Below are 139,289 nucleotides of genomic sequence, written 5' to 3'. Positions count from 1 at the left end.
TACCCCTACAATTGGCCTGCGATGCCTCCCCTTATGGAGTGGGAGCAGTCGTGTCACACATTATGCCTTTGGGAGAAGAGAGACCTATTGCTTTTGCTTCATGCACTCTAAGCAAAGCAGAAACTAACTACGCCCAAATCGAACGTGAGGCATTAGGAATTGTTTTTGGAATTTGGAAGTTTCATCAGTACCTGTTTGGGCGAAAGTTTACTCTTCTCACAGACCATTGACCTCTGACGTCAATTTTTGGACCCTACACAGGCATTCCCCCATTAGCTGCTAGTCGTATGCAACGTTGGGCATTGTTACTTTCAGCACACACATATGAAATCAAATATTGGAAATCCACTCTGCACGGCAATGCAGATGGCCTCTCAAGGTTGCCTTTGCCGGTCAAACATCAAGATAGTGCCCAAAAGGAAATCTTCTACTTTGAACAGGTAGAGAATACACCCATCACTGCTACTCAGATAAAGAAGGCAACTCGCGCTGACCCAGCATTGTCCCAAGTTATGGACCTGGTGATGCATGGAAAATCTCGACAAACCTCTCCGGTCTCACCCGACCTTGTTACCTACATGGCCAGGAGGATGGAGTTATCGGTCCAATCTGGTTGTTTGTTGTGGGGGAGACGTGTCATTATTCCACCACCACTGAGATCACAGATGTTAGAACAGCTACATTCCGGTCACTGTGGAATAGTGTGCATGAAGGAAATTGCACGAAGCTATTTTTGGTGGCCTGGATTGGACAGTGCTATTGAAGAGAAGGCAAAAGCTTGTATGTCATGTCAGGGTGTGAGGAATGCACCCCAGTGGGCACCCCTACACCCATGGGACTGGCCTGAAAACCCGTGGCAACGTATTCACATTGACTTCACTGGCCCCCTTGAAGGAAGCATGTTCTTGGTGGCAGTAGATGCCCATTCTAAATGGCCAGAAGTCTCTCTAATGCAGTCCATTACTGCAGAGAGTACTATCCAAAAACTACGAGGACTCTTTAGTCGTTTTGGTCTGCCAGAACAACTTGTGAGCGACAACGGACCGCAGTTCGTCTCTCAGGAGTTTCAAAATTTTATGAAGGCAAATGGGATACACCACATCACGTCAGCACCATATCATCCATCCACCAACGGATTAGCTGAAAGATTTGTGCAGACAATGAAACACGCTTTGAAATCAGCAAGGGGACAACACTCCATTCAAAAGCGTCTGGATACCTTCTTACTTTCCTACAGAAACACACCTCATGCTACGACCCAGGCATCCCCGGCCTTTCTAATGATGGGACGACAGCTGCGCACTTGCTTTGATCTGCTGAAACCTTCTGAACCCCGACAAACTGTGCAACATCAGCAGCAATATCAAGTCATCAGACGGGCACCCAGAGCAAAAGACCGAACCTTTAGCCCGGGACAGCCAGTTTTGGCTCGGAATTATACTTCCAGAGCTAAATGGGTCCCTGCCACAATCATCACTCAAACAGGACCTGTTTCCTACACAGTCCGGACTGCAGAGAATCTTACCTGGCGGCGACATGTAGATCAGCTGTTGCCAGGTCATGCCAGTCCTCAGGACACATCTGCAGTTGAGTGGTCTGACTTCACCTCTTCTGGTGAGACACCGAATCATGAATCACCTTTTCCTGACTGTTCTCCTCCATTACTGCCGGCGGCTGAGATACCCCTTTGCCCAGCACGAGCTGATACCACCTCCTCACCTGTTCGTGCTGCGGACCCTGAGCCCATGGTACTTTCGGGTGCAACAACACCAGAAGTTCGCCGTAATCCACCTAGAGACAGAAGGCCTCCTCATCGGCTGGATCTTTAGCTAGGGCGAACCCACGGTTATAGGGCAAAATAATCCCCAGGGTTTAGCCGGGAATGGAGGCAGTCCACCCTCCTTCTCTAGTCTAGTGTGTGTTTTATTTAGGGGATGTTCTTATTGGGGGGGAGGAATATGTTGTGTATTTGGTTGTCATGGTTTTTGTTCCTATGGCAACTGAGTTAGATTATTAGGGGATAGCCCAGCCAGTTTCAGCCGGTTGGGTGAGCTCTGTGTCTGTAAATAAAATGGTAGTTTTGTTAGTTGGCTGCTGCCTGGCCTCAAGTAATTTCTTCCTAAACCGGCTGCCCCTAAGGATATAACAATAGCAAATTATCAAGCTTTGCTAGTGGAATATGATCACCTCGGATCAGACAAAATCTTCCAGTTTGTGGACAGACTTACACAGGACTCAAAAAGATGAAGTCCATTTATACTGAAGGTCAGTTGATTGCCAAGACAGTGTTGTTTGTAGCACTAGATGCTTTTGACATAGCCACAAGGACAAGGGCTACTTCTGTCACCATGCACAAGGCATCCTGGCTGCAATCATTAGGCAAATCAAACAAGGTTCACATCACAACTGAGACCCTACCATTGGGAGGTCATGATCTTTTTAACTCCAATATTGACAACGCACTCCACTCCACTTGAAACCAATGGGAGTTGAACACCACCTTTGAGTATCTGGGTTTAGGCCTCTAAACTCCAGCCCAGAAGAGGTGGGTTAGGCCTCAAACCATTTACAGGAAAGACCATCCTCCTTATATTAGCAGAAAAAGTCCTTGGGGTGAGGGATAGCTCAGTGGTTTGAGCATTGGCCTGCTAAACCCAGGGTTGTCAGTTCAGTCCTTGAGGGGGCCATTTAGGGATCTGGGGCAAAAATCTGTCTGGGGATTGGTCCTGCTTTGAGCAGGGGGTTGGACTAGATGACCTCTTGAGGTCTCTTCCAACCCTGATATTCTATGAAAACTTCCCAAGAAAAGACCTCAGTACCAGAGAAGGAGAATTTCAGCCTCAACTACTATTGCTGATCACACAACACCTGGCCTGAGGAGCAAGTTTGAGTCTGCCCCATTTGGCAGCCATCTTTCTTTCTGTTTTGTATCCACAATGCAGCACCTTCACAGAATGAGATGAACAGCAAGAACAAGAGGACACCCAATGAAATCTTGTCTCCCTCATTAATTAGATGTTTAAAAGTCAGTACATGACCCAGTGAAGTGCTTGTCTACTTAGCTCTACAGAGCATTACAGTTTGGCTTTTCCATGGCACCGAGAGTTTTTATTTAAATGCCTATCAATCTTAGCAGCTCATTTGTGAAGACAGGGACTGCGCATTTACCTATACCTCAAAGATTGGCTGATTTGGGGCAAATCCTCTCTTTGGGTTCCCAGTTGTTGATAAATTGTATAGCCAGTCGCTCGACCACACTCTGCTTCATTATGAAATACACTCAAGAGACCAAATAACCAATATCAGTCAGGTTTATTGCTCTAAGCCAATAATAATATCATACAGGAAAAAGGTTCTATTCAATACCAGTCTCTGGGAAGCCATCTTGTTCCGCAATGTTACATTCACCTTACGCAGTTATAAAACTCTTGACACATCACTAAAATCCAACCCATCAATGCCTCCCAGTTCCTTGACTTATGTTCCTTTCCTTGTTTGTTCTGGATACTAGCATTCCAGATATCGGTCTGTGAATGTATCTCCTAGATTTGTACCAGGGTAGAACACACATATATCTTGTCCATTTCCTTTGGGACATTCCAGTACTGGTCTGTGGAAATAACTCCCTAACTGTTGCTATTGTAAAACACTCATATATCCTGATTCTGACAATTTTCCTATCTACTTAAGCCAAAACTTACTTCAGCTAATGCCAGTTATTATGGGATACTTAGCACAGTTGTACAGAACTATAAAAGGTATAGGCCAATTTGGGCTATATAATTGTTGTTAACATTATGTACTGTGTGTGTGTGTATGTGATGTACAAGGTTAAATGGTGAGCTGACGACCAAACTTCTCACAGTAAAGAAGGAAGGTGCTGATTTGGAAGAGTGAGTCGCTGTGCTAAGGACTGGCCTAAGAGAAGCAAGTGAGACAGAAACAGTTGCAGAGCTGCATGGCACTGGTGGAGCAAAGAGAGAGAGAGATGCAGCTTAAATTGGATGATAGAGAAAATAACTTGAGAAGGAACAACATCAGAATTAGGGGACGGCCTGAAAACGCTGAAGGAGGATTCCCAAACTGGGGTGTAAACACTTTAATTGTGGAGTTGTTACATCTGAGCTCCCTGGAACAGATAAAAGTGCAGAGAGCACACAGGGCACTGCTTCCCCTGCCTGGGCCTCATCGTCGTCAGCAGCAGCAGCAGCAACCCAAAAACCCAACTGTGAAATTTCATGTCAAATCAAATTATGAAAAAAGCCAGAGAGCATTCAGAGCTCATACGCAAAGGCCACAAGCTGCACATTTTCCCTGACCTCTTTGCCCTAACTTTAAAAAAGAGACGAGAGCTAGAGTAAATTACAACAGCATGCGGGAGGGCAGATATCTGCTACAGATGAGGATTCCCACTGAAACTCTCATTCGGCTTCCAAAATCAGTATTCTACAGTAAGAGACTTTAAACATGTAAAAGTCCAGTCCAGTCGCTTGGGATAGAAATCCAAATCTCGGCTGTACAAGAAGACTCTCCAGAAGTCGTGACTACAAATAAGCTTCTGAAAAACTTTTGGGTGGCACACAGTGAAACCCAGGAAAAAGAAGGTAGGAAAGAAAAGACAAAAGACTTTAGAAACCATACTGACAATGGCAGGAGTGAAGCTGAACAAGAGACATTGGATACCTGAGGAGTAACCTAAAGACTAGCCAGAAAGGAGTCACTAGGGATGAAGAGTTGACCAGTAGCTATATTAATGTCATAAAGAAAACTGTATGAAATTGGCTTTAACTGGGGTGATCTGTAATAGCTGTGTTCTGTATTTCAAAATGTAGAGGGAATAAAGGACAATGAAGGGGGAATGTAGAGGGGAATTCCAAGGATGAAGAATACTAAAGAAAAGAGAGAGGCAATGTGAAAGAGCCTTTATGAGTCCATGCGTCTGTCGAAGTGGGTATTCACCCACGAAAGCTCATGCTCCAATACACCTGTTAGTCTAGAAGGTGCCACAGGACTCTGTCGCTTTTTACAGATCCAGACTAACACAGCTACCCCTCTGATACTTTATGGGTTCAGTGTATTTTGATAGCTGGGATGGGTCCCTGTGATGTTATCTGATTACAATCTAACCATATAGATCATTGTTGCAACCATAGTTATATATTTGCAGCAAATATTGTACAAAGGTTGTTGAGTGAGGTGTCCATGAAATGGTTATGATTTGCTGGTTATGATTCTGCTATCTATATGCATGTATCATTTTTGTATGTGCAGTTATAAGTATTGGCGCTATACTTGGATTTCAAATGTTTGCTCCTGGGGTAACACCCACGAAGTAATTAGTCAGCGCATCTTGGAGGGACTATTCAAATTGAGTGGCCCATTGAAAGAACATTTAATTGACAGTGGACCATGGGAGACGCCTATCTACACTTAATGAAATTTCCTGCTGTGACTAGGTGAAATGCATGGTCATGTGACTTGATCATGTGACTCCAAACTCCATCTTGTTGCTGTCATTTTCCACAGTAAGAACAATGGGATGCCCTCCACATGGCAAAAGCTATAAAAGGCCCTGGAAACACCTCCATTTTGTCTTCAATCCTGCTTCTTACCTCTGGAGGAACTTTGCTACAAACTGAAGCTCTGAACAATGGACTGAATGACCAGGGCCGGCTTCAGGCACCAGCGAAGGAAGCAGGTGCTTGGGGCGGCCAATAGAAAGGGGAGGCACGTCTGGCGGCAATTCAGTGGTGGGTCCGTCAGTCCCTCTCTTCCTCTTTGAACTGCTGCCGAAGAGGAAGAGAGGGGGTGAAGGACCCGCCGCCGAATTGCCGCAGAAGAATGAAGCGGCGCGATTCAGCTGCCGCCGAAGTGCTGCCAATGGGCTTTATCTTTTTTTTTTTTTTGCTTCATCGCTTGGGGTGGCAAAAAAGCTGGAGCCGGCCCTGTGAATGACCCATCCAAGCTCTGGATGTACTTCAACTGTGAATATTTGAGAGGGGATGAAGGCAGCAGGCTGGGAGGACCTAGACTGGACTTCCCATTAAGCAAACTAGCATGGGGATTCAAACGGGCCACACCAACAAATAGATGCCCAGATGAAGGGCCAGCAGTGGAACCAGGGCCCTGGTATGGGGAAGAAGATAGCAGGTACCTGTTTTATGTCTCCTGTCTTGAAGGCCAGGGAACTTAAAGAGTGGTTGGAAGCAGCAGAGCATGAATTGCAATACCTCAAGTTCGAGAAAGAACAACTTGCCACAGATCCCCTGTACACCCAGGAGGAAAAAGGACGTTTACTCTTCATGGTTCATGAACTTGAGACTGAGGTAGAAACTCTGTACGCAGAGACAAAGGCCTAAGCATGCAGGGACCTTGAATCCAGGCAGCAAAAATAAGACGGTATGTTGCCCGGTGAGGCTGGGGATGTGATTTTGCTCCCACTGTATAAGACTCAGGTTGACAGGAACTATGGGATTGTGATGGAGGGACTTTGCTCGGGTTCCTGGGACTGGGAGAACAGTGGTATGTTAAAAGACTAAGGGTATGTCTACACTACAAGACTATTTCGAATCAACTTAATTCGAATTTGTGGAATCGACCTTATGAAATCGAAGTTGTGTATCCACACTAAATACACTAGTTCGACTGTGTGAGTCCACAGTAACGGGGCCAGTGTCGACTTTGGAAGCGGTGCACTGTGGGAAGCTATCCCACAGTTCCCGCACTCCCCGCTGCCCATTGGAATCCTGGGATTTCCCCCCAATGCATGCTGGGGGGAAAAATGTGTCGAGGGTGGTTTTGGGTAACTGTCATCATTGAACCGTCAATCACGCCCTCCCTCCCTCCCTCCCTGAAAGCGCCTGCGGGCAATCTGTTCGTGCACTTTTCTGCTCAGTGACAGCGCGGGCGCCACAGCACTTTGAGCACGGATCCCGCTGCAGTTATGGCCGTTGTCAACTCCTTGCACCTTATCGTCCACCTCTTCCACAGTCAGCTGCTGAGAAATAGGGCTACTTTTCAATGGTGCTGCGAGCACTGGTGGACCATGGGGGACGTTTTACCAACATCAACGTCGGGTGGCCAGGCAAAGTTCATGACGTGCGTGTTTTCAGGAACTCTGGTCTGTTTAGACGCCTGCAGGAAGGTAGTTTCTTCCCGGACCACAAAATAAGTTTTGGGGATGTGCAGATGCCTATAGTGATCGTCGGGGACCCAGCCTACCCGCTAATGCCCTGGCTCGTGAAGCCCTATGCAGGCGCCTTGCACAGCGACAAGGAACTCTTCAAGTACCAGCGAGCAGTGAGCAGCGTGACCTGTGACTGTTCAGTTTCTTTACAGAGAAGCTGAACCTGCCCCTGTTTCTTTACCAAGTGACTGTTGACTATCATCTGCAGTTACATACCCCGCCCACCCCGCTTCCCCAACTTCCAACACACGTTTAAAAATAAAATACATGTTCCACTGTAACTTTACAAAGGTTTCTTTATTGATGACTTTGCGTTACAGGGTTGAAACTGGGACACGGACTGTGCTGGGTAGGGTGTGCAGTGATGTAAAGACCGCCTGTAAACTCGAGGAATGACAGGCTCCTGCTCCCAGAGCGGTCTGCAGTGCCAGACTGGATGTTTCAACGGAGCCTGCCATCCCTCCTTTTTGGGACTCTGTGTGCGGGGGCTATGTGGCCTTTTGGCGGGGGAGGACGGATACAGATTCCTCTGCTGCGTGGCTCTGTGGTCCAGGACAGGGACCGTTGCATGAGATCTGTAACCCCCCTTCCCCGCTACAAAGTCACGTACCCCCCCACCCACACAGAACCTGCAAACCACCTCCCATACCGACCAGGGTGCGTACTGACTGCAGTGTGTGTCTGACCTGCTGCTGATCCTGCCCCCATGTCTGTACCCTGGTAAAGGTGATTGTCCTGTCAAATTACCAACCCCCTTCCCCCCCTTCAAACACAGTCTCCTCTAAAAGAACATGACGGAAACAGTAATTAACAGAAAAGTATTTTTTATTATCAACTAGACAGTTAGGCAATGCTCCCTGAGTACCTCATGAAAGCCTCGCACGGAAAAGGGTGCTACCACGGAGCACCCAATAAGGCAGCTCTCCCCAGGAACCTCCTGCGGAGGCTTTTAGATTACCTCCAGGAGAGCTTCGTGGAGATCTCCCAGGAGGATTTCTGTTCTATCCCCATATATAGAGAGACCTCCTTTTCACATACTTCAGATTCCTGTTATATTAAGAATAGAAGTTTACATGGTTAAAGCACTTACCGACTGCTCCTTCCCCTGATTCAGGATCCGGGTTAATGGCCGGGGAGGGTTGGTAGGGGATCTCCGTGACGGTGATGAAGAGATCCTGGCTGTTGGGGAAACCAGCGTTGTAAGCGCTGTCGCCTGCCTCGTCCTCCACAAACCCTTCCTCATCTTCCCCGTCCGCGAACATCGCCGAGGAACTGGCCGTCGACACTGTCCCATCGTCAGAGTCCATGGTCACTGGTGGGCCAGTGGTGGCAGGCTCCGTAGCGTCCGTTTGCCGCTTTGATTTTTTGGTGGCCTTGTCTGGGGTCCTTGATTTTCACGCGGCGCTGCGTTGCATTCCGGCTGTATCCTCTGTATCTCATGGCTTTGGAGACCTTCTCGTAGGTCTTTGCATTCCGTTTTTTGGAGCGCAGCTCCGAAAGCACAGACTCCTCGCCCCACACACCGATCAGATCCAAGAGTTCCCGGTCAGTCTATGCTGGGTCCCTCTTTCTATTCAGAGATTACATGAACTCCTCTGCTGGAGAGCTCTGCATCGCTGCCGGTGCTGCTGAGCTCGCCCCGATGTCCAACCACGAAATGAGATTCTAACTGTCCAGACAGGAAAAGGAATTCAAATTTTCCCGGGACTTTTCCTATATGGCTGCTCAGAGCATCCAAGCTCAGACTGCTGTCCAGAGCTTCAACAGAGTGGTGCAGTGTGGGATAGCTCCCGGAGCTAGTAAGTTCGATTTGCATCCACACCTAGCCTAATTCGACATAGCCATGTCGAATTTAGTGCTACTTCCCTCGTCGGGGTGGAGTACCAAATTCGAATTAAAGAGCCCTCTAGGTTGAATTAAATGGCTTCCTGGTGTGGACGGGTGCACGGTTAATTCGAATTAACGCTGCTAAATTCGAATTAAAGTCCTAGTGTGGACCAGGCCTAAGAGGAATGTTTTGGTTGGTCTGGGGGAATGTTGGGGTCCTGGAGTGTGAAAAAGGATGTTGTGTAAAAAGAACAGAGAGAAAAAACCTGGTCCTTGTAAGTAGAACTGGACCCTGCACCATATGTCAGAGCAGGTGAGCCCAGTCCAGCTAATTAAAGGGGGCTAGGCTACACGTTGGCCTATAAAGGGCAGGAAATGAGAGGTGGAGGGAGGAGTGACTGAGACATGCTGTGTGTCGGGAAGGGAGGCCAGAGTGGAGTGGAGTCTGGTGGCAGGTCCCTGGAGCAAGGGGCCAGGTGCACAGGGAAGCAGCCCTGGGATTGCTGCTCTGGGAAGGGAGCAGAGCTGACAAAAACTGGGAAGCTGCCAGAAGCAGGAGCGCCAGAAATGCCTGGGATGGGTAACCCTGAAGTCTGCGACAAGGGAGTGAGTTTCAACCCAGTGGCACTTTGCAAAGTGAAGTGCCATTTTCTCCTGGATTTCAGTTGTCAGAGCAACTCTCTGGACCACCCTGGCACCACTACCCCCTGCTTGACGTGGGATAAAAGGCATCGTGCACTGATTTAATAAGGGACAGGCAATTTTTTATATAAATAAGGAACATCCCTTATAATACAGAACTGCTGGGAGCCCTAACTATGTGTGTCTCTAATATGAGTGCCCTTCATTTGGTTCTTGGCGAGCAGCTCTTAAACTGGTTGCAAACGTAACGCTCCCATGAAGGGAGCATTATCTGCATTGCTGTTATGTCTCTAACCTAAAACTGTGAGGGGGAGGATCGTGTACTTGCCTCACTCTTATGTCTCTATCCAACAACACAGGAGGAGTATTTGCAATGCTGTGATTTCTCTAAGTCCCCGCTGTTGTCAAGGCTGTAGCCAGACAGGAATGGCAGTGACAGAATGGTAGTGTATGAATGGCTGTTATCTCGTGAACTCACCACAGGGTGGCAATGTCTCTTTACTGCAGTGACCAGGGCCGGCTCCAGAGCCCAGCGGGGCAAGCACCCGCCTGGGGCGGCCCTTTCCCGGGGGGGCGGCAGGCTGGGCCAGCGGACCTGCCGCAGTCATGCCTGCGGGAGGTCCACCGGAGCCCCGGGAGCAGCGGACCTGCCGCAGGCATGACTGCGGACGGTTCGCTGGTCCCGCGGCTCGGCTGGACCTCCCGCAGGCATGACTGCGGCAGCTCAACCGGAGCCACCGGACCAGCGAACCGCCCGCAGCTGCGGGAGGTCCAGCCGAGCCGCGCGACCAGCGGACCCTCCGCAGTCATGCCCGCGGGAGGTCCGCTGCTCCCGCGGCTCGGGGGCGCCTCCCGGGCATGACTGCTTGGGGCGGCCAAATTTGTAGAGCCGCCCCTGGCAGTGACACATCTAATCCGGCATTTTGTTGGCAGTTTCTGTGTTACTGTTATGTCGCTGTCTCACCAAGGGGTGGCCCTATCTCTGCGTTACTACTTTGTACCTAACCTTCTGAGCAGGTGCATCTTCTGCATGGCAGTTACATCTCTAATCCGCCATAGGGAGGCCATCAACCCCGTGTTTGTGGTTGTCTCAGGAGCGCAGTTTCTGCCTTGCTGTTTACTCTAATCCACCTACACAGGGAGAGTAACTCTGCACTGCTGTTTTGTATCTAATCCAGGGGTTCTCGGGACAACTTATTTGGTGGCCTCAGAGTGCAGCCACTAACTCTTGCTGGTGGCCGCTCATACACTTTTCCCTAAAATGCTTTTTTTAGGAAAAGCAAATACATATGCACATCTACACGTCCAAATCATTGTAATTTATTTATTGCTAGCTAGTAAGTCGATTGTGAAAAGTGATATTCACAAACATACAAGTATCACTTTTCACAGCAGACTTACTCAGCCCTGGCAAATCTGGGGACAATTTAAGCCCTGGATGGCGGACTGGGGAGGCAGTGGGGGGCCAGAGCTCAAAGCCGAGCCTGGGGCCTGCCACCATGCAGCTGGAGCCCAGGGCTGGAGCATGAAGCCCCACAGCCAGAGCCTGCCACCCCACCGCCCCAGGACTGAAGCCCAAAGCCTGAGTCCCACCACCCCTGGGAAGGCAGGGACCTCACCAGCTGCTCCTCTAGCATTGTGCCCCAGGTGTCTCCAGAGGGGGCAGGGCCCAACCCCTGCTGGCAGCCCCAACAACCAACACCACGGTGGTGTATCCAGGAGCACCAGGGAGTGGGAGGGGCCACAGGAGGCTGTGACTGTATTTGAGAAACGCTGAAAATTTCTAATCCTGTATGGGATGGTAGTTTGTGCGTTGTTATGTCTCAAACTCACCACTAGGTGGCAGTGTCTCCACCAATCGTATTTATAGCTTCATCCCACCCTGGGATGGTGGCAGTCTCTCTGCACTGCAATAAGCCACCAAGCAGAGCCTTCCCTTTCCATGGGGGGCGAGTGCACAAACTCAGAGCTATCTCCTCTGCCAAGAGCTGAACTCGGACCAGAATTTTCCCCTGCCAGTAGGATGAGTGCTCTGTGACACTGCTTGTGCATTGCAGAGTCCTCCCATGCTGGAGGGTGTGACCCACTGACCCTAGAGCCCTTCCCTCCAAGAGAGCTGAGAGCTTAGACCCCAGAGCCTTGCTCCAGTGTTTGACAGCTTGATTCCCAGTGCACTGCTCCAGCAGGAGACGATACATAAAACAGAGCCCTGAGCTCTCCCAGGAACCAAGCACATGAACTTTGCTGCCCTCCCAACTCCAAGGGGCATGCTGCACAGTCCTGCCACTTGATATCCCAAGGAGTAAATTGTGTGTGTGAGTGGAGCGATGCCTGCCTCTCTATGCAGCAGCTGTTGCAACTAAACCTTCGGGCAGGGAAGTGAGAAAGGAGCGCTCTTGCCTGGTGGGGACTGTGTCGCTGCCCTTGCTGGTTTCTTAGAACTCTGTGTGAGGCCTAGAACCACCTCTTTCCTTGTCCGTAGCATCTTGTATGTCCCCACCTGTTGTGTGGGAGAATGAGGTTTGGTTCCCCGGGAGGGAGACAAGTACTTTCTTGAAGGGAAAAAACATTCTATTCTGTCTCTCAGTCCCATCAATCTGATGTTTGGATTTGCCTCTTCCTCCTCCACCCTCCTAATCCTCCCTCCCACACAAGCACCTTTAGAACTCACCGAGTTTGCTAAAAGCTTCCCCTTAACTTGGCGAGAAGCGTTCTCCTGAGCTAGTCATAACCTTAAATGATGTGGCTTATAATTGTCCTGCCAAATCATCTCTTTGGTGCAATGGGCTAGCAAGTTTGGTGGTTGTTTGATGCCTAGTGAGAAGCAAAAATGAAAGGTTTGGGGGGAGTGGGGGAGGTCACGTGCCTCCTCTCGATTTCTTGGGAGGCCTCTGGCAGGGACGTCCAGCCACGAGGGGGCAGTGCTCCCCCTGGCAGCAGCACTCTGTCCAGGCAGTGCGAGGGAGGAAGGAAGCCAGCCGCAGGGCAACTGGCTGCTGGCTGAGCTCCTCTCCCCCTCCCCCCACCCCCCCCACATGGGGCTACTTCGCCTTCCTTGCTGCTGGAGTCCCACACATTGCCTCTGCCTCCACCCACGACTCACCTTGGTGGATGGTCGTTGTCTAAGGCTTGGCAGGTTGAGATGGCAAAGGGATTGCTAGGTAACTGAGAGCGAATGGAAGATAACAGGTTGGAGGCTATGGTGCCAGAAATGAAGTCTGAGGGCTTGAGAATCATGGACATAGTCTCCTCACCAGGTTTGTAGTACTCATCCTCTTGCAACAATGCATCCAGCTTCATGTTTCTTGTCCCCAGCTGGTAGGTGACCACAAACTTGAATTATGTGATGCATGCCTACTGCTGGTTAAGATGCCTGGTCATTTTTAGGTATTGCAAGTGTTTGTGATCCATCAGAATGTGGACTGGGAACCTAGTCCCCCTCCTGCCCCGGAAGATGGTGCCATTCTTCAAAGGCTGCTTTGATGGCCAGCGGTTCCTTGTCCAAGATGTCATAATTCCTCTCTGTGGAAGTGAGTGTTCACAAGTAAAAAGCACACAGGTGAAGCTGATCATTGGGAGCACTGGGTTGGGAAAGGATTGGCCCTGATCCCTCCTCCCCCCAGTGAAGTTTGAAGCATCTGCCTCCACCATAAATGGTCTGGCAGATTCTGGGTGGATTGAGATGGGAATGCAGATGAATCTGGTTCAAATTATTAAAGGCAGCGTGTGCTTTTGGGGACCATAGACACTGGACTCCTGTTCACAGGAAAGCTGTGAGAGGAGTGGCCAAAGCAGAGAATCCTGGGATAAGTCATCTACTAAAATTAGCAAACCCAAGAGGCACTGGATTCTGCAGACATTCTTCAGTGCCACCCTATCAGTGATGGTCATCACCTTGCGTGGGGACATTGCCAGTCCCTTGGATGAGATAATATATCCAAGAAATTCCAGGGTGTCCCTGTCAAGCTTGCATTTTTTTCTGGCTTGGCATATAGATGATTCTGGCGTAGTCTTTCAAGAACATTAAGCATGTGCTTGTCATAAAGAGCTGGCTCTTTGGAGAAAATCAGGATGTCATCAAGGTAGGTAATAAAGTGGTCCAGCATATCTCAGAATATATCATTTATAAAGTGTTGAAAGGGTGCAGGAGTGTTGCCTAGGCTGAACGGCATGACTAGGTAGCTGTAGTGGCCGTATCAGGTATGACAGGCAGTCCTCCACTCATGTCCCTCACACATGCACTCCAGGTTATAGGTCTGGCACAGATCTAACTTTGAACATATGGGCTGCACATAGCAGGTCTAAGGGCCTGTTGATAAGGGGGAGCAGGTACCAGTTTCAGGCCCAGTGGTCAGAGCAGGCGTTGGGAGAGCTGGAGTCAGTAGTTGGAAGCTGGAGCCAAGGGTCAAGCTGGGGGCCAGGTCATTTACCTTTTTATTTTTTGTTTCTTTGGGGAAATTAATCTTTAAAAGGACAAATGTGACATTTCTTATGTGTTGTAATACACAGAAAGCTAAAGGAGTAAAACGAACATCACGTTTAGACCATGGGGAATTCTCAGTAGTAATGCCCCCTTGTATCATTGTTGACTCGTCAGCAAAGCTGAGTGCTCCTCTGTACCCGTGAACTATTACAGCCATGGAGTCACTCCATCATACGATTGCCACTGAATTTCTGTTATAAGCTTGCCTTTCAGTATCCTCTAGCTGTGGGAGTCTTTACCATCCTCCTCAGCCTGACAAACCACCTCTGGTTTGGTAGAACAGAACTCCCGGCCAGCTGGTTCCAAGAGACTTGGGGAAGGGGCTGCAGGAGCAAGAGGCTGCAGGAGTGTGGTGTTTTGTAGCTCAGACCTAATCAGATCCAGGTCTCCTGTTCTATCTGCCTCTTCCTTCTGCCTTCCCGCTATAGCATGGGAGCAAGAGCAGACTGAGGGCTTGGGTAGGAATATTAAGCTAATATCAACTAAGGCCACTTTACTTCTGCATGAACATGCAGGACCTCCTGTAGAACGTGTCAGAAGCCAAGATGGCCAGCAGGTTCACCTTGAGGTAGATCAAAGGAGAAGTTTGTCAAACAAGTGCTACTTTGAGGGGGGGGGTGTCCCCCTTGAAACTAGAGAGTGACGGGAGCAGGCAGGTCTGGGTCCAATGATCTTCCTCATGCTATGGGATGAGAACAGCAAGTGGAAGTGTAGCGGGGGATATGTGGAGTTCATTCCTATCCAAACTCCTGCAGCGGTGGAGCTCCTCAGCACTGTTTGGAGACATTTCCCTTCCTTAAAGCCCAAGTTACTTTGCTCTTCCATAATCCACTTAGCCAGAAACTCCATTGCCAGCTGTTTCAAGTACCGACGTCAGAACAAACTGCCCGATAAGATAAGCAGAACTAGGCACTAGGGAACGGAAATGAAGCTATTTATTCTGTGAGGAAACAAGTTAAACAGGAAGTAAAGAAAACTGAGGGGAGAAGCTGGATTATGGGTTTGCATTACTGCAGCTGTAAATGGGTGCTTGAAATGGCCACACGAGGGCAGTAGAGGCTTAGCCCAGTTCTATTAGATCCTAGTCCTGCAACAATCGCTTTTTTTCCTGTTATTCTCTCAACTAATTTCTTTAGGTTCCCTGTAACTATATTTGTAAACGTGCTCAAGGGCGTCCAGCTCCGAGGTGCTAATGGGGTCAGAGTTAGCATGGCTGCTTTGCCAGAAAATGACCAGAGGTAAATTACAGCCCAATGCAAATAAATCGCCTTAATCTCCTCTCTCTCTGGCCCCTCCCACTATGGCCTTCTGGTACTATCAGTACTCCCTTCCCCCTCCCCACCCCCAGGTGTTCAAAAGTCATGAGCTAGGCCCCAAAACTCACAAGATTGTCTTAAAAAAACATGAGATTTGGGTGGATTTTTTTCTTCTTTTCTTTCTGGTTCTGGAGCCTTTGGGGTACATTTGGGTCCCGTTTTCAAGTGTTTCTCTGAAACCATTTGCACTAGAAACATTTTTAAAATCCTAAAAGCTAAGATCTTCATCTAATCACATGACACCAGGAGTTTGAGCTTTAGGGGAAAAAAACACCAAATAACACGAGATTTGCAATAAAAGCATGAGACAGCAACACCGGGCCATGCCTCTGGCTGTCTGGGATTTATATTCAGGATATACTGTACACAACACAAAGCCATACATTATGCACCATCTGAGGGAGCCACATTGTTTTAATTAATTGCCTTCCTAATTACAAACGTCCTCCAAGGCAGAAGCTGATGGAATTTCTTGATTTCAAGGGATAAGAACATAAGAACGGCCATGCTGGGTCAGACCAAAGATCCATCTAGCCCAGTATACTGTCTTCTGACAGTGGCCGGTCCAGGTGCTCCAGAGGGAATGAACAGAACATGCAATCATCAAGTGATCCCTCCCCTATCGCCCATTCCCAGCTTCTGACAAACAGAGGCTAGGGACACCATCCCTGTCCATCCTGGCTAATAGTCATTGATGGACCTATCCTCCATCAACTTATCTAGTTCTTTTTTGAACCCTGGTATAGTCTTGGCCTTCACAACATCCTCTGGCAAGGAGTTCCACAGACTGACTGTGCGTTGTGTAAAAAAAATACTTCCTGTTGTTTGTTTTAAACCTGCTGCCTATTAATTTCATTTTGTGACGTTAGATAAACTTTAAGAGTTTCAACTCCACCTTTTTTAAAAACCACAAAACCAAGTTCCAGGTAAAAAGCTGCATTCTTGCACTACTCTTGCCTGAATTGGCACTCACAATCAGATAGCTCAAATATGTACCTGAAATTCAGTTGCAGGTGCAAAAAATGCACGCACAAAGTTTTGTAGACACAAGTGGTTCCTGCAGAAAGAAAGCCACCCTTTGGAAAATGTAATCCCAGACATCAGCTTCAGAGCTGCTTGTTCTACCTGAGTCCCAGCTGGATGGATGTAGGGGAGCCCCATGGTTTTCCTGAACAGTTTGTTTGTTTGTTTTTCCTCATGAAAAGTTCACAAAGTTCCAACCAGTTCTAACCTGAGGCATGGCTTTTCTCTCCTTTAGTCTAGCTCTGTTCATATGAGTGACTGGCCTTTTGTATATGACCTGACCACACCTGCACCTTGCAGGATGCCTCCCTTGTCACGGCAGGTCTAACTTCTGCGGAGAACATACTGTACCAGCTCATTTGTGATGGACATCTGTACCTTCTTGGTCTGTTACATTCTTCAGCCCAACCCCAGAGAATCTCTCTCTCTCTCTTGCTCTCTCTCTTTTTTTTTTTAAACTAGTGTGTCACTGGGTTTATTATTCTAGATAATTTATGTAGCAACTTTCCATAACAAATAACCAGAGCTAACAAATGGCTGGTGACGTTCCTGGGCCCAGTTCCTTTGCACACTGTTTTCACTCTTTCTCTGGAAAAACCTTGAAGCCATTCTGGGGCCTGCACACGCCCCAAGTGAGTCACTGGGGACCGGGGGAAGGCACTCTTCCTCCCTTTTCTCTTATAAACCAGATCCTTTCTAGCCATTTGAACAGGCTCCATGTTTCTCAAAGCTGCAGCCTCACTCCAGGCCAACTCCCGACTCCATTCTCAGCAGGCACAGAGCCCTGCCCCAGCTCCACAGCCTGGTCCAGCTCCACGCCCAGGGAGGCAGAGTCTCTCCAAATGAGTGACAGCTGGAGAGGCAGGGAGAAGGCTGAGCTGTCCCCCTTTTCCATACCACCATTGTTAGCTTGCAAGGGGTGTGTGTGTCCAATAACCTTCCTCCCCAGAGCTATTGTACCATAAGGCAGCAGCACTGTCCCAACCCTGCAGTGATCTCCAACCCTACAGCTCCTAAACTTACACCTCTTTTACCCTCCTGGCTGTTGTTTCTCCTGCTACACTCCTCTCTTCTGGCCCCTCAGGCCCCTGCCCAGGAGACAGTGCTCCACCAGTGTTGAGCTGACTCTCACTGAGTCTGCCTCTACACTGCACCCAGCGGCGTAATTTGCAGCTTGCATTAGCTATAATCTAACTAGCTCACTAAAAACAGCAGTGAGGACATGGTGGCATAGGCTAGCAATGCCGGTATGTTCTTGGGAAGCCAAGCAGGCTTGGACAGCCCCCTCTGAAGCTCATGCCACTGCAACCTCGCCGCTACTTTTAGCGAGCTAGCTAGACCACAGCTAGCGCCGGTATATGTATGCAAGCTGCTAATTACACCCCTGATTGCAGTGTAGCTGGAGCCTCACTCCATCAAACTCAGGGGTGATGTTGCAAAAGGCTTGCAAGTTGCATCTTGGTATGTGGGTGTGAGCCTACATCTCTCTAAGGGCTTGCCTACACATGGAGTTATTCCGGAATGGCCACTGCGCTTTAAATTCACACCGGACCTTAATCCATATTCCGTATCAAGTGTAGATGAGCCCTAAATCAGTATATCAGCAAGGCCCTGGAATGTGCATGTCGAGGGTGCTGGAAGCATAGGACCAGATTCTCCGCTGTTGTAGGGATATTAAAGGTTTATATTAGACATGGTTTATATGAAAAATGACTTATTGTTAATTGATGCCTCATAACTAAAGGTTTATGTTAAAAGTAAATTTGTGATTCTAACCTGCAAGCCACCAGCTGTGTCTGTGTGAAGCCTGCTCAAAGAAATACTTTGTATAAAACTTGTTAAACATTAATTAACTCTAAGTAAGCCAAAACAGTGAAATAGATGTGATTAAGATAGAGAATGTATGTGACTGAATGGTTAGGGAGTTACCAGTCTGAAGAATTCAGTGTTGGCTGAAGAAGGTGTCAAGTGGGATCAACCAGATGACCCACCACACCTCAAAGGAAGGAAAAACAAGCATCTGACAGAATGGAGCCAGCCATCTGCTGATTGATTTAGCAACAGCAGAATGAGGCAACTCCTATGAACTAACATAGGGAAAAATCCCTATAAAACTGGACTCTAAAGACTGAGGACTTTGAGTCTATGGTTCTGATACCAACCTCCAGGAGCATCAGATGCATCTGACACAGACTCGGCTCCATCCTCATGACCAAGATACCTGGCCAGTAACTTGGCATGAGCAACATCTAGGCTGGTAACTATAACATCTATACAGAACCTGAATGAATGATTGTGTGAATGAATATATATATGTGTGTGTGTGTGTGTGTGTGTATAAGGAATAAGTAGTAATAGAAACAAGTAGGAAAACATTGTCTTTTGTTTTGTTATGGTATTTACAATAAATGTGGCATCTTTGCCTTATCCCTCTTAATAAGATCCTGCTGGTTTTTATTATATTGGTACAACATTTTGGTGGAGAATAGCAAAAGGGGGATTATGGTATTTTTGCCTCACTTATTGTAAACCAATCTGTGTGCACACAACCGGCTCTACAGAGCACGGTTCTATTCTTGGTTAACCAAAACTGCTGGCCCCTCTGTGGGTAGCAGAAAAAAATAAAGAGCTCATAAGATTTTTAACAAAACCTGCTGGCCCCCGGGTGGGTAGTAGGAAAGAAAATATTGTTAACAAAAACTGCTGGCCCCCGGGTGGGTAGTAGGAAAAGATTGTTAACAAAACCTGCTGGCCCCCGGGTGGGTAGTAGGAAAAGTAAAATTGTTAACAAAAACTGCTGGCCCCCGGGTGGGTAGTAGGAAAAGATTGTTAACAAAAACTGCTGGCCCCCGGGTGGGTAGTAGGAAAAGAAAAAATTGTTAACAAAAACTGCTGGCCCCCGGGTGGGTAGTAGGAAAAGAAAAAATTGTTAACAAAAACTGCTGGCCCCCGGGTGGGTAGTAGGAAAATTGTTAACTAAATCTGTTGGCCTCCGTGAAGGTAGCAGAAAAAGAAATATATATATATATATATATCAGGAGCAACAAGAGGGTCCCAGGGACCAGACAGTGCTGCTCGCTGAACAAAATTTAAAATGTTTAAGAAAAGGCAAGGGAAAACAGTCCCAGAGGAAGAAATGAAGTCAAAAGTAGCTTCTACCTCACCTTTTATTAAAGAGATAATGCCTTTTCAGAAAATTCTCCAAAGATATGGGCACAGTCCTTGGACTGAACAAGACCTTGCAGATATCTGCACCATTTTGGACCTAGAGGATAGATTGGCCCAATATATCCTCATATGCAAACCCCTAGATGCAGTAAAAAGAGATGCTGCAGGGATCTGGCTGCTGTGGAAGGCTTGTAATAACAGCTACCTCCACCTAGCAGCCTGTAAAGAGGAGAAAATATCTCTAAAAGAAAAACTATCCCAATTGGAAAAAGGGGTAGAAAATTGGAAAGTAATGGCCCATTGGGAAAAAGAGGCTTGGGACCCCCGAAAAACATGGGAAGAAAATATGTGAAACAACCATTGTAAGCTGCTCTTTTAGGAATTAGGGGCTATAGTGCTTAATATTTATCAGTTTGGTTTTTGTTGTTGTTGTGGTTGGTTGTTGTTCACAACTGTTGGGAAAATGTAAAAACAAAAAACTGCATTAAGATTTACAAGCCTCTGCTGCAAAAGCAGAGAAATAAAAATGTATGTAGTACTCAAACCCAGTTAGATGCCCTTAAGGTTGGGTACAGAGAGTTAAAACAGCACTCTCACATCTTACAACAGCAGTAACATCAGAAGAAAAAACATTTGAGACCCCAGAAGGGTCAGGTTTTTGGGACCCCTCTGGAGAGTGGGAAGGGGGATATTTGGGTAGATTCCTCCTCTCAGGGCCAGAATGCCATGGCAAAGTGGCTGGGAATTCCTGCATCTGCCTCAGACCTCCAGGCCATGGCAAAGTGGCTGGGGATTTTAAAATGAAATCTATTTATTTTTTTTGCACCACTTAATTAGCATTTGTGCAGCCCCAAGTACCAAACACACTGTGGCAGAGACTAAGCAGGGTCTGCCATGTGGAAGCACTGTGCTAATTTATTTTTAAGCTTTTATCTTTCAGGCTCTAAAACCAAAACATCAGGAGAGCTGGTACCAGCTGAAGAGTTATAAAATACCATGGTTATAGTGTCGCGACAAAGTCTGTGTTCAGTGTTCTGTGTTCAGTGTTCTGTGTTGCATGTTCTGTGTCTGTCTCTAGTGGTGTCCTGTGCTAGCATTGGGTCCAAAAAAAAAAAAAATACTACACTAGACAGAGCAAATGTCTTTTCCTCTCTACTTCCCCCATGTCCATCCAACTTATCAGTCACCACTTGTGTCCAAAAAACTTTGGTCCCCAGTGCATCAGGTTTATTTTTTGTTAGGTTTTCCACACTTTTCTCTATACACTCTGGTTCTACTTCCCCCAGCCCCAAAGGGTAGTTCTTGGGGCCCCCCATAACCTGTAAGACCTTGACCCATAATTGCAGGGGCCCATCTTTCAGGTCCCCAAAAACCTCTTAAGTACAACTGTTAAAAATAGGAAATTCTGCAACATTTTAGCAAATAAATGTTAAAGTCCAAATCAGCTTAACCTTGCATGACAACTATGGTCCTCTAACAAAATCTTATTTGTTGTGTGTGCTTAAGGAGGTCCTGACCTCAGTAACTTTTATTGTTTGATGGCTATTGCAGCATCAAACTTGGGCCTCATCTTATGTAACAATGTACCCAATTATTGTAATGGTTATGGTTTTATTGTACTCCCAATTATTATAACTATAATTGTTTGGATTTGTGTTTAGGTTATATCTGGTCTTTAGTCAATTGTAATGGTTTTAGTTATATTCACCTGGTTATAATTGTTTGGTTTGTTTACAACAGATTACCTGTGCCCTACCATGACAACAACTACTGTAATGATCATAGATCAAGGGGCAGAGTGTTAGCAGCCCCCAGTAGATAAATGTAAATGCAATATCAGTACTGTTTTTACTAAACAAATAACTTATTACTGGTATAATATATTCTTTGGATGGTCCCCAACCACTACTGGCATCCTATCAGTAATGCTACATCCCTTAATAGTTGTCTTAGTATTAAATTGTATTTGTATTATTAAAATGTTTAGCATGTGCTTTTGGATAAAAAGAATGTACAATAGATTGGAATCACAAACCCATGTTGCCTCACAGTACCTTCTTTTAAACAGGTTACATAGAAAGTGACACTAACGAATATATGTATATCGTAGTGTCAAAAGGGGGATTATGTAGGGATATTAAAGGTTTATATTAGACATGGTTTATATGAAAAATGACTTATTGTTAATTGATGCCTCATAACTAAAGGTTTATGTTAAAAGTAAATTTGTGATTCTAACCTGCAAGCCACCAGCTGTGTCTGTGTGAAGCCTGCTCAAAGAAATACTTTGTATAAAACTTGTTAAACATTAATTAACTCTAAGTAAGCCAAAACAGTGAAATAGATGTGATTAAGATAGAGAATGTATGTGACTGAATGGTTAGGGAGTTACCAGTCTGAAGAATTCAGTGTTGGCTGAAGAAGGTGTCAAGTGGGATCAACCAGATGACCCACCACACCTCAAAGGAAGGAAAAACAAGCATCTGACAGAATGGAGCCAGCCATCTGCTGATTGATTTAGCAACAGCAGAATGAGGCAACTCCTATGAACTAACATAGGGAAAAATCCCTATAAAACTGGACTCTAAAGACTGAGGACTTTGAGTCTATGGTTCTGATACCAACCTCCAGGAGCATCAGATGCATCTGACACAGACTCGGCTCCATCCTCATGACCAAGATACCTGGCCAGTAACTTGGCATGAGCAACATCTAGGCTGGTAACTATAACATCTATACAGAACCTGAATGAATGATTGTGTGAATGAATATATATATGTGTGTGTGTGTGTGTGTGTATAAGGAATAAGTAGTAATAGAAACAAGTAGGAAAACATTGTCTTTTGTTTTGTTATGGTATTTACAATAAATGTGGCATCTTTGCCTTATCCCTCTTAATAAGATCCTGCTGGTTTTTATTATATTGGTACAACACTGTGCCTCTCACGTGGTGCAGCCTGGACAGGGGAAGGGCAAAGATGGCTTAGTGCCACTTCTGTGCACCCTGAACTCTGGGCCCAGCACCCAGTGTGGTTTTGAACAGTCCTTGAGATTGCTGTACATTACAGTAGCTATCCTGGCCACCAAAATAACCAGAGGGCTGTGCCCTCCAGTAGTCCTCCCATCCTCAACATATGAGCCAATTTGTACCCATGGAACTCAGTGCACTATAGGACATTTTTTACAGTGCTTCTCTTTTCCCGAGGGGATGTTTACATTGCTATGTCTTGCACTAGGCTTTCACTACTTTCTTGCTGAGTGACTGGCATTTTAGTAGCTCAGACTGTCGTCTCAGATGCACTGTCTGGAATAGAGGAAGCTCAGACGTTAACTGTAATTTTTCTGTAATATAGTTAAAATTGCTAGACAGTCTCTTATGAATTTATCACTTACTGATACCAAAATCACAATGCTCTGCTTGTTTAGATGGGGCCTTATGTTGGCTTCCAGGCACTAGTGGCCACATTTTCTCTATCCCTTTTGGGAAGGAAACACTCCTCTCTCCTTTTAAGAACCATGTCAGAATTACTCTTCTCTCCTTCCTCAGCAAAGGCAACTATTGGTAAATATCGACAGCTTCACTCCCTGTGGATTAAATGCATGAGCTGACTGTACTTTGCTGCTATCTGCACTAAACTACATGGTGGGTCATAAGATCACAAAGATACGCTTCTTCCACTTAGGCCAGAAAAGCTTGGAAATATGAACCTGAATGCTCAAACACTAAGAGGCAAATAAAAAGAACCCCCAAAATGATTACTGTTTAAAATCTCATGATTTTTAAGCCAGTCTCATGACATTTCAGGGCCTGACTCCTGAATGCTTGAGGTTGGTGACGCTCCCGTCTGCTCCAGCTACATCAAGGAGTTCAAGTGATACAGTTTGCATCATGGTAACGAGGATAGGGATCCTGTGTGGGTTACGAGGCCATTAGGCTCAGGAGATTTGTGTGTACAGCCTTGGGCACCGTTTTCCTGTCTTCCTGTTTTCTGTTTCTGAGGAGTTTACAGAGGATGTTTAGAAGAAAATAAGATTTACGATTGTGTTAATTAGAGACAAAGTAACAGAAAACCTCCAGTGCCCAGAAGCTGAGTGCACAGCTAGTCTAAACCCCCAGGCTTCCTGCCTGCCCGTTTGTTTCACCCGCCTGTTGTATTTTGTATTAGACTAGGGTTGTGAGCTGTTTAGGCCAGGACTTTCTTGTTCTAGATGCTCACCAGAAAGCCAGTTGCCACAACATCTGTAGCCCGATCTGGCAAATTAAGGAGGCTTGGAAAGTTTAGAAAAAGCGTCACATAAGCCTCCCCATTTTGGGGGATGGGTCCAAGCTGAATCTCTGATTTGCTTAGAGACTACCCAGTTTTATAGGGAAAATGCTGTAGTGTCCCATCTAGCGGTGGAGTCATACAGCGCACACAGCAATTCACAGCCCGCTGGGATGTTCAGAAAGGGGGGGGAATTTCCAGTGGGGACACTCAAACAGGATGGGAGGGGTCCGCTGGAGACACTCCAATCTGGACGTTCAAAGGAATTCAAGAGAGCAACGGCTTCAAAATGCAGTCCAACTCCGACCACACAGCAGTCTAGTACATGCCAGTCACACCAAACTTCTGTAACCTGGCTTTCCCTACAGGGAACACTGACGCACCCTTTCCATTGACAAAGCCCAGAGCCGTGCGTTCTCTCCGTCTACCACCACATGAGTGACTGGGTGACTCTGGTCACAAAGAAACCCTGCACCAGTGGCCTGCGCTGTTCCAGCTCAGTCCATTCATCTGAAGGACACTGGGAGGACTAGGTCAGTCCTCAGGCTGCCTGCGTGGTTTACATTCCACTGGCTCCCAGCCAAGGAAAAACAAATTGCAACGGTCATGTGGGGGTAAGAGAAGGAATGTGTAGATGGGATGAAATCCACCAGAAAAGTTGCCAATGGCCCACCTAATCCTGGCTCCCGGCCACGCTGGATCAGACCAGTGATCCATCCAGTGTTTGTCCTAGTCCCCTGCCGTACCAGAACAGACAAATGGAGTCAGCAGGGGTGCACGCAGACTGTCAGATGCTTTGGAGGAAGGGACGACCTTTTCATAATGCGCCCACTGTAATCGTGCGATGTTATCCCACAGGCTGATGAAAGAGTGAAACAGGAGTCCTCCTTGAGCCAGGTGACCAGTTTATGCCTTAGAGCAGCTCTGAGATGAGTACCCTTGTCATTTTGCCCTATCCGTTTCTCTGGATGAATGAAAATCCGCACCCAGCCTCTAGCGAGAGAGAGAAATGTTTTTCCATCACATGCTCATTACACGCAATACTGACCACCTGTAGAGCTCTCACTGCTGGCCCACTGCTCGGTAATAAATCAGCACCTCTTAACAGGCAGCATAAACATTTGGATCCTTTTTATTTTCCATTTAGATGCTCTCTCTGGATGGATTTCATGGCACGACTGGGTTGCCCTGTAAGAAAAGAACATCCGCAAGGCGGGGAATAGTGTCCATGCAGAGTGCAGGCCCTGGGCTAGCCTCAGCTTATTGGGAAGGGGAGAGCAAAGGTAGCTCTACACCATCTTTGCATTCTCCTGATCCTGGAGCCAGCCAGGGGCCAGGCTAGTCCCCAACATAATAAGCAGCTTTGGGGCTTCTCTAAATTACACCTGTCTGTCCACTAAAGGGCCACCCTGGCCGCCAGAGATCACCCGGGCATTGGTATGGCCCCTGGCCTGCTCTGCAACACCCAAGTATTTTCCTTACGACAAGGAATCTCCAGGGAGCCAAGTAAGCTGGCATTCGGGCTGGAGCGGACTGGAGTGTCAGGCAAAGCATCCGGAGAGGAGGTGAAGATCCGAGCCGCTATATTTGAAGCTCATGCTTTATGAAAATTGATAACTAATTAGTCTAAGGGAAATGAGCCAGGAACATGTTGCTTTGCACCTTGGGTCCCCATTCACACCTGTGCAGATTAGTAAACTCTCCTGCCCTCGCGAGTGCGAGGGGAGTTCTGAGCTCATAGCCTCGTACACTCACGTTTGGCACGTCATTGGTGACATAGGGTGCTAGACAATGGGGGAATCAGGCCCACTGTGTTTGCAGTTCCTTGCACCCAGTGGGGTGTGGAGGATTTAATCTCCATGGCTCTCTTTATCACATGATTGCATCTTATCCCGTATCAGCACTGGAGGAAAAGGAAGGCAGGGTTCCTCCCCCTTCTCCGCACGCTTCTAGTGAAGTAATTATGGGCCTGACATGCAGGGTGGTTAAGGCCCTCCATTCCAAGGACTTCTGTGGAGGGTGAGCGAACACAGCACTTTATGGAATAAAGTTAGTTTATCACGAGGGTAACAAGTACAGCAGGTGTGGAGGCCAGAGGCTTCCCTCTGGCCTGGGGGAATTCCCAGATGGCCTCAGGCAGGGCCAAAGTATTGCTCTGCTCTATTGATCTCCAGCTGCAGATCCCTGCGGCTGCTGTAAATTTGCCTTGGGACCATACTGGCCCCAGGATTGGCAGAGAGGCCAGGGACATAGAACTAGCTTAAAGCAGTGATGAGCTGCCAAAATTTTAACAACCAGTTCCCTATAAAAAGTTCTGATTTAAGGGGGGGAGCGGGGGAGGGGCCGGGGCAGGCAGAGACATACTTGTGGGGTCGGGGGCCCCTGCAGGGCCTGCGGCAAATTGCCCCACTTGCCCCCACAGCTGCCCTAGAGCTTGCAGCCCCCTCCCCCCTTACCTTGCTGGCAGCTCAAAGCAACTCCGGAGCTCAGCTGAGCTGCCCAGCTGATGCCAGCGGCTGGCCACGCTGCAGCTGGGAGGAAGCGGGGGAAGGGCAGGGGGAGCCCCAGCCTCCCCAGCTGGGAATCCTGGGAGCAACAGGATGGTCCGGCCCACGGACTGGAGTTCTTTGCCCACCCCCTGGCCCTTTAACAACCGGTTCTCCATGGAGGTCTAATTTTAGCAACCGGTTCTTGGGAGCCTGTGGGAACCTGCTCCAGCTCACCACTGGCTTAAAGCCACCTTTGCACTCCCCTTCTTGAGCCGCCCTGGGCACAGAAAGGGTGGGCACAAAGATCAGGCCTGTAAAGGGCTTTTAAGGTATCTCCTCCAGGGGTTTTTAGTTTGCAAGAGTCTTTTAAATAAGGGACCGAAGGAGGTGGAGTCAGCCAAAAGGGGCACAGAGCTGCTGAGAAGCAGTATCACCCCGTAGAACAAAACCAGACCTACAGTGCTGAGAGTCCCCTCTCGTTCCATGGCATTGTCACACCTCTGGAGAATGAGGGGGGAAGGCCTGAGATTAGTCACGGAGCAGGGGACCTAGAATCCTTCTTTTCAGAATGCAAATCCCTCCTTGACTTTGAAAATCCCACCGGAGGCCGTGTCCACCCTGTGTTCTAGTGGGATAACGCTTACCTCCTGCAGCCTTCGGTTACAGCCTCACTCCCTACGCTACCTCTGCAGTGTAGAATTCATCCTGGTTATGTGTCCTGGGAGCAATGCTCAGGCAGCAGGTTATTTTTAGAGAGTGAGCTTTCCTTCTGCTTTACAAATATTCCCACCCCAGGGTTTATTCTGTCTTTGCCTCTGCACCTCACGGCTCCCCTCCCCCCTCACAACATGCATACACAAGGCAGCTTGAGTTAGTGTGCTGAGGTAGGGACACCCAAAATGCAATCCCAGCTCTGCCGCTGACTTGCTGTGTGACTTTGAACAAGTCACTGTTGGTTGTGCCTCAGGTTCCTTATCTGTGAATATAGAGAATGGCCTGAGCCAAACACCCTGGAACTTTGAGAAAAGCATGTATGAGCATCATATATTCCACACATGTCCAACTGCACAGATGTACAAGCTATCATGGGATGTGCACCTGCTGCTGCATTCATTTTGCCCTGAAACTTAGGCATTGGGGGAATTTTATTGGATGTCAATTTTGTTTTCCAAGGACAGCAAGAAGCCACTGTTGGGCGGGTGGCTAGGCAGAGCAGAGACCGGTGGAGATGAAAATGTCAGGGTTTTCAATCTTCTGTTGTAGGCAGAAATGATTGAATGGCTTTTGCAGCTGTCTCTGCTGCAGTAGTTCCTGGAGGAGGGCTCCCCTTCTGCTCTGTAGGGATGCCAGATCCCTCTCTCTTTCTTTCTTCTGGTTTGCTGTTAATTTCTCTGGCCTAATAAACAATTAGGCACATGCAGGGGAAGAGTCAGAATAAATCAAGGCTGGATCAAATTGACTGAAACACTCCCTGCCTTGCACAGGAGCTAATGCAAAAAGGTTCTGATTTCGGGTTCCCACTTTTAGGCACCGGTAAGAATTGTTGTTATGGGGAAGCCTAGAGAACACTGTCACGGATGGTGATGTTTAGGTTTAGTGTAAGAAGAAAAAGTGAAGTTTTAGGTTTTAGTCCACATAGAATTGCCAGCATTTTCCTGAGGAAGAGAGAGAAAATGGCTAATTTCCTAAATTTATATCTCAGCATTAGCTGAACATAAGTTTGTGGGACACAGAAAAGGTACTTCCATAGTCCCAGGGCTTTCTCCCTACTACATTTCAAAGGCAAACAATGGAGGTGTTAGACTGCCTCAGAAAGAGGCTTCAAAAATAAAAATAGTGCATGATCTTATCATTAAAGACTCTAGCAGAATGCATAGGCACCAGGAGGCCTGTTTAAGATAGTACAGGCCCTTGTAACAACACCCAGCACAAATATTAGTGCTTTTCATTCATGCTTCCCAAAAGGGGGTGAGTCTCATTATACAGATGGATGCAGAGAGAAAAGTGACTTGGCCAAGGTGAGTTGACAGCAGAGCTAGGAATAGAGCCCATGTATACAGAGTCCCAGACCAGTGCAATAGTCACTGGGCCATACTGCTGCTCCCCTAAGTTTCCTATATAATACTTAGTCCTGCCTCGAGCGCAGGGGACTGGACTAGATGACCTCTTGAGGTCCCTTCCAGTCCTATGATTCTAGCAGGACCCCACAGCATTACTATTGGATGCTGCAGTATTTTAGACCATTACTGCAGTAATTCTGCATGCAGGGAAGGAAGCCATCCCTTTATGTGAGGGGAGGCAGCAGCTTTGCCATATTCTAGCACTCCCTGATCATCTGCTGGTGCAGCTGAATGATTGTATCTCCTCTGAGCATTACACCTGCCTTTGCCCCTCCCTCTTCTACCTTTTCTCACTAACAATGACTTCCCCTTTTGTGCTTTACTGATGGCACCTGGCACTGCCAGTCCCCCAGGGCAGCCTTTTAACCACTGGTGTTCTGAACTGCACTGAGGAGCTGAGAGCCAGAGTAAAGCTCCACCCCCAACCCTGGAAAGCTCCCGCTCCCCTACCCTTATATGAGCCTCAGTCCTCCCTATTCTTTGTGTTTCCACTCTCACCCCTCAAGTTCCTTGGCTGCCCAATTCCTGCCCTCCCCCTCATCTGCCTCTTTTTCTGAGGGGGAGAAGTGATTTGAATAGGGCCCCGCCTTCTCTCAGGGGAGTGCTCTGACCTCTGGATTAGGCTGTAGGGCTCCTCAGTCTTTCCTACTGAAGTTGCCCCATTTTAGCTAATTGAAAAATTAAATAGCCCCAAGAGACCAATTTATGGTCAGAGTATTGAACTGAAAGATGGTATTTCCCTATTCAAACCCTTTCTCCTCAGGCAGAGAGGAGGAATTGAACTGGGAGTCTCCTACATCCTAGGTGAGTGCCCGACCCACTAGACTAAAGGTTATGATGGAAAGCTGTCTCCTACTTCCCCCTCCACTCCTATCAGGTTCTGTGGATTGCAGTGTTGGGCCTGTGATTTTTCTAGGCACCTATATACCTTTGAGGAGCTGGGCTAAGTGACTTGCCCTAGGTCTCACAGAGTCAGTGGCAGAGTCAGGAATGTTTCCTCTTGCCTAGCTGCCAGTTTTCACCCCACACTCTCAAAGTCCGCTACAGAACACAGCAATCCAGGCTCAGAGCCAGCCAGCTTCTACCAGGCAGCAGCCTAGAGCCCCCCCTGCACTAACCACTAGACCATGCATCATTTAGATAGCGCCAATGCAAATCCAAGCTGGGTCCGTGTAGGTACAATGCTGTGTTTCTCTGAGATTCTGGGCGTGGCCGTGGTTGTGATTGCTCCAAGTAGCTACTTTTACTAGAAAAGAGAAGGCTTTTGTCTTGTCCTGAGCTTTGGCAGTTCAAAGCTACCTGTGAACTCCATTTGCCTTTGAGACAACGGGCGGGGGCAGGAGGGAGAATCATGCTTTGTTTTCCCTTTCTTTTCCCATTGCCTGAATGAGTGGTTCTGCTGGAACACTTCAGCTTTCTGGTTTATGGTTACATAAATACACAGATTGTTATCTAAACGAGCACATTTATCTCCAGAATCTTTTCCATGAACTAGGGAGCAGGAACCTTTACAATCTCTCCTTAGGATTTTTTCCAGTCGCTTTACACCCATTCCCCTGGCTATGGCTCCAGCCCACTTGGCTTCTTCCTGTTCCTCGCTTGTGGCAGCTTTGGATTTGTACGTTTGTTCTGTTGTTCTTTTTACTGCTGTAAAATGAGTGAATGAAACCGATCAGGAGAAAGAGAGACACATACAGGCAGAGAGAGACAGACAGAGAGACACACAGTATACACAAGCACAGAGTGAGACACACACAGACACACACACACAAGTGCAGAGAGAGATGCACACGTATGCACACACACACTCACAAGTGCAGGGAGACGTGGTTCCGAGAGTCTTACACACACACACAGGTGGAGAGACCCTCTCAGACTCTGACAGTGACACCGGCACAAACACGTGCAGAGCCAAAAGGTGCTTAACTCACCGCCTCTTGCGGCCCAGAGCAGATGCTGAGCTTAGCCTCTGTGCTCTGGGAGTTCAGCTGCTCTCCCCAGTGAGCTAAGGGCTGATGAAGCCCTTGTTTATGCTGCTGGAGGTGATGCGAAAGCTGCCGGCAGGGAGAGAAAAGAGACTGTATTACATCAGGGAGGAAGCTTCTCTCAGCCCCTTCACTATGCACCCCAGCCGAGAACTGGCTCCAGACAGGGAATGGGTATGGGGATGAATTAGCCTCTGTGAGGCAAATAAGGGGGACAGTATTGAGTTTTTCATGGCCCCTTTAACCAGGGGAAGGGGAGCGTGGTTAGTGGATTACATCTTTCCCTGTTGGCTGAACCTAGACAGCCGTTGCATTCAGCCCGTACGGTCACATTCATTTTCAGCCAGTTTCCCACCCTTGTCTGAGCTAAAAAAAAAATCTGAGCAGCAGCAGCCTTGTACAAATGCATCTTTGTAAGAGTCCTCTTCTTCCTTTTGGCACCAGCCAGGGAGGCCAAACCACTGTCATTTGCTGTGACCCATTAGTGCTGCCGCTGGTGGCTTCCGGCAAACATTGTCTCTTTCTTTATTAAGCAGGCAGCCGAAGATTTTCTTGGCACAGAAGCTGGAGAAATAAGTGGCAACACCCTTGCTGCAAACTACAGTAACATCCTCTCATTGTTGGCATCACTCAGCAGGATTATTCAACTGCCCTGCACCGACTGGCGGCTTCAAGCTTCCACCAGTGAGTCAGTGTCGCCATCATGCACGCAGGTTTCCTGCTATAGTGCTCAAGGAAAGACCCTTCCCGTGTTTCTGACCAGAACTTTAAAACAATTGATGCACAGCTCGCTCCTGAGGAATCCACCTCAGGGCTTTAATGAGAACCACTTGTGGCCGGGAGATGCGTTACTAATAATCACCATATCATGGAACACAGCCATTTTGATTGTATTAATGGCTGGATGCCAATTCTATCCAGGCTACTGGGAGCTGAGCCCCTATCAAAACCATGGAAGTAAAAAATATCTCTCCCAAATTTCAGATCCATACTTTGAAACTGATTTTTAAATGTACAGCAGCTCGAAACAAACCCTGCATGCAAACACCCCCGAAGTAGGGAGCTGGAATGAAACAGGTCTGTCTAATTAGGGAGCTGAAGGCTGGTATATTGTCAGTGGTTGGAGAGATTCAGATTTAATATATTGCCTTAGAACTGTGATAATTTGGGCATTCTACTCCTCAGACCAGTCCTTCTATAAAGAAGAAGAATTAATAGTAGCACGAGTTAGTATTTATATTCACCACCGTTCCAAATCAGAGCCCTGAATCTGCTCTACTTTGGGTTTAAGGAAGATTTGGATTTGAATCCCAGGATCTAAATCTGCCTCAATGATATTGGTTTTGGATCTGACTCAAAATCAAAAGGGGCCTGTTGTCCAATTTGGATGAGAGCAAAATCTCAAGAGAGCAGCTGTCCTCGTGGCACTTTGACCCAAGGTGAGGCTAAGGGTGAACCTAGTCTGTATAAAGTGGGGAAAGTCTGTACAGTTCTGGCTCACCAAGCCCTGAAGAAAGTATTCAATGCACCCATGAGCATTGTCATCTTTTAGAATCCACCCCACTTCAGTAGCTACTCATTATGGCAGAGCGGGCTATGGGAGTCCTTGGAAATCTACTTCAATACCCAGTCATGAGGCCATATAGTGTGAAGCCACAGGGGAGGCTGTGTGCGGCTGACCAGTTTATATTCACAGCGTGCGTTTCCAGTTCACAGCTACCTCCCACAGTGGCGTCTCTGTGGACTGAGCTCTGGGAGCAGGCAAAGAGGTTTGGATGTTGTTTCCATAGTAACAGCTCAGCTGTTTCTTTCTGCTTCACGTGGTTCACCCCACTGTTCACCTCCAGGTTCACCGTCCTGTCCAGTCACAGATTCAGCATGGGTCTGTACTATCTCTGGAGCACCCTTATAGGCAAAAAGACTACCATATGCTGCAGGGATGCGAGAGTGTATTGTACACTGTATCTTTTAAAGAGAGGTCCACTGGAAAGGCCCTTTCCCTGCCTGTAGGGCATATGTTGGCAGTTTTCATCACTCGTTTTTCATTCCCTTGCTGGGAGCTGTGCTTCTCGATGTCACCCGTGTGGCTTTGGCAAGGGAAGAGGGAACTGCCTTCTCCACAGAGGTAGTTATGTCCCCGCCATGACCCAAAGACATGAGGAGGATGGCCCTGCCCCACCATTCTGAGCAGGCACCGCAGTAATTACAGTTACTGGCCCACAAAACCCACTGGGTAACCCGCAGGAGTCACTCAGGCCCAGTGCGTCTCCTCTTTCAGCTGCACTAATGACCCCTTCTACAGCCACAGTATGGTTTGTATGAGAGAGAGGAGGAATAAACAGACCCTCATTAGCCTCATTTCCATCCCATTTGCCCAGACATGGTCTCCTCTCGCTTAACAGTCACCTCTGTCCATAGCAGAAACTCACATTCTATTTGTCCCACGGCTCTTCTCTCTCCTTTTCCACACTCCTTGTGCAGTTGCAGAGGCTAGGATACCTAAGGGGGCCCGGCCCTAGGTGTTTTGTCACCCATGGTGAAAAAAGTTTTCAGCACCCCCTTCCCTAAAAGGCACAAGCAAGAAAAGAAAATGGGAATTTGGGGCCCCCAAATGCTGTGATTGGCACCCAGGGTGCCCGCCCTGATTGTCCAGCCCTGTTCTGAAGGGTTTGTCTACACTGGAGAAATATGCCAGGGTGAACTGCACTTGGTCCCCTGCAATCAACTGAGTGGACCATGCACCAAGACACAACAGTGTTTCGGTTAATTGTCAGGGTGCAAACAGCTGGTGGAAGTTACCTTCAGAATTTGTAAACTCCAATTCCATCTTAGCTGACTGAGACTCAGTCCATTGAGTGCCAGTGTGGATGTGTCACTGGGACATAACTGATGGGCATTCACTCTGGCAGCTACTCTCTTTGACTGTTTACACTAGAGTTTTAAGGCGTGTTTTTACAATGAGACCGCTCTTTCAGACCACCGAAAGAGCGGTCTCATTGTAAAAACACTGTTGTTTCTCTGAGCCAGTGCCTCCAGAAGGTTTGCTGCCTGGACCCGAAGCAGGAGGAACAGAGTGGGAAGCTGCTTCCCTCATGACTCCTCAGCAACAAGTAGCTCCTCCGTGGAATAACCCACCCTGCACCTTCCTAGAGCAGCTGGGTACTTGCTGAAGGCTTCCCATCTATCTGCTGACCCAGCCCAATGCTGTTTGGCTGTGAAAGCTGTCAGACACCGGAGAAGATAACTGCACTAGTTACGCACATCGCGGGTGGAGAGACAGCTATTGCAGCTCCAAAAATAGCAGCAGAGAGCTGGATGTTTGTAAATTCTGCTCTCAGTATTTATCTAAGAGGACGAGGAACAGCAGCGGCTGGTCACCAAGGGGTCGTTTTCTTTCCCAGAAGGATTTTTCATTCTGCGGATCATCTTTCCCACACAAAAATCACAGATAGTGAAGAAAAGAAACACCGTCCCAGCTGAACCCAGTCAGCTTGTGACTGACACGTACAGAAAGTGAAGCTGAGGGCCAGACTGACGAGAGTGCCAGCTGGGAACAGAGATGAACCAAAAACAGAGCCCAGCCTCTTCTTTGCAGGGGAAGTGTGTCTGAGATAGAGCAACCCGACACTCCTGATTTCACATCAATCATCTTCCGTTCGCTAAATGTATGTGTGAGCAACTACTCAGGCAATACACAAAAGGGGTGTATGATCAACTGAGTGGAACAGGGGGCTGGGAGTAAGGATGCCTCATTTTTTCCCCCCAGCTCTTTTGCAGACTTACCGTGTGACCTCATGTCACTGCTCCGTGCCTCAGTTTCCCCATCAATGGAATGTGGATAATAATGCCCAACCTTTACAGGAGAGGCTTGATCACATGTTTTCAGATGAGTTAATGATCTTCCTGTAGAAAAAAATCATAGCCTCACCAGTAGGAATACTACTTCATGACAATGCCAGCTGTTCCAATGGAGCCTGCCCCTGTGTTGCCAGATTTTTTTCTGTTTCTTCTGTCTCCCTCTTCCCTGTGTTTAATTATTGTTATTTTTATTTTAATCTAGTGCAGGGAGCCCTAATCATGGAAGAGGACCCCATTGCACTGGGTGCCATAACAACAGAACCGAAAGATGGTCCTTGCACCGAGTTTACAACCTAAATAGACAAGAAGACATAGGGTACGGGAAGGGGTAGAACACACGAGGAGAGTGAACAATGTGATAGCAGCCAATACCATGTCAGTTAAACTGCATTAAATCCTGGTGTGTTCATTTATTCAAAATTAAAGTGGCTTTAATTTGGTTTATCTTGATTCACTTTGGAAATGAATTAACCTAAACCAAATTAAGACCACTTTAATTCTGAATGAGCATGTCCACATCGGGGTTTAATTGAGCCACTTTCAATTCAAACCTTTAGTTAATTCAGAATAGCAGAGTTACTAGTGTTCTTATCAGTTCCCCGTGGCAGTTGCTTGCCTTCCACTGGTTTGTGATCCAACAGTCAGGTTGGCAGGGGATGAATATGGGTTGGGACTGGAGAAGTGGAAAATTAAGGAGCTGGCTGCTGGGACGTTGGGTCAGGGTCCTGTATGGGCTAGTAAGGGAGCTTAGAGAGGGATGAAGGGGAGGGAGAGAAGGGATCAGAGAAGGTGTATACAGCTCGTCGCTGTTCTAAGGGGTAACATGACTTCTGACTCACAACATTTTGCATACGTGCCCATTTCAATAGGCTACCTGTTCTGCTGAAAGCAAGCGTGGGTGTGCAGGAACTCCATTCCTAGTCCCCGTGCCTGTCAAAGTCACTAGCACAGTAGAAGCAGCCTCAGCTGTACCAGGATCCTTAGGCAAAGCAACCCCAGAATAATTTGCCTTGCTGAGCTGTCATATGGCTTTCAGAGACGGTTCCATTAGCAGTGCTTATTTGAGACCCAACAGGTGACCCTCTTGTAAAATGGATATTATCATTCCATGGAAACGGCCTTTGGCTTCCAAATGTGTACTTTCCTCCCCCTCCCCCATCATGTAATAAAGATACTAGCTATTATTTTTGTATCACCGACCCATGTCACAAAGTCATAGAGTTTAGGGCCAGAAGGGATCACCAGATCATCTCCTCTGACCTCCTGTGTATCACAATGCTTCGAGCCCTCGTGCTTCACCTGCTGGCAGGTAAGTAAATAATCATTTCTACCTGAGCTGCCTGCTAAAACATCACTAATGAGGTTGACCTGCAGGCGAGGGGGCTGAGAAAAGGGGAGCCATGTTGTTTTCCAAATATTCAAAAACACAAAGAAAAATGAAAAAGAACGTTGATGAATTGGAAAAGGGGAGGAAATGGTAAGAAAAATGAATCATGCTGGTTTCAGGCTTTTTAGGAAGAGGCACCAACTATTACATTTTAAATGCACTATTTAGTCTTTTTAAAAGCCCTTGATGTTGTCTTGTTAGTTTGATGCTCTAGCAATGTCACTTCTCATTTTCATTGAAATGTTCTCCTCTTCTATGGCTCCTCTTCTATTTTGTTAGTGTTCTGCACTCCTGAAATCTATGAAGCACAGGAACTTGTACTTTGCCACATGGGGCCATCCTGGTAACTTGTGAGGAATCAGGGGATCATATTTAAGAACAACTTGCATAGAAATGTAGACCTTTAAAAATAACAAAAAACCAAACATGCACTCAGCCCGACTCTTTGTGCTTGTATCAGCAGGGAGAGCTGAAAGTGGCTTGTCAGTTGAGTTCCCCAGCAACAGAAAATGTGCAGTTCTGTCTCTCTCAGATATTTCTAAGGTGCTGTCTCCTTGGTACCCATGTGCTGATCAGATGATTGGCACTGTCCTTGTTACAGTGACAGGGCAGCCGCCAGTTACATTTTAGGACTCCCGGGCTACAGTTCAGAGGGCTCCTATATGGAGGTTCCTTCCATTGTGCCACTAGAATAAAATATTAGTCGTCAGAGAGCAGTTAGACATAGGGGGGAAAGGCCCCTGTGGAACTCATGTGGTCAATGTCGTTATGGGTATAACTCCATTGATTTCAGTGAAGTGACACTAGGGACGAATTTGGCTCATTTGTCTGCAGCTCATGCTGCTGCTCCGCCTAGAGCCTGACTTCTAGGGTCATGTGATAAAAAGAATCACAACCAGCTACCAATGTTTTAAAAGTGCTAAGCTAAAAGCGATGTGACATTTCAAAGTGTTGCAGCCAACTCCACTGAAAAACAACTACATGTTTTGTCCTTGTCTATGCGAGGCCTTCATATTTAGAAGTCTCCCCATGGCCAGCAAATTGTATACTATAGGGAATACACTCCCTTGATTCTCTAGATTCATTCAGCGCCTTCAACATTCGCTATTCGTGATATCTGATATGATACTTATACTATTAGTGATATCTGGTGCACTGGGCTTTTCAGGAACAATGGGTATAATTTTGCTCTCTTGCTCATACTGATGTAAATCAGGAGTATTTCCATCATTGCAGTTACACTGGTGCAAAATCAGTGTGAGAGGAGAGAGAGACTTTCTGTTTCTAAGAACACATTTCTGTAGCACCCTTCATCCAGAATAATCCCAAAAGGAGTTTCAGAGTGTGTGTAAAGGGATCATTTCATCCACCCCCTGAAATGCAACAACTTCTGGGATGGAAGAGCAGCTGTTTAACATCACATAACAATGCAGCATAAAAATATAGGCCACTATAGATCTTTCAGGAGGCAGAATAGAATTTCCCAGACTGGAATTTAGCCAGAACAGCAAAGCTAATTCTATGGCAAAAAGAACCATAAAATCTTTAACGGCCACAGCTGGACACAACCTGTTTTACATAGGAACTCCTGCAGCACACCATTCCCTGTCACCATGCTGAAGCAGTAAATTCAGTACTGGCTCACAGGAAACCTCTTTTTGAACCACCAAAATCTCCCAGAGCATCTTTGGCCATGTCTTGACTAGGAAAAATGAGTTGAGGTCAGACTAGCTCATAACTAAGCATGGCCTAAACTCAGCCTTTTTCCTAGTGCCTGATGCAGTACCTTTAGCTCAACTTTAGCTGGTCAGATCGTACCATAGGCAGGAGCTAATGGTTTTCACCTTAAATCTCCACTAGGAGAAAGGCTGAGTTTGGGGTGGTCTTAACATGTTAGCTAAACCCAGCCTAAACCTCAAACTTTCTCCTAATCAAGACAAATCCACTGTTTCTCTTGGAGTTTCCCATCCAAATAGTGGCATAGTCCAACCCTGCTTAGCTTGGGTTCACGGCCTTAGGGCTTATCTACACTTGGAAATTTAGCTGTTTGAGAGTGGATTAAACTAAAATTGGAAACAGGTACTCTTATTCCAGAATCAGAATGTCTATATGGGGGCTTATGTTGAAATAACTATTCCAGAATCACTATTCGCTATTTTGGTAAATTTCCAAATGCAGACAAGCCCTTAGGGATGATGGCGGTAGGCTAGTAATGCTTTCAAGTGGACACAAGTGTTAAGGCTATTGGAAACCTTCCCATCACATTTCCAGTCAGGAGGATGTACGAAACTATACAGGCTCCAGATGGCATTGAGTGGCCTTCTACCAAGAGGAGTACTTATAAGGGAATTGCTACTGGATCACTGATTGGTAACTCTGAGGACAACTTCTTCCAACCTGGATAAGGACAAAAATAGCCAGTTAATCACTGGCAGGAGAATGAACAAAGAGTCCATGAGCCAAAATGAGAATGCCTCATTGGTGTGCTTTTGTAACACTCAGCAGCTGAGTTCAAGCTGTGATCTAAGCATCCAGCCACTGTGCCTCTAGCAAGCAGTTTGACTGCACCACACAGACCTTTGCTCGCAGAGGCTCCAGGAGGCACTTGTCCAGTTCAGCTGGAGGAGTAATAAAGGATGGCTATTTCAGGAGCAGAGAGAGGCTGGGAAAATATAAGCAATATGAGATTAAATGCAACTCGAGCTGGGTAGGGGCAGCAGCATAGGGTAGGATTTAAAGGGACAGTGATCTAAAAAGTATTTTATTCTTTTTGCCATCCAATGTCCTCCCACCTGAATATATAGATTGATTAAACATAATAATGTGTAATTGCTATACAGTACTTGCCATTTTCAAAGCACTTTAGAGCCATTAACTAATTAATCCCCACAACTCTATAGGGTGTGTATTATCCCCATTTCACAGATGGGGCAATTGAGGCAGAGAAGTAAGATGTCCTGCCTAAGGCTGCACAGCAAATCAATGGTAAAGGCAAGATTAGCATTCAGGAGAATGTGGCTCATCCCAGTCCCTTCTCACTGCAGAAGTGTCTAGAGTAAGACCATGCAGCCTCCTGAACACTAGTAAGACCTGAGACCTAGTAAGACACAGTATAAGATTTTCCCCCTGTCAAGCTAAGCTCCAGTATGAATGAACCGTCCAACTGCCCAAGCTGCTAGTGTCTCTCTCTTGTCCCAATTAACACTTTATAGACTCTTCTCTATAACTCTGTCTACCTAACTCTGTAATCGCCTTGCTCATTGATGTACAAGTACAGGGCTGATCTAGAGGAGAGAGAAAATGGGAGTGAGTTTATGGAGAGACTCATACATAAGAATCTCTCTCTCTATTGGCATGCTCAGAGCTCACATTCCTTAGAAGAAGGAAATGGTGAATTACAGTTTGACCATATGTAGATGCACTGCTGGATACCTCTAATCTCAGCCTTTGGTGGGATTAGTATTCCTTAGGTTCCCTGAGATAACTTCCTCCACTCAAATAGCACTTTCCATCCCTTCCCACATTTTTGCTACTACAAAGGAAAGAGCATTCTCCTCTATAGCTGCTGCATCTACAACAGTCTCCCTGTATCTCTCTGCCTCATTGACTTTCCATTTCCCTCCGAAGCTCAACTGAAGATCTCTTCCCCATTGTCTATATCTCTTAATTTTGACATCCTCTGTTATGAATTGCGTCTGACGAAGTGGGTATTCACCCACAAAAGCTCATGCTCCAATACATCTGTTAGTCTATAAGGTGCCATGGGACTCTGTAGCTTTTTACAGATCCAGACTAACACAGCTACCCCTCTGATACCATCACTCTAACAGTAGTAATTAAACCTGTGCAGCACTGTGGATTACAGTTTGGAAGACCCTAAGTCCCCCAATGGTGTTTGGAGAGGGAAAGTGCAGCACCTCCTATTGGTGACTGTTGCTGTCACTGCTAACCTCTGGTCTATGCGCTATGTCACATTGGGCCTCTAGGTTATAGTGCCTCCTGCTGGAGAATGGTGCGAGGGACCTTATCTGGTTATGGAAGGGTCATGTAGTGAATTTACAACAGGTCCACTGTATTGGAGAAGGGAGTTCTTCTGCCCAGCTGTCACCTTCCTCCGAATCAAGAAGCAAGTGAGCTGGGCTCCTTTTCAGTGGGCTCTGTTTGATCTGCACACAATTTTCTGACAGGGGAAAAGGTGAAATAAAAGAGCAGGAAAACCATCCCAGCTTCTAGTGCAAGGGAATGAAGCAAAGTTTCTGGGGAAGTCACAAGCCAATATCTTTCCAAATGGACCAGGACTGAAGCAGAAGGATGGTCTAATGCTTAGGGTATTAACCCAGACCCTGGAAGATCTGAGTTCACTTGACTGTTCCACCACAGACTTCCTGTGTGATCTTGTGCAAAACGCTTTCTCTCTTTGTGCCTTGATGCCCGACCTGTAAAATGGGAATAGTATCAGTGGTGTTGCAAGGTTAAATACATTAAAAATTGTGAGGTCCTCAGATACAATGGTAATATGTCGTTAGGACAGAGTCTGACTGCTCTGCAAAGAGAATATTTCCCTCCTCATTATAAAATGCTGCTAATTCAGATCCTTTCCCACTAACAGGCACGTCACAAAGCAACGAGTTACATACCACCAGTGCAGAGACTGTGGGTACGTCTACACTACGGGACTATTCCGAATTTGCATAAACCGATTTTGTAAAACAGATTTTATAAAATCGAGTGCGCGCGGCCACACTAAACACATTAAATCGGTGGTGTGCGTCCATGGTCTGAGGCTAGCGTCGATTTCTGGAGCGTTGCACTGTGGGTAGCTATCCCGTAGCTATCCCATAGTTCCCGCAGCCTCCCCCGCCCCTTGGCATTTCCGGGTTGAGATCCCAGTGCCTGATGGGGCAAAAATCATTGTCGCATGTGGTTCTGGGTACAGCCTCACCCCTCCCTCCCTGAGCAGCAGACAACTGTTTCGCGCCTTTTTTTGCTTGGTGAACTGTGCAGACGCCATAGCACAGCAAGCATGGACCCTGCTCAGCTCCATACCGCAATCGTGAATGTTTTAAACACCTCGCGCACTCTCGTGCAGTCTATGGTGAACCAGGACCTTCAATCCAAGGCGAGGAGGAGGCGGATACGGCAGCGCGGCGATGACAGTGATGAGGACATGGACATAGAATTCTCTCAAACCGCGGGCCCCTGCGCTTTGGAGATCCTGATGGTAATGGGGCAGATTCTATCCATTGAACGCCGATTTTGGGCCCGGGAAACAAGCACTGACTGGTGGGACCGCATTGTGTTGCAGGTGTGGGACGATTCCCAGTGGCTGCGAAACTTTCGCATGCATAAGGGCACTTTCATGGAACTTTGTGACTTGCTTGCCCCTGCCCTGAAACGCCATAATACCAAGATGAGAGCAGCCCTCACAGTAGAGAAGCGAGTGGCGATAGCCCTCTGGAAGCTTGCAACGCCAGACAGCTACCGGTCAGTCGGGAATCAATTTGGAGTTGGAAAATCTACTGTGGGGGCTGCTGTGATGCAAGTAGCCAAAGCAATCACTAAGCTGCTGCTACGAAAGGTTGAGACTCTGGGAAATGTGCAGGCCATAGTGGATGGCTTTGCTGCACTGGGATTCCCTAACTGTGGGGGGGCGATAGATGGAACCCATATCCCTATCTTGGCACCGCAGCGCCAGGGCACCCAGTACGTAAACCGCAAGGGGTACTTTTCAATGGTGCTGCAAGCACTGGTAGATCACAAGGGACGTTTCACAAACATCCACATGGGATGGCCAGGGAGGGTTCATGACGCTCGCGTCTTCAGAAGCACTACTATGTTTAAACGGCTGCAGCAAGGGAATTACTTCCCAGACCAGAAAATAACAGTTGGGGATGTTGAAATGCCTGTCGTTATCCTGGCGGACCCAGCCTACCCCTTGATGCCATGGCTCATGAAGCCATACACAGGCAGCCTGGACAGTGGTCAGGATCTGTTCAATTACAGGCTGAGCAAGTGCAGAATGGTGGTGGAATGTGCATTTGGCCGTTTAAAGGCGCGCTGGCGGACATTACTGACTCGCTCAGACCTCAGCCAAACCAATGTCCCCTATGTTATTACTGCTTGCTGTGTTCTCCACAATCTCTGTGAGAGTAAGGGGGAGACCTTTATGGCAGGGTGGGAGGCTGAGGCAAATCACCTGGCCGCTGATTACGCGCAGCCAGACACCAGGGAGATTAGAAGAGCACACCAGGAAGCGGTGCGCATCAGAGAAGCTTTGAAAACGAGCTTCATCAATGGCCAGGGTACAGTGTGACTGCTGTGTTTGTTGATGAACACCCAACCCCCTTGATTAACTCAGTCCCTGTAAGCAACTCCCCCACCCCCTTCGAGTACAGCTTACTTATGCAAATAAAGTCACTCTCATTTAAAAAGCATGAATTCTTTATTGATTCATCATAAAAAGAGGGAGAGAAGTAAGGGTGTGGTTTGGGAGGAGGATAGGAGGGATGGAGAAGGCCATTACAAAAAAATTCACAGTAACGACATCCTTCTGGTTGGGCTGTCCACGGGGGTGGAGTGGGCGGGTGCACGGAGCCTCCCCCCACGCGTTCTTACACGTCTGGGTGAGGAGGATGTGGAACATGGTGAGGGTTGAGGGTGGTTATACAGGGGCTGCAGCGGCACTCTGTGATCCTGCTGCTGTTCCTGAAGCTCCACAAGACGCCGGAGTATGTCAGTTTGATCACGCAGCAGCCCCAGAGTTGCATCCCGCCACCGCTGATCTTCCTGCCGCCACCGCTGATTTTCCTGCCGGTCTTCCTGCCGCCACCTCTCATCTCGGTTGTCCCTCCTGTCCTCACGTTCATCCCTCCTGTCCTCACGTTCACTGGCCTCTTTCCTGTAATTTGAAACCACGTCCTTCCACTCATTCAGATGCGCTCTTTCATTGCGTGTAACTTCCATAATATCCGAGAACATCTCATCTCGCGTCTTCTTTTTCCTCCGCCTTATCTGTGCTAGCCTTTGGGATGGAGGAGGGATGGTTGAAAAATTTGCAGCTGCATGAGGGAGATAAATATTTAGAAAGATACATTTTACAGAACAATGGTTATACTCTTTCACAGTGAACAGCACTATTCACCTAGCACATGTGATTTCCCTACAAGGTCGCATTTTTCATCTTAATAGTGAGTGCTTGCAGCTCTGGAGTTACAGATCTCACAGACACAGGTCCAGGCATCAGAATTCAGGTTGCATGCGGCCATGGTAAGCCACTGTCTTTCGGCTTCTGTAGTGATTTACCCCTCCCCCCCAACGCATGGCTAATACCACGCTAGCTCCCTGCTAATCAACAACCTTCCCACCCCCCACCCCCCACCCACTGCGTGTCTGGTAGCTTGGGGAAGATCGCCGGTGACCAAACACAGAAAAGATCATCGGCATTTCACTCCTCCCCTCCCCCCGCTTCACTACGTGCAGGAAAGGTTTTTTTTTAAGCTGATGCAGTCCACGAACCCAGTAGAAAAATGGCCACCCCCCTTACTTAAATTCCTGATTTTTAACCAGGTTATCCTGAACGATATCACTTTGCTGAGGATAACAGAACAAGATAAAGAGCGGATGCTTCTTGAATGCCAGCAGTCACCGGGACCATACGCTGCTATGCTTTGCCACGCAATGATACCTGATTACTTGCTACATGCATGGCGTGGTAAAGTGTCCTACCATGGTGGGCGGAACAAGGCTGCCTTGCCCAGAAACCTTCTGCAAAGGCTTCTGGAGTACCTACAGGAGCGCTTCATCGAGATGTCCCTGGAGGATTTCCTCTCAATCCCCGGACATGTTAACAAACTTTTCTAAGTAACTATACTGTCTGCGAATGCATCCCAAGTCCTCAGGGCAAATCAATCATTAAAAAAGGCTTGCTTAAAAAACAATGTTTGCTATTGGCAAAGGTACACTCACCAGAGCTCCCTTCCATGGTGTCATTGTCTGGGATAGTGGCTTGGGAGGGCTGGGAGGACGGTAATTCCGTCAGGGTGATAAAAAGCTCCTGGCTGCTGGGGCTCACGGAGTGCTGTGTGCTCTCTGCTAGGTCTTCCTCCTCTTCTTCATCTTCATCTTCCCCGTCTGCATAATCCTCAGCCATGGCAGAGATTACAACCCCCACCTCGGAATCCACGATCAGGGGTGGGGTACTTGTGGCGCAGCCCCCTAAAATTGCATGCAGCTCAGCATAGAAGCGGCATGTTTTTCGACCTGCCCCGGACCTTCCGTTTGCTTCTTTGGTTTTCTGGTAGGCTTGTCTGAGCTCCTTAACTTTCACTCTGCACTGCACTGAGTCCCTGCTGTGGCCTTTATCCGTCATAGCCTTAGAAATTCTTTCAAATACTTTTTCATTTAGTCTTTTGGAACGCAGTTCTGTTAGCACTGAATCCTCTCCCCAGATAGCGATCAGATCCAGTACCTCCCGTGCAGTCCATGCTGGGGCTCTTTTACGATTCTCAGGAGACTGCATTGTTAACTGTGCTGATGAGCTGTGCGTGGTCACCTGTGCTGATGAGATCTCCACGCTGGGGAAGCAGGAAATGAATTTCAAAAGTTCGCGGGGCTTTTCCAGTCTACCTGGCCAGTGCATCCGAGTTCAGAATGCTGTCCAGAGCGGTCACTGGTGCACTGTGGGATACCGCCCGGAGGCCAATGCCGTCGATCAGCGTCCACACTAACCCTAATCCGATATCGGTAGATACTAGCGTTACTCCTCTCGTTAGGGAGGAGTACAGAAACCGGTTTAAAGAGCCATTAAAATCGATATAAGGTGCCTCCTAGTGTGGACGGTTGTGGCGTTAAATCGGTTTTACGCTCCTAAAACCGATTTAAACGCCTAGTGTAGACCAGGCTTGTGTGAACAAACACAGCAATCATTCTGCATGCAACAGCTCCTCGCACACAGGGATGTGTGTGTGTCTCATGCTGGCTGATTCGAGCTGGGTGCAGAAAATACTTGAGAACACTAGGGAGCCTGGGCCTTGAAGAAGAGAAGAGCAACAAGCTGGTGAAGAGCAATTAGTTACAGCAAGCTGTTAAGGAGTGAGAGGAGGTGTTTAAAATCAGTTGCCTCAGTCTCTGGGCTTGCTGCTGGGATGGAGAAGGGAATAGGGAAGAGTGTTACTGTGATATTTGGTGGCCTGACTGTGGACCCCGTCTGTTACAAGTGCTGCTTGTCTGGGGCAGCAGTTTGTATGCACATTCTCCTAGCTCTGGTACTTTCTTTGCAGCAGTCAGCTGGGAGAAATCAAGGGGTTCTTTCTGATCAGCCAGGAATACATAAATCGTACCTGAGAGAGGGCATCCTTTAAAAGGACCGTCTCATGATCCAGGCCCTTGAAGCTTAACCCAGAAGTTCACTGGTTTATTACTGTAGGTCTGCTTGAGAGCACTAGAAGGATTTTTTTTCCCCTTAACGAGTGGCTCCCAATGCCTGAATTGCATAAACTGGCCAATTATTGTAGGGTTGCTCCTGAGCATTGGCTTGTGCCTGCTGGTTTGTTATTGTAGGGTCTCTAATGAAGCCTGGGCCACCGGCACCAATGATCATTGTTTGCTAAGACAAGGCCATCCTAAGTCTCTTCTGGAAAAGAGAAACACAAAGGACTCTGCGAGCAAATGGAAAGGAAGGAAGGAAGCCCCGTGTTGGTCTCCACCTGATTTTGGTATCACTCTCTTTCAATGAATCTTCATGGTGAGGAGTTCTCAGCCCACTGCCCTTGTCATGCCCCTTCACCAAGAGCCAAGTGTCACCTCCCGCTTCTCAGCTGCATCTGTTCAAGTGTCAGATTGAAACGGGCTCTTCCTGCTTCCATTGCTGTGTGCAATGTAGTTGCAGCCACATGAGAGAGCGAATGAGAGGACGAGGAGAAAATAACACCAGCTGGGGGCTCAAGAGGAAAGGGAACGCCCCTGCCTGGGCTCTGATCAAGCCTTCTCCTATAGGTGGCGGAGAGACCATGACTCTCCTCCAGCGCTGTAGCACACACAGACTATGTGTGGTACAGCCCCAAATGACTCTTCCTCAGCTAAATCCTTCTCCCTCGGTTGAGCCTTGCATGCAGGTAGGCAGCCTGGTACCCAGCTCCTGTTCCCAACAAGTGCCCCTGTTAGGGTAGCCAACTTTCTAATTGCACAAAATCAAACACCCTTGCCCTGCCCCTGCCCCTTCCCGAGGCCCACCCCTGCCCTGCCCCTTCTCTGAGGCCCCACCTGCCATGCACTCCGTCCACCCTCCCTCCATCCCTCCCTCGCTACCCTCACTCACTTTCACTGGGCTGGGGCAGGGGGTTGGGGTGCGGAAAGGGATGAGGGTTCTGGGTGGGGCTATAAATGAGAGGTTCAGGGTGCAGGAGGGGCTCTGGACTGGGGCAGGGAGCTGGGGTGAGGGCTCTGGCTGGGGATGCAGGCTCTGGGGTGGGGTCGAGGATGAGGGGTTTGGGGTGCAGGAGGGGGCTCTGGGCTGGGGAAGGGGTTTGGGGTGCAGGAGGGGGTTTGGGCTCCAGCAGGATGGTTTTATCTCAGGTGGCTCCCGATTGGCAGCACAGTGGGGCTAAGGCAGGCTCCCTGCCTGCCTTGGCTCCATGCGGCTCCCAGAAGCGGTTGGCATGTCCAGTTGTTAGGCGCAGGGGCAGCCCATGCCCGCAGATGCTGGCCCTGCAGCTCCCATTGGCAGTGGTTCCCTGCCACTGGGAGCTGTGGAGCCGGCGCTCAGGGCAGATGCAGCGTGTGGCACCTTACTGATCACACCTGTGCCTAGGAGCCGGACATGCCAACTGCTTCTGGGAACCGTGCAAAGCCAGGGCAGGCAGGGAGCGTCCCTTAGCCCCACTGTGCCACCAACCGGACTTTTACTGGCCTGGTCAGCGGTGCTGATCGGAGCTGCCAGAGACCCTTTCCGACTGGGCATCCCTAGTCCCTGTTCTTGCCTGCCTGTCTATTTACCTGTCTATCTTAGAATTATTTCCTGCCAACCTTCACTGTAGAATCTGAGTGACCTGAACACATAAACAGCAATAGCTAAGTCCCTAACTGACTTCCTGGCTGCACCCGCTAGTTAAATTTGCAGATTCAACATCAGTTTCTGTGCAGCTGTTCTCTAGGCTCTGTAAAGCAGGTGTGCCTTGCTAGGGGCTGCCTAACAATGGGGAAACTGCTGTGTGTTTAGGCCTGGCCCCTCACGCATGATGGTGGCCCCTTTTTAATTGTGCTCCTTTTGCAGCTGTAACCTCTGCCACTGTGAACGCAATGACCCTCATGCTTCAGTCACCCTCCAACCTTTCTCAATTCCAGGTCTAAAAAAGACAAACTACACATGTGAGACTTAATTGTGAAGTCAAATAGGGGGCAATACAGTCCATTCCCTGGCTGTGTAGTTAAGAGGGAGATTTCACAGGGCCTCAGCCAGCAGACTGAAAGTCAGTCAGTCTGCAATGATGCTCTGTTTGTAAACAACAAATATCATTAGAACCCTGGTTCTACAGCTCCCAGAGCACAGGCCTCAACCACTCACGCTGCCTGTGAGCCTAGGCACTAGAGAACAGTATTACTCACTCTCTCATGCACACAAAGCAAGTAAAGCGTGAGGGTGGGGGGTTGAAATACAATCACACATAACAACATAGAGTATACAATTGGAGTAACCTCCCAGAAGTCATTGGAATTGCTCCAGATTTATGCTGAAGTAAATCCTAGGTGTGTAGTGCTAGCACAGACACAATGAACTGATTGAGGCTGGCCGCCCAAGGATATAGTGTTCTGTATAAAGTATGACACAATAATGTCAACTAAAGGAAACTGTTCTCCAGCTGTAAAATCATGGGACCGAACAACACAATAGCCGCAGGAGGACACGGGTTTCTCTGCTCTTTCTCAGCGTGTGCGTAAATAATCCAATTCCACAGGAGGTTTGTTGGATTCACATAAAGCCAAAAAAACAAAGCCAGTTCCCAGTTACATGGATAATAATAATTGTTTCCCAAGCAGTATAATCATTATTTTGACTGTAAGAAAACTGGGAGGGAAAGCACAGACATAATGTTTTCCTGACTAGCTGAGAGAGAGCAGTTTTGCTACTGTTAGAAACACTGGCTGTTAAACAGAAGCAGGGCTGCTGTTATAACGTCTGACTCAGATTTCTCCTGACCCTACGGAGGAGCTAACCAATCAGGGAGCTGAAACCAATAACATGAGACTTAAACCATATAACCATTCCCAAGACCTCCCAGCTCCAAAGTGGAAAAATGCACTGCAAAAATCTGCCTGGAATTCACCACAGGCTGTCAGATTATGGGGAAATCTCTGCATTCAGTTTAGATGAAATTTTTACTTGTGTGGAAATAGTCCACACAACATGCCACAAGCACTGCGAGAAGCACTGGAAGTTCAGAAACAGGCAAATTTCAGTTGTTTTCAGTTTGGCTACAAATATTTTGCACATTTTGAGCAGAGAGACAGGCCAGTTGTTTTTCACTTGTAACATATGTACCAGAATCTGAACCCAGATCTTTTTCTAGACATGACCCATAACATTAGCTGAGCTGCAGATTTAATAACCCACAGGCAGAAAAGCAGATCAGGAATTTGAGCAGCTCAATCATGCATGGGTGTTACAGTCAACCGGTTAGGTCATGCTTCTTGGCTACAAAGAACTTAATTTGCAGTGCTAAGAAAAATGATGCTTTGGGCAAAATCCTGCTCTTACAGGTAGGAGCTGGGCTGTTAGGGAGCAGCAGATGGTAGGGTGGTGCCAGCCATACACATTACTCATGAGAGAGAGGGCAGGATAAGGTAATAATTGGAGACATACCAATCTCCTAAAACTAGAAGGGACCTTGCAAGGTCATTGAGTCCAGCCCCCTGCCTTCACTAGGCAGGACCAATTTTTACCACAGATCCCTAAGTGGCCCCCTCAAGGATTGAACTCTCAACCCTGGGTTTAGCAGGCCAATGCTCAAACCACTGAGCTATCCCTCCCCCAATGACACACACTAAGCAGCCACATTGCACAGTGGAGAACACATTGGTGATCCTTTGAAAAGGAGCACTGTACTCCCTAGCTAACACCTGCTGCTAACACAGGGTGTGCACTTGGCCCGCCCAGGTCCCATGGCCAGAAGTGTAAAGCCTTCGCCTTTGGGAGCTGTGGGTGCCAGATCACCCATCCCCCATCCCCTGCCATGTCTTCAAGTACTGGCTTGTGTAGAGTGGATTCCCCAGCTTGCACACCAAGCCAGCAAAGGGCAGGATTTGGCACTTAAGGAGAGGGCATGTGTGATGAAGTGGGACTGTTCTTAATGTTACCTCTGAATACTGTAGGGTTGCCTCAGTTTCCCCTATGCATGTCTTAAGTCTCTAGGTGGTGGAATAAGGGGGTGTAATTGTTGCAGAGCAAAGGGTCAGTGTACATAAATGGCCGACACTCTGTATCCTGGCAACTAATGGCCTTGGCCCTTCCCCCTGCAAGGTGATAGCTAAAGGTGTTGTAGAACAAAGGAATCAGGTGACCTTCTGGCCCAGGAAAGGGACAAAGCCCAGAGGAGGAGGGGCTGGAGGGTGAGTCAGTTTGGGGCTGGCTGGGGATGTGGAGTGAATGCAAATGTGGGTGTCTGACTCACTAACCCCCAAAATGGACCCAGCTGAGTGGTCCTGTTCTCTATACCTACAAGCTCTGTTTTAGACCATGTTCCTGTCATCTAATAAACCTCTGTTTTACTGGCTGGCTAAGAGTCATGTCTGACTGTGAAGTGGGGGTGCAGGACTCCCTGACTTCCCCAGGATCCCGCCTGGGCGGACTCGCTGTGGGAAGCGCACGGAGGGTCAGAGGATGCTGAATGCTCCAAGGTCAGACCCAGGAAGGTGGAAACCATGTGAGCTGCTTGCTCTGAAGACAGTCTGCTCACAGAGAGGAGACTTCACCAGAGTCCTGACTGGCTTTGTAGGGAGCAGTTCCAGAGCATCGCCCGGGCACTCCGTGACAGCATGATAAAACTGAATAAACATTTGCTCACTTGCCAGCTCTGGAGACTAAGGTCCTCTACTTATCCTTAGAGCTGATACAGTCTGAGCAGTGACAGCACAAACTTCCCACAATGCCCCAGCCCTGGGGACTCCCTCTAGGGCTGAGAGAAGTCTGATTGTTGGGACCCCCTTTAATGCGGAGAAGGGGGCTCACTTTCCTCATTTCCCATATATGCTGATGAAAAGGGCTATATAAGGTATTATTATTGCATAGGTATAATTATTGCATAGGATACACCACCCATTTTGACTCTGCATTGTGACAAAATCACACTGTGGCTGGAATGAGACAATACTGTGATGAAGTGTTGTTGGCATTGCAGCCAAAATGTTATTGTGCGCTGCAGATTCATCCCTGTCTCGCGGTAGCAGGAGATGGGCTTCCAGAAGATCAGCCTGCAGGTGTAGAGTCGTGAGCTCACTCCTCCATTTCCTCTTCCCTCCCTCCTTTAAGAACATGTTGATATTTGCCTGTGCAACTAGAGCTTCCCACCTGTATCCACTTACATATTCACTTACTAAAAGGGTTTTACTTCATCCACATTGTGCAATACATTCAAAAGCACCAAAACCAATTTGCCTGCTCAGATTACTGTGTGTGTTTGTAAGATTCACTTACCATAAGGAGGCAACATTTAAAGGGACAAATGTTGCAGTCCAAAACTTTCCCCTTTTCCATAAAAGCACTTCACAAAATCCTGCTAATGCTTATTGCTGTTGCTTTAGCACTGATGCAGAAAGTTACCTCTTCAGAGAGCTGGGCATTGGTTAATGAAACCTCACAGTGACCCGGTGCGGTCAGAAAGTTTACTACTATCCCCAGTTTGGAGATAGGGACACTGAGGCTCAGACAGGAAAGTGCCTTACCCATAGTCAAAAAGGGTGTCACTGTCAGACCCGGCATTAGAACCCAGGTGCTCCTGAGTGCCAGACCAATGCACGGTTCATTAGGTCCCTTTTCGGTTTTCAAAGCCACTCAATGGAAGGCAAGAAAAAATTGGGTCTTGGTTTGGGTAAACCCTTGTCTAGTTAAAAAGGTACATATTGCGGACAAACATGGAAATTCTTGAGCCTAATGGGAGTCTTGGTACTGATCATTTGCATATCATTACTCAGAGCGCACTTTCATTCACAGATATACCACCACTGTGCTGGCATCCAGACCAAGAGATCTGAGGGGTTCTGATTGGCATGTGGAGTTTTGCCATCATCTACTTCTTACTAAGAGCAAAGCAGCATCATTGCTTCTGCGTGGATGCAGCACTGGGATATGTCAGTCACCGTGGGACATGCAGATCAGCTTCTGACCAAAGGGAGTTTTCTCCAAATAGTCTGAGTCTTCATCCCTGCCCCACCCAGCTCCACTCTGAATTTTCTCCCTCAGCTGCAGAACATGATACTGGCATGGAAATGGGGAGCTAACGTTGCTGGCTGGACTACCTGGAGGAAAGCATTGATAATTCATGTGCTGTATCTCGCTTACTGCACAAAGGTGAGGTTTGGCAGCTGGTGACTGAGAACCACGCTCCAGCCCTGTACTGACATCGCTTACTATAAAGGAAGGTTTCTTTCATATTGTCACGTGAACTTAGTGCTGGTGAGGGGTGCTGGATTGATGGCCCTGGAGAATGAAGGCCTCTGTTTATCCACATCATAGGTAGAACCCTGGCTGTGGTAGAACAAGCTTCCTACACATACGACCCTTTGTAAACATACCTCAGCCCTGACCTTCAGGGAGCTCAGTCTCCATGTCCCTTTCAGTCCTCTGCCTCTCTGCTGAGACTGCCAACAAGGGACCCAGAGAAGGCCAAGTGTGATGGTGGTTTGCATGCCATGGACATGTGTACACTGGGAACCTTATAAACTAGAGCTGCCTACTCATTAGTCAGAGGCCATGTAAGAGCAGTCCTCTAGTCTAGGATGGCTTTCCGTTAGCAACCTTGAGGTCAGAAGCTTTCTATCCCATTAGCAGTCTGCCTTGAGCAATCTACTCCACTGGCGAGGACATGCCTGATCTATCCCCACAAAGAGGCCTCATCGGGCGGAGCAGTCCCCTGGTGGGAGCAATATGGCCGCAATTGTACTCCCATTAAAATGAATAACAAAATTCTCATTGACTTCAATGGGCACAGGATCAGAACCAAAGTTTCTGTTGGCTCTATACTTTTGCAAATGGTCGGTGGCTCTTTAAAATTCCTCCCCTGTGTACAGTTAGGCAACAAGGTGGTATAATTGTCCATCCCCTGGCTACATTAGGGCTCCCATCATTGTGCACACTAATTCAGCTCCATCACTGGGAACAACGATGGGAGAGTTTAGAGAAAAGAGGCTAGTCTAGACACTGATGTGGCCTACCCCAGAGTCAGAGTGAGGAAGCCCCAGAAATAAAACCCACATCTCCTGACCCCCAGTCTGCTTTAACCAGTAGACAATGCTCCCTCTCTGTGACACACCTGTTAAGGCAACCTGTTATATTGGGTAGGCAGTTATATTTAGTTCCCCGTTATTCCTTATTTCTCTTTCTTTGTGTTTCAGACAAAAATGTAAACATGAAAACTGAACTGGTTCTAAATCATCCTCTTTCTCCAGTGTTTTTCCATTGTACTTTCCAAGGCACCTCCTAGTTCAGTCTCTGCAAAGATGCTTCAAGATGCACTGAGGCATGTTCCAAACATCTGTGACATGAACCGAAACAGACGCACTGGAAAGCAGTAAGGACACCAAGCAGCATGAAGCCCTCAGTGCAGGCCCCAGGGTGGTTACCATTGGGTCCAAAACTGCATGTTCAGGAAGCTTGCCAGGGCTTGGGTGGGTGTTGCTAATTGCATAGGAATGTGCCAGGTTCTATTGTTGAGCAAATGCCAAACCATACTTCTGTGCATATGACAAGACAAGGCAGTTGTGACACAGGGCAGAGGCAAGGGTTTGGGGGTTGCATCGTTAACATGTGCCATTGTAAACAAAAGGCTAAACAGAAGTGAGGAGGGTGTAAGTACAAGAAAGCATGTCAGACGCCACTCAGACTATCCTGGGAGGCAGTTTGTGCTACCAGCTCAGTCTAGTTTATTATAGAAACCCCGTCACCATGATATATGAAGACATAAGACGTAGGATTTCAGACATAGAGTGTTTATGACTGAGAAATAGGTGCAAGATGTCGGTGCCAGGGATGTGGTGTTTATAGTGTGACATTCCTTATCCTTCACAAGAGTCAGCCCAACCTGCTTTTAGAGCACATTGCAAAAGACATGCCTTCTTCAAGAGCGATGGCTGCAGTACAGAATCAATATATGCATGGGCGGCGGGTATCTAAGGCCAGGGCACGCTAAGTCTCCCCTGACCCAGGCTGTGGCCCCGCCCACGTTCTGCCCGGAGACCCCGCCCTTCCACCTCATCTACATTGAAGCCAGCGGGGACTCACTCAGCTCTGGAGTGTTCAGATCTGGGACTATCTGTCATTCTGGGGTCAAATGTATAAATTCTGATTCTGATGCCTCAGCCAGATTTGACCCAGGATTGCATTTTGAAGAGAGGGAGATCGTTCTGGGTTTACTATTTTCAAGAAGTCAGGAAAGGTTTGGGGATCTTTTTGTTTGTTTCGTTGTCCTTCCCTTTTAGAATTTGTTGGTGTTCAGAGGGATCATTAAGGTAAAGGGCTCAGAATTCATTGCTACTTGCTTAGGGCTTATCCTCATTTCCAAAAGAGATGCATTTTTTACCTCAGGGCAACTAATATGCACCGGGGTACAAGCACGGTGAAGTGAAGAGTAAGCATTTCAGTTTTGCCACAAGGTAAAGATCCCTATACCCTGTCCAGTGGTCGACGTTAGCAAGTTTACCTTATGGTAGAACTAAAATGCCTGGCCTTCACTGAGTTTTTATCTCAGTCTACCTCACACAGGCTAGTTACCACAAGATTAAAAATACATCTTTTTTAACAGTGAAGACAAGGCTTTAGCTGCTCTGACATATAGGAATGACAGGCAAAAAGACACTTTTACATGGTTGTCTGAAAAGCTACCTGTCAGGGCTAGTCTAAATGACATAATTATACCAATACAGTTAATTAAAGTAAGAATAATGATCAGAATGATAAGAGTGTCTACACAAGGAATTATACAGGTTTAACTATACTGGTATAATTATGTATGCAAAATTCTCTGTGTAGACTTTAAGTGGAACAATAGCCAGCAAAGGAGCTTTCCTCACTAACAGCCTGAGCCTGCACTGCAGCCAGTACTGCTGTGTGCGTAGGGAGATAGGAATGTGAAAGGTTTGCTTTTCAAATGACAGAGTTCTGAAGCACCAGGTTACAAAAGAGTTTGAGGGCTGTAAAGTCAAAGGAGGGTTCAAACCCCTCAGGGAAATTGTTTTAAAGCGAAGCTTGAACTTTATAACACTGAAATTCCATCTGACCGTCCTTGCCAATAAAGATTCACCCAGCAAGAAAGGCAGCTAAGAGACAGAAATAAAATACAGCTCGCACACCACTAAGCTCCTGGCTAACTGGCCTCATGAGAGTTGGCATGTGGCCTAGATCCTGTGAGAACTTGTGGGCACATAGCAGGGAATGGAAGAACGTTGTGCTCCAGTGCCAATGTATGCAGAGACCGAGGCTACATGTGGGCACAGGTAAAGCTAAGGGCTAGGCATAGCTCTCTGCAACAAGCAGACAGCAGCCGAGCCCTTTGCATGCCCACTCCCTTCCTCGTCGGTGGACTGGCTAGAAAAAGGGCGAAGGTAGGGCAGAGAACGGATGCATCTAAATTTACTTGGGTGTCACCATGATTTTTATTATGCTTTGTTGCATATTACACCATCTGTTACATATATTTTTGGCCTCGGTTCTGCTACTCTACGGGGAAGGATCAAGCCCTTAATGTAATCATTTGTTCTCGTTTTCAGTACTGCAGTAAAACCTGCATCTGAAAAATCAACATCATAGTAATAATAACACACAAGAGACACACGGACACACACATTCGGTGAACATTCTCTCTCTCTCACAGACACACACACACATGCACAACACACTTTTTCTCGTTGAAATATGCTGGCATGTGCTCACTTGCTGATTCACACTGCTTGATCATTGGGCTCTCTGATGCACATAACGAAAGACACTTCACCGATGTGACACACTCACAAACTCTGAAACACACACCCTGAAATGCACCTCTCTCACCTGCAGAGATAAACATACATAGTCTTCAGCACCTTCACACTCTGAAACACTCTCGCATGCACAAACGCACAAAATCTGGATTCCGATGTAGAGAATCTTGCAGCCGTTTGTTCCCACCACAAACTGGGCCTGAATATAAGAACCACAAAGTTGGCAAGCTGCTTAGAAAACAGAATGATTAGTATGAACTGGATTGACCGGTCAGTCTGGTGAGCAGCACTTGCAGTAGAAGCATCGGTCTCGCCACTCACCCTCTCTTCATACAGTGGAGATGTGAAGTCTGAACAAGCTGCAGCTGCCTGGAACAGCTCTAGACAGAGGATCCTTGGTGTGGCTCTAGTTTGATAAAGCTTTAATAATGTAATAATGACCTGTTTTCACCAGCACACACCGGCTCTGGGAAATCCACAAGTTGACCAGGGACTCTGCTTTGCCGAGAGTCTGTGATAATAAGTCCTATGTGCAGCTCACACAAAACAGGAACCTTGTGTTTGCTTTTTGGAAATAACTAATTTATAGGGCTGCCAAGCAATTAAAAAAATTAATCGTGATTAATCGTGTGATTAATCGCACTGTTAAACAACAATAGAATACTATTTATTTTAAATATTTTTGGATGTTTACTACATTTTCAAATTTCCATGCTGCTGATGCTTGTTAAAAAAATAATGCGTCAATTAAATTTGTGACTGAACTTCTTGAGGGAGAATTGTATGTCTCCTGCTCTGTTTTACCCACATTCTGCCATATATGTCATAATAGCAATCTCGGATGATGACCCAGCTCATGTTCGTTTTAAAAACACTTTCACAGCAGATTTGACAAAACACAAAGAAAGTACCAATGTGAGATTTCTAAAAATAGCTACAGCACTTGACCCAAGGTTTAAGAATCTGAAGTGCCATCCAAAATCTGAGAGGGATGATGTGTGGCACATGCTTTCAGAAGTTGTAAAAAACAACACTTTGATGCAGAAACTACTGTACAGAACCCGAACCACCAAAAAGGAAAATCAACCATCTGCCGGTGTCATCTGACTCAGACGATGAAAATGAACAAGCAGTAATCCACACTGCTTTGGATCGTTATCAAGCAGAACCGATCATCAGCCTGGACGCATGTCCTCTGGAATGGTGGTTGAAGCATGAAGAGACATACGAATCTTTAGCACATCTTGCAATGGTGGCTATAGCAGTGCCATGTGAACGCCTGTTCTCACTTTTAGGTGACATTGTAAACAAGAAGCAGGCAGCATTATCTCCTGCAAATTGTAACCAACCTTGTTTGTCAGAGTGACTGGCTGACCAAGAAGTGGGACTGAGTGGACTTGTAGGCGCTAAAGTTTTACGCTGTTTTATTTTTGAATGCAGTTTTTTTTACATAATTCTACATTTGTAAGTTTAACTTTCATGATAAAGAGATTGCACTACAGTACTTGTATGAGGTGAATTGAAAAAATTTTTTTTTGTTTTTTACAGTGAAAATATTTGTAATAAAAATAAATATAAAGTACGCACTGTACACTTTGTATTCTGTGTTGTAATTGAAATTAATGCATTATTTTTGTAATGAGTGTTGTCAGCATGGAAATATGTCCTCTAGAATGGTGGCCAAAGCATAAAGGGGCATATGAATGTTTAACATATCTGACATGTAAATACCTTGCAACGCAGGCTACAAAAGTGCCATGTGAATTCCTGTTCTCTCTTTCAGGTGGCATTGTAAATAAGAGCAGGCAGCATTATCTCCCATCAATGTAAACAAACTTGTTTGTCTTAGCAATTGGCAGAATAAGAAGTAGGACTGAGTGGACTTGTAGGCTCTAAAGTTTTACACTGTTTTGTTTTTGAGTGTAGTTATGTAACAAAAAAAATCTGCATTTGTAATTTAAACTTTCACAATAAAGAGATTGAACTTCAGTACTTGTGTGAAGTGAATTGAAAAATACTATTTCTTTTATCATTTTTACAGTGCATATATTTGTAATAAAAATAATAATATAAAGCGAGCACTGTGTACTTTGTATTTTGTGTTGTAATTGAAGTCAATATTGAAAATGTAGAAAAAAGTCTAAAATATTTAATAAATTTCAATTGGTATTTTATTGTTATGAGTGTGATTAATCGCAATTAATTTTTTTTAGTTAACTGTGTTAGTAAACTGCAATTAATTGACAGCCCTACTAATCTACACAGAATCTTCAGGAATATTTGGCCCATGGCTCGTGTCTGGGATGAACAATACCTGGAACTAAAACATCAAGTGCTTGAAATTTTCATCTGGGGAAATGTAAACTGTGTAGAGGGAGAGAGAGAGAGCGTTTGATTGTGATTGTGTACACTCTAGGTGTGTGTATGACTGTGTGTTTTAAATGACGTGAATCACATTCCTAGATAATAGACAAATGAAAATGGATTAATTCATTTGTTTACTATCCTTCTTTACTTATTTACCCAGTTTACAGTCCATGTGATAATACTGAATAAATTTAGGGCCTGCTCCTTACAAACTTTTATTACTGAGTGCTTGGCTTAATATTGTGAATAAGTCCCCTAGGCTTCAGTGGGACACGTTGTGGCAGAAGGAATAGTGCCTGGTACTGAATGTTTGCAGAGTTAGGCCTTTATGGAACAAGGTTCTGTGAGGCCCTGTATCCAGTGCTTTATGACAGTAAAATCTAGAGACTGGTTAGGGTGACCAGATGTCCCCATTTTATAGGGACAGTCCCAATATCTGTGGCTTTGTCTTATATAGGCTCCTATTACCCCCCATCCCCATCCCAATTTTTCACACTTGCTGTCTGGTCACCCTAAGACCGGTCCAAGCTGAAATCTGCATCTGAGCACTCCTGATCATTGGGGAAATTCACCCCTGCAGCTTTGTGGATCAGGTATATTTCTACTAAAATGCAGATGGATTACAATAACCACATTCCCTTGTTCCGGTGACTTCATAATGCTATTAGAAAAGGAATCAAGTTTCTCTCATCTGATTTAGTCTTTATCTTTTTCTTTCTGCTTCTTCTTCCTTCTTGCTATTTCCCTATTTGGGGTCGGTGACTTTTATAGTCTTCGTCCAAAACTCATGGTTCTACATCTGGCTGTTGTGCAAATTGGTCTCTCTAGGTACACTGATATCTGGTTCATGCACCGAGTCTTTGGCCTCCCCTTGGTCATCTTCCATCCACAATCATTGCAAGGGCCATCCTACTAATATAACTCTCAGGTCGCCTCTGGACATGTGCATGCCAGCATAGACTAGCTTCCCTCAACTTGTCTTCAGTTGGGGCACATAATCATACTATTGGATGAGCTTTACAGGTTGGCTATCCAAGCCTTACAACCTTGGTTTGAAATTGGGTTTCCCTTCTTCTAGGTGAGATGCCTACTAAGGCTACCAAACTCATGTGCCCTAGCAAGACTTGAATAAAGGTGGTCTTCATTCATTTTGGTGTCCTCGTCATAGGGACTATGTGGTATTTTACAGAGGTAGTCACACCACCAGGTACCCCATGACACCTGGCTGAGAGATACTGCCCGTTGGTCCACAGCTGCTTACCGGATATTCACAGTTGTCCTGAATCTGCAAGACATTCTCCTATCCGCCACCCAGGGATGTGCCTGGTGGGAGTTGATTGCACCTTCACAGATGATTTGTTCTTTATAATCTCTCAATATGGGTTTCATTATTTTACTGGGGTTAGAGATTAGGCTATAGACTTGTCTACACTAGAAAGCTGTGCCGCTTTAACTATATCAGTGTAATTAAGGCTGGCCAGCATCTGTAGGGTGGACATAGCTATACCAGTATGAAGGTGCACCTAGCTCTTATCTAGATCTTTTCATCAGTAGATCTCAAAGTGCTTCATAGTATTTAATGTATTTATTAATCATCATCACAAAACCCCAGTGGGCAGTGCTATGATCTCTGATTGTCACACTTTTCTCCTTTACATAAGCCTGACACGCCACTCACTGTTCTTCACTCTTCAGTAATCCCCCAGTTCCCCAGGACGTTCTGAAAAGTTCACAGTTGTGTAGACAAAGTGGAGAGACCAATCTGGTGACTGGAAACCATAGAGTGGTGGAAAGGCAGAAGCCAAACTCTGGAGCAGAGAGCAATAGAAACCATTTGCACCCAGTGAAGTTGGTGGTGCCTCAGTGGCTCCTTAATGTGTCCCAACACATGGCTGTGTGCCTTGATGTGGGCCATACTTGGAACACCAATGAAAACACACACTAATGCTGCGTGTTCTGTGTGGGATCGGAAGGACACAGGCGGTTGCATTTGTAACAGCTTTGATGTGTGCTACAGCAAAAGGACTCAGTTGTGTGTGGGACGGGGTGGGGAGTGGAGAAAAGAAGGGACACACGCACCCAGAGTTGTGTTTTTGGAGTTTGCCATGCCAGAAACACAAGGCCAGCTTATTCTCTGCATAGCCGCATGCTGGACAGAGACAGCTGCAGAGCAGAGCATGTGTTCTCTTCCGTATGGTCAGTCCTGAGCATGGGCAGCTTAGTGGTGAGCTGGAGCATGACCAATGTCCTCCCGTCTCAGTGCCACGGTGTATGGCCAATGCAGATGATGGGATATAGTATCACAATCGTTGTTGTTGGAGGGGAGCTTCAAATGGCTCCTGTCCCCTTTGTTCCTTCACCTTCTCCCTCTCCCATTATCTGACAGTCAATGGAATTTACAGCCTAGCTCCCAGACAGCTACAGGGCTGATCTATTTTATCTCACATGCTTTGAACAGGATCCTAGCTGCATCAGGTGCCCATCCCTGCCCCAGCTGTGTTAGCAAAGTTGTCCCTCCATGTCCCTGTGAAGGACGATCCAGCGGGCCCTTTCCTCCTGCATGTGACTGACCCTTCTCCACCCTGTCCCCACCAAGTGGATTGCTGCCTCGTGCTGGCACTGTGGGACTGTGCTTCCAGCTGCCATGTAGCAAGAGGCCTGAGTTTGGCAGACAAGCAAAGATCAGACATTGTGATGGGCCTTGTCTCATAGGCCTTATCTAGACTAGGAGAAGAAATGTTTTTTTAACCAAGTTAGTTACCAGGGTTCAAAACACCCACTTAGCATCTAGTGTGAATATAGTTTAACGCTTTTAAATTGTGCCAGCTGGTTGTGGTTTAACAGCGTGGGCAAAAATGGAGCTTGATACACATTACAAGCACTCATGTTAATAATACCCCAGGGAGGTACATGGTATCGTTTTCCACATTTTACATTGGGGGATGCGAGACACAAGTAGATTAATGGTACAGCTACACTGCAATGATAAACCTGCGGCACCGAGTCTCAGAGCCTGGGTCAATTGACTTGGGCTCGCAGGACTCAGGCTGCAGAGCTAAAAATTACAGTGTAGAAGTTCAGGCTCGGGCTGGAGCCCAGGGTCTCACCCTCCCCTCTTGCAGGGTCCCAGAGCCCTGGCTCCATTCCAAGCCCAAATATCTACACTGCAATTTCTAACCCTGCAGCCTGAGACCTGCGAGCCTGAGTCAGCTAACCTGGGCCAGCTGTGGCCATGCTGCGGGTGTTTTATTGCAGTGTAGATGTATCCAATGTGTGTTGCCTGAGGTTGCACAGAAAATCTGTGGCAGAGCCAGGATCCACCCCATATTTCTTGATTTTCAGTCCCAGGTTTAACCACCAGCCTCTCCTTAGAAGGATACTGCGTCTGAACCATTTCCCCCCGACACTGCTCACTATGTCCTGTAGAAAGGGCCCTTCTGAGTTGACACTACTTCCTTCAACGGCTCAGTTCCCCTAGGAGGTCTCCCACTGGGGCTAAGCAGTACCAGTGCAAGTAATTTTTTACCCTGTTATATTGTGTCTACACTAGGGATTTGCACCAGTGCATCAATGGTGGAGAAACAACCGTGGAGCAAAATTCCTCCACATTATAGGCATGGCCTATGTAGACTCTTGTGACCTTTGGTCTTCTCTCGGTGCAGTGCAAGCCCGTCTCCCTCCCTTCTTCTCTTGCCTGGCATAATCTGTGATTGTCATTTTCCCTCGCTTACTCTTTCCCACCAATTGTTGCCTCGGGATGTTATTTTTCAGCAGAGTTAAAATCTAACATTCCAAGAAGCAGTGACAGAGGGGAACATAGATCAGAGGAGCAGTGTTTGAGTGTTCTGGTATAGTATGTCCCAGTCCAAAGTGCTTTGTTTCTTCAATGACATTGCTCAGTGCAGTACACAGGTGTCTGCCAAGCACGTCTCACCATCAGCCAAGAGTGATTTCCCTACCACCTGCAGTGGGGCTTTTTCTGATTCAATAGTCTTTAGTAGGGCTGTCAAACGATTAAATAAATGTATCGCAATTAATCGCACGATTTAAAAAGTTAATAATGATTAATCATGTGATTAATTGCACTGTTCAGCAATAATAGAATGCCATTTATTTAAATATTTTGGGGTGTTTGCTACATTTTCAAATATATTGATTGCAATTACAACAGAATACAAAGTGTACAGTGCACGCTTTATATTTATTTTTTATTACAAATATTTGCACTGTAAAAACAAAAGAAATAGTATTTTTCAATTCACCTCATACAAGTACTGTTGTGAAATCTCTTTATTATGAAATTTGAACTTAAAAATGTAGAATTATGTACAAAAAATAACTGCAGTCAAACATAAAACAATGTAAAACTTCAGAGCCTACAAGTCCACTCAGTCCTATTTCTTGTTCAGCCAATTGCTCAGACGAACAACTTTGTTTACATTTAGGGAGATAATGCTGCCTGCTTCTTATTCATGTCACCTAAAAGTGAGAACAGGTGTTCACATGGCACTATTGTAGCCGGCGTCGCAAGATATTTACATGCCAGATGCGCTAAAGATTCATATCTCTCTTCATGCTTCATCCACCATTCCAGAAGATATGCGTCCAGGCTGATGACAGCTTCTGCTCTATAACAATCCAAAGCAGTGTGGACCGACACATGTTCATTTTCAGAATTTGAGTCAAATGCCACGAGCAGATGGTTGATTTTCTTTTTTGGTGGTTTGGGTTCTGTAGTTTCTGCATCAGAGAGTTGCTCTTTTAAGACTTCTGAAAGCATGCGCCACACCTCGTCCCCCTCAGATTTTGGAAGACACTTCAGATTCTTAAACCTTGGGTCAAGTGCTGTAGCTATTTTTAGAAATCTCACATTGGTACCTTCCTTGCGTTTTGTCTTAAAATGAACAACATGTGCTGAGTCATCATCCGAGATTGCTATAACATGAAATATATGGCAGAATGCAGGTAAAACAGAGCAGAGGACATACACTTCTCCCCCAAAGGAGTTCAGTCACAAATTTAATTAACACGTTATTTTTTAATGAGCGTCATCATCATGGAAGCATGTGCTCTGAAATGGTGGCTGAAGCATGAAGGGGCATACGAATGTTTAGCATATCTAGCACGTAAATACCTTGCAACACTGGCTACAAAAGTGCCATGTGACCGACTGTTCTCACTTTCTGGTGACATTGTAAATAAGAAATGGGAAGCATTATCTCCCGTAAATATAAACAAACTTGTTTGTCTTAGCGATTGGCTGAAGAAGTAATAGGACTGAGTGGACTTCTAGGCTCTAAAGTTTTAAATTGTTTTGTTTTTGAGTGCAAATATGAACTTTCCCACAGTTGTTCTCATCCATGATTTTAGGTTGGCTCATTATAGAGGCAGAGTTCAGCCACTGAGTTTGGATCTAGATCTGAATGCTAAAGTTCAGGGTTGTTTGGATCCATTTGTTTTGTTCAGGCCTCATCTCTAGCAGTGTGGACTACCTAATGGGAAGGGACTGAATCAGAGTTGAGTAAAGGAAAATATGTGGGATTCTGTTGGGAAATTCAATCTTGAGTCAGGTCTACAGCCTTGCAATGTTGGTTAGGGGCTAAGTTCACTCTAAGCTGTGTGGCCGCGCAGCTGCCTATTAAGCACCACGCAGGCGCTCAGGGCTGCCTCAGGGATAGATGCTTCTCTCCAAGCCCCGGACCTGTCGCAATGCCCCTCCCCTGATCCAGACCAGCCCCAGACCTGCTGCAGCCAGGGGATAGGTGCTCCAGCCCCGACCCAGCCCAGCCCGGATCTGCCGCAGCCGGGGGACAGGTGCCTGTCCACCCCAGCCCAGATGCTGCTACAGGGAGAGAGAGAGCTGTCACACATCACCTCCATGGTGATGCACATGGTGCATATAACAAAATTCATTCCGCATGGGGGTGGGAAACATTAGAGGGAACACTGCGTAGGGGTATGATTTTTTGCCACATTTCTCTACTGGGAAAAGCACTAGTGTAAGACACAGTTATACAGGCATAAAAAGTGTTTGTGGCAATATAGGTTATTTCACTCATCAAACCTGTACAAGGTATACTGGAAAAAGGATTTTTTATTTTATTTTATTTATTTATTTTTTGCCAGTACAAGTTGCACCTACAAGAAACTTTGTCGGTATGGCTATACCAGAATAGTTATACTAGCAAACTTTCTCTAGCATAGGCCTGGCCTGAGTCAGAAATGTTTGCAAAGAATTAGTGAAAAGATTATTGGGACAATAGTCCTAAACTGCTCTCTCTCATTCTTTCTCTTGCTCACTCCGCTCCACACAGAGATATGATGAATCTTTGATCCCGACATGAGTGGTGCCAGCCATCTCTCTGGTGTTTGCACTCAGACAACCAGAAGACCAACGAAAGGCAGTCATAATAAGTAATGGTATTGTCTTCATTCTTTTTACAATGCAGTTTTTTGTTATTTTTGTTTTTTTTACAGTTCAGAAACCTCTCCCAGGCACAGCTAAATTCAAACCTATCACCCCCAGGGATGTTCAGAATAGCAAAAGTGTTTCATATCCATATGAAATAAAATCCTCTCCCCCATACATCTCTGAGGCCTGGTCTACACTACATGGTTAGGTCGAAGCAAGACGACATAAGTCAACCTAGCTCTGGAAGTGTCTTCCTTAAATTTGGCTCCTGCTGACATAAGTGTCTCTCTATGCCAATTTAGTAACACTACCTCCCCAAATGGCACTGAGTCACGGTTGATGTAGTTAGGTCCATGCAATGTCAGTGTAGACACTTCATTGCTTACATTGCCTGTTGCTGGCTTTCAGGAGCCATCCCACAATGTCCCACACTGACAATACAAGCGATACAAGCGCTCCTGGTGAGTATGCACACCGCCAACCCAAGGAGCCAAGTGAGCACACACCCAAGCAATTTAATAATTGTGGTGGCTGTACGCCAACCTAAGTTGACATAATTTTGTAATGTAGACGTGGCCTGACCTAGGCTGCAGGCTGCCATAAACCAGCACAACATTAAAGTCAGTGGGTCATCACTGCCTAGGCACTGTATAAACACATAAAAGACATTTCCCTGATCTGAAGAGCTTATGGTCAAGATAGATGAGACAAACAAAGGGTGAAGGGGAAACAGAAATCAGGGAGGTGAAGTGGCTTGCCCAAGGTCACAGAACAAGTCAATGTCTGAGCCAGGAATAGAACCCAGGTCTCCTGAGTCTAGCCCCCCGTTACTTTGCTTTACTTCCTCGAGGTTGACACTATGGTGGGGGAGAAAACAAGACTACAACAGAAGAGTGCTTCTGTTGACATAGCTAATGTTTGGGAAGGTGGCTTAGCTTTGCTGGCAGAACTTCTGCTTCTCTTGACATATGCGACACAAGGGGACTATGTTGGCAGAGCTGGCATAGGCTCTGTAGTGTAGACATGGCCTAAGGGTTACAAAGCTGGACATGCTGTGGAGCTGTTGCTGCCAAGTCTTTCCTTTCTCCCCAAGTTACATGATTTTTCTTCTTGACTTCACAGCTTGAGGAGCCACTTTTCTCCTGGTTCTTTGTATTTTGCACAGCATCTTGCAGTTTCAGTTGTGTACTGTAGTCATGTAAAATCAGATACTGCTGCCTAGTGGGCCCCAGTGTAAGCTGAGAGCAGTAAGTTGGATGCTAACATTTCCAAAACAAGAATGCACCAGGAGAAAGAATATACATGATGTCTTTCCAGTGAGCTGAGGCATAGAACACAGAAGGCTCTGCAAATTTACACAGTCAGATAAATCCTGGGGGAACCAAGAGAGATGCTCCTACTGAGCCAGAGCACTGAATGTGAAAGCAATAAATTGAGATGACTGTTAAGGGAGAAAAACCTATGAAGTTAGTAATGTCTAAACCAGTTCAAAGGGAGGGGGCAGTATTTATTGTTGTAAAAGGAGATAGTGTCAATAAGAGGTTTGTATGTGTTTTGGGAGCTACAGAATGCACAGGGTTCTATGTCCAGTTGAGAAATGGCTTTCGGCATGGCCTGGGTAGATGGCTGTCTACAGTACCACATTCATGAGGGCGAAGAGGCTCCGTGAGGAGTTCTACTGCAGGAAAGATACATCTGGCTAGTAGAGTCTGTGCTATGGGACCCCATCCCCACATCCCCAGGGGGAGGGGGAAAGGAGGAGGAGAAGAGAGAGAGAAAGAGAGAGGGAGAGTAGACAAGGTGGCCAGAAGGCACTTTCTTGGTTGAGAAGGAGAAAGGAATGGGGGAGATAAGGGGAAGAGAGAGAAGGAAAGCCAGGAAAAGATAAGAAATGGGGAGCCTGCTTTACTGAATTCAGAAGTGTTCTGAAAACGTCATTTGCCTTGTCACCAACATACCTAGGGCCAGCCCTGCACTGCTGCCAGATTTTCCAGGCTCACCCCAGCAAAATAGGGATTATCCTACAACCAGTAGTGACTGTCATGCTTGTCTGGAGTGGCTTATGACTGAGAGAGCCAACCGCAGGGCAGACTGTCAAAAGCAAGGCAAACACCCCAAACTGGTGGTATGTTCCATGGCCAAGTTTCTAATTTGTGAAAACCGGACACTGAGCCCCAGAACCTCCCCCGCCCCCTGTTCCACCTTTCCCCCTCCCCCCCAAGGCCCTGCCCCTGCTCTGCCTCTTCCCTTGAGGCTCTACCCCAACACCTCTCCCTCTGCCCCCCTCATTCCCTGCTCTCTCCACCTCTCTCTCCCTGCCAGCTGAGCAGGGCTAAAGGGGTGGTGAGAGGTGACTGGGGAAGGATGGAGGGAGGAAGAGCCATGCTCTGGGGGGTGAGGGGCAAATGGGGCAGGACAGGGGAGGGAGAGCCATGCTCTGGGTGGTGAGGAGTGACTGGGGCAGGATGGGGGAGGGAGAGCTGTGCTCCGGGGGGTGAGGGACAAATGGGGCAGGACAGGGGACGGAGAGCCATGCTCTGAGGGGGAGGTGTGGGGCAAATGGGGCAGGACAGGGGAGGGAGAGCCATGCTCCGGGGGTGGTGTGAGGGGCAAATGGGGCAGGACAGGGGACGGAGAGCCATGCTCTGGGGGGGAGGTGTGGGGCAAATGGGGCAGGACGGGGGAGGGAGAGCTGTGCTCCAGAGGTGGAGGGGTGACTGGGGCAGGACGGAGCCCCTCCACCGGCCCAGCCCAGCCCAGCCCCGCCAGAGCTGCCACCGAGGGATGGGGAGAGGACCCCCTTCCCCGGCCTGGCCTGGCCCAGCCCAGCCCCACCGGAACTGCCACAGCTGGGGAGAGGGGTCTTTCATCCATTCCCAAGCTGCTGTGGCGAGAGAGGGCTGGGGGGAGTCCTCTTTCCCTGCCATAGCCCTGGGGCAGCATGCATCCCAAACCCCTCATCCCCCATCCCACCCCAGAGCCTGCACCTCCTCCACCTCTGCTCCAGCCCTGAGCTCCCTCCTGCACCCCAATCCCTTCATCCTGGGCCCCACCCCAGAGCCCACACCCTGAGCCAGAGCCCTCACCCCCCCACACACCCCAACCTTCTGCCCCTGGCCTAAGCCCCCTCCCACACCCCAAACCCCTCATCCCCCACCACATATCATCTGGTGCACATAATGAAATTCATTCTGCACATGGATGTAAAAAATTAGAGGGAACACTGGTCACTTACATCAAAAATCACAAATTATTCCGGTTGCTTCCAATGCCAAGAGACCTCACTAGTCACTTACACCGGATCCATCTGTACTTTAGATCTCACACCAAAGACAATGCTGCTAGCCAATCCTATAGCAAGCTAATTAAGGATTTATTTACTAAGAAAAAGAAATGAGAAAGTTATTTACAGGTTAATGCAGGTAACATACACATACCAATAAGTTCAGTCTGTGGTTCCAAAAATCAACAGAAATGTAGTAATCTGTCAGCATTGAATGTCTTTTCAGGGCTAACCCAGGTTGAGCCTGGGGATCTCTGCTTTTGTTTCTTAGCTCAGCCTTGCAAGAGTCCAACCAGCAAAGAACTGACATGAAGATTTTTCATCTGCCTTTATTTCCCTTTTCCAACATTCAAACAGGTGGGAGGTGGCCTTCTGCATGTTCTGCTCCACGGGTGAATGGGCAATTAACTCAGCTTTTTTCCTACAACTACCCACTAAATTTTGATAGCCCTCCTGGATGGATGGGGAGAGCAAGTTCAGAGCAGACATTTTTACAATTATAAAACAAACATATTTACCTTGTAGCATGGAATACAGACGTTACACGTAAGATTAACACGCACAGCAACTTACAAGCATTTTATAGTCTAAACACTAAACACATCCTTGTAAGTCTAACACCTATCTTAAACAATATTCACATATAGGTGAGCTGGTCTGGTTTCCAGCTATGAATTTAGCAGTGCTCAACTGATGCCTACAGATTTGGCAAGAGCTGGCACCAGGTTTACCAGCATCACAGTGACATCAGTAGATCCTGAAATCACTTTCTGGACTCAGAAGAAGTAATCACAAGGGGACAACTTGATGTTTTGACCCAAGAGATGGGAATCCATGTGTGGTATCATAAGGTAGCTAGCACAGCACTATGGTAGGCTGGAAAGATGGCAGTCCTCATCCCCTGTGGCCAGATCTCCATGACTCAGGGGGACCCAGGCATAGCTGGCACTGCCTTGCCTACCTTTCACTAGCCTTTATTTTTTCTTCTGTTCCATTGCATGTGAAGAAACCTCATTTTTCCTGCTCTGCATTAGTTCAGCCCTTGCCCCAGGACACAAGAGGCCTGTTATAAATCCATGGCCACCACTAGCAAGTGTATCGTTCAGAGAGGGCTGTGGCAGAAAATGAAGCGTGTGTACTTAGCTGCAGTTTAAATTTATTGCTGTGACCAGACAGCGCTCAGATCTCTGCTGAATCAGGATCCTTCTGGTTTTATGTGGTTAAGGCAAGAAAGCCAAGTCCCCTACTGCCAATCTACTCAAGGAGCGAGTTAATCAGCACACACTGCTATCAGATCTCTGTAAAAAAAGGAACGCCTTGAAGGGAAATAGAAGTGTAATATCAAAGGTAATCTAACCAACCACCACATCCTTGGTGTACTCACTACATGGAAGAAGACAAGGATGTGTGGTATGTGTTTTAACCAGGCTGCAACTAGTCAAATTATATCCCAGGTTCTCGTCAGGGGGAACCCTAGCGCAGTGACTCACACTCCATTGATCCTTTGCCAATTCTTGGGGGGCTCCCACTCAAGGGGAGCCAGCCATCATATTAGAAAGGTCTCTGGGCCCCTCCACTCACCCACAAGCATCCCTTCCCCCTTCCAGGGGTTGAGGCGAGTGGGGATCTTGACTCCCAGCCAGCACCACCATCAAGCGCATTGGCGGACTGGTCCCCAGGGGAGTTCCCCAGGCCCTAGTTCTCATGTGCCCCCAGTGGGTTAGACATGATGCTCGCAGTTCCTAAGGAGATGCCCTCAGGATGCCCACTATGTTACCTTTTTGGATCGGGAGCCTAAATCAGCGAGTTCCTGCCCTAGGCACCTGCCACAAGAAGGCACCAGCATCAGCTTGGCTGCCTCCACCCCACCTCACCCTACATGGGCTACCTAGAAGTTCGGCCAACCCACTGCCAAGATCATCCAGGAACAAATCAGTGCCTATATCAGAGAGGCGCACTCCATCCTCTCTATAAAGCTCAGCTGCACTCTGGGCTATGCGGACATGTCTGATAACTCCCATTTAGCCTTCAAAATCAGTTTCAGGCTGGAGCACATTCTAAGGTCATCCTCCTCTAGGTGGATAACAATGATGTCCTGTGCGATCTCCTGGGGCACCAGCCCATGCAAGAGGGGCATGAGATGGTCCAGCCCTGTCTGTCCTGCCAAGACAAAGTCACGTCCCTCTCAAGGCCCAGCTGCAAGCCTCTCACCAAATCACATGCTCTCTCGTAAGCCCAGTGCACAATGCTGTACCTGCAAAATGCAAGTCCATATCCTCAGCCCTGGGCATGCTGAGATACATTCTGTATGGTCGACAAGGGGAAGGAAACAGACATGGTTAGAACTTGTGGTCCTTACAGTCCACCCCCTGCACTGGCTTCCCCTCAGGCAGCTGCATATAGGACTTATAAGCCCTGGATCGCCAACATCTTATAGCCTAGATCTCTGATGCACTCACACCCAACCGGGCATCCACTGTAGCGGCCCCTATATACAGGGGCGGCTCTAGGCACCAGCAAAACAAGCTGGTGCCTAGGGCGGCAAAATCTAGGGGGCGTCCCCTGCGGCCGGGGGGGGCGGCAGGCTGGGCCGGCGGACCTGCCGCAGTCATGCCTGCGGGAGGTCCACCGGAGCCCCGGGACGACTGGACCTGCCGCAGGCATGACTGCGGAGGGGGCGCTCGTCCCGCGGCTCGGCTGGACCTCCCGCAGGCATGACTGCGGCAGCTCAAGCGGAGCCGCCGGACCCGCGAACCGTCCGCAGCCGCGGGAGGTCCAGCCGAGCCACGCGGGACCAGCGGTCCCTCTGCAGTCATGCCCGCGGGAGGTCCGCTGCTCCCGCGGCTCCGGGGCGCCTCCCGCGCATGACTGCTTGGGGCGGCCAAAAACGTAGAGCCGCCCCTGCCTATATGAAATGAGTGGGAGCCATACTTTCCTGGTGGCAAGCCCAAGAATGACAACCCCCTGTAAACACTCCCACAAACTGATCTCAGTTACAATGGTGTGAGTCCAGAGTCACTCAAGCAAAGTCAATGGAGTTCACTATGGATTTACACTTGTATAACTGAGAGAGCAGAAATTGCACTAAGTCAATAAAGAAAAAGTTAAAATCAGAGCTGAGCCAAGGATTGTGATTCAGAGTCTACTTAACCTGCAGTTTGGGTCTGGGGTCGAAGGGTCTGGGTATGTAGACTTGACAGCACCCAACTCTCATCCTCTCTTTCCATAGGATTTTAGTGCAAAACAGTGTGGCAGAAATCAGCTGAATTCATGATATATCTGCCATCTTGAATGGCGAAAGTTCTGTGAGAACCATTTCAGAACCACAGGCTGAAATTCCATGAGAAGTGGCTCTCATTGGATTCCAGCTTCATCCTGACTGGAAAATAGGTTCCTTCAGGTTATCCATCTAACCCAGAATCAACTCGATAGTGGCTGGATTCCAATCCAGCGATTCAAACCTGGAATTCAAAGGGATTTGGATTGGAGGTCTTTGTCCAGGGGACATGGCTTGCAAAATGGGGCATGTCCGTGACACCTCTAGACTTCAGCTTTTCCTAGCTGCCAGAATGACCCTTGTGGCCATGCAGAGCCCAGCATAAATTAGAGCAACCTTTGTACTACTCTAAGGGCTGGTCTACACTAGAAAATTAGATTCATCCAGCTACGTTGCTTAGGGATGTGAAAAATCAACAACCATGCATGATGTAGTTAAGCCAACCTAAGTTCCCGTGTACACAGCACTAGTTTGATGGAAGAATTCTTCTGTCAATCTAGCTACCACCTCTTGAGGAGGTGGATTATTTACACCAGTGGGATAACCCCTCCCACTGGTATAGGTAATGTCGACCCTGAAGCGCTACTGCTGCACGGCTGTAGCATTTCAAGTGTAGACAAGCCCTTGCTTTCAGTGGGAGTCAGCTCCCCAGAGGCCCCAGAATCTGGCGGTCACAAAGGCGGCATACAGCCATGTGCTGCTTGGCCACCGCTCAGAATCCATGTCCTTGTTACGAGCCTGAACCAAAATCCCTGGGTCAAATTTGCCACCAACACAAGCAAATTCCAGGGACAGCAAGCGGAGCAATTTACATGTTGCAGGGAGACCATCCGTCATCTGGATCTGAAAATCCCCAGACTTGAGGGAAGTTTGTATCTGAATCCCAGCTTCCTGGCTCACTGTAATGAGCTGTAACCTGCTTCTGAACAACCCCAAACTTTGGATAAGCTCCAGTCTGAACTTGATGTCTCAGGCTCATGCACCTCCTATAACCACAGATAGACCCACAGAAACAGCTGTATGAAACATTAATAAAGTGTGGTATTAGAGACCTGAAAGACTCAGATCAGATTTGCTGAAACATTTGTGAACCTGCCTGGACTGGGTTGCAAGCAATATTGCCAAGATTACTTTAGAGCCAGCAACCAGGAGGGGAGAAGACTTGTAATACAACTCCTTCAGAGATGGAATTCCTTCTTGCTCCCCCCAGAAAGATGAGCTAGGGAGGGCACAGCATTGGTAGTGATTTTGGTTTCAATGCCTTTACCTGCATAACTAGAGGAGCCATAGCACATAAAGTTGGAAGGTGAGCAGAAACTGATCTGGCCCATCTGCTTATCCTGTTGCAGATCCTGCTATGAGGATGTCAGTGCAGCAGTATCAGAGATTATTACAGAATGGATCTTGACTCTTTTATGTGTTATTAATTTTAAAAAATCCTATGGGCTGGTGTATCCCTGTTTCAGGTGCCCAGAATCTGAGTGCATAAGTTAGCTCTGTAACAGAAAGGGAGAATGGGGGTGGGGTCATGAAAGGGAGAGTAAGAGATCTGAATCTCAGGGATATCAGCTTGAGCTATGAAATTCAATATCCAGGAAAGTGCAATAGCTGGACTGTTAAATGATATATGGGATGGTGCTACTCTTGGCAGATCCACGGGGCTTGGCTTGGTGCTCCACTGTGCCCCACCTCTGCATTGTGTGGCTGGATTTGTGTTCCATCCACAGCAAGGGGAGGAAGGAGTTAATAAGATTCCTGAGGGAGGAAAATTACCTGCCACAGCCTGAAGGCATAGTACCAGGTGTCAGCCCTGAAGGGAGGGGCTGACAAATGAATCTCAGTAAGAAACAGGCCAATAAAAGGAAGGTTTTGAAATGGTGTGTGGGAGGGATTTTTACTCCCAGAGTAGCGCATGCTGGCCTGAATCCTAGGTCTCAGAGGAGCTAATCTGCAGAGCTCAGTACTGAACAACCAAGTGGGTGAGAGATTCTGTGTCATATCCCCTCTCTAGAGGGAAGCCTTGGGGGTGGGGGGTAGAATGTGCTGTGGTATATTTTGTGCTCAGCACTTATGTGCAACAATAATGAGGTGAGAAACCAATGTAAGGAAACTCCTAGCTGCACTAACTAACCTGTATTATGCAGGGGCTGTTAAGGGAATTATTCCTGCAGTGGACAAGGGAAGGTGTGAGCTGTTTTCCACTGGCTATCCCCACTCATTGCTCTTCCTAGGCAAATGCTTTACTCACCCTTTTTAAATGCCAAGTCTGAATATCCCCTTTGGCAATGGGGAGAGAGTTAGCTCACACAGGGGATCTTGCCTCTTCCAGCTGATGCTGACTAGATAAACAACTGAGTGGGGGTAGGGAGGAAAGATGATTCTGTGGTGAAAGCTTGAGGCAAGTGGTATGCCTGGTTCTGTTATGGATTTGCTCTGGGACCATGGGCAACTTGTTCCATGTCTGTGTGCCTCTGTCTTCCCTATCTGGGAAGCACAGATAATCTTCCCAAGGCTGTTGTGGGGCTTAAATTGTGAAAGCCCCTAGAAGTTTTTAGGGAAAGGTGAGGTTGTAACTGATGGCATTTCTCAGGTTGAAATACAATAGCCCCTTTATCTGCCTGGGAGCTGAGCTGTACCCACCAACTCAGACACTGGGAGGGGGGAAAAGATGAAGGAGCAAAGGGAGCTGCAGCCATTTAATGAGCCCCTTCCCCCTCAGGGTCAACTCTGCATACAGAGGGGATATGGGATGGATGCTGTTAGTTGCTATCCAGCCTGCTTTTGAGTTGCCCATACTCAGTACTGACCACCCTAGTAAAATAAACTGGATCGCTGCTTCTGTCTGTCTCTGACCAGGCTCGTGGCTATTCAGAGAATGAGATGCTAGGATGCAAACTTCAAAACCACAGCTCAAAGTGTGAGAAGGGGAGATATAGGCCCCAAAGAAAGGGCCTGATTATCAAAGCTGTTACGAGTACAAGCAACTGTGTCCAACAGTCTAACAAACTCCCTGAGCAGTGCTATCTGCAGATGGTGTAACCTGTATGTAGTGCTCCTTATGTCATAATAAGCAGCCATCTGTGGCATATGCTCAAAACACATAAAAGTGATGTACTCGCACACAACTATACTGTAAAATGTTATGGGTTATCCTGGATGTGTAGGATAGAGTTTAACCCCACTGATACTTGGGGAGGGGTTACTCTGCATTTTCATACATCTAACAAAGAATAGACTGTATCCTTAAAAGTTGGATTTAAGTATAGAAAATACACTTGTCTCATTTTCAGGGACTTTTATACAATAAATAAATAGGTAAATCAAACCTTTCTTTTAAGAGTCTGCAGCCATGTCACCTTTAGCTGTCATCTGAGCTCCACTTGCACTTAGACTTGAATGAGTGTCTTTTCGCTCCCTTTTCTTACCTGTTGGGTAATATTGTTGAGTGCTATTCATCAGCTGCTGTGTTCTAGACCAGAAATAGGTGTGTATTCAGTGAAGAGTGAAGTGATCACAGTACACTTAAAGTTTGTTGGGTTGAAAGATGGTGTATAAATATAAAATTATCATTGAACCTATACCTCATCCTAAAACCCCTTCATAAATTAGGATTCACGTTTTTAAGAACAAGTCTACTACTGGTAGAGAAACTTGTTAAGATTGATTTGGCCCATTCTGGGATGTGTGCACTGTGAGAATATAAAATATTTTCTAGGCTCTAGTTTCTCTATTGGATAACTTGTGCTGATGAAGTGTGTTTATTATGCAGTGTTTTAGTGGGTTAATCCACAGATCAAAACTATGATGACAGGAATGTATTCATAATATGAAATCAACCTCCTTATACCCATAGCCGTCTCACTTTATGCCCATGTGTTTCTAGTACTTTTTATGGGAACTATATTTGTTAATTATGCTTATTTTTTGTACATTAAGTTTGGGGAGTAGAGGATTCTACTATGCTGTTTTCTTTATTTTAATAGCATTTTAATGGTCATGTTTTCTATTAGTTCAGCTAAAAATAGCACCTTACAAAAATAAAACATGCATGTGCTGAAATTGGTTTCTTCATCACCATCATTATTTCCATTACAGAAGCATCTGAAGGCCTCCGTCCTGACTGGGTCCCAATTGTGCAAGTCTCTGTACAAACACATAGTGAGAGACTATGCCTCAATCTAGGGCAATGTCATCTCTGCCAAAAAACAAAATAAAACCCCCAACAACTTGTTTTTACATTGCCATAGCTAGCTCTATGGAAAATCCCAGTGAAGACAAGGTAGTATAGAGTTCTCTTCAGTGTAGCTATTTGAGATCAACCCTAACTAGTTGTGGCAAAGTTAAAAAATGACCATGCCTTGTCTTCACAAGTCTTCACTGCAAAGTTAACTTGGATTAACTTGGTGTGCAAGCAGCCACAGTGCAAAACCCAACCTGAGTTACTAGGTCCTCACTGATGCTACATTTGCCCATGTGTGTCACTAGGACTTCTGGGGGAAATCTGTGCTGCAGTGAGCTCTGAGTTCTCACAGTGAATTGTGGGAGATCTCATCTGTCCTTCTGTGCACACAGGAGGAATAGTGGAAAAGCACTGGAATACTATCTGCACCTGTGTGATTTAACCTACATTTTTCCCGCAAAGTGGGTGGGTTACCAGCCTGAGTGAAAGTGGACTTCAGCCTATTGGCCCAAGCAAGCCAGCTAGCCCCAACTGAACAGGGCCGCCCAGAGGATTCAGGGGGTCTGGGGTCTTTGGCGGTGGGGAGGCTCCTGCTTTGGCGGTAATTTGGCAGCAGGGGGTCCTTCGGCAGCAGGTCCCGGACCGGAAGTGCCCCGAAGACCTGCGGCAGGGGGCCCCCCACTGCCAAATTACCACCGAAGACCCAGCACTTCAGCAGCGGGTCCCGTTTCAGCAGTAATTCGGTGGCAGGGGGTCCTTCTGCCCCACGGCAGAAGGACCCCTACCCCCGCCGCCAAAGACCCAGAGCAGAAGATGCTCCAGGGGCCCCAGAGCGAGTGAAGGACCCTGCTCCAGAGGCCCTGAAACTCTTGTGGGGGCCCCTGGGGGGCCTGGGGCAAATTGCCCCACTTGCCCCCCCAGGCAGCCCTGCAACTGAAAGCACTGCTAAACTTGGTCAGTGATTTTTTTGTGTGTGTGTTTGTGGACAGGAGTGGGGCGAAGAGCAACACCTGAGTTAGAGCCTGGGTTGTCTCTGCCATGAAGACACATCCTAGCATTTTATATCAAGAAAGCTATCTAGAGTTAGGCCTGGTCTACACTAGAAAACTAGTTCGGTCTAACTGCGTCGGTTAGGGGTGTAATAATCTGCACCTCTGAGCAGCGTTGTTAAGCCGGCCTAAGTCCCCACTTAGCACTATGTCAACAGAAGAATGCTTCCATTGACCTAGCTACTGCCTCTGGGGGAGGTAATTACCCATCAGCGTAGGAAGTGTTTACACTAAAGTGCTATGGTGGCGCAGCTGTGCCACTGTAGCATTTTAAGTGTAGATAAGCCCTTAACTATCTTGATGCAAAACCCCAACAACTTTATGCAGTGAAGCCATAACTTCCACAGACAAGTCAGACCAGGTGTGGGAGGGAAAATGGAGAAGTTAAATGATTTGCTCAAGGTCATGCAGTAGGTCAGTGGCAGAACAGGGAATAGAACCCCATTTTTGTCTTTCCCAGCCAAGGATCTCAAGACACCTGACATTCAGCAGTTTAGAGATGCATCCCTCCTGTAAAGAAGGGGAAAAGTATTAATCCCCGAGGCACAGAATGGTGAAGTGACTTGTCCAGATCACACAGTAAGTTACTGTTCGGGAGGAATAGGGGTCTGAAAATTAGATTGCCCGTCCTGGGACTTAAGTGACCCATATTCACTTCCCTGCTCTGCCAAAGACTTCTTTTGTGATCTTAGGCAAGTCATTTAGTGTCTCAGTTGCCCATCTATAAAAAGGAGATAATGGCACTGCCCTACCTCAGAGGGATGTTGTGAGGATAAATACACTAAAATTGTGAGGCACTCAGATACTGCGGCAATGGGGACCATATAAGTACCATAGAAAGTTACTGGCAGGGCATGGGAGCCAAAAACAAGAGTTCTCCTTCCCAGGCTCCTTCTATAGCCACTAAACTACACTACCTACTTCTCATTCATAAAACTTTCTCATGCACTTAAGTGATTTCCTCACTAGTTTTAGTTTCCAGCTTACAATGTGTTGCTTTATGGGTAATTAAAACAGAGCAAATACAGTGTCAGATTTATATCTGTAGCACTTACACCAAAACAACAATGCGAGTTTTGTGGCACTTTGCAATAATCCACTTCCCTCAACGTGAAAATCTGCATGGGAACTGGATTATCCCAAAGTGAAATAGCACAACTGTGTCCTTGTCACTTTTGCTATGCAGTGCTTTCAGCACTTACTTGATAAAGCTTGGATGCTGAGAATGGAAAAACCTTCCACAAGTCTATTTTGTAAAGCACCCAGAAAATAATTCAATGCAGCCACAACAGCCTCAGTCAAAACTGAACTTGGGCACCAGAGCTCAGACACTAATACTACAAACTGGTAATCTATCCTGGTACAGTAGATAGGGCACAGGCCTGGGCATTGAGAGTTTTGAGTTCTGATCCTTAAAGAAGCCTCCTCCTTTCTATATGGTCCACTAATGTGGGCACTGACTGTGCAAAAGTGCCCACGCAATGATGCAGTACTATAGCGTAGTCCCTGCCTCTTTGAGTGACATGCCTGATTGATGAGTCCCTGATTCAGCAAAGTGCTTAAGAGCTTTGCTGAATCAGGGCCAGAATGCACATCTTGTGCAGGACATGGCTGTCTAGCAAATAGTTTCAAATATTTTATTGATGTCTTTAAATCTAAATGATTAAAAAGATGGTAATCCAAGACTCTAGTGCCCAAACACACCATTAATACAATAAAACTCTTACAGCATTGATCACTTCAGCAGGAACTCAGCCAGCCACTTACATAGACTCCTTTCTACCCTTTTGTCATTCTGGAAAGCATACTCTCAGCCTTTTCCAAACACCCTCTCAAAGAGATGATGCTGGCATTGAGCTAGGAAGGCTACCCAATTTGGGCTATTTCAGACCAAGGAGGGGAAGTCTGTTCCAGAGTGCTAGGGAGCCCTCGGAGAACACTCTGCTGGCAGGCCCCTTCTCTTTTATAACAAGGGGATCCAGCTTGAACCCCCAAGCTGACTGGAGCTGTAGGAGTACGGTGTGGGGAGAAAGAGAGGTAATCCCCCTCATAGGCCAGTTCAGCCCATTTAGGACTTTATAGGTCATAACTGACACTTTAAGCTTCGTCCAAAGACCAACAGGCAGCCAGTGCAGACTGTAAGTATGTGCTCCCAGCAAGATGCCCTGCTCAGTAAGTGAGGTGCACCGGCTTCAACCTCTGAAAGGACTTATTGTGTTGTATGCAATACACCTTAATTACGTCTCTAGCTTACTGGTTTTCTTTTTAAAAAAGTGTAGGCAATGATATTTAAATAGAAGGCCATTCCAAGAACATCAAGCTTGCAAAATGAAGAATTCAAAAATTTGTGAATGTCAAAGCTCCATGAGCAATCATAACTATAACTCTGCTTCCTTGTGCAGATGCTTTGCAATGTAAGACCAAATTCTCTGCTAGTGGACATGGGTGGCTCCACTGGAGTCACTAAACCAGTACTCATTTACACCAGCAGCAAATTTGGCCCATGGTCTTTATTTACAGGTTCACATGCTGTTATTCCTGCTGAAACCCAGCCTTATGCAGTACAGAGGCTGTCTGGTGCTTAGTGAATGAGACTGGTTTTCCAGATCTGTACTTGTCTTTGGTCAAATTCTATTTATATTGACCATTATGTAAATCTGGAGTAAAACTAAATGCACACAGGTGTAACTGAGACCACATTTTTACCCTCAGACTGAGTACAGTGAATGAGGCAGGGGTTCATTTACTGAACGAGGATAAATATTGAACATCTCCTAGCCTCCTTCACTGAGCACCATTCAGACAGAAGGAAGCAGGTGTTCTATGCCAATATTTGGAAATAAAGACTATATCATAATGCATATGCACAAAGGGAAGAGTTAAGGTTGCACTTTGCCACTTTCTGACACCTTCACTTTGCAAGTTTAATGTTCTTTTAATGTAGCTATTTTATATGGAATACTCTTATAAATGTAAAATTATTTTATTAAAAAGTAGATACCAAGCTATTCTACAAACTATGTTACTGGTAGCTAGAAAAAACACTTATTGGGGGGGGAAAAAGGCAAAAATTTCAACCAGCTCTAATATAATGAACCACTCACACACAACATGACTATGGTGATTGCATTTTGATTAAGAACACGTAGAAGACATATTTTTGGCTGAGGATGATGGGGTCAACCCCTACACTTACAAAGGGGCAGTTAATGTACACAGTGGACCACGGGTGTAGGGTCTGGTTCGAAAGAAGCATGTACACAGTATAAGCTACATGGTACTCAGCTTATCTGCCTTGGAATGTTGATGGGCTCGGACAACCCTGGAGCAATTTGAAGCTGTGGTTCCAGGGAGTCTAGGGATTTCAAAGCTGCTTATCTTCCAGATAACTAATTGGCAAAGAGAGAGGCATCAGAGTCTGTCTACAGCTAGAGAATGGGATCCTATAGTATAGGTTTTCCAAATGTTGCAAGCATAGCTGTGGAGAGTGTCTAGTGGTTAGATCAGGGACTGCGAGTTCCAGTCTCTCTGATTTGCTGTGTCCCTTAAGTCACTCAGGCCACTTTTTAAAATTTGTATTGGGAGTGCCTCAGTTTTTGAGAGCTTAGTTTTGAGACACCTTGAACTTGATATTCAGAAGTGCTGGGCAATTGCTGCTTCCATGTTCTTCAGTTGGAGGTGCTGGTGCAGTTTGCTTAAGCCCCAAGACTGAGACACCTCAAAACCACTGGCCACTTTTGAAGTTTGCTTCTGACCTTGTGTCTCAGATGCCCCAACTTGAAAGTAAAAATTCTTACACGCACTGCTGGAGGGAGGAACAGCAAGGAGGGAGTGGCACAAGGCTTAATTGTTAATGTTTTGAAGGGGATTTGAGGGCCTTAGATGAAAGGCACTAGAAAAATGCAAAGTATTATCAACAATGCAAAATGTTTAGATTCCTCACTGGGGGAGGGGGAAGCATATGAAGAAAATTAGCAAAGAATGGCCAGCGTTTGTATATTTGTCTTTGGTATCCTTGATGCTTACCTGTGCTAAATGGCCTGGATTAGTTTTCTGTTAATGGAATAGGACCTTATCTTCTAAAATGATCTCATTAAAACTATAAGACAAGCCAGTAGGGGGTGCGAGAGCTGTAATTACAGCCCGGGAGGTCGATGGAAATGCAGTTACACACAATCACCTTGTGTTCTGTGTCCTCGGTAAGTGAATTACCCTTTAAAAAACACAAACCCCCTTTGCTTGCCTTTTTAACCTCATTCATAGAGAGCTACTGGTCAAACATCTCATTTTATCTCCCCCGCTGCTGCTGCTTGGTTTGTGTGGGCTATAAGTAATTCCATTCTTTGAAGACTTCAGAGATAAGGGGAGAGCTGGATGGGGAGAAAAGAGAAACAGCTTCTTAATGGGAGCTGCGGGTCCTTGGCTGTTCTGATGTGAAGGGCATTCTACTGTCTAAAGGCCAAAGATTACCCCTACATATGTATGTGCAACAACTCCCACTGAAGTCAAGATGAGCTGTTTATATACACTTGAGGGCCCCTATTGAAACACCACACACAATGCTTGTACTGTAGATGTATTGGTCCCACAATAAAAAAGGATCAGGCAGGTAATGAGACACTCGTATACTATTTAACTCTCTCTTGCACACATACCCCCGGCTTCTGAGCCAGCATGATCCTGAGTTTAGGCTCAGTCAGATGAGTAAAAAGCTTGGCTTCCCTGTTATGCTGATATATAGTACATTGTAAAAACAGGTATATGTATGTGTGGAAGGCTTAGGCAGCATGTCTAGCAGTAAGAACAGGAGACTGGGGGTCAGGGCTCCTGGGTTCTTATCCTGACTTTGCTATAGACATGCTGCATGACCTTGAGCAAGTCTGCCCTCTCTGTTCCTCAATTTAATAAAATTCACTTTTGTTAGCACTTTTTATCATAGTGCTTATGTAGCTATTGAATGTTATGCACATGTTAATAACTAATACATACTTGCATTTATATAATGTGCTGAATCTCAAAGTGATTTACCTTGTAAACGCCATCTGGGGTTCACTTCATCTGCCATGGAAATGTATCCACTTACAGGGTGGAACTTGGCAGCTGAAATGTGGTTATGACATTGGAGTCCCTGAGAAATTGCCAGATAGAACTTTCAGCCCAATAAACCAGGGCTAAATTTAATCCAGTAATCTAGAGGTGAAAGTCTCTGTATGCCATTACTGATCCTCTGAGCCACCCAGTTCCACTACCAAATGTGCTTTTTTTAACTTGCACAGCTAGTTGCTGAAACCACAGACTTACTGATTCCGTTATACTGCTATACGACTTTCCACACAAAGCATAGGCAGAGGGTATTTTTTCTATTTTTGCCCTTAGCAACTAAACACTCGTACACAGAAAACTCCATTGACTGCTCTGGGGTTACTCCTAATCTACACCAGCAGAAGTAGAATTAGCCTGTTTTCACCCAAGACATTTTATTGGTGAATGTGCAGTGTTGTACACTACAGTTCAGTTGCATTTGCAATCACAGCATGTGAGGAGTATGCCCCAATGGATTAAGTGTATAAAGTGTCCCGAAGTGGCAGAACTGCTACACTTCATGGCAGGGCCAGCTTTAGAAAGCGTGGGGCCCGATTCAAACAGTTTCGATGGGGCCCCGGCATGGATGACTTAAAAAAAAAAGTTAAAAAAAAAAACACACACATGGCGCTTGTACTCACCGGGCGGCGCTCCTAGTCTTCGGCGGGTTCTTCATTCGCTCCAGGTCTTCAGCAGCAGGTTCTTCAGTGCCACCGAAGTGCTGCTGAAGACCCGGAGCAAGTGAAGGACCTGCTGGCGAGGACCCAGAGCGCTGCCGGGTGAGTAAAAATTTAAAAAGGAGCCTCTAGCCAGGGAAGGGATTCTCGGCCACTTGCCCCACCCCCTGGCGGCTCTGCCACTGGGCCCTCTTAGGCGCGGGGCCCGATTCGGGGGAATTGGTGGAATTGGCCTAAAGCCGGCCCTGCTTCATGGGGCTGAATGGCTCTGGAGTTTGGAAAAAGGGTCTGGTGTTTTTCACCTCCAAGTTGTAACTGAAAGTTGATATTGACAGCTGGTTAGTTATAAGTGGGGAAAAAAGTGTGTTGTTTCTGTCCAATTCCTAGGAGGCAGGTCTCCACATCAGATCACCACCACAACAGTCAAGAACTATCACTTTAGCAGAGAGGTCAAGGATGAGTCAAACTCATGAAGATTTTGTTTTCCTTAGATGAGACGCTTCTGTCCAGGTCAGGGGTAAAGTACCTGAGCAGCACAACCCAAGAGACCGCCTGGGCAGCATGTTATCTATTGTCTGGATTGATCAAGGATTGCAGTCTCAAGGACTGTTGATCCAGTCCCTTTCATCAGCACTTATTTAAAAAAAAAATGGACATGCTGAGTTTTGAGGGCTCCCCTCCACAGGTAAAGCATAAAGTATATGCTAGTAACACACCCTTGCTCTGAAAACAATTCAGTTTATTGTTCTATAAATTGCATCTTAACAGTGTCCTGCATTGAGCCTTTGCTGTGAGAGGCACTACTGCACAGTGCTTTGTGTGTAATGTGCACTACATACAGGGATCACTTACTGCAACACAGCCTCCTCTGCAGTAGAACATGTTAGCTGGTTTAGGAACTCATGGCAACACCACACAACTGTTTTGGCCAGTAAGGGAGGGAAAAAATCTGTATCCAATTGAATTTTGGTAGGTAACTTATTTGTGTTACTTATTTGTAATGATGGTGACTGGAATTTGAGGAGGGTTAACACACCAGTTGAAAAGTGCCACAGAAGCATCTTTGAAAGTTGGCACCTCCAGCAGCATAGTGTTTCCAAGCAACAGGTTCAGGCACTGGTTCACTCTTGTATCAAGGGCCTTGTCTAGACCAGTGGCTCTCAACCTTTCCAAACTACTGTACCCCTTTCAGGAGTCTGATTTGTCTTGTATATCCCCAAGTTATACCTCACTTAAAAATTACTTGCTTATACAATCAGATGAAAATATAAGTCATAGCACACTATCTCTGAAAAATTGCTCACTTTCTCATTTGTACCATATAACTACAAAATAAATCCATTGAAATTTAAATAATGTACTGTACTTACTTTATATACTATACATTGAAATGTATTATAAACAAGTCATTGTATGAAACTTTAGTTTGTACTGACTTCACTAGTGTTTTTCATATAGCCTGTTGTAAAACTGAGCAAATATCTAGATGAGTTGATGTACCCCCTGGAAAACCCCTGTACCTCAGGGGTACATGTACCCCTGGTTGAGAACCACTGGTCTAGACTAGGATTTAAGATATAATGTTAGCGTGTTAGCTAACTTTTTTAAAAATCTAGCATAGGCAAGACACACAGCCTTTAGCACATGCTAACCTGGTTGAGCTGACACCTAGAGGGGAAGATGGGCTTTAACGGGACCAGCGTAGATCATGTACAGGTATGCACTGCCGTGTCTACACTAGACTTCTAATACATGTTACTTAGCATGTATTAGCGAACATCACCCCCTTTTAAATCCTAGTCTGGGACAGAGTGCTGCTTACTGAATCATCAACTCCTGGGTTTGCCTTGGAGCTCTCCTGTCCTGGTTCAGCAGAACCCTTTTCCATTCCAACCAAATTGGAACCATGGAATGTATTCTGATCAATAAAATGTTGAATCGCACTTTTCCTTGCCAAGGCACCTCACAAATCAGGGAGTCTTTCATGCAAGTGATACAAAGTGAGTAACATAACTGAAACAAGTGTGGGAAGAGGGAGGAGAGGGGCCAATAAGAGGAGTTTCACTGTACCAGCTTGGCACGACCTGACTTATATAGTTCTTTGGAGTTTTGTGGCTGTGTTGGTCCAAGGATATTAGAGAGACAAGGTGGGTGACCTAATAGCTTTAGTTGGCCCAACTTCCTTGGTTGGAAAGGACAAGCTTGCGAGCTTTGCAGAGCTGTAGAAGAGCTCTGTGAAGTTCAAAAGCTTGTCCCTTCCACCAGGGCCGGCTCCAGGCACCAGCTAAGGAAGCAAGTGCTTGGGGCGGCCAATACAAAGGGGCGACACTCCGTCCGCTATTGGGGCGGCACGTCCGGGTCTTTGGTAAGAAGTCGGCGGCAAGTCCCTCTCTTCCTATTTGAGGTGCTGCCGAAGAAGAGAGGGAGTGAAGGACCTGCCGCTGAACTGCTGCCGAAGAACAGAGCGGGGCAATTGAGCTGCCGCCAATCAGCTTTTTTTTTTCCTGCTTGGGGCAGCAGAAAACCTGGAGCCGGCCCTGCCTTCCACCAACAGAAGTTGATCCAGTAAAACATCGCCTCACCTACCTTGTCTCTCCTAGTTATATAGTGAGAGATCAGAATGACAGCTGCAGGTCAGTTTCTTAATGGGACTCAAATGGATTTAGGAAGGATAAGAGTGTGATGCAAGGACATTTGTGTTTAAGGTATAGGACTGGGAGTCAGGAGAGCTGACCTACATTCCCAGTTCCAGCCCATTTTCTGCATGATGTTGGGCAGTCACTGCCCTTCTCTGGGCTGGCTTCCCCATTTGTAAAATGAGATCATGATACTTGCCTAGCACATTGGGGGTGGGGTGTGTGTGGAGCTAAAATAATGTCTGTAAATTGCTTTGAGATCTTTGGCAGTATGGTGATTAAGTAGTACAAAGTGTTCGGAACATCATAAACAATGCTTGCTTAACAATAGAGTTGGCTTCCCCCCCATCCCCCTGGATGAAGTGGCTAAAATGGAATGTTTATTTAATAGATTGTGCCATTAAAACCTGGGTTAGCATGGTAACACCCTTTAACAGAGATCCAATGATTATATTACTGTATAATGTTTCTCTAAACAAAAGCTCACTGCTGTAGTGACTATTGTATTGTCTCTGCTATTCATATAGCTAGGGTTTACCTGTAAACCTGTTAACTTCCTAAATAAGACCTAGTTTAAAAAAAAAACTGGGCTAGCATAGATATTAATTGTATCTCCCACAACACAGAAACCTTCTTTAAAATTAAGATTAATCAATCATTTGTTATAAAATAAACATACCCATCTTAAAAGTAGTAATAAAATTAAGAACTCACATAGCGCTTTCCATCTTCAAAGCACTTTACAAACACGAACTAATTAATGTAGATCCTACACATAAACAAAGGGGTGTAACCAAATAAACTGGAGTCATAAAAATATTTTAGCTTTGTTGCTGTTTGGAGGTCCGAGGACATGTTTGCATTTAAGGACACTGCCGCTGTAGCACCTGTAGTGCAGGCCCTTCCTATGTGAGTGGAAGGCATTTTTCCATCAAAGCAGATAATCCACCTTCCCAAGCGATGGTAGTGAAATTGATGGAAGCATTTGTTCATTGACCCAACTGCATCTACACCTGGGGGTTAGGTTGATTTAACAATGGTACTCAGGATGTGAATTTTTCTCACTCCTTAGCAATGTAGCTAGGTCCATCTAAATTTTAACTGTAGACCAGGCCTGCAACAAGAGACATTTCTTTTCTTTGACTACCTTGATTTGGCAAAAATCAGTTTTCAAAACAGCCTTGTCCAGGCAGATCCCCTCATAAAAAATGTTGATATTTTAAATCATTCTATTTAGAAACTCTTGCCTCAGAAATGACAGGCATTCTCTTATACCTCATCTGCACTAGCATTGTTCAGGAAATCTCCCACCATGGCAGCTACACTTGAAGTTTTAGTATAGATTGGCTGCAGGCATTATACCACCATATTTTCTAACCCTGCACCGAGATCAGGAGCAGACCCAGAATCTTTATTTCTTTAAATTTCACATGCTGCTAATTCCCCTATCTAAAGCCAGAGTGCTCTGTCTAAAACATCAGTTTGATGCTGTGGAAATGATTTTAATAAAAATATTATGCTTCCTACATATACTGCACCTTTCATTCACGGCTTGCAAAATGCTTTACAATTTGAATAGGGTTGATCCCCATTTTACAGAGAGGGAATGTGAGCTGGAAGCAGTTTAACTGCACAGGACAATGAAGTGATAGAATCTTGCATGCTCCCATCTTCCCCTTTCTAATGATCTCTAGTCTATTCTGGTTTGAGGAATTTAAAGCCTCCTCTTTAAAGGACTGGATGTCCTTCCTCAATAAAATGAAGGTCTATCCACTTTGACTGCTACACCAAATCCAGGAGGAACTCTAGCTCTTCCACTCCATTGAAAACAAGACTTCATTCTCTCTTTGGCTAGCACCATTTCCTGCAATTGAGCTATTTAAGGATCCACATTTCTGTAATATTACCAAGGTTACTTCTTGAAGAAAAGTGACTTCTGTACAGGCAGGTCTCCCTTAAATATCAAGATACCTTTCATTATGGCTCAGCTCTGAAATGTGACTAGAGAAGCAGAATAGTGGGTCTTTCTGTGTGTCCCTAACTCTCACTGCCAGAGCTGAATGGAGTCTACTGGGCTAATGAATTTGATTGGCTAAAATAGGATTTGTAAGCAAAGGGAGCAAACCTGCTGAGTAAGGAGAATTTTTATAGTCACTTTTCATAGCTTTTTAAGACCACAAGGGACCCCTGTGAGCTGATTTCCTGCCTAGTACAAGCCATGGAAACTTCCACAATAACGTTAGTTTCAAGCTCAGTGTTGCCAGCTCCTGTGATTTTTGTCATGAGTCTGTTTTCCTTAAAGCCCCTGTTCCTGGAGCCAAGTGGATATGTGATGATTTTGTCTTCATTCTTAAAGACAAAGTATGTTTCTAGCCCCCCAGGCTGCAGAGACAGCTTCAAAATGTGACCTCGGTGCACCCTAAAGCAGAGGTTCTCACAACAAAATTTTTGGTGGCCTCAGCGTGCAACCACCAACTCTTGCTGTTGGCCACTCTCAGATTTTCCTAAAATACTTAATTAACTTTAGGAAAAACAAACACATGCACATCTACATGACCAAATCATTGTAATTTAATTATGTGGGACTTTTTTTGCAGACTCAGTATTAAAAATGCACAGTTGTCTCTATTCTTTACTGGACCTAAACAGAGTAGAAACACAAATAAGGTGCTTTGCCCATTCTTGTCTTTTTTTTCTTGTTACTCTTGTCACTGCTTAACAGGGACTACCACATACAGGGACTTTTCTTTGCTGAGGACAGCAACATTTCCAGTTGTGTTCTCATAGGGTGCTCTTTGGTCTACATTTACTTGGATTCTCTTAATGGCAAGCAAAAGAAATGATAGTGTGAACAGGCTTGACTCCTAAATGTGAGGAGCTGATACTTATATCTGCAAAGGTATGGTTTGACTCAATATTTATTTATGCAATGTAGCTGATATGGTACAGATGGGTCCCATTGTGCACTTGAAGACTGTGCCACAAACCAGTTTGAATGAATGCAAATGATTGCTAGTGATTGTGCAAGTCTGGCACAGCCTCAGATCCTAAAGTCTTGGAACAGGGGTAAGGAGGAAAGGGTGCACATCTATTTACAAATGGTTACAGCTTCTGGAAATTATTTGATTATAGACCATACTTCAGTCATATCACTCTCTCAGGAGAATAATTATTAAAAAGAAAAATGCTAAAGTCCATAGTCCGCTTGGACATTTAAAGCCAATGTGGTAGGTCAAGCCCTCAAAAAGCTTGAAAAGATTCAACATAGATATAATAGCAACAAGATTTTGTGAGAGAGTGAGGCGGTCTTGACATGCACGGAATGTGGATGTCTATTACATGCATGCATTCAGTGTATGTCCATGGCAGCCATGCATGCAGGGCTTGATTCTCCACTCCATTGCACCTGCTGCTTTTGTAAAAATGCTACCCAATCAAAAATTCTTCACTTATGCCATTCATTAGAAATGTTTTACACTCACTTTGCACATGTATAAATGATGGCACATGGTGTAAGACTGTAGGTATAGAGCAGATGTAGGCAAGCTATGGCACGTGTGCCGAAGGCGGCACGCGAGCTGATTTTCAGTAGCACTCTTACTGCCTGGGTCTTGGCCCCTGGTCCGGGGGGGCTCTGCATTTTAATTTAATTTTAAATGAAGCTTCTTAAATATTTTAAAAACCTTATTTTCTTTACACACAATAGTTTAGTTATATATTATAGACTTATAGAAAGAGACCTTCTGAAAATGTTAAAATGTATTACTGGCACGCAGAATAAATGAAGACTTGGCACAGCACTTCTGAAAGGTTGCCAACCCCTGGTATAGGTTTGAGGAGGTCAGTCTTTCTTGCCTGAAATCATCGTTACGATTGTATGCATTTTGTGCATATATTTTGAAAGGGTGGGGGTGGATGGGTCAGGATGTGTCATCTCAGTCACTTCTTCCTAACATTGTATTCACTAGCAAGGAGCAATGGGTGTCTGTGTCACTACTTCTTCTTCATGCCCTCCCACCCCCTCAGTACAGTATGTGACTTCTTCCTCATGCCAGGAAGTGGTCCCTGAGCCATGTTTACGTAAGTGTCTGTTAGGTGCAGACCCTGTGGATCTCCGCGGACCTAAAGGTGATGCAGTTTTTGCCTCTTCCTGAAGCACCTGGGTGTTGCCCGCTCCCCCAGCCAGGAGCCGAGCGCGCCCAGCCTCCAGGTCCGGGCCGCTGGGGGCAGGCGGACCCGGGCTGCCGTGACAGCCCCTCCGCCCGTGCAGGCGGGAGCGGGGGCTCCAGGCCCGGCCCGGGGGCGCGCGGGGCACGGGCACGGGCGCGCTCACGCACCAGGCCCCCAGCGCGCGCTCACTCCCACGCGAAGCCGGCAGGGCGGGGGCGGGGCCTCGCTGCCTTCTTTAGGCGGCGGGAAGCGGCGCCCGCAGTCGCAGCTCGGCGGGGGCAGCAGCAGCGGCGGCAGCAGCAGCGGGCCGGGGAAGTCCCGGAGTCCCAGCAGCAGCAGGAGTCACCGCAGCCGGCAGCGGCGCAGGACACGTGGCAGCCCCGCGCGCCCCGGCCCCGAGCAAGAAGCGACCCCCGGCACCACCGCCACCACCGCCGCCGCCGCCATGGGCAAGGGGGTGAGTGCGGGGCGGGGCGGCCTGTGGCGCGCCGGCCCTGGCGGGCGTGGCCCGGGGGGTCCTTCCCGGCCGGTGCACCGGGGGCGGGGGGAGCCGCGCGGCTTTGTCTAGGCCCGGCGGCGGGACGTGCCCCCGCCCGGCGGTGCCGCGCGCGCGCTGCCGGCTGCGCAACGGGCCCCGCGCTCCGGATTCCGGGGCAACTGTCGCTGCGCGAGAGCGATTCGCCTGCCGGGAGGCGGGGGGGGACGAGCCCGCTGGGCAGTTCTGGGAGCTGCTCCGCGGGTGGCGGGGGGACCGCGTTCGCCTTTGGTTCCCGAAGGTCTGAGAGACCCAAACCCGGCAATGAATCGCCGCTGCCCGGCGTGTTAGCGGTGATCCGGCAGCGCTGGTGCCGGGCTCTAACTTCCTGCGATGACTAAACCACTAGGGGGTGGTGTCTGCGCGTGCGTGTGTCACGCTCACACACTCACACACACTCACACAGAGCTGTTTTTTACAAAGGGGGGGGGGAGGGCTAGCTCAGTGGTTTGAGCATTGGCCTGCTAAACCCAGGGTTGTGAGTTCAATCCTTGAGGAGGCTACTTAGGGATCTGGGCCAAAAATTGGTCCTGCTAGTGAAGGCAGGGGGCTGGACTTGATGACCTTTCAAGGTCCCTTCCAGTTCTAGGAGATTGGTATATCTCCAATTAACTCTACAGTTTATTTCTTTGAAAGGCATCAGATCACCATAGAAATAGAGGAGGTGGTTTAGGCTTTTGAAACTGATCTTAGTTTAAGTCATAACACTTAAAAGAATTAAATTTGCTCTAACATGAGTAAAAGCTGCATGGGGAAAATGGGAAGGGGGGGGACTTTAATGTTTAGGCTATCCTAGAAACCCGAAAAAAGAACAGGGGTACCTGTGGCACCTTAGAGACTAACAAATTTATTTGAGCATAAGCTTGTAGCCCACTTCATCCTACACAAACTGGTGAGCAGATCAGTCTGTTAAAATAGAGAGTGCATCATCTGACCAGGTTCTGTGTAACATTTCTGATCACTTTAATTTTTTTTTCTCTTTTCCCCTCCATTGGCTCTGTGGCTAACAAATTGGCTAAATTTTTCAGGTTATAAAGGGACTTTGCCTGTGGATGGTGTGGGTGAACGCATGTTCCAGGTTGAAGGTTATACTAACAGTCCCCAGGTCAGCATGGAAAAGAAATCTTAGTTGTATGGTAACATTATCAGATGCCCTTCTGAAGCTAAACTTGAAACTGTGGCCATTTAAATATCTGCTGGCTATTATAAAAGTACTTTACACTCCTTAGAGTACAAGGCCTGGAGGGGAAAGTTTGCATGGTAATAGGTAGTACTTGTTTAGCAATAGTAGCCAGAGCCAGTGATAAAAGGGGGAGGGAAGGAAGGTGTTCAGGATTGAGAAATTTATTGCATCACACCAAACCTGTTAACTGCTGGCATGGTATAATATAACATGCTTTGTGTAGTTCTCCCCTCTTGGGTAAGGGGCTGTATCAACATTTTTTTAATCCTTTTAGCTTGCCAGGTTGTAACTGTCAATGAAAAGAGCTTCTTATGGCTGATTATTCATAATAATAAAAAAACCCTTAGTAAAAAAAAAAAAAAGTAAGGTTGAGTGAAGCCAAGAAAGCAAAAGCCAAGATTTTTGGAGCAGAGAGAGAAGAACTTTGTGTCCTAAAGCCAGCATAAAGAAAAAAATCCTCCCTTGTTGATCATTTAGACTCAGTTTTAAAAATAAAAAGCAGTGTCTGTTTTTAATCTGAATATTTTAGATGGTGTACAGGTAACTTTGGGGAGTGGAGGGAAACTTTTTCTATGAAGGTTCTTAAAACATTTCCTGGAAGGTTTTAAAATGACTCTGCTTATTTAGTAGTAATATTTAGCAGTTACAGTGGTCTGTTTCCAAAGTGCTATACAAACACTGACTGACCTAACATTGGATTGATCAATGCCATTTAGCAGTCACAATGTTGACATAAATACATGGATGGTAGGAGAGCCATGAGAACACAAGACTGTGTAGACACTAATTAAAATAAATTGTCTTCAGAAAAGTCCTTCTCATATTTAGTAGCCCAGAAAAACATTGGAGTGTATAACATATCTCAGTCTGTTAGGCTGTTTAATTATTTACAGTGGTCCAAAAGGGTAATTGGCACTACAAACCTCATGTGGCCACTGTAACTAGGTACAGTTAATCTACTGTATTATGTAAATTGGTTTTGTAAAGCTCCTGACTCAAACGCGGATTATCAGAACATCCTGTAGAAACTGTTCACTGCAGTTGTAGCCCAAAGGCCAGAGTGGAGGTGGGAGGTGGATGAAGGTGTTTTGAGTGGTGGGGGTTGTGTTTGTATTTACATGGGAGACTGTTGGTTATTTTAATGTCTTGTATTATATGTAAGCACTTAAAAATGTCAAGTGACACAGGTTATGCATATTAAAAGACTGTTTGACCTAGTATGGAATCTTAAAACAAAGGAGTGGGAGGGGTACTAATGGAAAATCTGTGACAGAGTAGTTACCGGTACTGTGTGTACTTAGTCAGAATGTGTGTACTATCTTGTGACTTTGCAACACTGTTCTAGCAAATGTGTCAAATCAGAGCCTGTTAAAGGAAGGGATGTGAAATGGAATTAAGTGAGGAAAGACTGTGTGGTTTAACCACTTGAATATTGTTCACCCATCTTTGTTTGGTTTGTCCAAACAGGAAAGGCTTTTCTTTTTTCTTTTACCCAAGTGTCTTTTCATGGGAAAAGAGAACTGTGCTCCTTGTAATTGCTGTATATGGGGAAGGGAGGGGGTATGAAAAGAAGCTGATGGAAACAGCCACTCTACTTACATGGTAGTGGGGGAGGAGGGATCTGATGACTGGCTGCTTAGCTGGGTTTTCAGCCCAGAGTACAGCTGTCAGGAGCTCAGTTCCTGTCCCCTCAAGACACACAGGACTGTGAGGAACAGAAGTAGCCAGGAGACAGTGTCATTCTCTATATTATCCCTAACTGCTTTTTATATCATCTTGCCTGAAAATTGCCTGACCAGGAGCAGCAGTTTACTCTGTTACTTCTCCCCGCCACTTCTGTTTTTTTAAACTGGTTGTAGGATACACTCACTGAAGAGTACAGTTTCATCTCTGGAAGTGTGACTCAAAATTGAAGCCTGCTTAGCCCAGGATAGACTTCTTTTCTTGCCAGAAACTAGCAAAGTTTGGGGTGAACAGACCAGCTGAGAAAAGGGATCTTTCAAAAGCAGTTACTGATTTGTGGGTGCTCAGATTGACCCCTTAAAAAGGCTCTGACTTTCAGAAAATCAGGCCCCTGTAAAGTGTTGAGTTGGGCACCTAAAATCACTTTGCACTTTTGAAAAAGTTGGCCAACATGATATGATGTGTTCTCCCTTTTGCTGTATCTGTTTGACTTTACATGGCTAGTAGTGTGCTCTATATTGTCTTGACTATTGGAGCCTATTTGTGCTTTCATACAACAAGAGGAAATCCTGCTTCACATTAGGACAGCCCCACAAATCAGGAAGGACTGATCAGCCATGAGTTTTCTGGGTTTCAGAAGCCAGCTCTGCTTATGGTTCTGATGAAAATAGTTCCATGGAACACAGAGGGTTATCTAGCATTTGTTGTCTTTTTATTCCATGAATGGGCCAGCTTTTGAACAGAGCCAGTTTTAAGTGTGGCTTGCACACACTTCTTTTCATAAAGGGGGAGGGAGAAGTTGAGTATAGAACTGAAAATAGCAAGTCTGCTCATTGTGTCCAACTGGGGTGTAATGAGGTCTCCCTAGCCATTCAGTAAAACTTTTTTCTGAATGACTAGCACACTGCCACAGCAGTGGCTCTCAACCTTTCCAGACTACTTTTCTCCTTTCAGGAACCTGATTTGTCTTGAGTACCGCCAAGTTTCACCTCACTTAAAAACTACTTGCTTACAAAATCAGACATAAGTGTCACAGCATGCTATTATGAAAAATAGCTTATTTTCTCATTTTTACCATATAATTATAAAATCAACTGGAAGATAAATTTTGTATTTACGTGTCAGTGTATAGTATCGAGAGCAGTATAAACAAGTCGTATGAAATTTTAGTTTGTGCTGACTTCGTTAGTGCTTTTTATGTAGCCTGTTTGTAAAACTAGGCAAATATCTAGATGAGTTGATGTACCCCTGGAAGACCTCTTGAGTACTGCCAGGTGTACAGGTACCCCTGATTAAGAGCCACTGATTCAGAGTAACCATGTTGTACTGTAAAATCAGAAGCAGGAAGCTGAACATTCAAACTTGGCTGTTTTTTGAGGGGGCAGATGGGGAAAGGCTAGCTATAGCATTTCCTAAATTTGATGAGGGGCAGTTTTGCTGTCTATCACTAGGAAAGTGGTCCTTGTCCATGACTTATCTGGAGATGCCTTGTGCCATACTGTTCAAGAGCAGGTCTCCAGTGGTTTTTTTTTTTTTTAAACACTCTAGCTCTCATCATGCATCACTTCAGTCAGCATAGATTGAGACATTCTAGAATGGTACATCTGAATGCCTCTTCTGCTGCCTTTCTCCAATGCCAAGAATCATTGCATTTGTTATTTAAAGCATCTACCATAACCTGCTCTGTTAGGCTTCCTGCTCTCTTTTATTTGGGATCCAACCATAGTCACAGATCTGGGCTGTGTAAAGCCTATAAAGCTTTGGCTAAGAAGCTCTGACTGGACCAATGGAAAGCAGGGCCATTTCCCAACCTCTTGCAGGGATAGTTTTCTTTTGTAGCTCCTTGTGGATCACTGTCATTTGACGAAATCAGGGGTAGTCAATTATTTTTTGTCAGGGTCCAGATTTCTTGACCAAGGTCCTGACTCCAGAGAAATATTTTTCACACCACAATAACAAAAAGTAAATAAGATTTCACAGTCTAGTCAAAAGTGACTGGCAGTCTGGATTTGGCCTGCAGTCTGCCTATTGGCTACCCCTGGGCTAAATGAAACACCTGAAGTGTGGATGTTCTTTGCAACCATAAGGGCTTGGAACTTTTGAAAAATGAAAACCTAAGTTCCTGCAATTTTGTAGGAACCATGGGTGCTCAAGCACATCTGAAAATTTAGGCCAACTTCAGTGCAGTCTTAACTTACTTAGAGACTACTGGTTTAGGCCTCCCCTCCCAACCCTGGCTTGGGGTAAATCCATTTTCAGTCCCTAACCAGATTATCTCACTCAAATATAACTGCATTTAAGACCACTTGCAAAAACTTCCTAGCTGCTATAGCTTTAGGCTCAGGGTGAGAGCAGAAATGGTATCCATGTTTAGACTGAAAATCTCAGTACCGAAACAAAACGAACATTCAATAAATGGTAGAGTAGAAATGAGAAATGTGAGTCAAAGCAGTATGAGCTCTGAATTATGCTTTCATTTTAGACTGCCAGGGTATGGCTACACTTACAAATCTGCAACGCTGGTAGTTGCAGCGCTGGTCATCCAGCTGTGCAGGGCCAGCGCTGGTGTGTGGCCACATTTGCAGTACTTGCAGCGCTGTTGGGAGTGATGCATTATGGGCAGCTATCCCAGCATTCAAGTGGCAGCAACGGTGCTTTTCAAAAGAGGGGGGTGGGGTGGGGCGTAGTGTGACAGGGAGCGGAGAGAGAGAGTAGATTTTTGGAGCCAACACTGTGTGTTAGCTTCCTGACTTGAAAAATCAGAACATGTTCCTGATCCCTTACCCTTAACTCTTAACTGCAAACAGCCTGCAGCCAACACGACTCCCTTTCTCCCCTCTGCCCCCCTTTCTCCCCTCTGCCCCCGCTGTTTCTGTCAAGCAAACACTCACTCCCTGCCTGCCTCATTATCTCATTTGATTGTTCACAGATTGATCACAGCAAACAGGAGCTGTGTTTGTAGATGGGATCTACGGAGTTCACAACAAAACAAAGAGAGGCTGCATAACAAAACAAAGAGTAATTTATAAAAGCATTCTGGGATACATCCTTATACCCTAGAGGCCAATCACAGCACTGGTGTGTGGCCACACTTGATGACCAGCGCTGGAATCCTTATTCCCCATGCTGAGTGAGGTGTACGGCAGCGCTGGAAGTGCCCTGCAGGTGTGGCCACTTACTAATTGCAGCGCTGGTGGAGGCTTTCCAGCGCTGCAACTCGCTAGTGTAGCCATACCCTGAATTGGCTTTTTGATGTGTAGGCCTTGCAAGGACCACTCAGTATACTTTATTCATTCAAACAGGATTCTAGGCAGTGCAGTTGGGTCAGAGTGCCCTCAGCATGTGACTTAGATTGGGGTGGGAGTGGAATAAAAGGTTGAAATGAGCAAGTTAACCTCCAGCTACTGTCTGAACAGGCAGAATTACAAAAGTATTAGGGAGAGTAATGTGAAGCAGACAAATTTTACACAGTATTGTGCACCCTGCCCTGTATGTACATTTGGAAATCACACTTGCTTTTTTTAAGCTTCAGGAAGATCACAAAATGTACATTGTGTACAGCAGAGGGTAAACGCCTAGTATCAATTCATAATTTAAAGTCAAATAATTTGTGTTAGACTGGAGGATGTGGATTGAAATTATGGCAACTTTCTGTACTCTGAAAATATCTTTCAAGTTGCCTTGTAGCAGATTCTTGTGATCTTGGAATGTCCATACTTAAAAGTTCACTGCTGTCCTAAGCATGTAACACTGCTTTCACCTTTAAAAAAAAAAAAAGTGGTTTTAGTATGGTGAAGACAATGTCAAGAATGCTGACAATCTTTAGCTGTACTTCATTCTTTACAGATAAAAGAGGAGGTAAAGGACAAGTTCCACTCCATTCATTAAAAATAGCCTGCAGTGTTCTTTTGACTGTTGCACAGCTCTCCTGTGGCTGCATGCAGAAGTATGAAGAATATAAATGCTCACCTCCAGTGCAGAAGGGAATATGGTGCTTTATGGAGTCGTTTCTGTCAGCTTTGGCAATGAAAATAGACTGCTTGGATTCACTTGTTTAGTTTGTCAGTTTCACTTTCAGATGTACAGTTTAATTTAATGGTTTTCAACCTTTTTACATTTGCGGACTCCTAAAAACAATTTCAGATGGGGGTGCAGATCCCTTGGAAATATTAGACATAGTCTGCAGACCCCTAGGGTCTACAGGCCATAGTTTGAAACCACTGCTGTAATTAAATATTTATTCACCCACGAAAGCTCATGCTGCAAAACGTCTGTTAGTCTATAAGGTGCCACAGGATTCTTTGCTATTTTTATCTTAAGTTTTGTGAAAGGTCATTCTTAATACTTGAATATTGGACCCTGTTAACAGGTTCTTGGCATGCATTACCCTAACTTACCAGTAATCCAATTTCTGATCAGAGGTGCATGCACGACATAGAGGTTATTGTATTAGTTTTATTATCATCCATTTCTCATATTGGCCATTACAGTTTAAGGTTTTATCAGAGCCTGTCATTTTAACTGTGGTGGAAAATTTGCCAAGGGAAAATGTTAGTAATTGTTAGATATTACGCAAAATGGGAGGGGGAATATCTGTGTTGCTAGAGGTTTGTGCAAGTATGGAAATCTACCTTTGCATGGGTGGAGCAGGAGATCGTATTTGCATTTCATGATCCCATTGCAATAGGCAGGGACACAAAGTGCCTAGGGCTACTAGTGCCTCATAGGGAAACTACAATTGTTTTTTGATGTTTCTGCTTCTTAATTGTCCTGTACTTCTCTCTTCTCTTGTCTCTCGATTGCCACAGACATTTGTATGAAAACAATCTGTTGTTTAGCTGCTTGTCTGTTGCTGCTTATTACCCTCCACAACTGGAACTAAGCATCAAAGACCACAATTTCACGCAAATGTCCTTTGTAATTAAGGAGAATAAGAGATGTCTGAAAATAGACTTATGGAAGCATAATCAGTTTGTTCCATGAGGCATACGCATCTCTACGTGGGTGGATTTTTTGTTATTTCTTTGTAATAACACACATCCTGCTTATATGCCAAAATATTTATAGGGGGATCTGCTCTATAAAATAAAACTAGTCTTCAAAAATAATTTGCACTGTTTGTTTGGGAGACTGTCAAAGAGCAAGTATGAAAGTGTCTTGAAATGAACTCTTGCCAAGTTTTGGGGATGCATGAAATGTCAAATCTGTTTTCAAATTGATTAAACTATTGAATTGCTTCTCTTCCTGCTCCATCATCCCCACACTCACCCCCTTAGATTCAGGGCTTTGAAGCTGGAGCATGGAGCTGCTCCAGAGCAGTGGAGCTGCAGGTTTTGCCTAGAGCTGGAGCGGAGCTAGAGCACAGCTCCAAAGCCCTGCTTAGATTAACATGAGAAAACAAAGAGTTAATACACATCTGAAGGTATTTTGTATGTAGTTTGGAGCTGATTTCTTGTGATGTGGATCACTTCTGGTTGGACTGAGGCTCAGACCTCAAAACTGATCTGTGAATAGTGTGCAGCTTGCTATGTGTCTAGTAACTTCAGCCAGCACTTGCGCAATCTCTGGCAGTAATCCGTGCAGCATAGGGATGTTATTGAGCAGACTAGTCTTTTTACCAGCTTGTTTATAAGAAAGTAGCATAATTTAAATGTAAGTAGTTGTCTGACGTGAAATTCTGTGCATGGGGAATATAGAAACCATACACATTACTGAAGTAGTTAAAGATCAGCCATTTCTCAAAACACTTTACTTTTCTCAGACTGGACGTGACAAGTATGAGCCTACTGCTACATCAGAACATGGTGCCGGGAAGAAAAAGGGGAAGAAGGCGAAAAAGAAGGATATGGATGAACTGAAAAAGGAAGTCTCAATGGTAAGAAAGTGAGGAAGGGGAAGAATTGGTGGCTCTTCAACAACATACACTTCCTTGAAAACACCCTGTCTTTAGGTGCCTACCTTTAAAAATCTGACATTGCTACAGAGACTAAAGGCATCTAGTAAGTTTTCAGTGCAGCCGTAGTATAAATGTATACCCCAGAGTAAGTGCAGCTTGGGTAGCGGAAGTGCAGTCTTCCCCACATTGTCCTGCCCGTGTGACTCTGGCCTGCTGTGGAGCAACTGCCTTTTTAGCCAGTGAGTTCAGTCTCTATGGCTAGACTTAAACATTGGCCCCCTGCAGAGACTGTCGTCAGTAGTGTGCATTACTGCTAATCAGTTTTAGTGCTGTGGACATCTATCCACAATGAGTGAATTGTGCATCACATTTGGCTAAATTTCACCAGGTTCTACTTTAGATCGTGTTTCCTTGCTGTGATGTACGATGTGGAAACAAAAGTGTATAAGCTCTTAACCAGTTGCAAGCTTGCTGTGCATGTTAGGAAGGGGAGGTTGGACTGCTTAGCAAGTCTTCTGTATGCCTCTTCCCTTCCATTTAAAAAAACAAACAAACAAAAACAAACACACACCCAAAAAACCTCCTGGGATGCAGACCACTTTCAGGGTACTCTATTATCATTAGAAATGCAACCACCTCTTGGATGGAGCATGACATCTGTCTAACAACACTCAGCAATGTGCTGCCTAGAATAAATCTATTCTGAATAGCGATAAGCAGGGTGAGAGGAATGAAATGGTGAAGTTACAACTTTGGAACCATCTCAGCTTTAAAACTCTCCCTTGCCATGAAAACCTCCATCTTATGAAGCTATTATTGGCAACGGAATGGAGAGTAGAAAGCCAGTAAGTAGCCTCTGCTCACTTTATGCATGGACTGTTATTACACATTCCAACTCCAATTTCTTCTCTTTCTTCCAGGATGATCATAAACTCAGCCTTGATGAACTTCATCGTAAATACGGAACAGACTTGAGTCGGGTAGGTAGATTTTTTGCGTGTCCCATTTGTCAACTTCTTAAAAGGAACAGGTTCACCGATATGATAAGCCTGCTGTGAAGGGAGATCTGGGTGCTGTCAAATTTGTTTACCACCACTCTTCCAGTTAGTCTGTGCATTAACAGTTCTAGCATTAGTGTTCACAAATATTTCTCCTCTTCCTCTCTTTATACTGATTGGCTCAAATATTTTAGTGACTGTTAACGAAGTTGGGATTTATTCATGTGACTCTTAAGTATTCCAAGGTGAGGTTGATTCTTAGGTTTTGCATTGAGTGTTGTTGCTTGTGTTCTCTTGTATTGTCTGGTAATCCTCTGCTGTAAACCAGGACATGGCCACAAACGTAACACTGACCATCAGTAGTTAAAATGTTACCTTTATAACAAAGGGTGCCGGAATTTCAGACAAGAGGCAAGCCCCCACCAAGTTATTGTACGATAACTAAAGGGATAGAGCATTTTGAAATAGTCTTGTTTAAAGAGCAACTTAATGTCCTGATTGTTTTGTACAAGTATATTTCTACTCTCCCAAAAAAGGGGCCTCTCAAGCAAGAGAGAAACTGACTGTACAGGGCACACACAACCGGGGAAAAAAGCTTTCAGACAAAAAAAAAAATAATCTTGTAGGTAGATGATGTAGCTAGTTTTTTTATTTTAAAAAACCATCTTCAGACAAACTTCAAAAAAAAATTCTACATCACTTATCTCGCACTTGACTGTTTTTCCTGAGACTTGTAGAAACATGTAAAATGTGCTAGCTTGATAAGATTAATATCACATAAATGAATTGGTCAGCACTTTGAGCAGGGTACAATGCTGGTTTCACACCTTGGTTGGTACTGTTTAGTTGACAGCTGTTTCCTACAAGGTTTGATGCAGCAAGATATCTTTTATTTTGGGTCTTATAGCACAGTAGGGTGAAAAACTTAATTCTTTTCATACAAGTCAAACTTTTTGAAAACTTGAGAGAGACTTTTTCAGGAAGACTAAAATCAAAACGGCTACATAAAAGGTCATTTTGATTTTTGCTTGTACCATAACTTCCGAGCCTCTGACAGTCTGCTGTGGACCGTTCTTGGGATGGGGGAAGGGGGTCATAACTTCCACAATTGTGGTCCCGTCACACCTTTGACATTGAAGGCCCATCATCATTGTGAACTCCTGTACTGTTCCTTTCACCTGGCCAACTTGTACTTTCATCTGAGTGCTGGAAATAGAAGTTACTTGTGAGGTTATTTTATTGTGCAGATTTGTAGTACAAATAGTTACCTGGAGACACTAAAAGGCTACACTAGCTCCCATTGTCTTTGCCCGTTTATTGTAAGGAAAGTGTTCTCTCCTTTAGCTTGTAGGAGCAGAGGGGGAAGCAAAGCAGAGGCAGGCCTTTGCTTTCATTCTTGCAATGAGCTCAGAATGGCTTGCTCCATCACATTTGACCACAGTGCCTCAAACTGAGGAAGAGCCTGGTGGTGTGACCTTACTGCAGTGCTATAACTAGACTACCTTCCCAACCTGCATTCTAGGGCTTGACAACTGCTCGTGCTGCTGAGATTTTGGCTCGGGATGGCCCAAACGCCCTCACACCTCCCCCTACCACTCCTGAATGGGTAAAGTTCTGCCGACAGCTGTTTGGAGGATTCTCCCTTCTATTGTGGATTGGAGCTGTTCTTTGTTTTCTGGCTTATGGCATCCAGGCTGCAATGGGGGAGGAGACAAATAATGATAATGTGAGTACTTGTGTACTAGGCTCATTTGCATTGAGCTAGACATGTTGTTTGTCTTGCATCTAAACCTTCAGTCCAGGAACTCTTCCTAAGGTTTTTAATGAGTGATAGTATTTTCATAACTATAGTCTCTCACTCTAGTTTAATTTCTGTGCTTCTACATACAGTATATGGTCTTCAATCCATGCTGAATACAGCAACTGAATTTCAGCTCACATCCGATCTCATTAACAGTAGTTTCAGCAGTTTCCTGGAACATAAAATTGACCGTAGCTCTTGATTAACTTGTGCGCAGACATTATGTAAAGACTGCAAGTAGCTGTGCAATTTAGTGTAAGCATTAGAAATTGATAACTAAACCCTTCAGTCAGAATCTGCTCTCAGTTGACTTTTTGTTCATTGCAGTTGTATCTGGGTGTTGTGTTGGCTGCTGTTGTTATCATAACTGGCTGCTTCTCGTACTACCAAGAAGCAAAGAGTTCTAAGATCATGGAATCCTTCAAAAACATGGTGCCTCAGGTATGTAATGTCTGATCACCCAGCGATCGATCAGGCTTTTGCTAGCTCAGGATTGTTAACCAGATTAGAATGTTGCTCTCACTGCAAAAGACATGACTGGATTTAGGAGGTATTTTACTAGTTTGTAGCAGATTGGCATTAAAGAAGTCAAATCTGTCAGTATGGGTCTCCATCTGTTAAAAGTGGAAGTTTCATATTTCTCTTGGCATTAGCAAAGTTACTTAGTGCACAATAGCAAACGCTAGCTATACTCTTCGCTGGATGAATATCACCAGTTATTGGTGTCCAGTAAAGCACTTAGAATCATAGATTATCAGGATTGGAAGGGACCTCAGGAGGTCATCTAGTCCAACCCCCTGCTCAAAGCAGGACCAATCCCCAACTAAATCATCCCAGCCAGGGCTTTGTCAAGCCTGACCTTAAAAACCTCTAAGGAAGGAGATTCCACCACCTCTTAGTATATTGGACTTCTGTTGGCCTGATTATAAAGCACTTAAAGAAATTTAGCTCTGATTTGGATTAAATAGCCTATGTCGCACATAACTGCCATAGGGCCTTATCACCATGGCAAGAAGGAGCTTTTAATGACAGGAAAACTAAACCCATCCGTTTTTCTTCAACCACATTCCCATATGAGGTAAATAAGTTGACTTACAACCATGAGAGGAAAGACCCTCTGGCCCCTTGAAGCCTTTTCGGAATTGTATTTAAAGTAGTGTATTCTTTTATTCTTTTATAGCAAGCCCTTGTGATCAGAAATGGTGAGAAGCTGAGCATAAATGCTGAAGGTGTTGTAGTTGGAGATCTAGTGGAGGTGAAAGGAGGAGATAGAATTCCAGCTGATCTTCGTATCATAAGTGCTCATGGCTGTAAGGTGGGTGCATTTTCAAATGTCTCTGAAAACCCTATTCCATACTAAGGAAGTCACTTTTCTAACAGTGCTGAGTTTATGGGACGTTAGTTTTTTTTCCCGATGATAATATAGAAGTGCCTTAGAATTCCAGTGTGTTCCCCTTAAATTTCTTTTCCTTCCTGTGTATTTGTCCGCTTGCGCAAGAAACAGTGTGATGTATCTTCCATGCAGGTGGATAACTCCTCACTCACTGGTGAGTCAGAGCCTCAGACCAGGTCTCCAGATTTCACGAACGAGAACCCACTGGAGACGAGGAACATTGCTTTCTTTTCCACCAACTGTGTAGAAGGTACGTGGCTTTAATACTCCATAAAATGTGTACTAATGTAACATGGGGGGGTTAAGACATTAAATCACAAAACTGCTATGGCAGTATAAATGTTTAATGTGTAACTTTACGTATTTGGAAGCACATGGACTCCACTTCCAACTCCCATGCAAACAACCAGGGTATAGCCCCTGAGAGAGGCTGTTTCTGATAGGAAACTGACAGTGTGTAATTGGACAGTAAGCTTCTGCAGCAATGTTGGCTTTGAGTTTCGGGTTTCCTTCTAGATGTTGCTTTACTCTACTTCTGTTAACTATTTCAAATCTTTAAAAAGGAAAAGGAACATGAATTTGTACAGCTCCCCTGGCATCGTTCTCACCCGAAGGCCCAATTGAGGTCTGGGGCACGGTAATAATATAATCAGACACAGGTGTTGTGTTTGAAAGTAATGCAGCTGCTTTAGAGAATTTAGAATTCCAGTGTCCCTCAAACAGAACTAGTATTCCGCCTGCAGAATTCTTCAGCAGACTCAGTGGCTATTGTATAAATTAGCCCCTCCCTTAACCCAACACTGTGTGACAGGACATGTCCCAATGTAACCAGATAAAGTGCAATGAGGATTTACAAATAAAAATTAGTGTCTTTTTTTGGTAAACATGTGGGGCTCAGTTCTGCCCTCAGATATGCACATACATACCTTTATGGCAACACGCATAATATGCCTAAATCACACTGTCAGTCCAGTGTTGGAGCAGAAATGTTGTACTTCATAGCTGGTTGACACTTGTTATATTGTACCAGAGGGATAGGCCCCAAAATAGGGACTGGCATTTGGAAGGGATTCCCTTCTTCTGCCATAATAAGTAAGCAAAAGTCTGTGCCTGCTTATGTCATCTTGTGCCTGGCTTTGGAAAGCTATCTGCCCTCTTAGAAACCCTGTGGGTGCACTGCCATGCAGCAGATCCTTATTCCCTAATTGGAATCCAAGGGAGCAGGTGTGCAGGAAGGCTGCACAGCAATGGTGGTTTTATTTACACAAGAATTCCTGCTCCGGGGCTGGGTTAGAGATTCCTCCTCACATATGCTTAATGTGGATCAGGGCGTAAAGGCTATTGTGGTGTGAACAAATACCTTTTAAACGAATGTATGGAGATCTGATTAAGCACCTCCAAACTCAAACCAGAGCGAAGTAGCTTTCTGTGTTCGGCATCAGTGAGTACTCTATTAAAGCCTGTTATCTCTCACTTCCAGGCACCGCCCGTGGTGTTGTCGTTAACATTGGCGATAATACTGTGATGGGCCGTATTGCCACTCTCGCATCTGGACTGGAAGGGGGGAAAACTCCCATTGCAACTGAGATTGAGCATTTTATCCACATCATCACTGGAGTGGCTGTGTTCCTGGGAGTCAGCTTCTTCATCCTCTCATTGATCCTTGAGTACACCTGGCTGGAGGCCGTCATCTTCCTCATTGGAATCATTGTCGCCAATGTTCCTGAGGGTCTGCTTGCTACTGTCACGGTGAGCTGGTGGGGAATATCAAGATTGAAATCAGTTGCACTTAATCTAACTTTCTCAGATTGTACTTGAAGGCAAACCATAGCATAGCAAGGGGCTTTCGCATTGCTGAACAGTCGTCTTGGTTGGTGTGGGTGGGGCCAACCTGTGAGAGTGATTAATTTAGTCTAAGAAACAATCACGTGTTTCTGCCTAGTACCAACTCATCCAAACTACATTGGAACCCTTTTGCAAAATTAACCACAGTTTTGAAATTCTTCAGCTAGTGTAGATGGGTCCCAAATTACTAAATCATAAAATAAGTTTCATATTGCAAGACTATTAGCTCTCTTTAGTCAAAAAGTCAGTATCAGTTCCCTTTCTGATACGAGACTGTCCAATGTGGTATCATTTAACCTCTTTACTTCAAAATAGTGAGGGGGGTTTTGTGCTTAAGTAAAAAGGTACCTTCCCCCAAGCCCCACTTTCATGGCCTTTCCCAGCCATTCAGTTGGGAACTCAAAGGCATTTCCACTTACTTTAGATAGCCAGACATGGCCCTGATTTGCCCAAACAGTTTCAAAAACTTCTCATGTTCTTGAGTAGTTTCTGTACTCTTTTTATTGGCATTTCATTTTAAGGCCTATTGACCCAGGATGTGAGATCCTAAGAGATGTTTATGAAGGAGAAAATACAGTCTGGTCTAAATTTAAACAAGTCTAAGAATCCGTGCTTTCTGTTCTTGTGGGGGAGTGGTAACCATCTTCTAAATGCAAAATTACTGCACCAGTTGTGGGCTATGTAGAACTAAATAAGTGTACAAGCACCTGTCTCTGATTCTTCCATCTTTCTCACTTCCTCTCCCAGGTGTGTCTAACACTAACGGCCAAGCGTATGGCTCGTAAGAACTGTCTGGTGAAGAACTTGGAAGCTGTGGAAACCCTGGGATCCACATCCACCATCTGCTCCGACAAAACTGGCACCCTGACTCAGAACCGCATGACAGTTGCCCACATGTGGTTTGACAATCAGATTCATGAGGCTGACACCACAGAGAACCAGAGTGGTAAGAAAAGTTCTCTCAATTAGAGTTTCTAATTGGCATGTTGTTCTTAGAGGTGTCTTTTTACACTGTCTGTTAGCTAAGACTTTGGTGTCTGGAGTGCAGAGTTGGGAGGATTTAGAACTTGCCTGCTACAGTTCCTGGTTAATCGATATCAAACCTCATTATGGCCCCATGCTAACTTCCTCTTTATCCTGAATGTATACCTCATTGGACTGATGACTCCTACGCAGTGATCATTGGAAAGATCACTTCCCCTAGTTTCAATTCAGGTTTTGGATTTGATCTAGGACCTTGATATCGTTTGGCAAGATAGCTAAGTCTTATCACCACTCAAAGTAGAATCTTACAAGCCTATTATGTAAAGTGCCTGTAAATCATAAGTTTCAGTCCTAGCTCCGCCACTGTCTAACTTTTTCTAAACCTATAAAATGTTGTTTCAGTTATCAGGTGCATTTGAGGAAGACTTGATTTTCCCTAGGTCTGATTGTGCTCGTCTGATCCAGTTTTGAAAGTGGCTGCGTCTGGTCTGCACTAGTACTTCAGTCATGTTTAATACAGTGCAAAGTATCAAGCTATATAAATACAAAGCATTATTGGAAGCACACAAAGTGCAGTATAAACATTTGGGCTGACGATAGTAGGAATAAACCAGTGTTTATTCAATGAAGAAAAATCTTCGAGGCTTAATAGTTGTGTCCCTCCCAGCTAGCAAATGACTTTAAAAGGCTTTTGCCTGGTTTACTCTTTCCAGGGAAACCATGTTCAATTCTGGTCATTTGAAGCTCCTCAACAATAAACATGGGGTAAATGGAGTGGATGAGTCCTTTAATTGTCATCCCTGTGATAGAACTTTAAATTAATTTTGCAGACTGGGCATAGTGAGGCCAGGACTTCCCTAACAGTGAGTGGGAGAGCTGGAGTGGAACTCAGGAATTCTGGTTCCTAGTCTCCCGATCTATGAAAGGAAGTCAGTCTAACCCTTGCCACTACTGAAAATGTAACTAGTAGTATATAGAATCTAGACTACAAAGCCTATTCTTAAATTATTTAGCTACTCTGTTAATCCCCAGGCCTTTGCCTACGCACCACCTGCTCCCCAGAGTAACTTGTGACTAGATGAGTGGCTAAAATTTAGGGAAAAAGAAGCCGATGCAAAACTCCCAGTAGGACAAATATGAGCTTTCTTTTATAGTCTGAGGTAGTAAAGACTGAGACTTTTCCCTGGTCTGTTTGGCACCATAACATTTCCCTTCTTCTCCTGCTTCCAGGTGCCTCCTTTGACAAGAGTTCTCTTACCTGGGCTGCTCTGTCCAGAGTTGCAGGTCTCTGCAATCGTGCTGTGTTCCAGGCTAACCAAGAAAATGTACCTATTCTCAAGGTGAGTTCAGTTGAAGGCATTCTAAACTATCCTGACAACCATTTTTGCTCTGATTTGTTGGTGTTACAATCCAGCTGTCTAGACTAGTGAAGGCAGTGCAGTAACAATTTATGCCTTGTCTCTGCCACATGCCCACCAGTCCCAGGATTGCAGTGGACATGTAGGGAGGGAAGGCCAGCTGGTGCTCCTAGCTTTTCCTGCAAACAGACCCATAGAGAAAAGCTGGGGAAACACTCTTCCTTTCTGTGCTTCTGGCAGGGGTGGGAGGTGTTTCTGAGATGTATGGCTCCTGCAGCATGTTCTCTGCCTTCAGCTGACCCCTGATGCCTGCAGGTTAAGGGAGTAGAACACATCAGGGGCTGGGAATGTGCCAGAGCAAGGTTTCCTACACAGCTTGGTTCATTTTTCTCTCCTCTTTTGGTTATTCCCACATAGTACGTGGGGTGGGGGGTCCATGAAAGTATACTTTGCTTTAAAGAAACTGGCAGTGGTGGGCATAGGAACAGAGTGAGCAGGTGTCATAGGCTCTTTCATTAACTTCACAATACACTTGTGCCTAATCTTGTCTGACCTTCTGACATAGCTGTAGGTCACTAAAGCAAATGCAACATGGCAATAATTGTGGAGGAGAAATGCTAAGCTAAGATCCAGCCTAGTCTAATGTCTGCACAAGTGAAGCACTGCTCTTGTATCAGCATTTGATGTGTTAATTATGTCACTTACTGCATTACTGGAAGGTGCTTGGATACTATGCTTGATAACAGGGTAGAAGAACACATGTAGAACAAAATAACTGTTTTGACTATTCATCAATACTGGTTCTGTGACTACAAATCCTCTGTCTGTTTTTAATATCAATTTCTACCGTGACATCTTATACCTCTTGTAATCCTGCTTCTTGCATCTCTTCGTTCATGACTTGAAGCCATTAAAAAGGATTTCTTCTTATTGTAATACCTGTCTGCCACAGCTCTTCTTAGATTGTCCTGTTGGTTACATAACTTTCTCCACACTCTAGAGGTCTGCTTGACTTGGGCTTCAGCCTTGTTTGAGATGCTTTATCCCTTCACTGAAAGGAGTGAGCTCATACAAGTTTACAATGTGTGAAACTTTTTTAACAGAGGGCAGTTGCAGGTGATGCGTCTGAATCTGCACTTCTAAAATGTATTGAAGTGTGCTGTGGTTCTGTCAAAGAGATGAGAGAAAGGAATACTAAAGTAGTGGAAATACCATTCAACTCTACCAACAAATACCAGGTAAGAACCTCCTGAGGAAGAAGGGTTCCCAGCCCCTATATGTTTATACAAAGTCCCTCAGGCTAGATCAGCCCTGTATAACATGCAGCACTGTCTGCAGTGGTATTGCATTGGCTGTAAATAGGGTTGGTTTTTTTTTTTGGTTTTGTTCTGTATCTGTGTTGTGATGGGAGACTAGGAGAGGTTCAATCTTGGGAACTAACCGAATTGCAAACATGACCTTTTAAAATAAATGAAACACACCAGAGAGTCCTCAGCACCCACATATAACCAAGGTTATGGTAGAGGACTTGCCAGAATTCCTGTGTTTCCAGAGTACCTTAAAGGGATCTGCCTTAATTCTCCAATTCACTATTGAATACTTGGAATGAGTGTTAAGCACTTTCTGCCTATACAACTCTTCCAAATCACTGTAGAAACTAACTGTTCTGTGTGGCATTTTTAATGGGAGCAATCCCATTAATCTCCTGCTGTACATATATAAAGCTGTAAAAGCTCTTCTCTTACAACCTAGCTGTCTATCCATAAGAATGCCAATCCATCAGAGTCTCGCTACCTGCTGGTGATGAAGGGAGCCCCAGAGAGAATCCTGGACCGCTGCAGCTCCATTTTCATCCATGGAAAAGAACAGCCGCTGGATGAGGAGGCAAAAGATGCTTTTCAAAATGCCTACCTTGAATTGGGCGGCCTTGGGGAGAGAGTACTAGGTAAGGAAATGCAGTCATAGCACACTGCCAGTGGCTTGGGCTCCACACACAATGCCACAGAAGCATGGATTAAGTACAGGGGGTTGTGTTCTGTTCCGGCAGTGCAACTGTCTCTAACTTACAGGGTACTTCAGCATTGATATGGAAGGAATCTCTCCCTTGAGAGGGATATGCACTTGTTCTAATATTGGGTGCAGCCTCCATGGACGTTTTGAGGTCCCATTATGTAAACTAAGTAGTGCTCGGTCACTTGGCATTGGCAACTAGCCACTAGTCTAGAAAAACTTTTAAGCCAGCAGGAGTGATGCTAACTTTGAATAATATTGACTGGGTTCCTGAGCAGAAGACCTGGCACTAATTTACAGAGCTTCTCTCCACTGTTATTCACAATAAGTGAATTCACCTCTAAACATGCCTGCTTAGGGGTACAAACTAATCATCGTTATTGACTTGCTGCAGGCTTTTGCCACTTGGCTCTGCCAGATGATCAGTTCCCAGAAGGCTTCCAGTTTGACACAGATGAAATCAACTTTCCTGTAGAAAACCTCTGCTTTGTTGGGTTGATTTCTATGATTGACCCTCCTCGTGCTGCTGTGCCAGATGCCGTTGGCAAATGCAGAAGTGCTGGAATCAAGGTATCTCTCTTTTTAAGTGTATGTGATGACATAAGCTAAAATACAAATGAAATGAGTGAGCCCAGTATTCAGACCTGAAAGAAACTAGGTTCTCCTTAGAGTGCTGATCCTTCTGTGTTCCACATGTGGGTACATGTGTACTGCATGTGCCTGAGACTGGAGGTTTGTAGCTAGTAGTGAATACTTCCTTGGGCCCAGTTCACTCTGATGCCATTCTTAAAGGCTAAGACACTTAACAATGCTTTGGAAGTTTGCCATTTAACCTAACGGAGTAATGCAGGGTCCATGCTAATCAAATAGCAGATTGGAAAAAAGAGTTTTTGATGGGAGTCCAAATTCCTCAAATCCAATGGCTGAACTGGTCTGAGTCAGACAAAATTGGGCCTAATCTTCTCTTGGTTCCCTCCTATCTCTGAACCCGGGCTAGTCTAAAAGTATTGCTGACAGCCCTATACATAAAGTCTTCTTCCTGACCAGGAAATGCAAGCTTCCCCACACTGCTTTCTTTTCCCTTCCTCGGGGGAACCACCTGGGGATAGGGAGCTCTATTTCTATGTCCTGTTCATATCTTGTTGGCCTCCTGAGAGCCCCAGCAAATGGGCCAGTTGTAATGCAATGGTTATTAAATATCTGTCTGAGCTCAGATTTGCTTCACGGACGTCACCTTTCTGACTCTCTCGCAGTCTGAATTGACGTGGCGGGGTTCAACAAGAACGGAACAACTCTGGAAATAAGACTTAACCTTTACCATAATTTACTTGAGACAACAAAAGGAAATGTTAACACTCCTTCAGTACCCACCCTGTCTCTGCTTGACAGGATGGGTTAGGCTTTCACAATGTCTGATATTTGCATTGCAGGTTATCATGGTTACAGGAGACCATCCAATCACAGCCAAAGCCATTGCCAAGGGTGTCGGCATCATCTCTGAGGGCAATGAAACAGTAGAGGATATTGCTGCTCGTCTGAATATCCCAGTCAGCCAGGTCAACCCCAGGTACTGAACAGAAAAAACATTGCAGATAGAAAGGAAAAGGCTGTCTTAGAATAAAGACTGCCTCTCATGTCTCCCCTGCACAAGCCCCTTTTAGCTTTACTTTTATCTGAGACTAGAAGTTAACATGTCTAATGCTGCACATTGTGTTTCCTTGGCACTTGTCACATGCCCAGTGAAATGTTCACTTGATTCCAAAATGTTCTAGTAACTACTAGATTTTTACATAAGGGCAAATAGCTTTGACGCAAAACCCGAAAAGCCTGTTTGGGTCACCTTAGTGTGCATAAACCAAAAGCAGGACACACCTTTCTGATTTCATAGCTGCCAGCACTGGTAACTGTGTCCTGAGTGGAGATTGTGGAATTAACAACTGGGAATTTAGCAGATGAACAACTGACCAAATCGCCATTGAAGATGTGTTTAATGTTAAGATTAATGTTTCAGTGACTTGAGCACTTAAACTGGACTAAAGCACACCTTTTCACCCAAAACTTATTTAGGTTTCTTTATAATATAACAATATTGTTAGGCTTGGAAGGATTAGATTGTGTTATTGGTAAATGTCAGAAAACGTTTTCACTGTACATGCACAAACTGATGAAAAAATCTATCAGTAATTGAAATTTTGAGATAAGCAAAGTAAGAAAAGCACTGCTTGAGAACGAAGTTTGTTTTAACGGTATTTACTTTGTACGTTTTTATATCTGATGTTTGTGTCTTACTGATTATAGTTTTAACGTTTTGAATCTCAACACCTAGTGTCATCAAATTGTCGGATCCTCCCGCATAATTTCCCACAACTGTGAAAATTTAAGATAAAAAAGTGCATAAAAAAAATCAGTTACCAGTTGAAATTACAAAAAATGAAAATTGAATTCTGCCAAGCTTACCTTAAAGAAAAGCCTAATAATAAATAAGTTACATGTCAAAACTGGACTAAAAGCTCCCTTTGAGGGCCCAAGACACTGAAACATTGATTAAAGGTTCATGGAAGAACTCAAATGAGAGGTGAAAATGACTAGGCTGTTTTAACTATCTAAGCTGAGTGGCCTGCAAAAATTCAAACAGGATAAATAGTTATGTTGAGTGTAAGGTTCCTTACTTGTAATGTAAGGAAACGTAACTGGAACTCTCTCTTAAAATTTGACCTCTCATTCAACTCCAAAGATAAATATTTTAAATTTAAAATCAAACCAGGTGGTTAAGAGTCTCAGAAGTCAAAACAAGATCCTGTTCCCTCAAGAGTTCCAAATCTGAATTTTTTGGGTGGGCAGAGGAACTGAGGACCTCTGGGGATAGCATTCAAAACTGATCTTAAGGTCCATAGATTTCCAAAATGAGAACAGTCCTATGGGCAAATACTTAGGTTCTCTTCAGAACTTCACTTCCCCTCACTGGTTAATACATGGCACCTTTGCTACCTAAGAGCACAAGATTTGAATTATTTATCAGGCAAATTCACCTATTCATAAGCTGGCTGCTTATAGGGTTACTGGGCTGCCTGCATTGTTTAGCCTGACCAAGCCTTTGTTTTGCTTGGAGAATCTCCACAGAGCACTTGTGAACTGTGAATAGACAGCCTGTGGAATGAATTGCTGAGGAAGATGAAATATTGTGGTTAGATTTTTGAGAGGGTAACTTCATAATACTCGTTATGTGGTAATGCAGGCTGAGGAGGAGAAGTGGACCACATGTTTGGGGGTCTTAGTGGCTGGCAGTGAGGTCAGAAAGGAATTTCCCCTTATGTACAATGTAACATCATTAGCTACATGTATTATCCATTTGGCCAGTTATGGGTGGGATGCTGAACTAGATAAGAGCTGATTGTCTAATGTAGTCTGGCATGAATATACATCCTACATGGATAAGAATCTAAAATACTAAAACATAACATGAGCTGTGTTCGTTAGACTATTTTGTAATAGTAGCCTAGGTTTCCTGTAAGCTATGCAGCCGCCTTCTTAGTGCCACACAGGTGCTCAGGGAACCCACCAGGGACCTTCTGGGGTAGGGGTACCCCTTCCCTGGCCTCAACCTAGCCCAGCTCCCAACTCTGTCATGGCCAGAGCACTCCTACCCTGCGGGGCCTGGAGAGGGGGGTGCCTTTCCTGCGGCCCCAGCCCCAGAGCTGCCGTGGCAGGGAGAGGCGCCTCTTCCTCTTCCCTCCACCCCCAGGCAGGTGCTGCTGTGGGCGGAGAGAGCTGCAGGGAGAGTCCTCTCTCTCTCTCTCTCTCTCTCTCTCTCTCTCACTGCCATAGCCCTGGAGCACCCTCCTGCGCCCCAAACTCCTCGTTCCCGGCCCCACTCCAGAGTCCGCACCCCCAGCTGGTGCCCTCACACTCCTGCACCCCAACCCTCTGTCCCAGCCCACACTCCAAACCCCTCAGCGCCACCCCCACTACATTAATTTTGTTATAAGTGCACCAATATGAAGATGTCACCTCCATATTGGTGCACGTAACAAAATTCGTTCCACACATGGGTGGGAAAAATTAGATGGAATACTGACTGTAGAACACAGGAACAGTCTATCTTCTCTCCTACAGTAAGAGTTGGTCACACAAGATATGACACCCCAAACATTATACAATTTGGAATCTCCTCCTCGAAGGCAGTACTTTTTAAGTATATTAAAAGCTGTGGCTTTCCTTTTGTAGTATGCATAAGAGTTGTGGGTTAATGGAAAGTGTGTGAGTGTTTTTTGTTAAATCCTAGGGATGCCAAGGCCTGTGTTGTCCATGGCACAGATCTGAAGGACATGACCAGTGAACAACTAGATGACATTCTGACTCATCATACAGAAATTGTGTTTGCCAGGACATCTCCTCAGCAGAAGCTTATAATTGTGGAAGGTTGCCAGCGACAGGTAAGGAGAAAGTGCTACGTTATTTGATCATCCGTAAAAGTATTTGCTTTAAACTACCAGCTCAAGTATGCAGCACGGGGAGGGATAGCTCAGTGGTTTGAGCATTGGCCTGCTAAACCCAGGGTTGTGAGTTCAATCCGTGAGGGGGCCACTTAGGGATCTGGGGCAAAAAAATTTGGTCCTGCTAGTGAAGGCAGGGGGCTGGACTCGATGACCTTTTGAGGTCCCTTCCAGTTCTAGGAGATTGGTATATCTCCAATTACCACCAGCATGGTCAAGAGCAACAGCACGGCCTAGACATCTCTCACCACTCTGGGGTATGTCTGCCCAGTTGTTCAAGGTTTTCTTTATAGTAACAGCAACGGCTGCAGAAGCATCTCGTGATGCTGGTCTGAGCCACAGCTAGGTATTCCGTATAGACTTCATATGTGAATATGGACACTATGAGGTAAGGTGTAAGATATATATTTTCAAATATGAGGCCTGCAGTGATGCACGGCCCTGAAGTGACCTGCAAGGGCAAAAGTAGTTGCTGAAGTTAGGTTTAAGGTCTAAAGACTTTGGAGAGGAGAGGCTTTACCACCACCACCCCACCCTAAGATCAAATGTGTTCTCCAGAGGCAGCAGCAAGTCCAGATATGAAATTCCTGATTGACTGCAGGCTTCAGAGAGGCGTACCAGGTTTCTGTACTTCAAAGAAGACACAGGCTGTCTTTCAAAGATCCTTCACTGGTCACCTACAAGACCTTGATCGGGTCCCAAATATAGCACTAAAAGAGCCGTTTCCAGCTACGGGTCCTGTTCAGAAAAATAGCTGATCAGGGTTGGGGAAGGGTTAACGGTAATACCCATGGAAGACTGGGACACTCTCAAGGGAATGTTACAAGTTTGCACATTCCTATTGTAGGAACTGAAATCTTCCCTTTCCCTTTCTCTGTGCCTAGGGAGCCATTGTAGCTGTTACTGGTGATGGTGTGAATGACTCCCCAGCTCTGAAGAAAGCAGACATTGGTGTTGCCATGGGTATTGCTGGCTCTGATGTCTCTAAACAGGCAGCTGACATGATTCTCCTGGATGACAACTTTGCCTCCATTGTAACTGGTGTAGAGGAAGGTGAGTTTCCAAGCCCCTGTTGCACTTCAATTAGCACACTAAGTATAGCCACTTACTTGGAGATACCCTGTGGGATAAACTAGATCTCTGAAAGACTTCCCTTAACTTGGGTTTATAATTCACTTTCACAGTAAAGTCTTACCAAACCTACCCAAGCAGGAAATTCTACCCCCAAAAAGTCATTGGGATCTGAACGTAATCTGGGTTAAGGGCTCCCCTGGCTACTAAATGAAGGGATTCCAAGGCTAGGGTTAGGCCTGAAGCCTGTTGTAAGGTAGGGCTCTCCGAGCTACAGTTAGGGTTACTAAGGGTATGCCTACGCAGCAAAGAGAAAACTGCCTGGCTTGTGCCAGCTAGCTCGGGCTTGCGGGACTCAGGACCTTTTTATTGCTGTGTAGACTTCTGGGCCTGGGCTGGAGTTAGTTAATTCATTATCCCCCTTCTGTTCTCTAGTATATGTTGGTAGCTGTGGAAGTAAGGATCCTGCTTTTGATCTGGCTGTTCACTTCCAGCAGAAGTGAAATGGAAGGCAGCCCAGCCATAGGGCTTCTCTCTCCCCATGCCTACTGTTGAATCCCCGGCCACAGCTGCTTGCGATGACGAAAGGTGTTAGGTTTTGAGAGGGCATTGGAAGTGGGGACTCACAGGAACAGTTATGTCTGAGCTCCCCCACTGAACTTGGAAAATAAGATGGTTCCACTGAATATGGAGAAAGGAAACCTGCTGGTGGTGAACTGAGATAGTGATACTGCCTTCATGATGACTTGAATAGAATACCCAAACTTGCACTGCACTGCAGTTCTCCTTGTGATAGAAGCTCTGCAGAGAGGGAAAACTAGTGTGTTTAGGCTTTCAAGCACTGGTGTGTGTAGCTTTAGGAATAAAGCCTTCTGTAAGCCGCCTGGCTGCCATGTGGCAGTAAAGAATCTGTATTTGTTCCTTCCTAGGTCGTCTGATCTTTGATAATCTGAAGAAGTCCATTGCTTACACCTTGACCAGTAACATCCCTGAGATCACACCTTTCCTAATCTTCATCATCGCTAACATCCCCCTGCCCCTGGGAACAGTAACTATTCTCTGCATTGACTTGGGTACTGACATGGTAAGTACCTTAGAATACCAGGGGCACATATGGGTTCGAAATAACCCTAAAGAACTTCAGATTCAAGAGAATATGTAACCAGCTTGTTTCTTAGCCCTGTAACAAAGCTGGTCAGTGGATATTCTTTCCATAGCCTAGTCTACCTGTCTCCTGAAAATGGAAGCTTGCTGGCTGAGTGTTTTGCTCCTCTAGAAGGGCCAGTATAAGGGCAAGGTACTACATATAGGCCCTCAGTCTAACGTCATTATTTGGCAACAGGCCTGTACGTTTCTTAGTCACTATAATGGGACAGAGGGGAAGCCGCTCACTCCTTTTTGAAAATGGAAAAGCTTGTTTTCAAAGCTCCCTAGTATGCCAACTCTTGTCCTCCACCCCAAAGGTTCCTGCTATCTCCTTGGCATATGAGCAAGCTGAGAGCGATATCATGAAGAGACAGCCCAGAAACCCCAAAACGGACAAGCTAGTGAACGAGAGACTGATCAGTATGGCCTATGGGCAGATTGGTAAGCTGCTGCTTCGCTTCATCCTTTGGGACGCTGCTCAGCACTGATGGGGGCTGGCTTGGCCTCAAGGGAGATTGCACAATCAGTCTAGGGCAGTAGCTGCTATCATGTTTCTGTAGGGTACAGGCTTTTGGCCACGCAGGCCATATTGTATTTGGGAAGCTTAGAAATTCAGGCTTTTAAGAGAACTTCAGGTAATTGCACATAGTGGTGGCTTGTGCAGCTTGCTTCATCCACTGAATCACTTTCACAGTAATTTTATTTAATTACACAGCACTGCAAAGTAACTGGCGGCCAACTAGTTCTCTTTGGGTTCAGACTTGTTTGGCGGAACATAGATCCCATTGTTAGTTTAATTAGAAGTAAAAGATTCTCTCCAGTATACTCCTGTACACACATCATTAGAGGCCTGATGAAAGGAAGTACAAAGATATGCCACAGTTCACAGGGTGGTTAATTGCAGCAGAACTTGAAGCTTCATTAATGTAGCTCAGTGGCTCTCAAACTTTTTTACTGGTGACCCCTTTCACATAGCAAGTCTCTGAGTGTGACCCCTCTCCCCCTTATACATTAAAAACACTTTTTTAATATATTTAACACCATTATAAATGCTGGAGGCAAAGGGGGTTTGGGGTGGAGAGTGACAGCTCGCAACCTCCCATGTAATAACCTCGCAACCCCCTGAGGGGTCACGACCCCTAGTTTGAGAACCTCTGATGTAGCTGTTGTGGGGAACATGGGATGAGGCTTAAAATGGGTGTTTTTATCCTGTGTCCTTGATCCAGAGTTTCAGGCCTTTATAGTAAAGTATGGAACATGGGTAACTGTACAAAATTGGGGATCTTTTCCTTGGGGAGGGGGAAGGAACAGATGTTGGATGGTGGTCAAAGGAACAGAATGTCATAGCTACAGAAATGCAAATTTCTTGTAGTTAGGGGTTGGGTAAATGAGAAAAGAGGGACTTAATGTGCTTGGGGCTTCTGTGTAAGAAACAACTCATGCCTAGCAAATCACTTGTCTGTCATGACCATGTTTCACAGATTGCATAGGTTTATCTGTCATTTTCTAATCCAATCAGGTATGATCCAAGCCCTTGGAGGCTTCTTCACGTACTTTGTAATCCTAGCAGAGAATGGGTTCTTGCCCTCCTCCTTGGTAGGGATCAGAGTGAAATGGGATGACCGGTGGGTGAATGATGTGGAGGATAGCTATGGGCAACAGTGGGTAAGTTTGAGCACAGCATGGGGGCTACAAGCCAAATTACTAATGTGCACATCCTGCATTGGGATACAAGTAGATCTGCACATGGAATGGAGAAGGTGAATGTATAAGAACTAACACTCTTCCTCCTCATTTCCAGACCTACGAACAGAGGAAAATTGTGGAGTTCACTTGCCACACAGCCTTCTTTGTCAGCATTGTGGTGGTGCAGTGGGCAGACTTGGTCATCTGTAAGACCAGAAGGAATTCAGTCTTCCAGCAGGGGATGAAGTAAGTGGTGTGGGATGGAAAGGTTTTAAGGAGGAGTCCATTTGCTGCTGTAGTTGGCAGGCAGTGGCAGTAGTCTTCACTGTCTATTCAGTATAATGCTGGGCCTATCTCAGGAAGCACCAAGCAGTTAAATTAGGTGCATTAATAGTGGCATAGTGCTTTAATGGGTCAAGTAAAGAGGCTTACGGCTTCTGAGTAATCCACAGTTCTCTGTGATCAGACAGGATGTGACTAGGTGGACAACTGATTTTTCTCTGATCCTTGGCTGTAAGAGCATCTGAAGATAACTCATTCTCAAATATTGACTGCGTTGTGAAGGCCATGCGAAGATAAGGGTGAAATAAAGAGGGTATAATTCCATAACTGTTTTGTACAAAGAATATCCTAGTGAATCAGTTTCCCCAGTGAAAATCTGCATGTTTGGTGACAGAGATGCCTTGGCACTAACTTTTCTGGCTTTCCTAGGAACAAGATCTTAATATTTGGTCTCTTTGAGGAGACTGCCCTGGCTGCCTTCCTCTCTTATTGTCCTGGCATGGATGTCGCCTTAAGGATGTATCCACTGAAGTAAGTCATGTCTTGATATTTCAGCTCACAGTTACTCCCCAACAGTTGCAACAGAACAAACATATTGTTAAGATGTGATTGCATAAATTGACTCTCCAAGAGTTTGAGTAGCTTATAAAATGTAGCTTTGGAACTCTTCACTGGATTGAGACTGGAGAATGACCTCTTAAGTCACCCACTGATGATCTCTCTGCTTAGCTTACATTGCCCACCATCTCTCTCTTCCCACCCCCTTTGGCAGGTGACCATGATGAGGAAATCTCTTCAAAGCACAGGGCTTGTCTAAACACAAGTTGTACCACTTCACCTATGCCCGTGTAGTTAAGCAGCACAACTCCCTAAGGTGCCTGCAGTTACACTAGTAGAGCTCATTCATGTGCAGGAAGGGGAATAGCGCCTCTATCCAAAATAGTCAGTGCTTTGAGATCCTCAGATGAAAGGGAATATAGGTGACTTGTCAGTCTGTAGGCCTCCCTTCCGCAGTTGCTGAAGTGCAGTCCTCTGCTGCAGTGGGTTGTGGTATCTGTTTAATATTGCACAACAACTCTTCAAGGCAGGAAGTGGAAAATATATCCTGTATCTGATGTAGTCTCAATGAGAAAATTACTGGGACTTTTAAATCTACAAAACCGGGCATTCCCAACTGTACAGTGTCCCCCAGTGTGATGCTGAGGCACCGGTATCACTTCAGCAGCTTCTAGATATGACAGTCTCCCATGTGATTGGCTTGTGCTGTGATAGTTTGGATTCAGAAGGCTATAGGTTCAAAGGTTACCTGTGCTTGGAAGGAAATCTTCCTAGATCAGAGTGGTGGCGTGGGAGGAGCTAGTACTAAATGGCACAAAGGTGCAGTGGCACACCTTTCGTTGGAATCTTTATCTGGAATCAGATTAGTTTCCTGTGGGAAAACTCAGTGGTAATTCTTGGCCCTGGTGATTCTTGGTTCAGCAGAGCCCCTTGCAGAAGTTGCTGTATTGGCCGGTCTGGACTTGCCTCCATTCAGTGATCTACACAGTTCGTAGCATAAATGAAAAGATCTGCTGCCAAATACCATTTAATGAATCTTTCTGCAATGTACTGTCTGTATTCTTACTCATGTCTCTTTTCCCCAAAACAGACCAAGCTGGTGGTTCTGTGCCTTCCCATACTCTCTCCTTATTTTCGTGTATGATGAAGTCAGAAAACTAATCATCAGACGGAGCCCTGGAGGTAAGAATATATGGTTCCAGTGAACTGAGCACTCTTACATATGCAGTAAAAATCCCAGTCCTGTTGAGCAGTGTGTTCTTAGTCTCTGGGCATCAGGGCACAACATTGCAATGCTAGGGAGGAGGAGAGAGAATCCCCAGTTGCCATTTCACATATATCCCATTGTGTATAGGGACTGACATTTTGGAGTTGCACTGTCTCACTTCATTTCTTTAAAATGAGATTGTAGTAATTATAAAATGTGATTAAACTCAAATTAGGGACAATACCAATTGAATAGTGATACTTAGTCTTGAAGCCCAGTTTCTCCTGTGTGCGAATGTGCCATAGGAATGGGCAGAATTCATCTAAATTTGTCCCTTATCACTTATGTGTCATCACTTAGAAACAAAGTTCTGAATCGGTATTTTGTTCCCCCTCTTGCCACTGCCTCCTTTCCCCCACAAAAATCCTGTTCTAGCTGAACAGCATGAAGGGCAGTAATCTGCAATGGGGTGGGAGGGAGAGAACTACCCTGAAGATTTGCTACTGTGACATTAATCTCTCTAACGTCTGAGTTCTTCATATGTTCAGATTACGAAATACTTCCAGGGAAAAGAGAGATGGGGGAGGAAGTATTTACACACTGTACTAGAAAATAATGGTTCAGGTTTGTCTAGCTTGGGGAAGTCAGAGCAGTTTGAAAATTGCAAGTCATCAAGTATTTTGAAAGACTTTCCATTACAGCAAGGTCACTTAATCTTGCATTGACGTTCATTTGTGCTATTCCACCTAAGAGTTCAGACGTTTAATGGACAAGCTAAGCTAGGGTGACCAGACAGCAAATATGAAAAATCGGGACGGGATGTAGGGTAATAGGAGCCTATATAAGAAAAAGACCCAAAAATCGGGACATCTGGTCACCCTATGTATAAATGGCTTCATGAGATTGACTTAGTTTGTTCCTTCTTTCTCTCTTTTTGTAGGTTGGGTGGAAAAGGAAACATACTACTAAAATTCAACTACAAAACCACATTCCATGCACAGCACAGCCCTCCACCTCCCCTGTGTATGTGTACTTTCAGCATTTGAATGCAGAGTTGTGCCCTGAAAAGAACGGAATGAAGAACAAAGTGAATCGGAAGGAAGGTGGACTGGCGGAGAAAGCGGGGGAGGGAGTTTCTTTGACGTATCAGTCTACGGTGACGAAAGATGGGAGTAGTTTTTATGTGCCTTTTTGTTTTTTTAAAAGGAGAGATGTTAAGATTTTAATATTTGGATTTTTACAAATAAAGATGGATTATAACAGGATGCTTGTGTGTATTGTACATATGCTGTATCAAATAGTGCTTGTATCAGAGCAACGTATGGATGAGAGTGTTCAAAACCCATGGAGGTGCAGACACTAGCTCCTGGTACGTTCTGCTTCACCATGATCCAGGCAACTCGGCTTCTCTACTGGATCAATTCTATGCTGGCACCTGTTGCCACCATATTTTAAATTCTGCTCTGTAACAATTAGGTTTGTAATTCAGCTTCCATTACAAACCTATGTGGTTCATAAAACTCTTTGGGGATCCCCTAGATCAAAAAGCCACATTGCATCTTCCTCCTTTTCCCCCCTCTCCCAATCTAATTGGAGCAGCTTTCATGGTTGCTTTTTCTCATTGAGACTATGAATGAAGCCTTTTGTCTCCTCCCTGTTCAAGCTTAGTGACAGCAGAAACATCACCCTGCCAAGCCACCACATCTTGTGAAGGAACTGTGGAAGGACTGCAGAGATTGTCTGCATTTTTATCCAATTCTAAAACCCTCTTTACTGCATCTTGTTTTGATTCACCAGCTGATGCTGGCTGACCTTGGTAGTGAATTCATCCCCACGACTCTTCCTGTAATGTGCCAATGCACAAGCCTTGGTACTTAAGAGTGGAAGCTGTGGATTTATGGCACGTGGAGTAGGTGCATTAAGAGAAATGGGGAAGCCTGCAGTTCATGCACATGAACCTGCATCGCAGCCCTATCACAATGGAATCTAGTTCCTGAAGCTTGACAAGCACCGAGCAATTTGTATGAAACGGTGATGGAGATAAAGCTGCAGGTGCAATGTCCCTATGGGGCAGCTACTTTCTTCTCTTCTGCCCTCCCCCCAACCCCAAAACAAAATCCCTATGGGGAATTCTCCCTCCTGATTTCTTCCTTCCTGGTTTGTTTCTGCTACTTGCCCAATGTGCTCCCCACTCTCCTCGCCAGAATTCAAACAGGCTTTCCCAGTCAGTGCAAGCTGCTGCTTCCAGACTCAGTCAGCCTCTTGAGAGCCTCCTTATAAGTCCAGAAAAATGCTTCGTGGGCGGGAAGGGTCTGCTGAAGTTCAGTGCTCATAACTGAGGAGTTCAACATGGACTTCTGTACAGTACACTGAGAACTGGAAGGAAAACCTGCCCATGGGGGAGGAGAGGAGGGATCTGAGTTGTAGGCATGACTTGCTATGTAACCATTTCACTGCCTACTGCTCACCTTTAAAAAGGGACAAACCTTCAAATGAAAGGTGGCAGAGAATTGCAAAGTATGTTACCAAGGTAACTTCTTGGAGCCTTCTCTCTCATCTGAGGGGATGAGGGGAGATCATACCTATGCAGATCAGCTTTAAATGACCTAAACAACGGGGCTTTCACCTTCCTTTGTGGCGGGAAGGAACTACTTCAGGATCTTGGATCCCAGGATTTTTCCTGATCAGCTTTTTAATGGCCCCCGTACTGAAATTTCCTGGTATTTATAAACAATGTTGAGCTGCTAGCTACACCCCAGACAGAGTCCATATTTAAAGAGAGGCCCATTCTGAAGTTGAATCTGAAGTAGAAATAACCAATATTTAATGTACTTGATTCAGTTGGAGTGAACTGGTGAAGGCAGCCATGGCTTGGCATGTATGGGGGAGTGGTGGGTGGTTTGGTTGGGGGGAATGGGGCTGGGAGTTGTAGAGGGCAGGGGTTAGCTAAAGAATGCGGGGGAGGGGAAGCTAAGCAGAGTAGGAAACAAGCCCCCCAGGGAAGAGTAGCATCAAGGACTTCTCAGGTTGGCTTTGCAAATGCCTCAGAATTCCAGTCTGAACAATGCTTAAACTTTTAATGCTAATCCTTAAATGGAGTGAATGCTGAGTGCACATGGCACTGAAACTAAAGTATGGTGTGTGTGGATTTTTTTTTTTTTATTCATACAAATCCCTCTTCCCCCCCCCCCCCCCAGTGTTGGAAAGACTGAAGATTGAAAGTGTGGAAGTGCACTGTTACAGCAGAGTTAAAGCTAAGTTTTATTACAGGACTCGCAAGATGAGGTACAAGGCAATGTGATGGCAAAAAAATTATACTCACTGGGGGATGTCTGTAAATCTGGTGTGCTATGCTAACACTGGACAGCATCTGCAATCTGTGTAAATCTTTTGTGTGTTTACGTCAGGATATTCAGTGTGTGGATTCTTCAAGCTCATTCAGAAATAAAATGTGTAAGCAAAATCTTTACTTCAATAACACTATCTTACAAAGGTGAGGAGTGATGTTGGCAGTGGTGGTAAGGCAGAGGTCAGGTTATTTTAGATATGTCCTTGCTTTGCAGTGTCTAGATTTTAATTAAAACTTAAACTTTAGAAAACTCAAGCTTCAGCCAGCCGGGAAATCCAAACACGTTGTTTCTGTGTCTGCTCTGCTGTCATTCAGGCTTTGAAATCCACAATGTAGGTCCCAATCACCCAGCTCCAGCAAGCTCCACTGCTAGGATGGCGCCACGTCTTTCTCCATCTAAACACAGGCTAACAGGCAAAGAATCTCTGATTTGACTGCAGCTTAGGCTGTTAGAGCTTTGTGCTTAGTAACCCCATGTCTTGAGTTTACCCTGGAAGTTAATTGGCAGCCAGTGCATGGTGCCAAGGATTGTTGTACTAGCACCTGTATGGTCAGTCTCGCTAGCCAACTACTTGAAGCTTGACTCCAGGCAGAGCACGTTGCAGTGACAACCTTGTAGACAAGGTTGCAAAAGTGTGGGGGAGTGATGAGCACTGCATCAGTGAGGAAAGGGTGCAATCTCTCCCCCACCTGACGATTAAAAGAGCTGCTGGTTGTCAGAGTTCAGGGCAACTGCACTTGTATTTTCCCCTCAGTGGTTCAGCAAGGGCACCCACCCTCCACCTCCAGCTCCCCACCTATTATGTTTCTCGGTGGAGATGCACGTCTTTCCCTTCTGACCAGGGTATTTCTGATCTGCACGGTTCCCTGCCTTCCTGGTGTCAAGTATCAGAGGGGTAGCCGTGTTAGTCTGGATCTGTAAAAGCAAAGAGTCCTGTGGCACCTTATAGACTAACAGACGTTTTGGAGCATGAGCTTTCGTGGGTGAATACCACTCCGACGAAGTGGGTATTCACCCACAAAAGCTCATGCTCCAAAACGTCTGTTAGTCTATAAGGTGCCACAGGACTCTTTGCTGCCTTCCTGGTGTATTTCCAGCAGCCGTTCTGCCTAAACAGCCCTGCTGGCTTTCTCTTCAGAGACAGATACCACAATGATTTACAGTGCAGCGCTTCCTATGTAAGTCTGCTTTAGTCTTAAGGTGGTAAGCATTATGGAGAGAAGTGTATTAAAATAATAAGACCCTGCATGAGTGCTAATAAGTTTACCAGAGATCATACTACCCTAGGGTTTTCTGAGTGGTCACAAGTCCACCACAGCTTCTGCCCAGAACAAGCACCCAGTCTGTGAGACCTCAGTAGACCAAGTCCTTCCAGTAATCCCCCCAGGATTGGGGCCCTCTGTGGACCAGGGTGACTTGTCTGTTTGCTGGATTGGGAAAAAGGCCCTAAGTCACCTAAACTCAGGTGTTTTAAGATCAAAAATACTTTTCTGTTGGTCTCTGGAGAATCCCAGTTGGAGAGCTAGGTGTATACTAGTTCAGAGGGCCTCAAAGGCTGATGATGGAGGAAGGACATTAACACTCCCTTCCGCCCCACTGCTGGAGAAGGTACATAGTTTGTCACAGCACCACATACACAATGGCATTTTTAATACAATGTACCTGAACAGTATTAACTCTAATTCAAAAAGGCTTCAGTTAATTCCATAAACTTTATCTTAATTCCATAGGGTTTGTTCAGGATATTGTCACTCTACAGGAGCAGCCAGGCGCTATGGCCCCATCACTTTTAAAAGTGGGTGGGCTTTGCTGTCACACTCTTTACCTGCCTTAAGGGTGGGTGATGGGAGTGGGGGAGAGGAGAAAGTGGGGGTGGGGCCTTGGGGGAAGAGGTGAAATGGGGGTGGGGCCTTGTGGGGATGGGACAGGGCCACAGTTCAGGTGCTGGCAGATTCCCAACATCTAAGGAGCTTCTGGTGGGTCTGTCACACTGATGAGGAGTTCTCTCAGAAGCCACACACAGAAGAGCCCAGTAAAATCCACTCAGATTGAGAGCCACTTTGATAAAGAGTTCTCATTCTGAGGAATGGTTATATGCTCTGCCTGTTCCTCTTAGGGTCTGGCCACACTGCAATTGGCGTTGTGCTGGAGCTTGTGTAGACATAACTGCACTAGCTGTAAGCTAGCTAGTGCCCTAACAGTGAAGAATATGCAATAGTGCAGGCAGTACATACCCATGCTGCCAGCTTGCATTGCTGTGTTTTCGCTGCTCTTTAAAGCCATGCTACCTGGATTAAAGCTAGCATGTGCAGGTATAACTATGCTGCCATCACCCCTCCCCGTGCAGTGTAGTCATAGGCATATGCCTTCTACTCGTGGTCACTTTAGTCTTTCTTACCCGCTTCAATCTAACTGGTTTCCATCTGTCATAGGTTTATTCCCCACTCTGAACTTTAGCGTTCACAAGATGGGGACCTGCATGGACTCCTCTAAACTAAAATCCTAGTTTAGATCTGGTAAACGCTGCCACCAGCCAAGTTTTTAGTGTCTGGCACACTCCCTGTTCCCCCAAAACTTTCCCTGGGAACATAGATCCAAACTCCTTGAATCTCAACACACAGGAGAATAAACCATTCCCCTCCACCTTCTTCCCCCCTCCCCTAGCTGTTAGGAGAGACCAATACAGATTCAAACTCCTTGAATCAAAACAAAGAGGGATTCACTTTTCCCCCCTCCCCTTCCCCTGAAAATCCAAACAAGGGAAGAAATCAATCAAGTTCTAAAAAGAAAAGATTTTATTAAAGAAAGTGTACTTTTTTCTATCTCTGTATCACCAAGATGGAAAATATACAGGGTCTAGCTATAAACCTGGAGAGACTTCCCCCCCCCTCCTTTCTCAGAATAATCAAAGTAACAGCAAACAGAAATAAAGATATTTCTTCAGCAAACACACAATTGCAAATGTAGAAATCAATTATAAGACTAAACCGCCTTCTAATACTCACTAAACTGAATAGAAGAAAATACTTCAGGAAACCTTGGAGAACTTGAAGAATATGTCTGGCCTCTCTTAAATCTAAAGAGAGAACGGCAAATCAAACAAAGGACACAGACAAAGACTTCCCTCCACAGAGATTTGAAATTATCTTGTCCCTTGATTGGTCCTCTGGTCAGGTGTTCCTCAGGTTACTGAGCTTGTTAACCCTTTACAGGTAAAAGAGCCCTTAACCCTTAACTATCTGTTTATGACACCATCCAGGTCCCTACTCCTGGCAGACAGTGGGCCTCAAAGGAAACATCCTCTTGGTCCTGCGACAGCACAGTGCAGCGCTGAATCAGACGCTAGTCCAGAATGTGTCTCAATCTCCCCCAGCAGCTTCACATAAATATTAAGACAAGTCCTGAACCTGAGCCGTGTAGACATCCACACCGGAGACCTTGGGGCGGAGAAATGCCTCCAAAAGCCAAGCAGGTCCCCACTTTAAAGTGAGTCTCGCCACTCCTGCCAGGTCTGACAGTCGTGGCACTTCGTGCTCAACTGTATGGAAGGGCACTGAAAGATCTAGTCACACAAGCAAAGATAGACGAAGCTTAGCTGGCTAAGAGCCTAAGGGAGCCACTGACCACCAAGCCAGGGATAAACAATGGCACTAACAGCTGCCCAAATCCAAAGCTACCTGATGCTAAAGCATTACGAGTTAGGAATCAAAAACGGTTCCTTCAGCTTCCTTACATACAGTCCCCATTGTCTCTTCCCTGCCAGCTCCCCCACACAGCTGCCTTTCCAGCTCTGTGGTAGAGCTGGTGGGAATTTTCTGACTCAATGATTTTTTAAAAAAAACCCACCAAGTCATCAAAACTTGTTGAGTGAATGCATCAGTTTTGACAAAACTTTCTCAGGTCCAGGATGGAATTTCCTGGTCACACCCAGAAAGAGAAAGAGCCCAGACTAAAGGCTGCATCTCCCACCTCCCTGGTGAGTGCTCTAAGCACCAGAACTGAGGGCTGAGAAATTTGGCCCATGTGTCCATTAAATGTACAGGCCTGATCATGTGGCCTTCAGGCTTTTCAGCTTGGCCATGCTGCATCCTGCATAAAGAGCAAATGTAAAGGTCGCCGCTGCAGGGTGCTTGACTCTGCTGGCCTTGTGTTTGGCAACTGTCCCATTCCATGGACTCATTTTTGGGCTTGGTTTCTTGGATTCCCTTTTGCATGTTGCAAAAGATTATTTCAGTGACAAAGAGTGCCTCAGGGGTATTTGTGTGTGAGTGTGCTGCTTCCTTTGTACAGACTGGAACCTCGTGAATCCCTAGGCTTTGTCCTAATTGATGAATAGACCCATTGTAATCTTCAAACCTTTAAAAACAAGAAGCTTTATTGGCAATATCTATCTCATAGGAAGTACGGGACTGAACAGTGTCCTGTGAGAAAAGCAGACGCGGCATTGGGCTTCACTGGCGCGCAGTTTTGTGGGAATGGCAGCAAGGTTGTATCTGTAACAATTAATCAGGCTAGACTTTGAGCAGCTGGCTGCCAATCATACCGGAGTTGCTAACCCACAAGGTTTGTTTCTCGAGCACTCCCACTGCTCCCCCTGATAACGCTGCAGACCAGTAGCTCAAAAAGACCAATGTGTTTTTGTTCAGTCCCCTTTTATCCAATTTATCCTCACTCAGGTTTTTTTTGTTTCAAGCTGAGGGACTGGAAAAGTGCCAGGACATGCCAGGAACTTACTGTTCTCAAAAGAGGGAGTTAATTTAAAAGAAGTGAGAGCTTTATTAGAAAATATTTTGAAATGCTTTATCACCGAGCCCTCCTTGTCATTACAAAAATGTTAGACCCAGTTAAAACAACACTCGTCCTTCTCTACTGGGTAAAAAGGTGTTGCACCAAATCTTTGCCTAGACAGCCTTGAGTTTGGAACGCCTGTACAACTCCTTGGGGCCACACACAACAGCCATCCTGGGCATTTCACAGAGACTGGTTTCCCCTATTGGTTGCAACCCCTGGGAAAAGAGTCTTTAGTTGAGGTCTAGCTGGACCAGTGGAGTTGATAACAGCTTCTCTTCAGTGAGGCGGGGAAGGCAGAAGGGTTGATGCTGCACTGGTTCCACCAGTCTTCCTAACCCCCCACCCTGCTAGCTTCTTCTTTGAGTGATGGTCCTATTGTATTCCACTGAGGGTTGTATGCATGCTCCATGTGCCCGGAGCTGGAGAATTTGAAAGCAGTAGCGTCCGTTGGTCCGCAAGAGACCTAACAGTGGCATAGCTACACATACTGCATTCCTCCTCTGAACTGTAGGGGGACCTAGACTTGGAATAGCAAGAGGGGGAGCAGGGCAGGGGTGGGGTCTACTAGCAGAGCTGGGGCAAGACTGGCGTAGCAGAGATGTTGCAAGTCAGGATTTAAGAGCTTTGACAGAATTGTATATATGGGAAGCTTGGCCAGTGCCTACTTGCCCTGCGGCTGGCTCCAACCAGTGCTTTTAATGCTTCACTTTCATGAGCCCCAAATTAAAGAGACGAAACAAAGTAATCAGGCCCAGAGATCTGTTGCCAATGCATAATTCCTCAAGGGATAAAACATTTTTCAACACGATCTACAACGGCTTTTCTTCTGCGCTACATTATTCCCTTGACTGGCTCTGTTGCCTTAAAAAAAAACAACCCCCAAACAAACAAAAAAGCCCCTCCACTCTGCTGGGATTCTGAAACAGATGATTAGCTAAATCAGGAAGAGGATTACTACCGATCAGGTGGAAATGTGTAAACAAACATACACTCAGCAAAATGAGGTGATTAGCTGAGTGACAGATTTGATGCAACCTGTTTGCTACATGCACCCTGGGAAGTTTGAGGCACACTAATACAGCCCAGTACAGATGCTAAGGCCCATCCACACTAAAAACATGGCTGTATTTTGTAACCAGGTTGTGACACACTCGCCAGAAAACACAGATGAGTTGTGTCTACACTGTAGTTTGGTCCCCGCCCCAATACAACCAGGTGTCAACCAAGTCTGAGCATCCACCCCTACCACACTGCCTAAGCATGTATCAGCGCCCTCTGAGCTATCTGGGCAGCACCTCCATAGCACCTCAGCAGGAGACAGACTGGTCCAAAGAGACACAAGCAGCCCATGGACAATGTACTCCGGACTTGTTGTACTGCACAGAGACCCGGAGAAGGACTGGCCAAACAGTAGCAGGCACAATGTGCCAGTAACTCGCCCCCATTCAGTGTGGCGGTCTGTCCTCTAGAAGTGGCTGGGCCACATAGAGTGGTTAAGGAGCCTGTTGCAGCCTTGGTTAGCAGAGAGGGAGCGTCTCGATCTAGAGGCCCTCGGGTCAATCTCTGCTGCCTGTGAGCCCTCCCGGGGTGTTACACCCCTCTAGGCCACTCACCAGGGGTGAAACACTGATAGCTGCCATGGCTACTAATGAGTATTAACCACGTTATGTGGCAACACAAACCAGCATTTCCAGCACAGCTTTTCTGGGCTGTATAATGGGCCAAACCAAAACTGGAGAGCCAAACACACTCTGGCTTTGGAGGGCTGCAGAACCAATGCCAAACAATACACCACAGGCGCCTCACAAATCTGCAGAATAAAAGTAGCAACTAGGGATTATTTATTCTTTCTCTGTAACTTCCTGGGAAGGCTGGACCTAGGCTGTGACCTCCGATTACTTCCACACTAGTTTAAATTCATCATCTCCCCGTCTGCCCCTCCCCCACAATCCTTGGCCCCCACTTCCTTTTATGAAGGTTAGTCAATTTGAGAAGATGTTTCTTTAGCTGAGGAGTAGGGGAAAGCTTGTGGTCTGTATCAGAGATCAACCCCTTACCCTCAAAGCTAGGAAGAACATCACCATATATTCACTCCCCATCTCTACTTCTTTTCTCACAGTAGCGTGCTCTGATTCTCACTCTCTCCTGCTCTCCACCCCCCAAGTTCTCAAACCCAATTGCATCAGAGTTTGGGTGAGCGTTTGAACCTGTGACCCTCAAAAGGGTTGGAAGTGAGGTAAAAATGAGTTTGCCCATCCCTAGTAATAATAATATTCATAGCATCCCTCATTTCCATGCTCCTCTCACTTTAAAAAAAACATATATTTCCAGCATCACACACACACACACAGGCCCCTCTGGAGTGTCCGCAGCAATCAGGCAAGGAACCAGTACACAAGTTGGAGGGGAGATTTGGCCAGGACACAGACAAACCTTTCATTTTGCATCTGCACAGGACCCTGGATTTTTACATTGCCTCCCAGAGACCTGGACCTTGTGCACTGCATGGAACTCCACCCCATCTGCCTTGGAAGGATGAAAGGTTGGGTAGACCTTTGCTGGGGTTCACAACCCGGGCTTCCTGTGAGGCAACGTATTTCAAACCTGGTCCACTGAGCCGGTTTAAAACAAAATCTGAAAAACACCAGGGGTCCTCTTGACAACGTCAACAGCAAGTGATGGAAAACGTCATTACTTGGATGGAATAGGAAAATTCCTAGACTCAGCCAGCCAAGGGGAGCTGTGTTATTAAGGAGGGACTGGAAGGCAGGCAAAGTGAAGAAAATGCACTTTTCTAATGTAAAAATTATTCTTTATCCTGTATCATAAATATGGACTGGTCCCAAAGCAAACTGAAGTCAATGGAAAAACTTGCATGGACTCCAGTGGACTTTGGATCTGGCCTTATATGAATTAGTTCTAATACACTGTGCAAAGTTTGTTTTCTATTTAGGGCTATTTAACTTAGCCCTCAGCTCATCATGGATTATGACAGTCATGTCAGCTTTCATGACCAAATGGGGCCGGGCTTAGGGAGGAGACAGCCAAAGAGAAAGTTCAGAAATGTTACTGATTCACAGGGGTGCTCTTGTCTTCAAGTGAGTACAGACCCAGCCTGGTGCTACAGGGTCTCAAAATTTATTTCTGTTTTCCAAATATTCCTTCATCAGTCTTTTCAGCTGAATTATTTCCTAATTGTCCAAATAGCTTGTCCTTACTTTTTTTTCTTAAAGACAGGATTTTAAAAATTGAGGTCAATATTTCAGCCAGTTTTCAGTCATCATTAATTTTCTCCTACTTTGCATTTATTTAAGTACCTACTTGATCCCCTAGTCTTTCTTTCTTTCTATCTTGTTCACTGCAGTTTGAGAGGCCTTGGCCCTCAAGAGTATGAAGAAACCTACCGCTCATTGAAATCAGTGGGAGTTAGGTGGCTGAACACTTGAAGATCTGAGGTTGAGTGCATACGTTTCTGTGTTCATATTGGATTGCTTCCTCTCTTTTCCAGCACAGATTTTATTTTGTTTTCGCCCTCAGAGAAATTCAGAAAAACAAAAGTTTTCCCTTGGAGTTGAAGAGAATCAAAGCAAGCGTTGGGCTTGAAACTTCTGCAATGAGATATTCCAACCCCTGGAGAAATCAGTTTAAAATGAGGGGATCCATTTGCCAAAATAAGAGGGGTAGTTGGAAGGCTAAGTAAGTCTAGCTAGCCAGGGCAGGATCAGGTGACCTGCAGCTGCTGCTGCACTCCAGTAGAACAAGATGGAATTAGCATGATCTTCTGGAAATGTGGAGCGATGATATGCAACAAGACTGTTTTGTCTGTATCTGCTTGTTGCTATCAGGATGAACTCTGGATTTTAAGATGTGATTCAAATAACACGCAAGGGGCTTGAGGACCTAGGGCACTGGGGATGGACTTCACAGCCTGTCGCATCCAGTTCAAACTTGGCCCAGGCAGGTAGTGACTGGATTGTAATAATTTGCCTGACCTACCACCTTCCCTCCAAGGATTTCATTACAAACAGTTAACAAAATATTCCTCCATCCTTGGGTCTGCTAACACTGCTACTGCCTACACCTAACTCCCACTGATAGCCTACTGAGCCCACTCCGTGATGTAGACTAGTATAATTATTCTCATCTCATCGATAAGGAAACTGAGGAAGGGCACTCAAATTCCTGAGTCACTGACAGCTCAGGGAAGAGGGCTGAAATCTCCCAACTCCTAGATCTGTGCCTTAGCCATAAATTCATCCTTCCCAGGATAGGATCCTCATTCCTTTCTAGGAGGTGCTTGCAATGGCTGACATGTAATGAGCTCTTAGTCCTCCTCAGTCCATTTTTCTGGCAGACAGGTGCCCACATCACAAAAGCACAAGTATAACTACACATTAGGAACTTCATTGGGAGGGACAAACCTGCCATAGCAGGGGGGCAGATTGGATGCAATTTAACAATCTATTTCCAACTCTAACTTCTGTTATTCTTATTGGGCTTCTTGTAATCAGTCTCAGTGCAGAAGCCAAGGAGCCTGAACTTGTTATATTCATGGCACACATACAGAGAAATTACATAAATAAATACTTTCAATGAAAGGGTGCAAGACTATTCTGTCTTAGAATTCAGAATGCGAACACACAAGAAAACAGAGAGAGACAAAGCAGGCTGCCCCCTAAGGCAAAATTCACCCCACCTTGCTTTAAGCTGGCTCTATCCAGGCTGATTCTGATTGCACTCTTTGCCACAGAGCTTTCTAGCAGGACCAAGAAACCCCCCACTCTTAAAGTGATAACATGTAATCCCAGCACAGTCCTCAATATACCATAGAACTCCCCTCTCACTCCTGGAGCTGGTCTCTTTAGTACATGGCTACAGATATACCTGGATACGTTAGTTATTTATATGGACCCCCATCACCCTCGTACCAGGAGCACCTCCCAGTCATTAATGTATTTACCCTCACAACATCCCCGTTGCTGTGCTATTACCCCCCACGCTCCAGATGTGGAACAGAGAAACTGAGAGACTTCCATTAGGACTTAGGTGCCTAAATACCTTTTTGGATCTGGGCCCAAGGGACGTGGCAGAGCATGGAATTAAAGCCAGGCTTCCTATGACCCAGGCTAGTGCCTTAGCCACTGGACCATCCTTCCTCTGTACTTACAGATCTAATCTGTATGGGAGCACCCCATCCTCAGAAGGCTCTCGAATGTATTCCCACAAGGGATCAGGTGTAACACAGAGCAAGCCCAAATCACTGTCTCACTCCTCCCATGAGCAGTGGGAATCTGAGCAGAAAACCAGAAGAAACAGGTCCTGGAGAGAACACAGCCCATTGGAGAATGGACAGCAGATCTAAGGGGTCCAAACAATTGGCAGGCGCGCCCTCCCCAATCACATCCCGTGGACCCTCCCACTTTGCATTGCCCATTGGTCCCAACCCACGTTCTTAGCTGCAGTGAGCTGAACAATTAATCCCTCTGTGCCCACCCCCACTTTCCTAGGGGGGAGGCACCTGGTGGTTGCATTAAGCAGATTAAAAACTCTTCCTCCTAATGTTTTGCGCCCATTTAGAGCGAGGCAATTGGCAGGGGAAAGCAGCCCCTTCCAAAGCACTCGGGAGAAGGGGAGATTGCTGACACCAAAGCTAGGCCTGGGCTACACCTAAAACTTAAGTCGACCTAGCCACATTGCTCAGGGCTGTGAAACTGAGGTTGACCTAATCTCCTCTGTAGATTCAGCTTGGTCGATGGAAGAATTCTACTCCTCCTCTCAAGGGGGTGGATTTTCTATAGCTATAGAAAACCCCCTTCCCTCGCTGTAGCAAGTGTCTGTGCTACGGTGGCATAGCTGAAGTGTCGCAACCGTGCCACTGTAGGGCTTGCAGTGTAGACGTACGCCTAGCTTCCCATTTACAGTGACAGTGTGATGAGGGAGTGAGTCCGAAGAGTCTGTGCCCTGACTAGTCCCTTAGTACTGGGCCTGGGCCGCAAGGACTGGATCTGGGTTTGAACGTTCCTAAATCTGCACTGCTCTTCTGGGCAGGGGCGCCGGAATGGGGGATGGGGGCAGGGGGCCATGGCCACATCACTTTTTACTGGCTGTAAGGGAGAGCGATGGAGGGGGAAGGGGCGGGGGGGTCAGGGTCTTGGTGGAAGGGGCGGCACAGGGGCAGGGCCTCAGGGGAAGGGGCAGTTTGAGGGCGGGGGCTCGGGGAGCCAGGGCAGCATGGGGGCAGGGACTCAGAGGGCAGCACAGGGCCTCGGGGTGTGATGGAGCAGGGGCGGGGCCATGGTTCAGGCGCCGGTGGTCCCTCCACTTTTAAAGAGCTTCCGCCACTCCTGCTTCTGGGCCCAGCTCTATAATTCATTCCTACTTGTTCAGCACAGCCAGACCCTTATACCATGTCCGCAAATACGATGACTCATGTTCATTGTCTGTGTTCTGATGGGGTTAAGTCCCCTGGGCTTCCCCCTACCGTCTACGAATCCAGTCTCACAACCCTGCATGTTGTAGGTCAGGACTGTTAGCAGATCTCAGAGCCAGGGCTTTTTGCTTACACTAGTTAAAGAGATGCTCCCGTGAGCACCGCAAAGCGCCCACTGTCTAAATGAGACAAAGACCCAACACGACAGCTCAGGAGGGGAGAGGCTGGGCTCCTGCGGCTAAGGGGGAGACAGGACAGGAGTGCTTGAAAGAGGAGAGAGGGGGCTCTTGGTCCCTTGCTCCTTTCACGGCCCTACTACGACAGGCTCTGATTTAATTAGGGGGCTGCACCCTGCATTAGAGACTCATGTGAGCCAAGCCATTTGGCCTCCTTGCGATCCAGTCGCTCCACCTATAAACCTCGCAGTGCTCCACTGCAGCGATCTACCCAGGCTCAGTGGTTCCCATGGAGCTTTTGTGCTCACCATGTACTGCTGAAGCAAGGGGCGGCTCTATGTTTTTTGCCGCCCCAAGCATGGCAGTTAGGCAGCCTTCGGCGGCGGTTCGGCAGGAGGTCCGCTGGTCCCGTGGATTCGGTGGCAGTTCTGCGGGTCATCTGCCGGTCCCGCGCATTTGTCATACCCGCTGCCAAATTGCCACCGAAACCACGGGACTGGCGGTCCTCCCGCACACGTGCCACCGAAGGCTGCCTGACTGCCGCCCTCTCAGCGACCGGCACGCCGCACCCCCCTGTGGCTTGCCGCCCCAGGCACGTGCTTGCTGCGCTGGTGCCTGGAGCCACCCGTGGCTGAATCCTTCTAATACTTCCCAAGTGTCCACAGGCCCCTTGGCCACTGGCCAGCCTGCAGCAGTTAAAGCAGAGCCCACCTCTACAAGCAGCCAGCTGAAGGAGGAAACTGACAAGGATCGTAGTGGAAAGAGCTTGAGCCAGGACTAGTCGCTTGCCTGAAGGCTTTACACTGGCTGCAGCACCTTTCACGTGCAAAGCGCTGCCAAGGGCCAAACAGCGGCGATGGCTGGATTAGATCAGAGCTTTACATGGATTCTTTATTTCTCCCTGCCAGGCTCACTCACCCCTGGTACTACTTGTGGAAAGAGCCACAATGCAGTTTTCCTCTGGGACACAGGCACGACTAGCTGTAGATCGTGGCCCCCCCCCCCCCCACTCCCTGACAACTTTCAGCTAGCCACTTCCGGCCACCTCCAGCAGCTGCAGGGTTCCAGCATTTTTCACTTTTGGCTCCTCCCCCATAACTCTTTGGGAAGGTTGGTATCACTTCTGCTACGGCCTCCCACTGGCTTCCGAGCCCTCTGCTGTGACTCACCCCACGGAACCCTTGCGAGCAGCCGTGGGCTTTGTCCTTGCCATAAATGGCCTTGCCCTGCTGCTCCAAATGCCCTGTCATCATCCAGGCTGCGCATGGCGGCTCAAGCGATCAGCTGGGCTCTCAGAGAACAGTCTTTGCCGACACAGGAGGTCAATAGAGAAGCGACTGATGGGAGGAGGGTTACACCAGGGCCGCCCGGGGGGGGGGCAAGTGGGGCAATTTGCCCCAGGCCCCGAGCCCCACAGGGGCCCCCACCAGCATTTTTTGGGGCCCCTGGAGCGGGGTCCTTCACTCGCTCCGGGGGGCCCAGAAAACTCTTGTGGGGCCGGGCGCAGGAGCTTCTTCGCTCCCAGTCTTCACCAGCAGGGGGGGTCCTTCCGCTCCGGGGCGGAAGGACCCCCCGCTGGCGAATTACCGCCGAAGACGGAGCGGGACCCGCCGCCAAGTTCAGCTCGGTCTTCGGCGGTAATTCGGCGGCGGGGGGCCCTTCCCTTCTGGGACCCGCCGCCGAAGTGCCCCGAAGACCCGCAGTGGGGGCCCCCTTCCGCCGAATTACCGCCGAAGACCGGGCTGCACTTCAGCGGCGGGTCCCGCTTCGGTGGTAATTCGGCGGCGGGGGGGGCCCTGCCGCGGGTCTTCAGGGCACTTCAGCGGCGGGTCCCAGAACGGAAGGGCCCCCCCGCCGCTGAAGACCCCGGGCCCCCGGAATCCTCTGGGCGGCCCTGAGTTACACAGAGGGGAAGGCAGCCGACTGTTCTGTTACTGACGTCCCCGGCTGAGCGCCTGCTGTCTGGTGAAAGGGGTGCATGGCACAGAGCGTTCTCGGCATTTTTCTCCAGTCTGTGGCAGTTCAGCCCTTATCAGATCTCTGCATGGCAAATGATTTTCACAGCGTAGAACGTTGCCAAGCCATACAGAAAAGACTCATAAACTGAACTAATGTTCCCTGCCTGGTACATGGGGTGTGGTTTTGCTTTTTTAACAATTCTCCTGGAACATGTTTGCTGTCCTGTACGTTGACTGATGTGACCTGCTGTGAACGTCACGCTGCACCTGAAGAGTTGTAAACTCAGTCTGTGTCCCTCTAACATTTTGCCTCCATGCACTGGAGCTCATTCTAAACCCTGCCCCCATGAACCTTTCTCAAGCCTTCTTGCAACCTGCCCCCACGCTCCACAAAGAACCCCAGTCTGACCCCTTCTCCCTGGGCTCAAGCCTTCCCTCTCCTTGCCCACCTTGTACCTGCTTTAGCCAAGCACAAGTTATTGAGGTCAATACATGGGTAACTGGGTGAAATGTAATGGCCTGTGACATACAGGAAGTCAGACTAGATGAGCTAATGATCCTTTCCGGCCTATAACTATGAATCGATGACTTTGCCACTAGCCTGCCTTTTGGGGAACAGTGACAGTGCAATCAGAGGTGTGACTCACCCCATGGAACGCTTGAGAGCAGCCGTGGGCTTTGTCCTTGCCATAAATGGCCTTGCCCCGCTGCTCCTTAGGGGACGCTATCACCTTAGTGCCAGCAGTGCCATGTGAGCCAAATGCCCTGTCATCATCCAGGCTGCGCATGGGGGCTCAAGCGATCAGCTGGGCTCTCAGAGAGAAGTCTTTGCCGACACGGGAGGTCACTAGAGAAGTGACTGATGGGAGGAGAGTTACACAGAGGGGAAGGCAGCCGACTGTTCTGTTACTGACTTCCCTGGATGAGCGCCTGCTGTCTGGTGAAAGGGGTGCATGGCACAGAGCGTTCTCGGCATTTTGCTCCAGTCTGTGGCAGTTCAGCCCTTATCAGATCTCTCTGTGGCAAATGATTTTTCACGATGCAGAACGTTGCCAAGACATACAGACAAGACGCATAAACTGAACTAATGGGCAGCCAAGCAGAATGTTCCCTGCCTGGTACATGGGGTGTGGTTTTGCTTTTTTAACAATTCTCCCTGGAACACGTTTGCTGTCCTGTACGTTGACTGATGAACTTCACGCTGCACCTGAAGAGGAGTAAATTCAGTTTGTGTCCCTCTAACATTTCTCCTCCATGCACTGGAGCTCATTGTAAACCTTGTTCCCACGAACCTTTCTCAAGCCTTCTTGCAACCAGCCCCCATGCTCCACAAAGAACCCCAGTCTGACCCTTCTCCTGGGCTCAAGCCTTCCCTCTCCTTGCCCACCTTATACCTGCTTTAGCCAAGCACAAGTTATTGGATTCCATACAGGGGTAAATGGGTGAAATGTAGGAGGTGACAAACAGGAGGTCAGACTAGATGACCCAATGGTTACTGCTGGCCTAAAACTCCATAAAGCTATAAATAAGCCACCAGCCTGCCTCTTGGAGAACATCTACACTGCCATTGGAGGTGTGATTGCAGCGTGGGTTGGCATAGCTTTAATCTAGCTAACATGGCTAAAAATAGCAGTGAAGACATGGCAGCATGGGTCTCAGCACAGGCTGGGAAGATGAGTACATACCCAGAGGAACTGGGCAGACTTGTACAGCCCAAATATCTGCAGCTTCATTTAGCTACTTTTAGCCACGCTTGCTAGATTAAAGCTAGCACAGGTATGGCTCCCCAGGGTACAACCACACCTCCGATTGCAGTGTAGATGCACTCATCCTTGACATCCGCGGATGTGTGCTCCTGGTTTCCACACTTCAATGGCAGGAAATAGAAAAGTTCAGGCTGAACATGTGATCTTAATGCTTCCCTTGGCTGTGCATACCTTGTGGCAGTCTTTCAGTATGAACAATGAGGGGTCCTTGTGGCACCTTAGAAACTAACAAATTTATTTGGGCATAAGTTTTTGTGGGCTACAGCCCACTTCATCAGATGTATGGAGTGAAAAATACAGTAGGTAAGTAAACTTATGCCCAAATAAATTTGTTAGTCTCTAAGGTGCCACAAGGACTCCTCATTGTGTTTGCTGATACAGACTAACAGGGCTACCCCTCTGAAATCTTTCAGTATGCAATCACACTTAACAAACAAACAAACAAAAAAACCTTGAATGCACCTAGGTATCTAAAATAATTAGTGATCTCTTAATTAGAGCCAGCAGGCTACTGCCTGGTCACCCACTGGCAGACACAACAAACATCCCAGGGGAGATTCTGTTTGAGTTCCCTGGGATCAGTGCTCTCAGCTGGCAGTGGTTCTAATTTCACAAAGAAAATCTGATTAAAGCTCCCTGGACAGCACCAACTACAACCTGCTCCTTTAATCTCAGTGGGGGAGGCAAGGGGGGGTAGCCAAGTTTCACTCCCCTGCCAAAATGCCCTCTTGGATCAGTGTCCCCAAGACCCAGCGTCCCCCACAGGTGCACTGAGCATTGGAGATGGAAGGACTGCAAAGTGCAGACAGCAGTCCCTTCCATGATTGCTGACAGCAGGCCAGGATTTAGGGTGACAGCACAGGCTGTGTTAGTCAATCTGGGAGCTAAAGAGCTAGAGAGATCCGCAGGGTCTGCCTGTGTCCAGTGGCCCCAGGATATCCTCTGTATTCACCACACCCAAGTTCTGCCTCTTCTCTACCCCACAGGATGCTACCACACTAAACAACATCAGGGGAAGCTGCTGCCCCATGAAATTGGGCAGATCAAGCTCTCTGAGGAGTCTGGGGAGATGCTCCCTGGGAGCTGGCTAGCAATTTTTGATCCCCCATCCCTTATTTCATAATTGTGTGATTAGTTTTTTATGGAAAGAAACAGTCCGTAAACCAGACAAGAAGGACAACATCTCATGGCTTGTGTATATTCTCACATATCCACCCTCATTGGTAAGACTACTCGTGACAAAAACAATGCCCTTGTTTTTAATAGTGCTCCCCTCTCGCCTGAGCTCTTGAGTGTTTTTAGTTCCTCCCCGTGCTTTCCATAGCCTGATCCTCTCAGATTAGGCTTGTGTGAGGCTTTACTCCAAGCTGACCTAGTAGAGAGGGCTTTGCTGCTCCCCAGGCCTTCCCTGGTGCATGGGAGGTGCACTGTGCTGCGGCAGGAGGTTCTGCAACCAGTGCATGGGCAGAGGCAAAACAGGACCAGGACCAGGTTGTGAGCTTTCCTCCTGGACACATGAAAAAACCCAGGGCACAGAGATCATAAGAGGTTAGGGGTCTATTACAAGAGTGAGTGACGTTCTGTGGCCTGCGGTGTGCAGGAGGTCAGACTAGATCAGGGTTCCCGGCCAATGGGAGCTGCTAGGGGCGGTGCCTGAAGCAACAGCCACACACACCCCTGCGCCCCTCTTTCTCCAGGTTCCATCTGCTTCCCAGAGCAGCACGGGGGCAGGGCAGGCAGGGAGCCTGCCCTGCCCCCGGTGCACGCCGGGCCAGAGCCCACCCTCTGAGCCCCTCCTGCAGTTGAACCCCCTGCCCTGAGCCCCTTGTCGCACCCTGCACCCCGACCCCCTGCCACATCCCTCCTGCACCCCAACCCACCGCCTTGAGCCCCCTGCTGCAACCCAACCCCTTGCCATAATCTGCACCCTGACCCCCTGCCCTGAGCCCCCTGCTGCACCTCGCACCCCAACCCCCTTCCCTGAGCTGCCTGATGCACCCTGCACCCGACCCCCTGCCGCACCCCGCACCCCTTCTGCACCCCAGCCCACTGCCCTGAGCCCCCTGCTGCACACCTCATCCCTACTACACCCCACACCCCAACCCACTGCCCAGAGCCCCCTGCTGCACCCCTCCTGCACCCTGATCCCCTGCCCTGACTCCTTGCCACACTCCTCATGCCTCCTGCACCCCACACCCCAACTCCCTGCCCTGAGCCCCTGCCACACCCCACACCCTTCCTGCACCCCCTGGGGGCGGAGTTGGGGTGGGGATTTCGGGGGAGGGGTTGGAATGGGGGCAGGGAAGGGGTGGAGTTGGGGTGGGGATTTCAGGGGAGGGGTTGGAATGGGGGCAGGGAAGGGACGGGAAGAGGCGGGGCAGTGGGAGGGCCTCATGGAAGGGGTGGAGTGGGGGCGGGGCCGAGGGCGGCGGAGGGGAGGTATCAGTAATGCAGCCCTCGGGCCATTGTACTAGTCCTTGTGTGGCCCTCGTAATCATTTGAGTTTGAAACCCCTGGACTAGATAATCATGATGGTCCCTTCTGGCCTTAAAGTCTATGAGTCTGAGAAAGAGAAAGCAGAGCAGTGCCGCTGTAGAAAGCACCCCTTGCAGTTCAGGCACAGAG

The 139,289-nt window shown here is 46.4% G+C and overlaps 1 protein-coding gene across 3 annotated transcripts; it reads left to right on the top strand.

Moving 5' to 3' along the window:
• Positions 1-72,230: 72,230 nt before the first annotated feature.
• On the top strand, positions 72,231-119,458 carry ATP1A1 (ATPase Na+/K+ transporting subunit alpha 1). 3 transcript variants are annotated; one of them, XM_045001177.1, is made up of 24 exons: positions 88,826-88,840; positions 89,628-89,704; positions 97,227-97,340; positions 98,282-98,341; positions 99,882-100,085; positions 100,488-100,601; positions 101,341-101,475; positions 101,686-101,803; positions 103,034-103,302; positions 104,146-104,344; positions 105,613-105,722; positions 106,844-106,978; positions 107,493-107,685; positions 108,145-108,320; positions 109,181-109,317; positions 112,033-112,183; positions 113,128-113,296; positions 114,244-114,398; positions 114,778-114,901; positions 115,980-116,125; positions 116,262-116,392; positions 116,858-116,959; positions 118,077-118,168; positions 119,134-119,458. In XM_045001177.1, the coding sequence occupies exons 2-24, from the start codon at positions 89,669-89,671 to the stop codon at positions 119,160-119,162; spliced, it is 3,099 nt and encodes a 1,032-aa protein (XP_044857112.1). In that variant the 5' UTR covers positions 88,826-88,840; positions 89,628-89,668; the 3' UTR covers positions 119,163-119,458. The 3 variants fall into 3 exon arrangements, with proteins under 3 accessions (XP_044857114.1, XP_044857113.1, XP_044857112.1); XM_045001179.1 differs by lacking the exons at positions 88,826-88,840; positions 89,628-89,704 and adding an exon at positions 72,231-72,249; XM_045001178.1 differs by lacking the exons at positions 88,826-88,840; positions 89,628-89,704 and adding an exon at positions 88,332-88,521.
• Positions 119,459-139,289: the final 19,831 nt, after the last annotated feature.

This window comes from Mauremys mutica, chromosome 1 (genome assembly GCF_020497125.1).
Source record: "Mauremys mutica isolate MM-2020 ecotype Southern chromosome 1, ASM2049712v1, whole genome shotgun sequence".
Lineage (NCBI taxonomy): Eukaryota > Metazoa > Chordata > Testudines > Geoemydidae > Mauremys > Mauremys mutica.
The sequence above is the reverse complement of the archived record's forward strand: the minus strand, read 5'-3'. Positions and strand labels throughout refer to the sequence as shown.

What these genes read in the sequence shown, in the direction of transcription:
- ATP1A1 (XM_045001177.1), top strand. Translation starts at nt 89,669, where the DNA reads ATGTTCCAGGTTGAAGGTTATACTAACAGTCCCCAG. An exon ending in TTAAGGATGTATCCACTGAA is followed by an intron (nt 116,960 to 118,076) that starts GTAAGTCATGTC and finishes TCCCCAAAACAG; the next exon opens with ACCAAGCTGGTGGTTCTGTG. An exon ending in CATCAGACGGAGCCCTGGAG is followed by an intron (nt 118,169 to 119,133) that starts GTAAGAATATAT and finishes CTCTTTTTGTAG; the next exon opens with GTTGGGTGGAAAAGGAAACA.